A 144,179-nucleotide genomic window follows, 5' to 3' on the forward strand; every position below is an offset into this window, starting at 1 on the left:
TGCCACTCCTAGATGGGCCACGTGTTTGTGCCGCCCACTTGTGTCGCTTAGCTTAGTCATACAGCTACCTCGGTGCAACCTTTTGGCCTAAAAATAATATTGTGAGGTGTTCAGAATAGACTAGAAATTAGTGGAAATGAATGTTATTGAGGTTAATAATAGCGTAGGAGTGAAAAAAATCCAAAAATCTGGATTTTAGCACTTTTTATGCTATATTAAAAAAAAATCAGAACCCAAAATCAGAACCAAAACCTTGAGTGGGGTGTTTTGGCAAAACCCATTCAAACCCAAAACCTCAAGGTAATCAGAACCCAAAACCCAAAACACGAAAAGTGGCCGGTGCACACCCCTAATTACAATCCACTATAAGTTGGTTAGGACTCTATAGTGGAGTTTTCTGGTGTGGCTTTGTATGGTGGTCTTTTATTTGTATTAACAGTTATCTTTTCTCTTATTCTATTATAGACACTTTCAAGGTTTGTGTTTGTAAGATATTTTATGTTCCACAATAATGATGCATCTTGTTTTTCATATGTAATGTGCATTTTAAAGTGTGTGTTTTTATTATAAATTTTAACCCAATCATTTTTTGGGGGGTGGGTTTTGTGAAACCTTTCAATTTAATATCTATTATGATAATTGTTATGTGTTTTGGCACTTACCCATGTTGCATGTTTATCCAACAGATCCCCAGCCCTCCTGAAACTGTGGAGGCAGGACACTTCAGGTTCAACACTGATGTGCAAGGTAAAATCTTTTTCTAATATGGTTTATATCACATTTATTCCAACAGACCATATGACCCAGCTGTCAGCTTGAGCACAAAGGAGATGTTGCAAGGATAATTTCATGGAGGAAGATCAACACATGAAGAAGTTGCCATTTGCAGCATGTAAGTATCTATAGTTAACAATGTTATTCCTTTTAGGTTATTGGGAGATCTGCGTTACAGTTAAGGCAACAAATTGTACATTTTACAGCTTGAAAGTACAGGTGTGTACACACATTCAAGTAATAATTTGTTTCAAAATGGCCTAAGTTAGATCTCTTTTTCTATAATATTTTAAACAGATAATGAAGACAGTCATTATGGGTTCCAGTATGACCTGCCTTGCCACACCTTTAACCAGTGAGATAAAACCAACATGCATGTGTTTGTATATTTTTTTTTTTATTTACAAAGGAGTTTGTATTTACAGTTTGTTTTTGTTTTGATTTTCATTTGATTACTGTAATTGTGTTTATAAATAAATATTAATATTTTATTTTTGCAATACTCATTCTCCTGTAACTCTCTGCTGCTTTGGACACTGTTGAACACCCTCTACTCCTACACATTCTTATCTCCATTATCCATCTAGACACAGTTCTCTCCTGGGTCACTCCCTAACTGCTCCTGTATTGTACCCACCTCTGGCACATTCTCCCTTCCACTCTCTATTGAGGTCTCACAAGGCTCCCTTTTTTTCTAAATGTTGTACTTTAATATTGTACGTCTCTTTTGTACTAATTTGATTATTTGGCCTCCAATGCCACCTCTATGCCGAGGACACCAAAATGTACATTGCTTTCCCTGTTGTAAAGCACTGTCTTTCTGCATTCTCCCATAGATGTCCCAACAATACCTAAAAGTCAACAGGTTTTAAACCAACCTTATTATTGTCCCTCATGCCAGAGTCACCAACTGCCCTCCAATCTCACTCACTGTCAATAACACCACTATACCCTCTGTGTTGCTTAAAATTTAAATCAGTAAGTTTGTGATGAGGATAGCAGTAATCCATTAATAAAGCATAACATAAAAAAATTGAACAGACAAAGATCTCACAGTGGCCTAGTGGTTAGCACATCTGCCTCACAGCACTGGGGTCATGAGTTCGATTCCCGACCATGGCCTTATCTGTGTGGAGTTTGTATGTTCTCCCTGTGTTTGCGTGGGTTTCCTCCGGGTGCTCCGGTTTCCTCCCACACTCCAAAAACATATTCCATGTAAGTAAAAGTTAACTGGACCACTCTAGGTCCCAGGATGGGCAGGTTTAGCCAAAGTAACACTAGTACTACAAGGGCAAGAATAGTCAATGTCTGCATGGCCATGCTGGGACCGAGAGGGCCAGATTCCTGTTAGCAAGTGCCTGTAGTTGCGAATCGTGCTATACACTTCGCATAGCTCTGTCCCGCCCCCGTTGCTAGGACCCGAGGAATGAATGACAAGCTGAGATTTTGCAGACAAGCATGGAAAAGATTTGCGAATGACGTGAGCTAGCCCAAATGTGCTCTGAGAAACAATCATAGAGCAGATAATTGGAAAGTATAGCATTTCCAAAATGAGGCCAGCACCTTTGCAAGGCGTGAGCTGCGGATCCTAGCAGAGGCCATGAACAGTATGTCCACAGACCGTTATATCTCAAACGAGATGAAGCTGCGGGCATACACTAAGGTGCGCCGCGCAGCATTTGTACAGCTTCAGCGGCACTGGATCGACCTGCATCGGCACCAGCCACAGCTTTTGGAAGAGTTAAGGGAGGAGATTTTAAGACATAAGTTCTCTATTAATCGCCTAAAATACTGTAATCCAAATACTTTTTTTGTTTTTTAACAATTACTTTCAAAGATTTTCAAGGACATGCCCAATGTAACAAACCCTCTAATGAACCATGCTTTTGCCCATAAGTTCATTTGTAAATGGCCTTTTTGGGATTCAAACTCATGACCCCAGTGCTCTGAGCCAGAAGTGATAACCACTAAGGCAACATACTGATATTAACTCCCATAAAGATTTTAAGATAATACTGGTATATGGGTAATACTCAAATTAGTGCCAACCTCATTTGTCAATATTACAAGGCCTTACCCAAATACCTCCGTAATATACCTCCCAAATCTGTCAATATTTAGATTAGATAAATTTTGTTCTGGAAAACTACAATATTAATGTTGTACTTATTTTTAGGTACAAAAATGTTCGTTCAACATCGCTATGTCACCTAAGGCAAATCCAAATCCAAGGCCATCTGAAAGTGTTGTGCGTCTCTACATTTAAAATTTGTTATGGAAAGACACTCTAGTATGTGTGTTGCTAAATGCATGCTTTACAATGTCAGCTGAAATGATTATATAGCTACATGTAGGTGACTGTGAAACAGGGAGAACATTTATAAAGAACCTAATGTGTTATACTTATTCCAACAGGCAGTCAGAGGCGTGAATAACATGAGGCCAGGGAGGAGCATGAAGAGGAGGTGGAGGAGGGGGTGCCCAAGGAGGAGCCCTAGGAAGTATAGGAGGCGCCCAGGGAGGAGCCTGAGTTTGTAAACAAACTCTTTGCATCTTCCACATTTGCCATTACGTAATACCATCTTATCTTTAAATAAGAAGCAGATCTTAAGAAGCGGATCTTAAGATGGACTGACTGCTTAAGATCCTTTGCTTCTTATTTTCCATTGCTTGAAAGACTTAAGATGGGTGTGTCTTTGAACTTCGGTTCCTTGTTGAATTGCAAATTTCTTATTTCCCCATTTGTTCTTAATACTCATAGAAACTTATGTACAAGATAAGATCAGTAATGAATCAGTCCCATAGTGATTAGGAAACAAATAGGGACTGTCTCCAGTTGTTGTGTTGCAGATTTCCGTTAAAGCTTCATTATTCATATTTCCAAAGGATACAGCAGTATCTATAAAGAAAGGCATAGGAGTAGATTTACTACAAATTGTGTTTGTGGCAGTTTTAAACCTCTAAACATTGCTGGCGGTTCAGTGCTCCAAACTGCCACATTTACTATAGGGCAGTTTGAGACTTCGATGTAAAATGCCTGGCAATGTGTGGCGAATTGAAGACAGCTAAACCACTGACGGTTTGATAAAAAAAACAATGCCATAAAAACTGCCAGATGAAAGACATTTTTTTCTATACCTGCTTCTGAGTGGCTTAATAGCTTAAACATGCTGTTTGTGCTATCTTGCCATTCAGAACATAAGGTGAGGCACTATTGACATCTAACTTATGAGGACAATCATTATTTTTTTGATTAGGGGGAAACCTTCATTCATAAATTATAGGGATGAGCGCACTCGGATTTATGAAATCCGAGCCCACCCAAACGTTGCGGATCCGAGTCGGATCCGAGACAGATCCGGGTATTGGCGCCAAATTCAAAAGTGAAACTGAGGCTCTGACTCATAATCCCGTTGTCGGATCTCGCGATACTCGGATCCTATAAATTCCCCGCTAGTCGCCGCCATCTTCACTCGGGCATTGATCAGGGTAGAGGGAGGGTGTGTTAGGTGGTCCTCTGTGCTGTTTAGTTCTGTGCTGTTTAGTTCTGTGCTGTTTAGTTCTGTGCTGTTTAGTTCTGTGCTGTTTAGTTCTGTGCTGTTTAGTGCTGTACTGTGCTGTGCTGTGCTGTGCTGTGCTGTGCTGTGTTCTGCAGTATCAGTCCAGTGGTGCTGTGTGCTGTGCTCTGTCCTTCTGAGGTCAGTGGTGCTGCTGGGTCCTGTGCTGTGTCCTGTTCAGTCCAGTGGTGCTGTGTCCTGTGCTCTGTGCTTCTAAGGGCATAGTTATTTCCCCATTATTCCCAAGTTTTTAAAAAATAAAAAAAAAGTAAAAAAAAATAAAAAATTTTTTTAAAAAAAAAATAATAATAATTATAACCAAATTTGCAAAACCAATCCAGCAGTATAAGTCCATTGGTACTGCAATATTACCAAGTTCACACATTCTGCAGTATCAGTCCAGTGGTGCTGTATCCTGTGCTCTGTCCTGCTGAGTTCCGTAGTGCTGCTGGGTCCTGTGCCGTGTCCTGTTCAGTCCAGTGGTGCTGTGTCCTGTGCTCTGTGCTTCTAAGGGCATAGTTTTTTCCCCACTATTCCCAAGTTTTTTAAAAATATAAAAAAAGTAAAAAAAAATAAAAAAAAAATAAAAAAAAAAATATATAATAATTATAACCAAATTTGCAAAACCAATCCAGCAGTATAAGTCCATTGGTACTGCAATATTACCAAGTTCACACATTCTGCAGTATCTTGTGCTACATATAATGGAGACCAAAAATTTGGAGGATAAAGTAGGGAAAGATCAAGACCCACTTCCTCCTAATGCTGAAGCTGCTGCCACTAGTCATGACATAGACGATGAAATGCCATCAACGTCGTCTTCCAAGCCCGATGCCCAATCTCGTAGTACCGGGCATGTAAAATCCAAAAAGCCCAAGTTAAGAAAAAGTAGCAAAAAGAGAAACTTAAAATCATCTGAGGAGAAACGTAAAGTTGCCAATATGCCATTTACGACACGGAGTGGCAAGGAACGGCTTAGGCCCTGGCCCGTGTTCATGACTAGTGGTTCAGCTTCACCCACGGATCTTAGCCCTCCTCCTCCTCCCCCCCCCTACAAAAAATTGAAGAGAGTTATGCTGTCAGCAACAAAACAGCAAACAACTCTGCCTTCTAAAGAGAAATTATCACAAATCCCCAAGGCGAGTCCAAGGGTGTTGGTGGTTGTCAAGCCTGACCTTCCCATCACTGTACGGGAAGAGGTGGCTCGGGAGGAGGCTATTGATGATGTAGCTGGCGCTGTGGAGGAACTTGATGATGAGGATGGTGATGTGGTTATTGTAAATGAGGCACCAGGGGGGGAAACAGCTGATGTCCATGGGATGAAAAAGCCCATCGTCATGCCTGGTCAGAAGACCAAAAAATGCACCTCTTCGGTCTGGAGTTATTTTTATCCAAATCCAGACAACCAATGTATGGCCATATGTAGCTTATGTAAAGCTCAAATAAGCAGGGGTAAGGATCTTGCCCACCTAGGAACATCCTCCCTTATACGTCACCTGAATAACCTTCATAGTTCAGTGGTTAGTTCAGGAACTGGGGCTAGGACCCTCATCGGTACAGGGACACCTAAATCCCGTGGTCCAGTTGGATACACACCAGCAACACCCTCCTCGTCAACTTCCTCCACAATCTCCATCAGATTCAGTCCTGCAGCCCAAGTCAGCAGCCAGACTGAGTCCTCCTCAATACGGGATTCATCCGAGGAATCCTGCAGCGGTACGCCTACTACTGCCACTGCTGCTGTTGCTGCTGTTAGTCGGTCATCTTCCCAGAGGGGAAGTCGTAAGACCGCTAAGTCTTTCACAAAACAATTGACCGTCCAACAGTCGTTTGCCATGACCACAAAATACGATAGTAGTCACCCTATTGCAAAGCGTATAACTGCGGCTGTAACTGCAATGTTGGTGTTAGACGTGCGCCCGGTGTCCGCCATCAGTGGAGTGGGATTTAGAGGGTTGATGGAGGTATTGTGGCCCCGGCACCAAATTTACTACCGGGGCCACTCCACTGTGCAGTCCATATTTAGGTGTATCAGATATTAAACAACGGTGACAGTTGATGCCCAATTTTTTAATTATATTGTGGCCTCGGTACCAAATTGTGTACCGGGGCCACCACACTACGCAGTCCAGATACTTGTTTGGTGGAATTCAGACCAGTTGAGGGTTTTATTATTATATTGTGGGGACCACTCTATCTATACCACACTACAACTCTATACCACTCTATTTCATACTTTAATTCTATTTCATACTTTAATTCTATTTCATACTTTAATTCAATTTCATACTTTAATTCTATTTCATACTTTAATTCTATTACTAATTACCATAAAGAGGAACAAAATAAACCAATTTTACCAAAAGTATAATATGACTTAGACTTACAAACACTACACTTGAAAGATTGTGCCTTTAAATGAAAAAGTCAGTCTTCATTGCACGACTATGTGCAACAGGGACAGTTTTTTGGGTTTACAAAGTCAAACAATAACACTTTGACCCTGTCTGTCTGGGATCTCAACGACGAATTGTCTGTACCATGTTTGGAGGAGGTATTGTGGCCCCGGTATAAAATTGGGTACCGGGGCCACCCCACTATGCAGTCCAGATACTTGTTTGGTGGAATTCTGACACGTGGAGGGTTTTTTAATTATATTGTGGCCTCGGTACCAAATTGTGTACCGGGGCCACCACACTACGCAGTCAAGATAGATAGATGCGTATTGCGTATCATAGATAAAGTACATTCAGTGGTGTGGGGCAAATTGAAAAATATTCAAAATGCACTGACATTATCAAAAACAAGAGGTTGTCACACGCTAAAACTCCAACATGTATATGATGGAGAGGATGGAGGAGCAGCCGTATGTGTAGTGTAATGCAGATCTGTTGAAGGTTTTTTATATATTTTATTGTGGTGCCCAGTGCCCACTCCTCTACGCAGTCCAGGTACATTTATTGGTGCGAATCATAAAAGTTCAGGGTTTTTAATATATATTGTGGTGACCCACTCCTCTACGCAGTCCAGGTACATTTATTGGTGCGAATCATAAAAGTTCAGGGTTTTTAAGATATTGTGGTGACCCACTCCTCTACGCAGTCCAGGTACATTTATTGGTGCGAATCATAAAAGTTCAGGGTTTTTAAGATATTGTGGTGACCCACTCCTCTACGCAGTCCAGAAAGATACCTTGTTGCAACGTTTTGGACTAATAACTATATTGTGAGGTGTTCAGAATACACTGTAAATTAGTGGAAATGCTTGTTATTGAATGTTATTGAGGTTAATAATAGCCTAGGAGTGAAAATAAGCACAAAAACTTGATTTTTAAACTTTTTATGTTTTTTTCAAAAAAAATCCGAATCCAAAACCTTAAATCCGAACCGAGACCTTTCGTCAAGTGTTTTGCGAGACAAATCCGAACCTCAAAAATAACGAAAATCCGGATCCAAAACACAAAACACGAGACCTCAAAAGTCGCCGGTGCACATCCCTAATAAATTACTTATGTGACCAAATTTTATTTTTCATTTTATTAAGGGGACAATATTATTGTATTATGTCATGGGGGCATTATGTATTATGTATTGCCACATCATAAAGAACTATTGCCCCAATTAGCAATCAAATAGTATTGCCCAGTTAATATAATTAAGTCTTCATATTCCCCTCATAATATAATGCAATAAAATTCTCCACTTAATATAATAATAAATAAAATATTCCCCTACAAGTTAATTATAAAATAATTTTGCCCCTTAATCAATGAATATTGATTGTCCCCATATTTTATATGTTAATGGTGCTTCCTCTTATGTACTGAAATGACAGCATCAAGTTAGGGCAAACTCGCCTCTCACAACCACCTCTTTTTCTGGCTGTTTTTCTGGTGTTTTTCTGATTGGCAACATCAGCTTAGTAAATCTGGCTGTTTGTATTTTGGTCATGCTAAAAATGGGGATGGCGATTTGTAAAATGGTGGTTTGTAAAACTGTGGTTTCCAGCCTTTTAACTGGTGGTTTGGCTTTTAGTAAATCCAGTGGTTTTAAAACCTCTGAAAACTACTGGTTTCATCAAACCACCCTTTAGTAAATCTAGCCCACAGTGTGTTTCTAAAGATAATGCGCAAAATCCAACCGAAGCACAGCAAAAAATTCTTTTTGATGGTGCTGTGCATAGGTGCACAGGGCCGGATTAAGGGAATGGAGGCCCCTGGGCTAAGGGGGCCTCCATTCCCCCCGTGAGGGCCCCCCCCGGTGAGCCGAGCCGCCCCGCCCCCACCCCCTAAGGCACTTACCTTCTTCTCCTGGCAATGCAGTCCTTCCCCGGCGCGCTGTACGCTCCTTACTGAGGAGATCTCGTGAGAGTTAGACTCACGAGATCTCCTCATTAAGGAGCGTACAGCGGACTCGGGGAAGGACCGCAGTGAAAGTGCTCAGCAGCATTGATCGCGCCGGGGGCGCCCCCGCCCCCGACCAATCAATACTGCTGTTGAGCACTTAAAAGGGCCCCCTGGATGCCCAAGGCCCCTGGGCTGTAGCCCAGTTAGCCCTATGGTTAATCCGGCCCTGTAGGTGCACCTAGATTTGTGCCCTGTGTTTGCACAATGTACAAAAAAGCTTCAAACACACAACATTGACACCGGCAGTCCCTAATTCTTATGATTAATTTAAGTCAATTTAAGTCATTAATTTAAGTCATAAATAAGACTAAACTAACATCTCCTTAACAGTGTTAGGAGTGGCAGGAGGTTGAATGTGAAGTTTACACACTTGCACCAAGCAGGGTTCTGTATGCCCTAGGCTAATGCCCCGGTAGTTCCTTCCCCCCTCAAATCATTAAAGGAAAATTCAGGAGTTTTCTCCAGCAAACAAATATAAATAGATTCTCTTACCGCTTGCAGCTTTGTTGTCATTTAGCCATCTTCTGGAAAGTTGGGGTTCTGTTTTGAAAATGTGCAAATATTACAAACCCCAAATGGTTAGGCTCTTTAGAAAGCCTCCTCATGAATGCCACACAATACAGAGATCATGCCACCCCAGCAGACATTTTCTCAACCTTCATGACTCCCCTGGCAATTTCATCACCCACTTCCCAAGTTATTTCATCACCTACTGCCCACCCAGACAATTCATCATCCCCCTTAACTCCCCCCACATACCTTCCACTTGCTCTTCCCCCCAGCCATTGGATCACCATACCAATTATCATGCTGCACCCCTCAATACACTGTGCCCTTTATCACACACTGCCCCTCCTTCAGCACACACTGCCCCCCTTCAGCACACACTGCCCCCTTGTTGCACACTGTCCCCTCCCCTCTTCAGCGCACCATGTCCCCCTTTCAGCACACCATGTCCCCCCTTCAGCACACCATGTCCCCCCTTCAGCACACACACTATCTCCCCTGTAGCACACAAAGTCCCCCCTTCAGCACACATTGTCCCACCTACAGCACACACTAACCCCCCTCAACACAAACTAACCCCCCTTCAGCACACACTGCCCCCCAGCACACTCTGTCCCCCCTCCGCACATAACACCCCCCTCAGCACACACTGCCCCCCCTTCAGCACACACTGCCCCCTTTCAGCACACACTGTTCCCCCTCTGCCCACATGTCCCCCTTAAGTTCATACTACCTCCATCAGCACACAATGCCCCCCTTAAGCTCACACTACCCCCCCCCCTCTTCCCACAGAACACAATGTCCCTCTTCGGTTCACAGTACCCCCCCCTCCTCAGCACACATGACCCCCTTTAGCTCACACTAACCCCTCAGCAAACAATGTCCCCCTTCAGCTTACACTACCCCCCCTCCTCAGCACACAATGATCCCCTTCGATTCACAGTACCACCACTTGGCACACAATGTCTCCCTTCTGCTCACACTACCCTCCCTCAGGACACAATGTCCCCCTAAAGCTCACACTACCCCCCCACAGCACACAATGTCCCCCTTCAGCTCACACTACCCCCCTTTCAGAACACAATGTTCCCCTTCAGCTCACATGACTATCCCCCCCCTCCCCTCAACACACAATGTCCCCGTTCCGCACACACTTCTCCTCGCTACACTTTCCCCTACAAAACACTGTGTCCCTGCACATACACAAGCCTTTACCTACTTGGCTTCTTCTCTTCTCTCCTGTCAGCAGTGAGTTCCTCTTACCGCAGCTTCTCACTGACACTGTCGGATGTGATGATGAGGGAGGAGCAGAGTAGAGGGGAAGGGGGAGGGAGCAGCATGGGGAGGAAGCGACAGTGTGGAGGAGGGGTGAGGGGCAGCTCTGGGTGCAAGATCAATAATAAAAAAATGGAAAAAAAAATCTTGAATGCTCTGGCGCTGTGCCCCCCCCCCCAGTTCCCAGCGCTCGAGGCTGCAGCCTGATCAGCCTATTGGTTGATCAGGCCCTGACACCGTGGCTCTTCAAATTTTTCCATCTCTCCCCAAACTCAGACACATGTATAGCTTGCAGAGGCAAATCACTATAGTACAGAATAGGTATGCCATTTGATGTACAATCATGGCCAAAAGTTTTGAGAAAGACACAAATATTATTTTTGCTGCCTCAATTTTTATGATGGCACTTTGCCTATACTACAGAATGTCATGGAGAGTGATCAGATGAATTGCAATTAATTTCAAAGTCACTCTTTGCCATGACAATGAACTTTATTCCAAAAACAACATTTCCACTGCATTTCAGCCCTGCCACAAAAGGACCAGCTGACATCAGGTCAGTGATTCTATCGTTAACACAGGTGAGAGTGTTGACAAGGACTAGGCTGGAGATCACTCTGTCATGCTGATTGAGTTAAAATAACAGACTGGAAGCTTTAAATGGAGGGTGGTGCTTGAAATCATTGTTCTTCCTCTGTTAACCATGATTTTCTGCAAGGAAACACGTGCAGTCATCATTGCTTTGCACAAAAAGGGCTTCACAGGATATTGCTGCTTGTAATATTGCACTTAAATCAACCATTTATCGAATCATCAAGAATGTCAAGGAGAGAGGTTCAATAGTTGTGAAGAAGGCTTCAGGGTGCCCAAGAACAACCAGCAAGCGCCAGGACCATCTCCTAAAATTGATTAGGCTGCGGGATCGGGGCACCACAGTGCAGAGCTTGCTTAGGAATGGCAGGAGGCAGGTGTAAGTGTATCTGCACGCACAGTGAGACGAAGAGTTTTGGAGGATGACCTGGTGTCAAGAAAGCCAGCAAAGAAACCACTTTTCTCTAGGAAAAACTTCAGGGACAGACTAATTTTCTGCAAAAGGTACAGGGATTGGACTGCTGAGGACTGGGGTAAAGTCATTTTCTCTGATGAATCCCCTTTCAGATTGTTTGGGGCATCTGGATAAATGCTTGTCTGGAGAAGGAAAGGTGAGCGCTACCGTTAGTCCCGTTGCTTCTCAGCCAAGGGAGTGGGCTCACTCACAATTTTACCTAAGAACACAGCCATGAATAAATAATGGTACCAAAACATCCTCCAAGAGCAACTTCTCCCAAACATCCAAGAACAGTTTGGTGGCAAAAAATGCCTTTTCCAGCATGATGGAGCACCTTGTCATAAGACAAAAGTGATAACTAAGTGACTCTGGGATCAAAACATCAAAATTTTGGGTGCATGGGCAGGAAAATACCCAGACCTTAATCCCATTGAGAACTTGTGGTCAATCCTCAAGAGGCGGGTGGCAAACAAAAACCCACAAATTCTGACAAACTCCAAGCATTAATTAGGCAAGAAAGGACAGTCATCAGTCAGTATGTTGTCCAGAAGTTGATTGACAGCATGCTAAGCTGAATTGCAGAGATCGTCAAAAAGAAGGTTCAACACGGCATATATTGACTCTTTTCATAAACTTAATGTAATTGTCAATAAAAGCCTTTGACACTTATGAAATGCTTGTAATTTTACTTCAGTATACTATAGCAACATCTGACAAAAAGATTTAAAAACACTGAAGCAGCAAAATTTGTGAAAACTAATACTGTTCTCAAAACGTTTGACCATGACTGTATAGTGGGTGGACTATCTAGATGCAATGATGCATTTTGTTCTGTGCATCCAGTGCAACTTGTAAATGATGTCCAATATATACAGAGGCACTATAAACAGTCATTACATGCTGCATACTATACTAATTTTGGAGCATCAAAGTAAGCGTCACACATCTCTCTGTATCGCGAGCAACAGATCTTTAAAATATACCTTACTGACATTGTAAGAAAAATATACTAGCCTTCTTACTGAAGCAGTATTATGCTCAATTTCAATTTGTACAAAACTCTATAATTAGTGTCTGCCAAAAAAGCAAGCGCAGGAATGTAAGTAAAGGGTTCACAATCTCAAAATTGCTGGTGTATCACATTTGTGAGCTTTGTTGTAGTGTTGTGTGGGACCTATTACATTTACTGACATTTTCTTTTTTCTTAAACAGATAAACATTGGTATTGTATCTAATTTTTGGCAACCATGCTTAGTGCCAACCTTCACATGTGATTGCAGTAACTATGTGCATCATTAAATACCATTCACAGCCTCACCATAACAGATCTCCTAAACGTGGGATTAGATCATAAAAAACAAACCATATTGGAGTGCAAGGAGTGCAAAGGGAAATGTACACAAATACTGGACAACTCTATTTATACACTGGAATTTAAGCTCAGCTAGCATACTAAACTCTAAATGAGGCCCATAGTTTCCTTACACCCACTTACACACAGATTTTGCTATGTAGCGTACAGTACAAACAAACAAACAGCCAGCACCTTTGTCCCAACTGTCAGGAAGTTGGGAGATATGTCCCTGCTCACCATAGGGTGCACACATGCCACTGGTGCGTGCAACAATTCAAAAGTGCTTTCAAAGAAGGGGTGAATGGGTGTTGGTCAAGCACTTCTGAAGAAACAGGCATGCCCCTGGGGGATGTGGCACTCGCCCTCAAGGGTGGCCCCAAATTTGTGGATCGACAAAGTTGGGAGGTATAGTACAAATAGATAATTATACAAGCTCAGATACACATCACAGGTACAATGATACTTATACCAGGATACATGCAGATGAGAGACTTTATTTTAGATGATATATTCTGGAAGCTGCACCTAGCTGATTCATTTGAGCAAAGTTTTATATAGTAGTTATTAGGGGAATGTTTCTCTTTCAGAGCCCCTCTTTCCATGGAGGGAATCACACTTGTTATATATGAAATAGACTATTCACATACGTGTTTGAAATACATCTCAATAGCATTACACTTCAAACAGTATAATATGCATACTTATTAAGTACACTCAAAGGGGCTCATGTTGAGTTGGATGCAAATACATTACAGAAATGGAAGTTGCTCAATCAATTTATATGTTCACAGCAGGTGCTTGAAAGGGTGGGGTTATCCAGAAAGAAGAGAAGTGTGTCCATTAGACTAAACGCAGTTAAAATCATGCGGGTGAGTGACTTGCCAAAGAACCTATTATCTGTGGATTCCTGGAATTTCAGCCAATGGGAGCAGGAAGGGGTTGGGACTTATACACAGTTATAAGTCAGTGCAGACAGGATATAGTTCTTCCTGCTTCCGGATTCGTGATAGTCAGGCTGAGTAGTGATCCCTGCTGCATTTAAGTGCATTTCCTGCTATTGTGTTGTGGTATTTCAGTGCTTTAATTCTCATTTCATTCCCCGTCTTCTGCCCTTATTTGCTTTCTTTTTGCCTTAGCTTCCCTTCTTTCCCTTGTCAGCCTCCCTCAGCGGCGCGGGGCTCCGTGCGCTTCTCTCTTCTCTCCCCCTCCGCATTCCCTCCTGCCCCCCCCTTCATTCGTTTTCTTCCTTCTCTGTTTGTTCCTTCATCAGTCTTTCTGTCCCTCTGTCCTTTTATTGTTTTATTTGTTTTTATCTTGTCTTGGTGCTCACCTTGTGTTCGACATGTCCCGTCCTAGTTGGGTTCGTAGTGCCCCAGCCCATTTCAGAGGCGCAGCGCCGTCAGTACAGTCTCTCCCCCGCTCCTCTTCCACTCTCCCCGAAGCTGCTCCTTCCCCTCACGATAGCGGTGTGCCCGCTAGGGGGACACGCAGCGCGTTGCCATCGGGGTCCCCACGTGGTAGGCATGGCCTTGGCGGGCGGTGAACTCGCAGCGCCGTTGCTACTGCAACGGTTTCTCTCCCAGTGGTGGCTGATATATATTCGGGCACCCTCGGGAAGCGGGCAGGGCTGGTTCCGGGCGGCAGTTAGGAGGTGAGCAGGAGGCCCCTTCTATTCCCCCTCTCTCCCGGGATGTATCTTTGCCCGCGGGGCCCTTAAATTTATTTTGGGGCTGGGAGCCGGCTGGGGAGCCAGTAGAGAGGAGGTCTGTTCCTTCAGGGGGACGCAGGGGAGTGGTTTCCCCGTGTAGAGGACTAGGCCCTGTGATTTGGGATCACATAGCTCCGGTAGCAGGGTGGGATTGGGCCCGTATAGGAGGTTGTTTGTCAAGGGGGGGGATCCCCCTTCTTTTGTCCCTGTTTTTCCCTTCCCCGGGGTCAGTGGTGTCAGTTCGGATAGGGAGCTATCCTATAGGGCAGGTCCTAGTCAGGGGGTCGGTCATGGACGCGTGTCAGCAGGCGAGGTAAGTAAGGACGGGCCGGAGTACTTGGGTCCGTTGGGAGGGGGGTCGGTAGCTAGCTCCCTTGCGCATTTTCAGTCCGGGGGGAATCTTCCTTGGGGACTGGGGGCCGCATTCATAAGTTCGGGGAGTGTAGGTGGTGAGACCGTCCGGCAGCATGTTGGGACCAATAGGCAGGACAGTAGGGGAATTTGGAATTTACCCTATCCCCCGGCGGGGAGGGGTATTATCGCAGGGCGGCGGTTTTGCATCGCCCCCCTATCCCACCCCTTCGGGGTTTTATACCCACACATATCCAGTGCCGCTATTTCCGGGAGGTTTCTCTAGTGGGGGGGGCTCTAGGTTCGCCCCCGGGAAGACCCCCTCCCCCAGGATTCATGGAGGCGGGGCCCGGTCAAACAGGGGTAGGTGCAGGAGGTGCGTGGCTCGCTCCCCGCAGTAGTGATCAGCAAGTTGGCTATGGTGTTAACGTGTCTTTGATTGCAGATACGCAAGTGCCAGTAGAAGTGACAGCGGCGCAACCAGCGCTTCCGGACAGGAGTGGGTCAGAAATCGAAGGACGATCAGAGGTAGCATCGGAGAGTCGAGTCCAGCCTGCATCGGTTCCATCGGGAGGGTTCCGGGACCAGAATCTCGGCAGGCGGCCGTCATGGAGGCTTCATCGGTACCAGGACCATCCGGGACAGCAGGAGCCGGGCAGCAAGTGAAGGCCAGCGCAGGCGGTGAGTTGGCAGAGGTTAATTTGTCACACAAACCCCTCCAATGTCGTCCATTGACGAGGACTCCCCCTCTTCATCGGGGGGGGGGGGGGTCCTCGGAAGTTGATTAAGATTCTTAATACTCACTTTAGTAGATCTAGACCAAAAGGGGATAGACGAGGTTCAGCAGCAAAATTGTCAGCAAACAGAACAACCATGGTTCAATGTGAGAACACCGCCCTTTTAGCGGGCGTACGCCCTTGCATTAGAGACAGGATAAAAAAAGAATTGTTGGTGGACATGTTTGATATCACAAAATTGGGTAAGAAAGAGTTAGAAGCGGCCCGCGCAAAATGGGATATAGGGGAGGATGCCTATAAAACCTTCCCTAACTGGCTGTCGGGTTATTGTTCCTTCGCGGCGTGTTATATTGAGACGAGACCGCAGACCACCGAAGAGGTCTGGAAATATTTACATTTGATAAACAAGATGTTTATTAACGACCGCCGTGGGACTTGGCGCAAATACGACAAATTGTTTCGAGAGAGAGTAGACGGTCGGGTGGACATGCCTTTAGGTGTTAAAGATGTTGAGATCTGGATGCAACTAAACCGCGCTAGTTTAGCCTTTGGTTCATGGGCACAGTGGAATCGGTTTCCGCAAGGGTGGAGACGTGGAGCTCCCCAGTTTGCAAGAAACAGGTGTTTCGCTTTCAACAACGGGGCATGCGGTAGAGGAGAGTCTTGCAGATACAAACACATCTGCTCTTTCTGCTGCGGTGCGCATTCAGCCAGAGAGTGTCCGAGGAGTGCCCCTGGCCTCTCCAGAACCCGCGGTAGCGACGGCAGCGTTCCTTAAAGCCCAGTCCCCCATATGTAACGAGGTCTTATAAAAGTGGCTTAGGCTTTATCCGAATACGGCCCAGGCTTCCTTTCTCTGCGAAGGTTTTCGTCACGGTTTTAGGCTCCCTATTATCACATCTGTTAGCGCCAGGGCCTCTAGGAACTTAAAATCAGCATATGTATTTCCCGATATCCTTGACGAAAAAATCCGCGGTGAAATAAGCTTGGGCCTGCATGATTGGCCCATTTGATTCCCCTCCCCTGGCAGATTTGGTCATATCCCCAGTAGGTGTAGTCCCTAAAAAAGTACCTGGTAAATTTCGGCTAATACAGAACATGTCACATCTCGCTGGCAATTCGGTCAATGATGCCATAGACCAGAGCATAAGTTCTGTCGTATACCAGTCAATCGAGGAGGCTTTAATGCTCGGTCGGAGGTTCGGAACGGGAGCTCTTATGTCTGTGATTTCTAGTAGATGGCCTAATCTTAAATTGTGTTGGTCTTATATTGTCCCTAGACGTCAATGGAGATCTTCTATGTCTACTGTTAACATCGTGATTAATAAATACCGTCATTCATTCCAACTTTAATTTGGTGTCCGTGTCTTTATTTGGTTTGGTAAAAGGTTATGTCACAGTGTGTGTTATTTGGGGAAAACTTGACCGCTATGCATTTTAAAAAATACAGACACAAATCCCCCAGCAACAATGCTGTGAGCCAGTAAAAGAGCTGCCTTTCTACTTGTACTTAAAAGGCAGAATTCTCAGTTACATTTGCAAATTCATGATAAGCCACCCAACACTTTGCAGCGCTTCTGCTAATAGGATGGTCCTAACTCTAAACAATAAGAGCTAACTTACTAAAAAGGTGCCCCAAGAGTACAAGTCCCAAATGCCTTGTAAATTGCTTCTCCTAAAATTTTCTGCATATTAGTTTATCATGTATGAACCACTAGAGGTTATTCAAGAAAAAGATTGCTGACTATCTTTTAACCTCTTGCGACAGCGAGCACAAAAAAGTCTGTGTGAACTGAATGATGGATGCACCTCCCAATATGACTATTCATTAGAGTTATGCATTTATATTGGTGTTAAGTAGGTGAAGGTTATTATCCTTACAAACAATAAAAATGCATGAAATGCATGACCTGTGGTCATGACAGGTTTAAGCCAAGGCCTCAGCAATCTGCCTCCTGGGCTCTAAACCCTTAGAGAACCATGGATACCTAAATTGATTGAACATTAACCATGAAGGGAAAATGCATTGTTCTGTTGTATTATATGGTAGCTACTGTCTGCACTTCCCTAGTATTGATGTGCAGGAAAACTCCAATTGCTGCCTAACATGTGGGATAATTACCTTTTTGTAGGTAAGGTAATAGTTAATAGGTAAGGTAAGGTAATAGTATTCGGTGTAGCAATCTTTTTCAGAAGTTTTTAAAATTCTTTGTAGAGCTTGCAAACATATTTCACAATATTAACCAGATGACTAAGTATAAACACAGCATGATGAATGGGAGAGGCAGTGGCAGAGTCTATTTTGCAATACTCTTTTTTAACTTGAAAAAAAACACATTTCTCTAATGACTAGATATGTTCTGGAACACCATGGGTGTTAATTTGATTGGCTATATATCTTAGGTGCTCATAAATTCTTGATTTCATGTTTCTCATTGTAGGCTACAGGACAATGTAACAAGCAGTTCATCTCTTTTGTTTGACAGGGGATTTTTTTTTAGTTAAATGCTGAATTGATTACTGCTCTGGTGTTGTCGATCTACCTCTTTTTCTTTTTTGGACTTGTAAAACTGCTAGTTTACTCTAGTTTTTAACTGGGGATGTTATCCAGGCACTGTACTGGTTTAACAATTCATATACATTAATTAAACAGATTTAATAATTCCTATACACTAATTTAGCTTGCATATTACCCTAATGAACCTTACCAATATTCCATTTTATTTATAATCGTTAATAACATTTATAGAATAGAGTCATTTCAGCAATATTAAATAATTTATATAGAGAGTAAAATAAATGCCCAATTATGATTATTGTATGACTATCCAATTTAGACACCAAAATAACTTCAGCATAAAAGAAAGTGCATAATCTTTGTCTATATTTTAATACCGGCCAGCCAAATAAAAAATGAATATTCTGTTTATTAAAACATATCAGAAGCTTCAACATAACACATAAAAAAGTAGAAACATAAATAAAAATAAAATATTCAACATTCAAAAATCAATATAAAACATAGTCCACCTTTAAAGTCTATGGGCCTGCCTCATTAAGGAGAGCAAATCATAAAAAGAAGCAATTTAGCACCTGGGCACAACCATGTTGCATTGGAGGGGGAGGTAAATTTCAAATGTGGCGACAGATTAATTGTTGGGATAGGGCAAATTCTAGATCAACTTTAAATTTTAATATTTTAAAAAATAAATAAATAAAATACATTTATTTTAAAAAAATAAAGTTATCAATTATTTGTGTGCTAGATGAAAAAGCAGCAAGTATTTCCTTATGTGCAAAATAATAAACTAATTTACACCTCTTGCATTGTAACATGGTTTGTTCAGGAACAAACTTACTGCTTTTTTTTGCTTTGCTCTTCTTGATGTCTCGGGCCCTATATGAGCATCCAGTCCAATATAACTGACTTACCAATTCTTGTAATTAGAGAAACTAGATGGTGCACACAATGGGATTACTTCCAAGGTGCTACAGAAATGTTAGTAATACCAGTCCATAGATTTCACTGACCAGACTTTGTAACAATTTGTTTCAAACAGACGTATTGGATCCCACACTCTTATAGGTAAATTCGGGACTTTTCATTCATGTCTCTCTATTAATATATTTAATACTGCCATCCAAATAAGTTTATATTTAGTGTTGATTTAAATGTAAGAAGTGATCCACCTGTTTTTAATTGATGAAGGCATTTCATTGGATTAGATGAGTTCTTAAGGAAAAGTTTTCCTGTGTACGTTTTACATCTCTGGATAAACCTCTGATTAATGATTTGGAGAAACGCGTTAGATTAAAGCTACCTACACTGATATCACAGAGACATGTATTCAACTGACTGCTTTATTTACCAGCCTAGCACTTTACAGAGCTAGGCAGCCCTCTGGGGACATGCCCACACCCCCATAGTGATCTGACCACATACCCTGTCCCACTGCTGAGAATTTGCATGTTGGGAGGTATGTAATTATTCCTGGACCTGTAAAACTTAGACATTTATATATTTTTGTGTAAGAGGATCCCAATAGTCTTGTTTATCTAGCCGAACCATTTATTTTCTGTCCCTCTTCCAGGCAGTTAGTATTTGGGCTACATCAACTGTAGCTCTAGAAAATTGATTAGAGAGCAATTGCTGCTGTATAAAGGGATATTGCTAAATCCCCATAAAGAACTATTAGAAAGAGAAACAAGCATACAGCCCTGAGATCTCTATAATTAGAAACACAATTTAAATTGGCAAATAAGTATTAGATTTAACTATGACAGAATGATAACAATAATGCTCATAAGATACCGTTTAGCAAAATAAACACATTCAATTGATACCTCACTCGAACGTTTTTAAAACAAACAAAAGGGGCCAGGTGAGTACTACTCACAATTCTACAAGCTTCAAACGAAGTTGTACACAAAAGTATGATAGAGGCGCTAATTACCACACTGTGGTTACCGTGAAATGGAATTCATTAGACCACTATTTCAGTCTTTCAATATCTGCAGAAATAATATCCTTTTACCTGGAACAAACAGCTACTGATGCACTTTGTCTAATTCAGCTAAATTTTTCAAAGGATTTACTAATGGGCAAACTGCTAGAAAATTTCCTGAAAACCACAGTTTCACATAGTGCCACATTATCAAGTGATGTCCTGATTTTTACATGATAAGAATGCAAATCATCAAACTGATTAAGCTGCAGTTTAGCTGCCTAACGGAAAAAAAGAGGTGGGTATGAGAGCCAAGATTGCTCAATCTGCAGGCTGTTTCAGCTATCTTGCATTTCAGAATCTAACAAGAGACACCATTAACTTGCATTACATGGGGGAAATCATTATTTATTGATTGAGGGGTCAACTTACGATTTTCATTATATTATTATAATTGTGCCCCATAATATAATGAGAAATTAAATTTGTCACAAAAGTTAATTATAAAATAATAAATAATGATTGTCTTCATAATTCATGGTGCCTCCTCTGAATGGTAAGATTGCGCAAACACAATGTAAATTGAGCTATGAAAAAAATGACTGTTTTCCCAGCGGTTTTGACTAAAAAGCTGGTGGTTTAGATGATTTTTGACTATCACACATCTCTGGTGGTTTGACATTTCAGCCTCAAACCACCTTATAGTAAATGCGGCGGTTTGGAGCACAAAAAATACTCTGTATGTCAGTTTAAAACCACCCAAAAGGATTTTTTACTAAATCTAGCCCTTAGTCCTTTATGTAAAGGATCTTTAATAAAACACCCTCAATACAGCATTTACTTGTTAATAAGGAAAAAAAACCTTACAGCAGTAGTAAGACAGAATGCCATGCAACGCCTTTCCCTCTCAACTTACACACAATGAGGCTGATGGTGAGTTGGACGCATATCCTTTAAAAACATAAGCTCTAAAAAACTGCAGTAAAAATAGCGTTTTTATGCCCATATGCTGTATCATGGGTATCCAAGATTCATCCAGTTCTTGTTTATTTCAGGGATACTTACACCCAGATACACTTAAACCTAGTGTCAACTGGAACATAAAGGACCCTCCAGGGGAATGCAATGGTAAGGGCCCATGAAATAGTGTGTGCAGCCATCGGGGGGGGTGTGGTCATCCAAAAGAGGTGACGCAAGGCCACTAGATGGGGCATAGTCACACCACGGAATAAAGTTTCTTGTTTTTGTTTTTGATACTCAATTGTTGTCTTCTTGTGTCTTTAGTGCAGATATGAAACCGTTGCAGGAAAACCAGCCTAAAGTCTGAGTATGGTAGGGGAGAATTGTGGAAGGTGAGATGTAGAAGCAGTGAATGTCTGGTAGATGGGAGGAAAAATGTGATAGCAGGCCAGAAGCAGCATGGGTGACTGGCAGCAGTGCCAATGTGGGGGAAGAGAGTACAGGGTATCTGGAAGCAATGAAGGGGTGTATGGTAGCTGGGGTGTCTAGAAGCATGGAAAGGGAGTGTGGCAGATGGGGTGTCTTAAAGGAGGGAGGGGGAGTGTGTATATATATTGACATGGTTGACAACCATGAAGAGGCCTGGGAGGAAAAAGTGCTGCAGATAAATATATTTATTGATGAATTGTCATAGAAGTAAATTATGTCAATATAGACAGGAAATAGCACAATACATCATCATGTACAAACAACAGACAGGGATGTATTGCAAGCAAGACAAAGCAGATATAATTCTTTTATGCATAATAATTTTCCCAGTACTATTGATCAATATACAATACAGAGAGCATCATACCGCCATACAATGCAGAGAGCATACAATACAGAAAGCATTATATTGACTGCTATATAATGCAAAGAGTTTGCTAGTTACCACCATACAATATAGAGAGCATTTTCGAGACTGAAATAAAATGCAGAGAGCATCTTAGAGACCGTAATACAATGCAAAGAGCATCCAAGACACTGCAATATAATGCAGACACCAGTGCATAATCACACTCGCAGCCTGTACTTTTGCAGTGTGCTTAGGCTGCACTTTACACAGCTTTCCTCCACAAACATTCATCATAGGCAGGACAAACAGAATACATACCTGAGAGTGGTTTACATACTTACACAGATACTCGCCTGCCCAAGGTACCTGAATCCAGTCGCCCTCCCCTTTTTTCCTCCTCATCCTTCTTGCTTTATCCTCTTTCTTAGTTATCTATCCACTTCCCACCTCTATACTTCTTCATCCTGAATTACAGTTGGTGTGGTACATGCACAATATACAACACACTATCAGTCAGTAAACCCCGGCTCTCAGTAACAACGTGTGCTGAGCTATTTAGGGCTCAGCACACACTGCTCAGGGGGTTCAGCAGATGAGGCATGCAAATGAGGGGTTCCTGGGAGTAACAGTCCACCATCCCTAGGGCCCCAATTTGCTCTTTAGAGGCTATGGTGGAATGGCATTGTAGCGTCTTCCACCAAATATTGCTATTTGGCCTGGTGATGCTGTGTTTCAACCCTGCTTGGAACACGAATCTAACCCAACACTTCATACATTCCCTTCAAACTCTTAGCTATTGTCTTCTAATCAGCTAGGACTGTGCAGGCAGCATTTATTCTGTAATAGATTGAGCCTTAAGTCTTTACTCATGTAAATTTCAGTTTTCTGAATGGGGGATGTGTGAAGTATACAGTTTCTCAATTTGATAAATATAGGGGAGGGGTGGCAACTAGCCCAAACTAGAATTATAGGCTGACCGCACACAGATCAAAGTATTCTGTTTCCAGTTTGACCACCCGTGTTTTGTCAAAATGGATAGAACCAGTCATATGACCATTAAAACTGAGAGTCTAAATCACATGGGGTCCTATTAATATAGTCATCAGGAACATGGCTAAATTAATATTATCCAATAGCCACCAACTGAAATACATACTAAGTAATTTTTAGGACATTTAAATATTATTTTATAAGTTTAAATTTCACAGTCACTTAAAACTCACTGGAACACCTAGACAAGTAGAAGTTGTTTTCATATTGTTAACAGATAGAGATGACAGGTAGGTAGCTTCTGTTGAATGTTGGGAATATTATTAGCCTAGTTTTGGAAAGATTGTCAGTTGGATTACAATAATAACTCACCACCTCAAACTCAGAGAAGTGGAGAGGATATGGATCCAGAGAAACAAACACAGAAGGAGCAATTTGAGAAGTACTTTGGTAAGAACTATGGTGTCCTGAAGACCTAAGGAATGTTGCGTTTGTATGAAAAGAGAATGGTCATAAGTGTCACATTCAGTAGAGATGTCCAGGAGAAATAGAAGTAGTGGCAAAGATCAAATAATTGACCACTGTAGTAAGTACAGACTCTGAAGAGAGTACAATAGGTTGTGTGGTGAAAGTTAGCATGTGAGGTGAGTTTAGGCAAGCCTTTCAAGAAGCTTTGAGTGTAATCTGAGAGAGAGTTTGGGCCTGAATTATTTTATTCAGAATATAAGTGACAACCACATGCTTGAATAATAATGGAAAGCTACCAGTGAAGAGAGAGATTACAGATATTAGATATGGCTGGGATGAGCACAGGCGATTTCATACCCCGTCAAACTTTTTCTCTTTCAGTCTCACAATATATAGATGTCCTGTCGGCACAGACCAGGCAGAGGATAATGCCTGACTGCTCTGATTGTGTTTAAAACACAATCAGAGCAGCCGGGCAGTATCTTTCTCTGCCTCTCAGCCGACAGGGACAAGAATATACTGTATAGCAACTGGCAGCCTGCACCTGCTAGGGGGGAAAGGTAGAAAAGTGGGAGGAGAAGACAAGAGTAGATACTTCCTTTCCATTACTGGCATCAAATGAAGAGATGATTCCAGATTATTATTATTATTATTATTATTATTACTATTATCATAGATTTGTAAGGCGCCATAGTGCTCCGCAGCGTCGCACAGTAGGAAAACAATACATACATAAAACCGGAACATACAATGTAGACAAAATAAATTCAGACATGAAAACAAAGGGTATGAAGGACTCTGCTTATTAGAGAGCTTACATTCTAAGTGGAAGAGGGCACGGCTGAAATAAGAGGAATAAATGTGGTTCAGAGTAGAGATTGGGACAGTTGTGCATTAGTGTGAATAATGTTATCGGGGATAAGGTCACCTATAAAATAAAATAAAAAAGAGAGATGGGTTTTCAAAGAGTGTCGTAATATTTGAATGCTGTAGGAAATTCTGATTGAGTGTGGTAGGGAATTCCATAAGTAGGGAGCATCACGCGAGAAGTCCTGTAGACGGGAGTGAGAGGTGGTTACCAGAGATGAGACAAGGCGCAGGTCAGAGGTAGATCTAAGAGGGCAGGAGGGAGAGTATTTTGATATCAGATTTGAGCTGTATGCAAGAGTAGTTTTTTTATTTAACAGCTTTCGTCGGTAAGGGTGAGTAATTTAAATTTGATTCTGGAGGATACAGGGAGCCAGTGTAGGGATTTGCAAATTGGTGCAGCAGATATGGAGCGGTGAGAAAAGAAGATAAGTCATTCAGCAGCATTTAGGATGGATTGAAGTGTGGATATATGGGCATAAGGAGGTTTTAATAGTCAAGATGGCAGACGATGAGAGAATGGATAAGAGTTTTGGTAGAATGTTAAATAAGAAAAGGGCGTATTCTGGCAATATTTTTAAAGTGGAGTTGACAAGACTGGGAGAGAGTCTGTGTCAGGCGCCGTCCTCGCTGATCCTCTGTCAGGCGGGGACGGACACCCGACTTCCGCTGAGGGCTCTGTTGCTTAGCAACAGACCGCTGCGGCTTCCTGTGTGCCTGTCGGGCGCATGCGCCCTGCTCCCGTCCCATTGCTAGGCAACAGGAAGCTACAATACCTCAGCGCACCGCCTCCCTGAGCCTCCAATCATCTGCTGCCCTCCTCTATTTAAACCTGACTCTGGCGCCTTTAGGGTGCCAGAGTAGCAGGTTCATACCTAGTGTTCCTGGCTCCCCTTCTCCAGTCTCCTGAGTGTGCTCCCTTTGTTCCTGCTTCCTCGTTGTGACCCGGCTTGTCGACCTTCCTCCGTTCTGTGTGACCCATTTTGCTCTGCGACCTCGGCTTGTTGACCATTCCTCTGTATTCTCCCTGGTACCTCGCATTCCCGATTTGGCTTGACCCGGACCGTCTGACCCTTCTACACTACACCGGCAACTGGCTAGCAGGACCGCGACCTGCGCACCCTGTGCAGTCCAATCCTCCTTGCGAGGGTCCCTGGCGAATACCAGGGGTACGTTAGACTCCGCACCTGTTAGTTCAGTAGCGCTTATACCAGTTAGTGTCCTGCACTTGTTATCCTCAAGAGGCCTCCGGCCTGACAGTCTGGATGTGAGGAATAAAGCACAGGGCAAAGTCAAGTGTTACACCAAGGCAGCGGACTTGGGGAGGCTGTGGTGTTATTGACAGTGATAGGAGTTTTGAGGACCGGTGATGACTCTGGCAGGTGGGAAGATAAAAAGCTTTTTTCTGGACATGTTGAGCTTTAGGTAGTGTTGGGACATCCATGTGGAGATAGCAGAAAGACAGTTGGTTACACAAGACAGTACAGAAGGAGAGAGGTCAGGTTAATAGATAAATGAGCAAATTAGTGCTCCAAGAGAAGAGGTGTACAATGAAAAAAGTAAAGGGCCAAGAATAGAGCCTTGTGGGACCTCAACAGATAGTGGGAGTGGAAGGGAAGATGTGTCAGAGGTAGAAACACTAAAGGAGCGGTTCAATAGGTTGGAAGTGATCCAGGAAAGAATTGTGTTATGAAGGCCAATGGAATGAAGGATGTGTAGGAGAAGAGGGTGAAGAACAGTGTCAAAACCAGCAGAGAAGTCCAAGAGAATGAGTATGGAGAAATGACCCTAAGACTTTGCAGTAAGTAGATCATAGATCACTTTTGTGAGAGCAGTTTCAGTGGAATGTCGGGGGTGGAAGACTGATTTCAGAGAGCTGAGAATGGAAGAACAAAGTTTGCAGGAACGGAATTAAGCAGCATATAATTTCAGTCGGAAGCAAACTATTGGGCTGTTATGATGATTGTAGGGGCTATGGTGTGAGGATTGAGAAGAGATTATAATGTATTAACTAAAGGGGCATTTGGGGTTAGAAGTAGAGATGCTCACTGACCCCTGTGTTTTGGTTTTGGTTTTGGATCTGGATTACCGTCGTGTTTTGGTTTTGCCAAACCGCCATTGAGTATTTTGGTTTTGTCTTTGTTTCGTTTTGTTTTGCTATTTTGTTTAAAAATCAATGTTTTTGGGCATAAAATAACCAAATTTAGTGCTCTACCTGTTTCTTGGATAAGTAATGTAATTGTAAAGCTAATAAATTATCAAAAAAACAGTTCAATTCGTGGTAGGCTTTCATTAATTCTACACACAAACCAGATTGTCTTCCTCTCCATCTATGCATATTGGCAATGCAGCCATCGTCTTTGGATGTATATTACACCCTACACTTATAGTTAAATATGTAAAGAAATGGACAAAGGCAGTTTGGTTTCTGTCTCTCTAGGCCCCCCTCCACTTGTAGAAAATAGTAAAAAATTCAGCCGTTATAGACTGTACAATATTAATTGAAATGGACAAAGCCAGTTTTGGGTCAGTCTGTGTATGACACCTTACCCTTAATGAGAAATTGCCCAAACAGCAGCCTTTCAAGACAGTACGTGATATAGAAATGTCCCAAGTCCCTTTCCTATTTAGGGTTAGATCGCACCGTACACTTAAATAGAAAGTTTTAAAAAGATGTTATCGTCATCATCTTGAGCTTCATCCTCACCCTCATCAGTGTGTACGTTATCATCACAGACTATCAATTCATCCCTGCTTGAATCCGCCATTAGAGAACAGTCAGTGCTTGGATGTCTTTGATGGTGAAGGCCTTCCTCGTGGAAGATGTAGTTAATTTTTATAAACATCATTTTCTCCACATTTTTGGGAAGTAACCTTCTACGGCGATCACTGACTAAGTTCCCGGCTGTACTGAATACTCGTTCAGAGTACACACTGGAGGGTGGGCAGCTTAGGTATTGCAAAGCAAGTTTGTACATGGGTTTCCAAATGGCCTGCTTTTCTTCCCAGTAAGGAAAGGGAATGTCTGACATTTCAGACAGAAAAATTATTGTTTGACACTGGGGAATATGGGACACCCCAAAGCACTTGTAGTGCAAAATATTGTTTTATATAGATACTGCTGACAAATATGACTTTTTTGACAGCCAGAAATATTACTGTAAAACACTGGGGAATATGAGACACCCCAAAAGCACTTAGAGTGCAAAATATTGTTTTAGATACTGCTGACAAATATGACTTTTGACAGCCAGAAAAATTACTGTAAAACACTGGGGAATATGGGACACCCCAAAAGCACTTGGAGTGCCAAAAATTGAAAAAAAAAGCCTCCTCTATCCTCCTCTCTTACTGCTCTAACAATTGCTAATACAATTGGTATTAATATTAGAATTGTATAGAATAGAATAGAAACAATAATGTTCCAATTATTGCTCTGTCCCTGCACTAATATAGCCTGCTCTCTCCCTCTGTCATATGGCGATGGATTGCTGTGGAGGCTGGTATTTATGCTTTTCAAATCTCGCGAGAACCGAGCTCAGAAATACGAATATGTCACAATGACGTTTTGCCTCGATTTCGATTCTGAATGGGCGGGAGAGTACCGAGCCTCGTCGGCTCGGTACTCGGATAGGCGAAATACGGATGGATTCGGATCTCGGGGAACCGAGCCCGCCCATCTCTAGTTAGAAGCATTAGAGATTAGAACTATGTTTGTTTGGCAGTGTACAGACCATATTCATGAAATGGTAGATCCCAGATGTTACAAATCTGGTTTGGTACAGGCATTCTGTATTCTGAGAAGGCCTATACTCATGTGTGCTGAGTCTTAACAAGGGTATCCAGAAATAATTAGTGATTAGCGGGCTCGGATTTCGCTAATCCGAGCCCACCCGAACAGTGCGGATTCAACGGGATCCGAGCACTGTTCGGGTACTTCCGCCCGGGAAAAAAATCCGAAACGAGGCTATGACATCCAAGTCTCGCGTCGGATCTCGCGAGACTCGGATGTCATAAATTCACCGCTCGCGGCCGCCATCTTCATTCTGGCTGCGAAAACTCATGAGGGAGGTTGTAGTTAGGGAGCTCCTGTCCTGCTTTTGGTTTCAGTGGTTTCTTTCCTTTGTGAGTCCAGTGGTGCTGCCTGTGTCCTGTGCTCTGTTCTGCTAAGGGCATAGTTATTTCCAAATTATTAAAAAGTTATAAAAAAATAAAAAAAAAATATAAAAAACTTATACAAAAATAATTAAAAAAAAATAAAAAATTTTTTTTAAAAACTTATACAAAAATAATAAAAAAAAAATATAAAACAATTATAAAAAAAAGTCTCTAAAAATTTCTACTGCAATATATGAATAGGTTCACTGTTCCTGCAGTCAAGAAATATTAGTACTGCAATATATAAAAATACGTTATATAGTTTATATAAACTATGTTCACTGTTGCTGCTGTACCAAAAAATAGGTACTGCTATTTCAAAGTCAAACTACGTTTATTGTTGCTGCTGTACCAAAAAATAGGTACTGCTATTTCAAAGTCAAACTACGTTCACTGTTGCTGCTGTACCAAAAAATAGGTACTGCTATTTCAAAGTCAAACTACGTTTATTGTTGCTGCTGTACCAAAAAATAGGTACTGCTATTTCAAAGTCAAACTATGTTCACTGTTGCTGCTGTACCAAAAAATAGGTACTGCTGTATAACTCCAGTCCAGTGGTACTCTCCTGTGCCGCAGATAATTTGTAAAGGCTTTGCCGAGTGTGTGTGGTTTAGGGGTACGCTCTCTTGTGCTGCATATAATGGAGTACCAAAATTTGGAGGATAAAGTAGGGAAAGATCAAGAACCACTTCCTCCTAATGCTGAAGCTGCTGCCACTAGTCATGACATAGACGGTGAAATGCCATCAACGTCGTCTGCCAAGGGCGATGCCCAATCTCCTAGTAGAGGGCATGTAAAATCCAAAAAGCCAAAGTTCACTAAAATTAGCAAAAAAAGGAAATTGAAATCATCTGAGGAGAAACGTAAACTTGCCAATATGCCATTTACTACATGGAGTGGCAAGGAATGGCTTGGCCCGTGTTCATGACTAGTGGTTCAGCTTCACCCAAGGATCTAAGCCTCCTCCCCCCCCCCCTAAAAAATTTAAGAGACTTAAGTTGTCATCAACAACACAGCAAACAACTCTGCCTTCTAAAGAGATGGCATCACAAATCCCCAAGGCGAGTCCAAGGGTGTTGCTGGTTGCGAAGCCTGACCTTCCCATCACTGTACGGGAAGAGGTGGCTCCTTCCACCATTTGCAGCATGCCCTCTGCATATGCTGGAAGGATCACCCACAGTCCAGTTACAGATTTGGCTAATGAAGGTGTGAATGTTGTACACCGGGAGGAGGATATTGATGTAGCTGGCGCTGAAGAGGAACTTGACGAGGAGGATGCTGATGGGGTTATCTTAAATGAGGCACCAGGGGGGGAAACAGTTGTTGTCCATGGGATGAAAAAGCCCATCGTCATGCCTGGTCAGAAGACCAAAAAATCCACCTCTTCGTTCTGGAGTTATTTTTATACCAATCCGGACAACAAATGTATGGCCATATGTACCTTATGTAAAGCTCAAATAAGCAGGGGTAAGGATCTTGGCCACCTAGGGACATCCTCCCTTATACGTCAGATGAAGAACCTTCATAATTCAGTGTTTAGTTCAGGACCTGTGGCTAGGACCATCAGCAGTCCAGAGACACCTAAATCCCTTGGTCCTGTTGTATACACACCACCAACACCCTCCTCGTCAATTTCCTCCACGATCTTCATCAGAGATAGTCCTGCAGGCCATGTCACCGGCATGACTGAGTCCTCTTCAATCCGGGATTCTTCCGGAGGATCCTGCTACTGCTGCTGCTGCTGGTAGTCGGTCATCTTCCCAGAGGGGAAGTCGTAAGAAAGCTACGTCTTTCACCAAACAGTTGACCGTCCAACAGTCGTTTGCCATGAGCACAAAGTACGACAGTAGTCATCCTATTGCAAAGCAGATAACTGCGGCTGTAACAGCTATGTTGGTGTTAGACGTCCGGTGTCTGCCATCAGTGGAGTGGGATTTAGACGGTTGATGGAGGTATTGTGTCCCCGGTACCAAATCCCGCCGAGATTTCACTTCACTAGGCAGGTGATACCCGGGATGTACAGAGAAGTACGAAAAAGTGTCCTCAGTGCTCTGAAAAATGCGGTTGTACCCACTGTCCACTTAACCACGGACATGTGGACAAGTGGTTCAGGGCAAACTAAGGACTATATGACTGTGACAGCCCACTGGGTAGATGCATCGCCTTCCGCAGCAACAGCAGCAGCTGCATCAGTAGCAGTATCTCCACAACGGCTGCTCGTTCCAAGGCAGGCAACGTTGTGTATCACCGGTTTTAATAAGAGGCACAACGCTGACAACCTCTTAGAGAAACTGAGGGAAATAATCTCGCAGTGGCTTACCCCACTTAGACTCTCCTGGGGATTTGGGGTGTCAGACAACGCCAGTAACATTGTGCGGGCATTAAATATGGGCAATATCCAGCACGTCCCATGTTTTGCCCACACCATAAATTTGGTGGTGCAGCATTACCTGAAGAGTGACAGGGGTGTGCAGGAGATGCTTGCGGTGGCCCGCAAAATTGCTGGACACTTTCGGCATTCTGCCAGTGCCTACCGCAGACTCGAGTAACATCAAAAAAGGCTGAACCTGCCCTGCCATCACCTCAAACAAGAGGTTGTGACGCGCTGGAACTCCACCCTCTATATGCTGCAGCGGATGGAGGAGCAGCAAAAGGCCATTCAAGCCTACACAGCCACCTACGATGGGCCACGTGTTTGTGCCGCCCACTTGTGTCACTTAGCTTAGACATCCAGCTACCTCGGTGCAACCTTTTGGACTAAAAACAATATTGTGAGGTGTGAGGTGTTCAGAATAGACTGGAAATTAGTGGAAATGAATGTTATTGAGGTTAATAATAGTGTAGGAGTGAAAAAAAAAAAAAAATATGCATTTTAGCACTTTTTATGCTTTTTAAAAAAAAAAATCAGAACCCAAAATCAGACTTAAAACCTTTCGTGGGGTGTTTTGGCAAAACAAATCAGAACCCAAAACCTCAAGCTAATCAGAACCCAAAACCGAAAACCGAAAACACCAAAAGTGGCCGATGCACACCCCCAGAAATAATGAGGTAAGACACAGAGATTGCTTCTTCAATACTTCAATGCTGTTTAAGAAATAAATATAAATATATATATATATATAAAACAGGAATTAAGTATTGTCTGTAAGATGTCTCATACAGATTAAAAAGATAACACTGCTAATACATGGAAGTATTAGTGACATAACATGCATAACAGAATTAGGAGAATGTGTTAGGTTAAACAGGAGCAGCAGCAGTGCTGCCAATCATGAGGAGAACAATAATACATATAGGAATACAAGCATCAAAATACACAGAGATATTAGTACTGAGTCTGAGGCAGAGAGGAGTTCAGAGCGCAACACCCCATACAGCAATGCTGACTGAGCGCAGAGTCCTGCGATAGCTAGAATATAGTATACAGATATTGTAGAATGCCATGATAAGTCACAGTGCAGAGATGGGGAGAAGCTACGACGGAGCATAACGATGACTGTAGCAGCAGTGGATACACAATGCAGGTGTCAATTAGCCAGGACGGAGCGAGGCCATGAAATACACAGAACAGAAGTCTTATTCACAGTATAGATGATATAGCTGTGGGAACGCCCGTCCCCCAGCGCGGGCGCAAGCCAATCACGGCTCCCGGCCGCGATGACATTATAGGGGAGCGACCCGCCTGAGGATATATACAGCGCCCACGTGGGTGCCCGGCAGTTCGGTGGTCGGCAGCGCTGCAGGAAGAAAGACCTGCGGCGGTGAGGATGACTGAAGCCAGCGGTGTATGTCCAGACAGAGAGCCCTTGTCAGGGCTACGAGCTAACCTGTCTGGTGAAGGCAGAGCAGCGCAGAGCACAGCGGAACAGGAGAACAGCGGTGAGTCCGGGCGGCCAGCACTAGAAGGACCGAAGAGGAGCTACGCTAACGTCGCGAGCGGGGGAACTAGACCAGGTAAGACCCCAGTGGTGACCACCTCTCCCGGGCCCACACCCGCATTCTATCACTCTCTCTTCACCCGGGCACAAGGCCTTCTCCCTTCGGGCATTAGGTCCGCCCTCCAGTTAGGTAGCCCTCAGTAGGTGAACATAGCCAAGCCTTGTACCCCCATCCTGGTACCGGGCCCGTAAGTTCACCATCTAGGTAGGAGCTTGGCTCCCCCGCAGGGCACAAGGCTCTAGGTCACCCCAGGCATTAGGCCTTAGAAGGTAGGAGCTGGGCTCCCCCGCAGGGCATAAGGCCCTAGGTTCCCCCAGGCATTAGGCCTTAGAAGGTAGGAGCTTGGCTCCCCCGCAGGGCATTGCATTGGGGATTTTACTGTGGTCTTTGGGGGGGTTTGTGGCAGTTCATTGTGCTCTCTCCGTAGGGGGTTGGAAGGTGGTGTGTCGGGAGAGACCGCTGGGTGGTGCTTGACCCGTTCGCCGGCCATGCGTACGGCCTGGAAGGGGCCATTCGAACGAGCTGCGTACCACCCCATGGAGACGGACTGCATAGGGTCTCCCTATCCGGTAAGTCCTGTCTATCCCCTTTCCCCTCCCCTCCGTGTAGACTCAAGGTGGGTCAGGACCCTTAGGCGGTAGTGTGGCACGACTCCTTTGTGTATTAAGGGAGGCCCAGGTTTCCCTTGGTGCCTTGGGAGTGGTGTAACACAGCCCCTTTGAGCTTCGGGGGCGTTCGGGGCATTCTACGGTTCCACTGGGGTAGTGCAGCCCTGCCCCTGTGAGCGCCGGGGTGTGCCACGGTCCTCCGCGGTTCCATTGGGGTATCTGATCTGGGTTCCGGCAATGTTGCCTGGCGGTCCCAGGGCAGACGGTGTCTTGGGGGTAAGACGAAGTTCGCCTGCGCTCCAGCAGTGTACTGACGGTTCCGGGTGGGGACTATGGTACCCCGCAGCACTCTGCCGGCTGAGTGAGTCTGGTACCTACATTCTGGTGGCACTCCCCAATGATGAGTAGGGAGCTCGGGCGAGAACGTTCTCTACCCCGAGCTCTTGTAGCCCCGTGTGGCTTGGCCAGAATAACACAGGGAGTCGTCGAGTGGAGCTGAGTAACCCTCTGTTCCTAGACGGCACCCCGGACAGCCCCTTCCTCTCCCCCGTGTATACGTGCCTCCGTTCCTCTCGCCCACAGGGGAACCGTGACTGTCCGGAAGTCTCCACCCTTTGACGGATCCGGTCCATAGCAGCCCTCGGGATCAGGTGAGAACCTTCTCTCTCACTTTCAGGGGACCCTCCGAGGCGTTCCTCGGGAGTGCCACCCTCACATAGTCACGATAAACACAGCAATGATGAGAATTGTCAGGACTCTGTATGCCACACAGAAGATAGCAACTAACCAATGTCAGGGCACCACAGGTTCAATAATTAGCAGTGATTGCACTACACATGGATGCGAGGAAAGTCTATACACCACAGGGTATAAGAATAGCAGTGTAAGTGAACAGTCTGTTAGGTACGACAAAGGTTCTTATACAGCGAGATTGAAGGTAATGAGTGTCTGTGTATAACAATGAAGGGTAACGTCACATTTGATAATAGACAGAGTCTTGTCATGATGCACATGAAGATATTGCAACAAGGAAGTCTCAGGAATAGTACTCCAGCACTTGGTTGATGAAATGGAATTCATCCACAAGGAATACACGAGGTCAGGATACACAAGGGTCCATGGAAACAGGCAAACAAGTTGTACTGACAGTGAGCAGGTGTCAGTGCTGAGTTTAAATAGAGCAAGTTTTGAATGACTCACCCTAAGAGCGAGTCAAATGATCCACAGGAGAACAGAGCAGACAGGAAAAGTAGCAAACCTGAGCAGGATTGTTAAACCAGTATATTTGAATAATGAAACTTTCACCAATGTCCTTTGCAAGAGAGATTTTCAATGCAGTTAATTGTTTGTGTGCCAGGACTGAGATCAGCTGGACCCACAACGACTGTTACTTGGGTTTGATAAAAATGTGGCACTGCCAGATCAGGAAAGGAGAATGTATAAAATGGGGAGAGAAATTTTTGGAAAGAGATGAAAAGTTATTAGGAGGCTTGGTAGAGTTACAGTGCAATGAGGTTAAAGTGGTGGAGGAAAGCTTGCAGGTGATAAGCTTGTGATCTAATAGAGGAAATGGAGTGTCAAAGAAACTAGAAACTGATCAAAGTCTGGAGAAAAGAAGATCAAGTCAGTGATCATCATGGTTAGTACAAGAGCTAGACTACTGGCATTGGCCAAGAGACTAGGTTAAAGAGAGTAGGTTTCAGGATTATCATTCATCTTGGAGACACACGTGGGGGCAGATGATCTGAATCACTTTTGGGAATCATCAGTCAAAAACCAAACAATGGGTCAGGAAAATAAGAGACCAACAGGATATCACAAAACAAAACATCTTAGAATAACATACATTCGTGCTTAGGTATTATGTAAAACTCACAGATTCATATTTTGGGCCTTGTATTCTGTGTTGACCTCTAAATTACTTTTGATCATAAAATATCAGCAAATTTAGAATAGGTGTGAAAGAAAAAATTAAATGTGTTTAAGTATGAAATGAAATAGAACAAAATTAATACTAAACCATTATGAAAAAGCTTTATACAGAGCAAGGAACTCATGCTGAGGCACAACGAATGTAGAGAGTAAGGATACACAATACACTAAGACTGGGTAACAGGGTGCATGAAAGGGCACAGGTTAAGGGGAGAGGGTGTTATAAGCAGATAGTCCGGAGACTTGAGAATAGAAAAGTGGCTGAGATGTAAGTGTTAATTCTATGCCCAGGGTGCAAGACTCTAGGAATATACAGATATTCAGGACTTTAACAGTTCTAGGGATATAACTAAACAGGCTAAGTACAGTCATGGCCAAAAGTTTTGAGAATGACACAAATATTATTTTTCACAAAGTCTGCTGCCTCAGTTTTTATGATGGCAATCGGTGATTCTCTCGTTTACACAGGTGAGAGTGTTGACGAGGACAAGGCTGGAGATCACTCTGTCATGCTAATTGAGGTAGAATAACAGACTGGAAGCTTTAAAGGGAGGGTGGTGCTTGAAATCATTGTTCTTCCTCTGTAAACCGTTGTTTTCTGCAAGGAAACACGTGCAGTCATCATTGCTTTGCACAAAAAGGGCTTCACAGGCAAGTAAATTGCTGCTAGTAAGATTGCACCTAAATCAATCATTTATCGGATCATCAAGAACTTCAAGGAGAGAGGTTCAATAGCTGTGAAGAAGGCTGCAGGGCACCCAAAAACATCCAGCAAGCTCCAGGACCTTCTCCTAAAGTTGATTTAGCTGCGGGCTCGGGGCACCACAGTGCAGAGCTTGCTCAGGAATGGCAGCAGGCAGGTGTGAGTGCATCTGCACGCACAGTGAGACAAAGACTTTTGGAGGATGGTCTGGTGTCATGAAGGCAAGCAAAGAAGCCACTTCTCTCCAGGAAAAACCTCAGGGACAGGCTGATTTTCTGCAAAAGGTACAGGGATTGGACTGTTGAGGAATGGGGTAAAGTTATTTCTCTGATGAATCCCCTTTCAGATTGTTTGGGAAAAATGCTTGTCCGGAGAAGGAAAGGTGAGCACTACCATCAGTCCTGTGTCATGCCAACAGTAAAGCATTCTGAGACCATTCATGAGTGGGGTTGCTTCTCAGGCAAGTGAGTGAGCTCACTCACAATTTTGCCAAAGAACACAGCCATGAGTAAAGAATGGTACCAAAAGCAACTTCTCCCAACCATCCAAGAACAGTTTGGTGATGAACAATGCCTTTTCCAGCATGATGGAGCACCTTGCCATAAGGCAAAAGTAATATCTAAGTGACTTGTGGATCAAAACATTGAAATTTTGGGTCCATGGGTAGGAAACTCCCCATACCTTAATCCCATTGAGAACTTGTGGTCAATCGTCAAGAGGCGGGTAAAAAATGAGCTTCCAGGAAGCAAGAAATTGATACACTTGGGACCAGGTGTAAGTAGTTATTAGCTATACACAGTACTGAAATCTGGCCAGACGGTTGAATGCAGTATCTATATCATCATATATCTATATCTATATCTATATCATATATATAAGTACATCATGTATATCTATGTCATAAATATCATATATGGCTATATCATATATTTCTTTATCCCCACAGATATCGATATCAATGCCATTGTTAATGCTCATTAGCCACAAGCTTCTCATTATAGATGTCAACCAGTTAAATAAAAAATAATGTTTATTTCTTAACGTGGTTAATATTACCAATAGTGTTATCCTTTATCTTTCATATATTATTTAATTTGCTTATTTATTTAATTTTGCCTGGGGTCGATGAAGGATCAAGGATTCCATGGAAGGTTTGGATACAAATGAGTTTCTGAATCCCTGATCCATTTCAAAGTGCTGCCACCTAGAGGTAGCAATAAAAACAAAGCATCCTAACATAAACATTGACAAAGTAAATTATGTTGGATGTACATCATATTGCGTCCTGCAGAGGAAAATGTTTGATTACATCTATGTATAGTTTCGGGAGGGAAGAATCCATGCTTCTAAAGTATTAACAAAGAAAAGAAAGAAGAAAAGGATGAATTTTGATGGCAAACTGACACAGCTGTCTCGTGCTATCAATCACTATGCCGCTATATCTTTGTAGGAATGCATGCAAGAAATAAATAGTAGCCCTTAGACATACCTTTTACTTTTGTTCCTTGTTCTGTGACCTCACTCTTGCAGCCTACTGAAAGGATTTATTTCACTCAGCTTGAAAGTGGACTGTTTGCAGGAACCAGTTGAAGCAGAAGGTGACTAACACAACTGGCATACAATTATATTATATCTTTATTTGGCCCTTAGTTTCCCACCAGTGTTCTCAGAAATATTGTGTATCATCTGTTCGGTGGTTACGATAACATTTACAATCTTTTTTTAAAAATTAGCTGTTCTGAAGATCTGCTGTAATACCAGCTACCGAAAACAGGAGGTAGTCTATTGTGAACACTGATGACCTGCAACATGTGAGGCATTAACAGATACAAACAAGAGGTTGCAGTGCACCGTCACACTGGCAACTGCACATTCTTTTCCACTTACTTCAATAAGTTCTCTGCTAAAAGTCAAGTGAATTAGGACTAAGAAACATCACATGTATGCATCCTCACTCCTACAAACCCTTGCATAAGCAAAGTTAACATTTTGTTTCTTTTTATTTCAGCTTCTTCCCTCACAATTCTATGGATAGCAATATTGCTCACCGCCATTTGCTCAGGACAGAGAGCCTGTAAAAAGGCTGGGTTAGATTGCAAAAACGCACTTTTAGCCACATTGTCATCAGAGATATCTATAATTGCAGGAGTTAGAGAAAGAGGGGATAGAGAAAAGATTCTGTGTCAAAGTCATCTACTGGCAGCCCTCTACCCTCCCCCTCAGGGAAAGACTGTGTTAGTATCACCTTCTTCTGACAACCCCCCATCCTCCCCCTCAGTGGTAAATTTTGAGGATCTGGCCTGCACTGCCTTCTGCGGGTAAATGTATCAAGGTGCGATTTTGCAAATTCAACGATTTTCTTGGGATAGTTGAAACTCGCTGATGTTTGAAGCTGAGATTTCATGTATAATCGTCAGAGATGTGTTTCTGTCAAAATCGCTATTTCCAAAATCGATAGAGATCAAAGTCCTGACTGTTTGCCACTCTAGCTATACAAGTCTCAAATGTATGAAGCTGCGATTAAGCAAATTCTCCCGAGTTTGCGTTAAAAATCGCTAGATACAACTGCTAGGATGCAGCGTGTTCAGTAAACACATCACTGTTACACTGCCCTGCCTATAGAGCCGGAGGTCCGGCAGCTGTCAAAAGTTTAAAAATAGATACAATTTATTTAAAAAAAAAACATTTAACCTTAGTGCTGCCAGCTTACCGCTGCTGGTTGTGTGAAAATCGGGGGAAAAATTTGCGTGGGGTTCCCCCGATTTTCACATAACCAGCACTAGGCAAACCAGCTCGGGGTGGCTGACACTATAGCAGGGGGACACGCGGCAGGGGTCCCCCTGCTATATGACAAACCAACCCCAGGCTGTTCAGTGCCGGGCTGGATTCCCTAGGGCACTGTTTCCAACTCCAGTCCTCAGGGACCCCTAACAGTGCAGTTTAAAGGTCACAAGTGAAATAAATAGTACCACCTGTGTATCTTTCAAAATGTGTCAGTGAGCAATGAATACAACTGTGCTCCAGCAAAGAGATATGGAAAACATGCACTGCTAGGGGTCCCTGAGGACTGGAGTTGGGAAACACTGCCCTAGGGAGTGGGGTCTGCAGGAAAAAATGAGTGGGCGCCCACTCTAGGGATACCCAGCCCAGTGCTGAAAGCACTAGGGCTCTTCCTACCCCCGTGTGCTGTGGGTAGTAGGGTAATAATGCAGAAATATAATGCAAAATAACAAATGGACACCATTTTGATTTGTGGAACTACAAGTCCCAGCCAGCCCAAGTGCCCTAAACAGTCAGGGCATGCTGATGCTTGTATAAATACAAGCACCAGCATACCCATGGCAGCCAGGACACGCTGACACTTGAAGAAACACAAGTGCCAATATGCCCTGACACCCATGGCTGGCTGCGACCTGTAGTTCCACAAAAGAAAATGTTAAATAAACCAAAACTCCCTGTTTACGACCACACACTTTTATTAAAAATAATACAAGCTCAATAAAAACAATACACACCCTCATTCATACTACATACATTTATTAAAAATAAGAAAACCCCAAAATACTCACCAATCAGATTTCTTCTTCTTTTGTCAGCAGCCCTTAAAACAGAAATGTTTGACAACCAAGTCCAAATAAATTTGTATCCAAAGTCCCTGTTTGAAAACAAAGTCCAAATATATTTGTATTCCAAAAGATCCTGCTTGAAAAAATCTTCAGTTCTTCTGGCCAGGAGGGCCCCCTTGTTGATTGCAGTCTTCTTATCTTCAGACTACAAGGATTCCCATATTTGCATTCCACTCCAAAACATGCCTGGTCAAAAAAATGGAAAAAGATGAGAGATGTCGCAAAACAGCTTGTACAGTGTACAAGCTCCGATACGCAATGAACTTAGCTCAGCCCGGGGTTGCTGGCTCTTGTAGTTCCACAAAACAAAATGGAGTCTGTTTATTCTTTTACATTAACTGTGACAGGATGAACCACCTATGCCACTCTGTCTGTTGTTGCTGGGAACCGGATGGGCTTACTTTGCAACCGTTCCCTTTCGTTATCCCAAATGCGCCCTCTTGCCGCAGTAGGAGGGGCTTATAATGCTGCCACCACTGAGCTCCTTCTATGGCACTCAGAACCACGTTTCTTCTGGATCACTGACGCTGCTAGAGTACCTCGTTGCTGGTGTACCCGGGTTGGTAACTCCGGACCTCTTACTATGGATCCGGGTTGCTGTGAATGGATCCCCCCTGGCCTATCACACTAACCAGGGCTGCATGGGTAGAAGGCAGAGCGGTGGTACTGGAAATGCTTGGGTCCAAACCTCAGAGACAGCCAGAGAACGGATTAGATTTAGGGTCTAATCTGTAGATCACAGGTATACAGCGATATTGAAGATGTTTCCAAGCAGGTCTTTGAAGCAAGATGGTTTATTTGCTCACACTGGTTTGAGGTACCAGTGATCAAGTCAGATGTTGAAATCAGAGGAGCACTTACATATGCTCACACAGCTCATCTTTTATACAGTTCAGAAATAGTCTATTTTTAGAATCAGGAAGTACCCTGCTTCCCAAAACATAAATTTACATGCATTTCAAGGCTAACAAAATTTACACTTATCAATGAAATTCTAGAAACGCTGTGATGTCCTACACCTGGTTTTCAGATGCAGATAATCCAGGAGCCAGTCTTAATTAAAAGTTCCTGCCTTCAATGTTGGACCTTCACACATCAAAAGATCTAATTAACACGTGGCCTTTCATCAAACCGTTCAGAATACATATTCACACAGAACAACAAAAACCAAAAACAAGCTAGTTTCCCACATCACAATAGAGGCTTGGTAAACACAGGCTCATTGTATCAGATATATACATCAGAAGTAGGCATATCCTATAGCAAGGTTAAACAAGAGACAAATTTCGTCCCTGGTCTCAGAAATAACGATTTCCTATCTCACAATATACACAAAAATAAGTGCACGTGCAATTACATAAAAAAAAAGTGCCCTGCGCTCTCAGCACTGGGCTGGGAGTCCCTAGAGGGGGGGGCCCGCACGTTTCTTTCGGTGGATCTCCCTCCCTAGGGAATCCAGCCCAGCGCTGAACAGCCTGGGGGTGGTTTGTCATTATGTCAGGGGGACCCCTGCCGCTTGCCCCCTGCTATAGTGCCAAACACCCCGGCTGGTTTGCCTAGTGCTGGTTATGTGAAAATGGGGAGGCCCACGCAAATTTTCCTCCAATTTTCACGCAACCAGCAGTAAATTGGCAGCACTAGGTTAATGGGGAATAGAGAGGGGACCACACGCTTTTTTTTTTTTATAAAAATGTTGTTTATTACTGAGGAAGCTTTCTGTGGAGTCCTGCACCTGTTTGTGTTTTTAAAAATGTTTAACAAAAAATGGGTATGTAGCCTAGTCCTTTTAAGGGTCAACATATCCTCATCCAACCCTGTGTACCAATGTTCAGGTTACAGCAGACACACTGAAAGTTCCAACAATTGCAAGGGCAAATGCAGGATTTGTAGAGGGCGGTTTCCACACCGCACCGCCAGTGGGCGTGACCAGCATGCATGGGGGCGTGGCTATAATTTTAGACAGTGCTTGGCTGCTCTCCAACTCTTCCTATCCCCATAATATACATGGGCAATGCTGCGTGCACTACTGTTAGGTGCACGCAGCTCTCCCTTTTTTAAGCAGAGCCGTGTGAAGCAGGAGCAGGGTCCAGCCACCTCAATTATACAGTGCCCCAGGCTTGGAGAGGGTTTCCAGGCACTAGGAAACCCCCTCTCGGTTTGCCTATGCATTGTTTATCCCTATTTTATAGGACCAACAAAACCTTAATATTTTATGGTGCAGGACTATTTGTCGTACTTACACCTGTGTGTGAGCTAATAAAATTATTGTTCAAACGTTTTTATCAATAATTATAAAGTGTACTATGCATTAAACAATTAAAAAAAAATATCACCCAATACTTTTCAGGGTATGATGTGGCAACACTTTACATTATTATTATACTTTGTATTGTGGCCAACTGTCACCTTTTCAGTTCGATTACATACAAACAGCTGCATTTAATATGCAAAATAACGCCAATAATCAGCCATTGATACATACATGTTGGTTATTAGTATAAAAATGGACCAAAATGAACATTGGAGTTGGTTGGTAATTTGCTGTTGGCGGTAGTGGCGAGAAGTGATGAAGTGAATACTGAAGGGAGAGGCATATAGGAACCTCAGCAGCAACAAGCTCCTGGTAGGAGGCACAGGCCACGTGCTTTTCGGGCACGTCTGCATTTGAAGAACAGGAGATCATCCAAATGTTTCGCCTAAACAGAGCGAATATCCTGCAGCTCTATGACCACATAGAAGCAGATTTACAGCCAATAACCGCTCGCACACAGCCTATAACAGCAATGCAGAAACTATTGTGTGCACTATATTTTTTTGCAACAAGATCTTTTCAAGCTGTATGTGCCCAAGTAGTAGGCTTCACCCAAGCCACATTTTCCAGACACTCGACTGTTGTCGTAATGACTCCTTCCCCCACCAGGACTGTAATTGGCATGAGTTGAAGGGAGCTTTCTATAGACTCTCAGTCTTTCCTAATGTCCTTGGAGCTATAGACTGCACACACATTGGGCTGAGACCATCTCGTGCAAGGGCACAAGGCTATACAAACATGCACCATTCCTACTCGATGAATGTGCAGGTGGTCTGTGATGCAGACATGAAAATAATGAGTGTGGTTGCAGGCTTCCCTGGTTCTTGCCATGATGCCTATATCCAGGTTTTGGTTCAGATTTAAGGTTTTGGATTCGGATTTTTTTTGAAAAAAACATATAAAGTGTTAAAAACAAGTTTTTTTGGCTTATTTTCACTCCTACGCTATTATTAACCTCAATAACATTCAATAACAATCATTTTCACTAATTCCCAGTCTATTCTGAACACCTCACACCTCACAATATTGTTTTTAGTCCAAAACGTTTCACTGAGGTAGCTTTCTGGACTGCATAGTGCAGTGGTCCCGGTACACAATTTTGTACCGGGCCACAATACCTCCGCCTTCAAATGGTCTGAATTCCACTGCGCAGCTGCCTGCTCCTACATCCTCTGCAGCATATACAGGGTGTAGTTCGAGCGTGTCAATACCTCTTGTTTTTGACGATGACAGGTCATTTTCATTAATTTATGATTTGGCAGCAACAGTCAACGTTGTTTAATATCTGATACGCCTCTATCTGGACTGCATAGTGGAGTGGCCCCGGTACCCAATTTGGTACCGGGGCCACAATACCTCCTCCAACTTTCAAGTGTAGTGTTTATAATTTATAAAAACTACAGTAGTTATAGCACGTCAATACCTCTTGTAGTATTATTTGTTGACTTTGTTAACCCAAAAATTGTCGCTGTTGCAAATATTCGTGCAATGAAGAGTGACTTTTTCTATTAAAGGCTCTAGCTTTCAAGCGTAGTGTTTCTAACTTATAAACACTACAGTAGTTCAAGCACGTCAATACCTCTTGATTTTGATTATGACAGGGCATTTTACTTTTGGTTTAATTTCTTGAATTTGTTTTAATTTTGTTTTACTTTGTGCTCATGGCAAACGACTGTTGAATGGTCACATAATGGCAATAAAAGAGTTGCAAGATGAAATTGTCCTTGGGCCACCCTTATGTTGTTGAAATAGGACATGCACACTTTAACAAACCAATCATTTCAGCGACAGGGCCTACCAAACTGTGCCTGAAATGATTGGTTTGTTTGGGCCCCCACACCAAAAAAGCTATTCATCTCTCCCTGTACAAAATAAACAGGCTCTACTGAGGCAAGATGTCGTCCTCATCCTCAACCTCTGATTCCTCTCCCCCTACAGTGTGTACTTCCTCCTCCTCACACATTATCAATTCATCCCTGCTGGACTCCACAACCACAGGTCCCTCTGTACTATCTGGAGGGCAGTGCAGTACTTGATTGAGGAATTGATAATTCATTTTTATGAACATCATTTTTTCAACGTTCTGAGGAAGCAACCTCCTTCGCCGCTCACTGACCAGGTTCCCCGCTGCACTCAAAACTCTTTCCGAGTACACACTGGAGAGGGGACAACTCAGGTAAAATAGAGCCAGTTTGTACAGGGGCTTCCAAACTGCCTTTTTTTCCTGCCAGTAACAATATGGACTGTCTGACATGTCTATTTGGATGGTGTCAGCAAAATAATCCTCCACCATTTTTTCTATTGTGACAGCATCCAATGCAGCAACAGTAGACATGTCTGCAATGATTGGCAGGTCCTTCAGTCCAGACCAGATGTTATCAGCATCCCCGCCAGCAGCTCTTTTAGGAAAACTGAGCTTTTTCCTCGCAGCTTTATCCTCCAAATTTTTGTTTTCCATTATATGTAGCACAAGAGAGCGTACCCCTAAGCCACACACACTTGGCAAAGCCCTTAAAAATTATATGCGGCACAGGAGAGTACCACTGGACTTATACTGCAGAATCAGTGAACTTTGTAATATTGCAGTACCACTGGACTTATACTGCAGAATCAGTGAACTTTGTAATATTGCAGTATCAATGGACTTATACTGCAGGATTGTTTTTGTATATTTTTTTTTAATTTCTTTTTTTTATAATTATTTTTTTTTATAACTTTTTTGAATTTTTTTTATAATTTGGGAATAATGGGGAAATAACAATGCCCTTAGAAGGACAGAGCACAGGACACAGCACCACTGGACTGAACAGGACACAGCACAAGACCCAGCAGCACCACTGAACTCAGAAGGACAGAGCACAGGACACAGCACCACTGGACTGAGCACAGCACAGGACAGCACAGAATATAGCAGGGCAGAGGACCACCTAACACAACCTCCCTCTACCCTGATCAATGCCCGAGTGAAGATGGCGGCGGCCAGCGGGGAATTTATAGAATCCGAGTATCGCGAGATCCGACAACGGGATTATGACTCGGAGCCTCGCTTTCAGTTTTGCAATTGGCGGGAATACCCGGATCTGTCTCGGATCCGGCTCGGATCGGCAAGGTTCGGGTGGGCTCGGATTTCAGATATCCGAGCCCGCTCATCCCTATTTATTTGTAATAAAAATTAAACAAAACACATATGGCACAGTCTGTGCCTTGTATGTTTTTCACAACCATACATTTCCTAATTTGAAAAATTTAACACAAATAAAAGAATCATCTAAATTATTTTTGTCTCTACTCGGCAGGTCCTGGAGTCTTTCCTCGACTGCTGGCCGGATGCCTTCCACCCCTGAGGCGCTCACTGGACCGTACAGCATTAGCGGGTAAGGAGGGGCTAGGGGTAGTGTTGAGGCACTACCCGCTGATGTTGTGGGGAGTGGGAGTCGTGTAATTAGTTCTCCCACCACACCTATGAAAATATTAAACATTTCCCGCATTGCACCCGTCTGCTGATTAATAGCAGTGTGTATTTGGACTAAAGAGGTGTCAATGCGGTCCATGGTGTTTCCTAAACGCCTTTGCTCATCACGCATATGCTGTAAGACTCTATAGGTTTTGTTCAGCTGTCTTTGCATCCCACGTAAAGAATCTTGGTGGAATTCCACCAAGTTCTCCTGCACATTACTGAAATGGTGGATTGACTCTGCCAATGTGGGTGCACTTTGAGCCTATGGTTGCCTCTGTGGGGGGATGTGGGGCAGTGGCTGATGGTTGGGAATCAGCCTGCACCTGTACTTCTGGGACATCTCCCACAGTTTCCAACAATATGGAGTCCCAACTGTAGTGTTCAGCATCTGTTTCTTCAATAGTCACACATGGGTCTTCTTCTTGTGATGTTCCTTAAGTGAAATAATAAAAAAAAAACATTACTAAACATTCTGTAGTCACTAGCAGATACAGGTGATTGTCAATACAGGCAAATTGTTTTTTTAATTTTTTTTTATTAACTACAACATAGGTGGATTTACCTGCTACACACTCCTCCTCATCTGGTTCCACTGCTGATGCTGATGCTGGTGGCGCTGCCACAGGTCCTGCTGCCACTGGACATGCCTGCTGTTGTGCGAAGGCTGTGTTGAAATACATGTGAAATGTTACATAAAATTCATTTTTTCTTTCGAATTAACAATCACCCTTGCTAATAAAATTTATAAAAAATTATAAATGTTCACACTTATGTGTTAAATGTATTGTAACAAATTACAAATCAGGCTGCAGGATAACTGTTTACACATACAATGTCCAATGTGACATCATTAGACAATATTCACCAGCCATTGCTTGAGACACAGGTCTATCTGTGTCCCGGACATTTATTCCCTCCAGGACCTCTGGTGGAATTAGTTGCTTGAATTCGTCTTCATAAGACATATAGGAAACCACTACAGGAGGCCCACCACCAGTGGCTATGAAATATAATACATAAAATACCACTTTAAAAAAGGTATACTACAGCATTAAATGTTGAATGTAAACCTGAACTAAAATCATATAACTTTCAAAATACCTTTTTATTGATACCAAATACACATATACTAATAACCACAAAAGGTCTAAACACATTAACCGTTTGACTAGGGAAAAACAAAACAAATTATAAGTTGACTAGATGAATAAATAAGTGGTTACAAGATGTGTAAATTAACACATCCTAAACTACAACATGCTCATGTTATAATATTCCCTGGAAGGTTTTATAAGTTGATGGCTCACATTCTGAAAATGATGGAGCAGTATTAGTGTGAAGTAGTGTGGGGTAATACAGATCCCACTCATCATCACCATTTATTTATATAGCGCCACTAATTCTGCAGCGCTGTACAGAGAACTCACTCACATAAGTCCCTGCCCCATTGGGGCTTACAGTCTAAATTCCCTAACATACACACACACAGGCTAGGGTCAATTTGTTACCAGCCAATTTACCTACCAGTATGTTTTTTTGGAGTGTAGGAGGAAACCGGAGCACCCGGAGGAAACCCACGCAAACTCGGGGAGAGCATACAAACTTCTCACAGATAAGGCCATGGTAGGGAATTGAACTCATAACCCCAGTGCTGTAAGGCAGAATTGCTAACCACTACGCCACCGTGCTGCCAATAATCTGGATATGTACTTTTCAGCCAGGGGTCTAAAATGTTATATGAAGACGTATGATTTGTAGGTCTTTTACAATTTCTGGATCCTTGTATCACCCTGTCTGATATAATAATGTAAATCACATCGCCAGTACATAGAGCAGCTCGACTCTCCTCGGACATCTTCTCCTTTACACGCCATTTGATGTCACTTATTCTTTTTCTGCAGTTTTCCACAGACCAATTGATGTGGCCTACTGAATTAACAGCATCCGTTAAACTTTGCCACATGAGTTTTTTTGCGTAGAAATTGTTTTTTTGCTGCAAGGCTGCCTAAATCTATCATAAATAGGCACTAAAGAGTGTACAAGGGCACAATTTTCAGCAAAACTGAAGCGGACATTTCGCTCTGATTTCGTTTTACCAGCAGAAGGGCCTAGCTGCTCCTCCTGACCTCCTAACTCCCCTCTCTCCTCTGCCACACTCTCCCTATTCTCCCCACCTCTCCTTCCTCTCAACATACTCACACAAGGGGAGGGGTGAAAAAATAAATAGAATTAAAATGGAAAACAGAAGGGAAAGACAACACAACAAAGAAATACACACACTAGGAAAATACAGGCAAAATTGCAAAAACAATGAAAAATTTTAAAAAAACAGGCAAAAAATTAAATTACAGATACAATAAGACAAACACGGGCAGACGATCAACCAAAAGCCCCCAAAAAATTACCAACTTTCTCACACCAACAGAAACACAATCACTATCCCTCCTTAACAAATCTCTCTCTCTATCTCTCTATCTCTGAAACTCTTTAAACTCCTTTCAATTGAAATAAGGAAGTAGCTGGCTTTTTATAATGTTAGTGAGGTCAAAATCCTGCGGTATTACAGCTCAAACTGCCAAACAATGAGAAATGAGTTTTTTGTTTGCAATGTAAATTTTCACCTAAACACAGGAGAGTTGGCTAAACGTCCGTGTTTGATATTGCAGCAAATCGCCAGTGATGACCAGCGATTTTGAAAATCAGGGTAAAATCGCAGCTTATTACATCTGGTGACTTGGTGACTAAAATTGTGGGTTATCACCCGCAATTTGCCGTGATTTTAACTTGCTGAAAAAAATCGGAGCTTCATACATTTACCCCCTGGTGTATGACCAATGACACTGTGGAATAAGGAACATCCCCTACATCCTCAGATATAGACATTGTACACTTTTTAGGTACAATAAAGCATACATTTTTCCTGTCACATCTTAGTTTACACATTTCAGGTACAATTGAACATACATTTTTGCTGTCATATCTTGGTACCTGCGAATAAACATGGCTATTCCCAGCAGTATCAACAACATCCTCAAAAGAGTCATATTGCGATAGCAACCTGCCTAAATAAATCCCAAGTAACACATTTGCAGGAATATTGTCCTGATACCCCTACTTCTCTTAGACCTCTTTCAGTGCCCCAAGCAAGATAAACCTTGACCATAGGTACTGCAAGTTGAATCCCTCCCACACTTTGCACAGAATAAATTTCCTGGAATTATGTCCTCCAACTCCACTACTTCTGAACACACCAGCACAACATCATCACCCGTGTCTCTTAACTCCACAGTTACCTTGTCACCAATAGTGACTGTTTCCAGTTTGTCCTTCTGGCTCCCTTGGGGTCCAGCGACAAACAGGGCTGCTGGAAAGAATTCATGAAAAGTATCCCCCTTGAGGAGGGTGATGTGTTCTTCTTTTCAGGACAGTTGGAGCTGATTTGTCCCACCTACTTGCACCCAAAACACTGGCTTGTGTCTCCCAGAACAGGCTTATCCCTCACCTTCCAAAAAGATGAGGAAGGAACAGCAGGTGAAGGTGCTGAAGGCGACGGTATTGCTCCTCCTGGCCACCCCCTTTTTCAGGCAGACTGCCTTTGCACAAAGGGTCCTCTTATAGCTGCAGTTGCCCAAGTGAAAGTGTACATGTCAGCAAGACTCGCTGCCTCCTCTAATGATGTCGAGTGGGAAACTGCTCCTGCATCATTAACAAAATATATCTTATTCCGGCATTGAAAATGACTGCTCAGACACGGTACCAATGCTGGGGATCTGCCCCCCAAAAATACAAGTAAATATAACAGCCAAGGTGTGCGATGGTATAACCGGGTCTGCCACAAAAACACTTATGCACAAAGTGTACAATTATAAAGGTATTTATTAAAACATCTTAAAAACCACAAAAGGTATATACACATTAATCCCACATGGGTGCCAATATCAGTGCCAAATTTCAACTTGTAGCAAAATAGGTGCACCTACATGCTATACAAATGATATGTATATCAGTCCAGCAACTGTGCAAAACCGCTCTTCTTCTTTGATATAAAAATTAGGGAATAGACCTCTGAATAGTATCGTTCCCTTGTTGTTAAGGGTAGTAGTGTGGAGCTGTGAATGTGGCAGACCCGGTTATACCATCGCACACCTTGGCTGTTAAATTTTCCTGCATCATTAAGTTTATAAGATCATCAAAGGTAGTGATTTTTATTCCCCAATCCACTGTTGCATTAAAGCAAACAGTTAGGCCACAAGTCCTCAATACGAATCTGTCATGAGATTGTTTAGGTTGATGACTACTTGCTGGCACTGACACAGCTAAGCTTGGAGGCCTGAAGTCTAACGTGCCTCTGGCCTTTGCCAGAAACCCCCGCAATGGAGTATGGATTTTGCTGCAAGAGACATACAGGTTGTGGTTCTCTAAGCCAACCACCAACGAAGTAGCGGGTGAAAAAGCGTAGTCATACTGTCCGGAGTCAAGCCATGCAGGATTCGAGGTACAAAGGGTTAAACAAGAAGAGTAGTTAGGAAGCCAAGAGTAAAACCAGTAGAAACAATGCAGCCCAAAGGAGAATCCAAGATCAGGGTAAGGAGAAGCTGAGTCAGAAGCCAGGAGGTCAATCAGGAAGCAGGAACCGAACGTGATGTGCTGGTGCATAAGGGGACTGTCACTCGCCAGGGTATCGGGCAGCCCACCCGACCCCCGGCAAACTTACCTCGCTCCGGCACTCCGCTCCGTCCCGGGCACCGCCATCTTGGATTCGGGTCTGCGCATGCGCAACTTATAAAACCTCTGCCTGAATCCCTATTGGTCAGGCAATCTTGGCGCTAAATACAAAAGGAACTTCCTCCAAACACTCAGTGCCTGTTCCTCAGTTGCCTTTGGGTGCCTAAGACGTGGCTACTGTGTATCCTGTTTACTCGTCTGCGAAGCTGACACTCTACTCAAGTACCTGCTACTCTACTCGTCTGCAAAGCTGACACTCCACTCAGGTATCCACTACTCTACTTTACTCGTCTGCAAAGCTGACACTCTACTCAAGTACCTGCTACTTTACTCGTCTGCAAAGCTGACACTATACTCAAGTACCTACTACTTTACTCGTCTGCAAAGCTGACACTCTACTCAAGTACCTGCTACTTTACTCGTCTGCAAAGCTGACACTCTACTCAAGTACCTACTACTTTACTCATCTGCAAAGCTGACACTCTACTCAAGTACCTGCTATCCTACCTGCTGGTCTCCTGGGCTCACGCTCCAACTAATATCTACTGATCCATGCTCGGCCTACGGAGCTGACATTCCTTCAGCTGTTCCGGTAATCCAACTGTCCCTTTTTCTCCTGACTTCCCAAGAGGGTCTCGCTCAGTACTCTGGCAGGGGCCGCAACCTGTGAGCAGACGCAGCTAAGACCATACTGCTTTGCAGCGGTTCCTGGTGAACACCGTCTGCTCGTTAGACTCCGCGCCCTGTTGGTGTAGCGCTAAACTGTAAAGATCCTAGGATTCGCATCGTAAAGACCTGCTATCGCTTGAGACCGTGACAGGGACCTTGAAGCACTGGTACACTAATGGTGTCAGAGCTTCCTTTTTATAGTGTGAGCAGGAACCTGATTGGCCAGTAACTGACTCGGCAGTCAGAGAGTAGCAGACCGCTGACAGTGAAGCTCAATAGCGTCCCTCTCCTTAGTAACGAGATGCAGCAGTGCTGCGCATGCAACCATAGGATGCCAGGCTGGGAAGAGAGGAAGCATCCCATTGCTAAACAATGAGAAGTGGCTGTACGGAGAGAGAAGGCGGCCATCCCCGACAACTAGCGTAAGTGCGAGGATGGCGCCTGACAGTATCAGAGGCACTGAGCATTAACTCTCTGAACTTTTGTATGCAGGCCTCAATGGTGATGTTAAATACTCCTTTTTTCTGTACATTTCAGGGGGGAGGCCTGCAAAGCCCTCCAAGGATTTAACTCTCAACCAGAAGCTTAGTACTGAGCCAACTGATCTTGGGGCAGTCCATTCTGTTGGCAGGTCCTTTCACATCCTCGCAGAAAAGTGTCCAAATCCCCATTTTTCTCCAAAACGGGGAAATGATCTGGACAGGATCTGCTGATGCCAGACTCTTTGGCTTCTGGCAGGCATTGGAGTTTATCAATCTCCAGCTGGTATCTCTTTTTTGCCTCTCATTCTGCATCTTGTCTTCTGCTTGCTGTCCAGCTTGACATTTTGCTGCTTCCATGGCGGCATGTCTCTCTGCTGCCTCCATGGCAGCTTTACTTTTTGCAGCATGGCACTACTGCTCTGCAACTTCTCTCTCCTGAAATTGTTGTATAAGATGTATTTTGATTGCAATGTCTGCTGGCCCCAAATATTTGATAGCTATTTGCAAATAAATAACCATTGCAGTATCCACAATTAAACTATTAGAGTCATCAGCAAGCAACAGTCCAGTGTTTTGTGCAATATCCACAATCAGCAATCAAGTCATTTTCTGAACCCTGACTGTGCCCACCATGGGACAAATTCCCATCTTGACTCTGATCACTCTGCAAGAGGGCTTCAATTAATTACTTCTTGCTTTTGCCCATGCTGGGAATTCCTTTTTCCTCACATTGAGTATCCTTTGCCATGCGTTTATTTGCAGCAGCCATCTCTCAAGGTATAATGCCAAATAAAAAAGATTTGCAAAAAAAGAAAAGGAAGAGAAAGAAATGATTTGCTATATGTATTATAATGTTTTAAGCATTGAGTTAAGTCTCTGGTGAATTAGACTTTATTTCTTCTTTCAGGACTCAGACAATCCTAATTACATAAAGTTCTTAAAAACATAAAAATATATCTCACCAAATGCTACCAGTATGTCATGATCCAGCATTCACCTGAGCCTGTGTGATATGTGTGTGACACATGGTTAATAAAGAACAACCACCTGGTCTGTTTAGAAGTGATTAAAACTCTCCCTGCCTATACAACATGCTAACATTGCCTTATCAAAGTATGCCCCTACCAGGGTTTTTCTTGAAGAACTGATACTCATTCTCAGGAAGCCTTTGGTTCTCCCTTTAAATTAATCTATCACAATTTACTTTTATCAGAGTTATCATAATCCAAATGATCTCCCCTGACCTAGAGTTATCATAAACCAAATGATCTCCTCTCTTTCAACGAGGTAGCATTCTAAAACCAAGCTAAGTTTGACATGTGAATTCATAAGACCACAGAGATATGAACTTATTAAGGGTAATTTAATATGGGAAAAAAAATCCAGAATGCTTAAGATAAAAAATAATTAACAAAATGACATATGACACAATACAATAGCTTTTGATAAAATAAAAAGGAATAAACAACAGAAATGGTAAACTTACAAATGATAAGTTACTGTCTGGTCGTAGGGAATGAATAACGGGACACTTCTCAATATTAAACTGACTTCCAAAAGCGAACGTATCTAATATATTTACAGGACCTTTAAAACATATGGCAGGTACCCAAAGACCCCCTTCCTGTGATGTCAGACCTAGAAAGTCTGTTTAAATGCAATTAGTTTTTATGATCTCTTTTCAAACACTTTTCTAGTCAGGGTTTATTTACACTGTCCTAACTTCTTATCAAAATGTCCTACAAAGATGATATTACCTCCACACAACAGGTCATAATTTCCCCTTTGTTTGCATACCAAATATCACTCCTTTAAGTTTGATATTTGAGAAAAATTTAATTTTCTGTGTCCATATACCCCTTCATTCAAACTTATTCCAGCTACTCAGTCACCTAATTGAGAAGTCCTGAGATATCACAGACTTACCAAAAACATTAGGGGCTAGATTTACTAAGCTGCGGGTTTGAAAAAGTGGGGATGTTGCCTATAGCAACCAATCAGTTTCTAGCTTTCATTTATTTAGTACATTCTAAAAAATGACAGATAGAATCTGATTGGTTGCTATAGGCAACATCTCCACTTTTTCAAACCCGCAGCTTAGTAAATCTAGCCCTAGGAGTCTGTTAGTTTGATATCACTGATGATATTGATATAGTCTTAAAAAGAGATTTCAAGACCATTATGACCCATGCCATACATTGATATTGGGCACTCATCTGTAACTATGTGCCTAGATCTCTCTATCCATAAAAAAACTCATGGCTAGAGAAGAAGCATTTAGAACAATCAAAGAGATAAATTACTTTAGGGTCATGCACCAGACCTGCAGCCGGGGCTTGGTGTCCTTACCTGCTACCTGCCGTGGTCCTCTGCGGCACTGAGCGCCACGTTTAACTGCTGCCGGCCACGATCTTAGAATCGGGACTGCACATTTTACTTTTCTAAATTTCTCCTCCCATTCATTGGCCTTTCAGTAACATTATTATTACTATTACTATTATTATTGGCCTGCAGTAACATTATGGTGCCTCTTCTTTGTGTCAGCTTTTCAGCTAGTGCTCAGACGTGGTCCCTAGTGTTCTGGTATCTTTGCTGCAGCTATTCATTACTGTTCTACTACTCCGTTGTTACCCGCTCCTCTGTTGCAGTTGTATTCTCAAGTCCGCAGACTATCACTTCGTAGTGTCCAGCTCAATGCTCCGGTGCTATACTCAAGTCCAAAGACTATCACTTCCTAATGTCCAGCTCGCTGTTCCAGTGGTATCCTTAACACCACAAACTATCGTCTCACAGAGTCCTATTCCCAGCAGCATTTTCCTCTGCAGGCTATCGTTCCCGATGTCCTGCTGTCACGGTTGGCTTATGGGAAATTGATCCCTAGGCTCTGCTGAACATGGCTTGGCCCACCCACAGGCACAGAGTCTAACAGGCAGGTGGTTTTCACCAGGAACCCCCACAAGGAGGTATGGTCTTAGCGGCACCAAACCTGCAGGTCTCGGTCCTGTGAGTGGGTGAATAGCAGAACGGTGTGGAGGAGCCAGGTGAAGCGGGTGGAGACTATAGAGCCCACAGGTATATGGTATGGAAACAGGAACAACAATGATAAGACTGATGGGCAGCAACAAATGAGGCACTAGGAGAACATATGTCCTGTGGTAAAACAAGGGGAGAGAAGAAGCTGTCACAATGGTGTATGCAAGAGTGATTAGTAGAGATACTGGAACAGCGGGAGTTCAGCACTAGACTTATGCTGAGCACACGGGAAAGCAGAGGTAACTTGGGACAGCAGCTGATGAGTCATCAAGGCAGTTGCAGCTCTGAGTGGTAGCGGTTAAAAAACTGGAGCTGTTACGATAAAGTACATCGGAGATGGTATAGTGCTACTAGAGCAGCAATAGTTCAATACAGCCAGAGACTTAAAGCAGACTAAGATAGCGGAGGTAACTCATAGTAACAGCTGATGAGTCACAATAGTAGTAGCGGCTCTGAGTGGTAGCGATAAAAGAACTGGAGCTGTCATGGTGAAGTACACTGGAGATGGTTATAGTGGTACTGGAGCAGCGATAGTTCAACACAGCCGGAGACCGAGAGCAGACTGAAGTAGCGGAGGTAACTCGTAGTAACAGCTGATGAGTCACAGGTGTAGTAGCAGCTCTGAGTAGTAGCGACGAGAGAATCAGAGCTGTCACGATGAAGTATACTGGAGATGGTAAGAGTGGTACTGGAGCAGCAATGGTTCAGCACAGACCACGAACTGAGAGCGGGCTGAAAGAGCAGAGGCAACTCGGAATAACAGCTGATGAGTCACAGGTGTAATAGCGGCTCGGAGTGGTAGCGATGAGAGAACGGGAGCTGTCACGATGAAGTACACTAGAGATGGTAAAAAAAGGTACTGGAGCAGCGATGATTCAGCACAGGCCACGAACTGAGAGCAGGCTGGAATAGCAGAGGCAACTCGGAATAACAGCTGATGAGTTACAGGTGTAATAGCGGCTCGGAGTGGTAGCGTGAGAGAACCAGAACGGTCACGATGAAGTACAATGGAGATGGTAAGACAGGTACTGGAGCAGCGATGGTTCAGCACATGTCATGAACTGAGAGCGGGCTGGAATAGCGGAGATCCACAAGGAGAACAGGAACCAGAACCACAGGTTACAGGAAGTGAGCTTGAAAAACAGGCATCAGACAGGTGAACCCAGGAGGTTTAAATAGTGCTCCAGAAATGCTCATCCAATGACAAGAGGGAGGAAGCCCAGAGTGCAATAGACTTGCACCTGCGCAGAACTGAATATAGCTGAATGAATGAATGAAGTTTGTCTGACGCTGAGACATGGCAGTTTCCAGATGAATGAAATGCAGGTAATGAAAAAGGTACTATTTGCGTGACCGAAGCGTTATATCTGCCCTGCTCCCCCATTGTGTTTCTCTAGGGCCGAAGACCCAAACCTTTCCTTTTGTCCTGATTCTCCTTACTGGTTTTGTCTCCTAGAGGACCGTGACCTGTGGGGCAGAGGCGGCAAAGTCCCTACCTCCTTGTGGGTTTCCCTGGTGAAGACCACCTGCCTTGTTAGAGTCTGCACCTCCGGTAAGGGTAGCATCAAACTAGACAGAACCCATGATCCAACAACTCTGTTTTTGTGACATTTAGTCTGTCACTACTTGTTCTTTAATCCATGGCTGGACACAGAGTTCATCTGAACCACAGCAAGCTAATACCATAATTCACAAACACATATTTGCAGTATTATATGATTAGTAATATCTTACACATGACAGCAGGGATTACTTTCGTTCAAGGAAGTAGATTGCTTTGATTAATGTATATTAAGGTGGAAGAATATATTTAACAATGCACTGATTTTAGGTGGATGCTTTACATTGTTGTGGGGTGCGTAGCAGCAATGAGATACTGTGAACTAATGTTAGTGGCATGGCATCACAGACATGGATTGGATGGTGAGAAAGTAATAATGTGTGCTTATGTGTGTGCAGGTAAATGGTGAATTTTAATGTTAAAAGTGGAATTAGTGATCATCGATCTAGGGAATAATGTGCATTTTTGGGAGCATATAGAATTAGTGTGTTTATATAGGAGATGTCCAGTGTACATATTCAATATATGTGTTGATGTGGCAGGGGTAAGCAGGTGCATACTAAACGTTGATGTGTTTAAAAAAAGTCTGGACGTAACTATGACTGTGCCAGAGGGGCAACTGTCCAGTGCGCAAAGCTGAAGGGGAGTGCAGGATTATGAATATTTTATGTCAATTTGGATTCTTTGAGGGCCAGGGGCGGCAGATTTCCTTCCTGCCCCAGGAGCTAACATTTTAAGTTACGGCTCTGGAAATTGTACTTATGTGAAGAAAAGAAAGTAATGTTGTAACTCTTAGGGCTAGATTTACTAAGCTGCGGGTTTGAAAAAGTGGGGATGTTGCCTATAGCAACCAATCAGATTCTAGCTGTCATTTTGTAAAAGGTACTAAATAAATGAAAGCTAGAATCTGATTGGTTGCCATAGGCAACATCCCCACTTTTTCAAACCCGCCGCTTAGTAAATCTAGCCCTTAGAGACATTTCCTAGACTGAGGAGTACTTTTACATTTCAGCTGTGGTAATAAAGTATTTGTAGTGCATGAAAAAGGTCATTTTCTTCAATTGGTTGCACCTCTTAATACAAGTAGGACCTTTTCAGACTATGAATATTATTTTAACGTTGTTTTTTGTTTGTAGCAGTTTCTGGTATGCAATAAAAAAATATATCTATGTACATTTGGTTTATTCTTAGTAAACCTCATGCTATAATTTCTCAAAGGTCATAAAATGTGTGAAAGAATGTTTCGAAATTGTGTAGCCATGGTAACTTTAAAGAACATGGCAAGTGTAAAAGAAAATATATTATTTTACTCTTCACATCAAAAAAGAAGAGTGGGAAAAGCCACATTATGGGCCAGATTCATTAAGGAACACAATTCAATGGTACTTTTTTAAACACGTGTAAATTGTGCATATGCACATCCGTATTCAAAGATAAGCGTCACTCACATGACGTAAATTCGCATGTGTCATTGCGTGTTCATTTGCTCCTCTAATTGATTTACAAGCAAATGCACCTTTTTGCACTACATGCTTCTATGCTCCTGATTCACAGAGGAATGCACATGCGTGCAATATCATCATCATCATCACCATTTATTTATATAGCGCCACTGATTCCGCAGCGCTGTACAGAGAACTCATTCACATCAGGCCCTGCCCCATTGGAGCTTACATTTTAAATTCCCTTACATACACACACACAGACAGAGAGTGACTAGGGTCAATTTTGCAGCACCCGGAGAAAACCCACGCAAACACGGGGAGAACATAGAAACTCCACACAGATAAGTCAGGATTTGAACCCATGACCCCAGCGCTGTGAGGCAGAAGTGCTAACCACTTAGCCACCGTGCTGCCCAATGCAATACCTGCATTAACCTCATTCACCTTACTACTTCTAAATGCTCATGTCTCTTGACAATTACTGCATATTGACCCTTTATATCACATCAACCTGCACTTATTCCATATAAAAAAAAACCTTTAGAACATACTTTAATCACATTAGTACACATTTGTTTAGAAAACACATACAAAGGTTTCTTTTTTAAAAAAATAACTTTGTAGACATTGAACTAAATTATGAAAAAAAATTGTCATGTAATCTTTTCAAGCAATTCTAAATATTTTGTTATTTTGTTTTGCTAAGAGGACGTGTGTATTTCTTCTGCACCTGAAAATAAAAATAAAGAATTCAGAGGTGCTACATTAAAATGAACTGTCTGAAAAGGTGGCGCATTCATGATCATGTTGTGTCATTTTTATTATTATTTTTATCTTACATTATGTGCTCGCATTATTGTCTTATGGCCAATACTACCTTACCTGATGGGTTTCGTATACTGTTTATTGCCTGTATACTATTACAAAAATCAGCATGAGTGTCATATTATCATTGCAATTATGAAGTTATACTGCTAAAGCAAAGCACAGAGCGATGTCCTTCACGTATGTGTATAATAGGCCTGAGTTTTCGGGGCAGTTAGAGTATTCCCCACTTACTTGGTTTTCGATTTTTGTTTTAATTGGTCCAGGCTACTTGATGTTAGTATATTTTCTTATTATTATATAACATGTATGGGCCAGGTCCATGATGTTTCCTCCTTATTGAGCGATGGCTTACAAAATTATTTTTTTTCTTGATACTGGAGGCACCCTGATGATGTTCCATGATGTGCCTCAGTCCTCTCCCAGAAGAAAGATTTTTTAGATTTTTTTAGATGGTTTTTGCTGAAGAATCATGTCTTTCAATTTGGCTATTAGAGAGTTGTGTGCCCCAAGGTCCCGATATTTGGTGCAGACCTGGGATATATTGTTCATGCTCACCCACACTTTCAATATGAATAGGGTCAGGGTCTTTCGCTGGCCACTGTATGCTATTTTTAAGCTAGGGCAGAGAACAGAGAACTTAATTGCCTTTGATGGCAATAGATTTTGTACCGAAATGAGACCATCACAGTTGCACTGCCAACTGAAAAGATCTATGGCTGAAGGTTTTAGTTTACTTAGTAAAACCAGAATCTTAATGCAAAAATGTTCCCTGTCCCTTCTTCATCCAGAGACCATCTAGATAAGATAATACCATATTGTAACTTGTAATGCTTTATTTACTTTCAAATATCATACTCAAAGATTCATCATCATCAACATTTATTTATATAGCGCCAGCAAATTCCGTAGCGCTTTACAATTGGGAACAAACATTGATAAAACAATACTGGGTAATACATACAGAGAGGTAAGAGAACCCTGCTCGCAAGCTTACAATCTATAGGACAATGGGAGTTAGAAACACAAGGGCATGTGCTACATCATATTGCACAATGGACCAGCTAGAACATAAAGGTAAAAGTATTGAGTGGGCTGTGTGTGTTGTAATGTTGGTCAGAGGGTTGTTGTCTTGCGTTAGCTGTGTAGAGGATGGTAATAGGGTAATCTAGGGAAATTAAGATGGTGGTTGAGGAATATCATAACCTTGTCTGAAGAGGTAGGTTTTCAGTGAACACTTGAAGGTTTGAAGACTAGAGGAAAGTCTTATTGTGCGTGGGAGGGAATTCCACAAAGTGGGTGCAGCCCGGAAAAAATCCTGTAACCGAGAATGGGAGGATGTGATGAGAGTGGAGGAGAGACGTAGATCTTGTGCAGAACGGAGGTGTCGAGTGGGGAGATATTTCGAGACCAGTGAGGAAATGTATGTCGGTGCAATTTTGTTGATGGCCTTGTATGTTAGTAGAAGAATTTTATATTGGATTCGTTGAAATACAGGCAACCAATGTAGAGACTGACAGAGTGGCTCAGCAGAGGAAAAACGGTTAGTAAGGAAAATCAATCTAGCCGCTGCATGCAAAATAGATTGTAGGGGTTCAAGTCTGACTTTGGGAAGACCAGTAAGGAGGGAATTGCAATAGTGGATGCGGGAGATGATGAGTGCATGAATTAATGTTTTTGCGGTGTCTTGTGTCAGATATGTGTGTATTCTGGAAATGTTCTTTAGGTGTATGTAACATGATTTAGATATAGAGTTGATGTGGGGAATAAATGACAGTTGTGAATCAAGGATTACACCTAGGCAACGAGCTTGCGGGGTGGGATTTATGGTCATGTTATCAACAGAAATTGAAATGTCAGGCAGGAAGCTACTGTTTTTGGGTGGGAATATTATTAATTCAGTTTTTGAAAGATTGAGTTTAAGTTGGCGAGTAGACATCCAAGATAAAATGGCAGAAAGACAGTCAGTAACGCGAGACAACACAGATAGTGAAAGATCAGAAGAGGATAGATAAATTTGTGTATCATCCACATAGAGATGATACTGAAATCCAAAGGAGCTTATTAGTTTTCCAAGAGAAGTGGTGTAGATAGAGAATAGCAGAGGACCTAGGACTGAGCCTTGTGGTACTCCAACTGATAAAGGAAGCGGAGCAGAGGTGGATCCAGAGATTGTGCTTTAAAACCTTAGCTATTAGCATAGAAATCTTGGAATTTACCATTTCAGTGGGTTCAACAGCTTGGAGTAGAGATGAGCGACAGTTCAAAACTGTGCTGCTGAAAGTTCACCTCTTTCTACATTTGGGAGTGGAATTCAACAAATCCCTCTGGTGTAGAATGGCCTTAAGTGTTCTATGCAAACACTCCCCCCCACCCCCCCCCGCCATGCCATCATATTTGTTCTGCCCAGATATGAGTCCACACCACAACAGATTGGATTGAGAACATTGTAGGCCAAGCAGTATTCATAATCTATAGTTTTCACAAAATGTAGAATGATCAATTACAAAACTGTACAGAATGACAGAGGAAAAGCAGAATTCAAAGACTGTATTTCTGGAAATTTGTACCTCTGAGTGAGAAATTTCAAAGTATCTGAATTCATCTCTAGCTTCAGCCTCGATATCACAACAACTATCTCTCTTTCTGCTTCCTTATGTTTTACCATTATTTGTGCACTTATGGCCATTGTAAGGTATCATGGGCTAGGCTAAAACCCAAAACACAGCCAAGAAATAAGTAGGAGACAAAGAGGCAAAGTAGGAGACAAGTAGGCACATCAATTAAACACAATCAATTAAACAATCTTTTGCACTAGGTGCTGCTCACCTAGCACAATATGTAAAATGGCATCATCCCCCTGTAGGTGGCAGAGTTTGGGTAGACATTGAATATGCAACTTTAGGTATGACTCCTATTAGCACTCTTTTATGACTTCCCCTGGAGGTTCAGACCACCTTAGTCCAATCCCATAATTTTATTTGGTTAATCCTAACCACCTGGTCTAACTGTTGTAAGAGATATGATTTACCCCCTCCTTTTTTCAAGTTTTCCGTGGGCCAGTTCACCAGATGGCTTTGATGTAGGCAAAAACAGGTATGTTTTTTAAGGGACACTATTAGTTCTGTGACTTTCCATTGTTCTCTGCTTTTCAGGACTCACTTAGTTTCGTTATGGGGATTACATATTTTTATACCACAGTCCATCTCACCTGCAAACATCTGGCTTCTGTTGAAATTTTTGCCTGCACAGTTACTTCTCTGGGACCTATATCAATTCTTTATAATTCCCACCTGATCAGATTGAGAATAAGGAAGCACACAAAACCAGATGAGAATTACACTTTGGAGAGACATTAGATCTAGATGATTGGCCAGATATTTGGGAGGTGGTCTCGAAGTCCTCCATTAATGTTCGCATTAAAGAGAATGCTTAACAACTACTATTTAGGTGATATCTTGTCCCAACAAGGTTCCATATTTCTCCAGCACTTCTGATCTGTGTTGGAGGAACCCTGGTCAGAGAGGTTCTTTTCTGCATGTCTGGTGCTGCTTAATCAAACTTCAATCCCAGTGGATAGAGGTCAGGAGCTTTAACTCCTCTTTCAATTGTATTAATGTCCCACCTTACCCCAAATATATATTGTTGCCTCTTCAGCTTCTGGACATCCATAAACATCCACATTGGGGATGTTTATTAAGGGCACATTACCATTGCCCTTAATAAACTGTTATTAAAAAAAAGTGTCACAGAACTCACAAAAGAAAGAAAGAAATATATAGTTACTGAACATGTGTCAGATGACGACCACGTTAAGCAACAGGTTATAAAAAGCACCTCCAAACCAATGTATAGACTACCTAGAGCAACCTCTTTTTCTAGCCATACAAGCATTAATGGATTTTTTGAATACAGCGTGTTTTCTTCACAGATGACAAGCTCTCTTCTGACAGGGAAACAGTGTGCAATGTGACATTAAATAAGTTTCAGAATGTTGCATCTGAGATCGGGTGTTCCAATTTAAGACTTGATTGTCTATTACTGACACCGACTCTGATATACTGACTCTATTACTGACATATATATATGTTTTTGACCGGATTAAGGGTTCCTATGTTTTTTTTTAAAATTAGACTTACGAGGAGCCTATAATCTTATTCGAATTAAAGAGAACGAATGGAAAACTGCCTTCAACACTCGAGATGGGCATTTTGACTATCTGGTCATGCCCTTTGGGTTATGTAAAGCCTCAGCTGTTTTCCAGAGTTTCGTGAACAAGATATTCTGGGATCTCCTGTACCGCTTTGTAGTGGTTTACCTACATGATATTCTCATCTTTTCACAAGATCTCCGGAGACATGTAATTGAGGTCTTTACCCGCCCCAGGACTACTCATCTGTTTTGTAAACTTGAGAAATGTCTGTTTGAGCCGGCTCAATTACCCTTCCCAGGTTATATTGTCTCTGGCACTGGCCTACGGATGGACCCTGCTAAACTCAAGGCTATTATCGATTAGCCACAACCTCTTGGTTTGAAAGCCACACAGTGTCTCCAGGGATTTGCTAATTATTATCGCCAGTTTATCAAGGGATATTCTTCTTTGGTTTCTCCTATTACCTCTCTTACCAGGAAAGAATTGAACTCCTGAATATATACAAGCATTTAAGCTTCTTTTTCCTCAGCACCCATCCTGTAGCAACCTGATTGCCAACGCCCTTCTTTTTAGAAGTTGATGCCTTTTCCTACGAGGTAGGTGCAGTTCTCTCCCAACGAGACTCTTTAGGGAAGCCTCACCCGTCCGGCTTCTTTTCTTGCAAACTTCTACCTGCGGAAAGAAACTATGGCATAGATGATAAGGAGCTCTTGGGAATCAAATTGGCCTTTACGAATGGAGACATCTGTGACAGTTTACACAGACCATAAAAACCTGTAATACTTACAGACGACTCAGTGTTTAAACCCCAGTCAACCTAGATGGTCACAATTTTTCTCTCGTTTGGACATCCTCCTTATTTATCGTCCAGGGTCCAAAAATAAAGAAGGCGGATGCGCTCTCCTGATCCTTCGATCCTACGAATATAGAATTTCCTGAAGAGACTAGATTAATCTAGGATCCCAAATGCATAGTAGCCACCACTCCACCTATAATTATCAATTGTCCACACAACAACATTTTTCTTCCCAAATTATCAAACTTTTATGTTCGGCCCACACCTCTTGGCTCTCCAGTCATGCCAGCATTAAGAAAACTTGGGAAGTACTTTCTCGAAACTACTGGTGGCCTTCTCTACATGATGATGTTAAGAAATTTGGATCCGCATGCTCTACCTGTGCTCAACATAAAGTGACTCGACAAAACCTTATGGTGCTCTTGTACCTCTGCCCACTCTGGATCGCCCATAGTCTCATCCTTCGATAGATTTTATTACTGATATACCTCCCTAGAGGGGCTGTACAGTTATTTGGGCTGTTGTTGTTGACCGTTTTCTCGTACAGCTCTGTCATGGAATTGCAGGGATGGCCGCTAAGCGGTATTGGCGCAACTGAACAGGGAGGCACGGAGTCTAACGTACACCCAGTATTCACCAGGAACCCCCGCAAGGAAGTTTGAGCTTAGATGCAGAGGATACGCAGGTCGTGGTTCTCCAGGACAGTCACCGGTGTAGCGACAGTAGTAAACAGGCTTTGTGAGGCAATCCAGGTCAGAGCCAACCGAGCAATGCAGTACACAGGGAGGATCCAGAGAGAAGTCAGGTCAAGCCAAATAGTCAAACCAGCTGGACAGCAAGGTACTAAAATGAAACACAGGAGAAAAGTCACAGGAAGCCGAGTCAGAACCGAAGAACACTGGATCAGAAGTTCAGGAAATGCTGGAGCAGGAGTTAACCAATACTCTGGCACTAAACATGTGTCAGAGGCTGCTTTATATACCATAAGGTGCATCCTGATTGGGTTAGGGAGATTTTGGCGGTCAGACATGCTGACTGCCGACAGGTGAGCGGAGATAGCATCCCACTGCTAGGTAACAGGACGCAGCTGCTGAGAAGGTGCAGGCGTGTCTCCTGCACCAAGTGTCAGTGCGGAGATGGCGCCTGACAAAGCTCATTTCATCCCACTGAAAGGTCATCCCTCAGCTCTTACTTTAGCCAAACATTTTATTCATGAGATTTTCCACCTACATGGATGTCCTCAAGAGATTGTGTCGGACCGAGGTTCTCAATTTATATCTAAAGTCTGGAGATCTTTTTGTAGGATCATTGGTAATCAATTAAATTTTTTATCCGCCTATCATCCTCAATCCAATGGGTTGACAGAGAGGACTAATCAGGAACTTGAGAAATTTCTTTGTATGTATGTATCTGCTAACCAAAACAATTTGGTTGAATTTCTCCCCTGGGCGAAGTTCACCACAATAAACTCTTTCACAAAGCCATTTCCAAATCCCCTTTCTTTGTTCTTTATGGATGCCATCCTGGACTTCCTACTTTACCGCAGTTACCTATCTCCAAATTACCGGCTGTGAATTCCCTCCTCAGGAACTTCTCCTCAATTTGGGCTCAGGTAAGGGAGGACCTCAACAAAACATCTGACCGCTATAAGAAATTCTCAGATAAGAAAAGACGTTCTACTCCCAAATGGAAGCCTGGAGATCAAGTCTGGTTATCAACCCTATGAAAGTCAAATAATTGGATGAAGTAAACCAAATTATTAATATTGTTTTACCGTGTGATTGCGATTATTACACCACGTGTTATGATGCAATCGCATGTGTCAATAACACACATTTACATTCGCACTTACACTTGTAAATATTATGCATTTATTAAGGTTCCAATCCACGTTTATTTATTAGTAAAATATATTAGATTGTTTATACATAAATGATAATATATTAAAGGTATCTAAGGCTCAGGATATAGGAAATAATGTTTAGTGTCATTTTGATCTGCACATTACCATCAGACATCTGCTACAATCGGCTAAGCGATCGCACCTTGCGTATGCAAGTTATAGATGATAGCGGAATAATGGTCAAAATGACACTGTGTGGAAACTGGTTTAGAACACTTTCCATAAGCACCTCATGTGTTCAGCAGTTGGGGATAAGGAATCCTTTGAATTAACTTATGACCAGCAGGCAACTGGAACATCATTAAACCCTGACCAAGGAAGACCCTACACGTGATGCTTGTATACATAGTGACATCATCAGTAGTTTTTTCTATACAGAAATTGGATATAATCAAGCTTCTTCCCCCAGCTAGGTCTCTTAGCCTGACTACACAGCAGACATGACTATCTCATCCTGGGCCCGGATGAAGCGCTAGCAAAAATGTAATGTATTCAGTGTTTTTATCCTGCTTTATTGTAATATCTTTTGTGCGTTATAATAGCTTGTTGTAAACCCTGCTATATTTTGCAATTAAATATCTTTGTGCTTTGGAACCACAATAATCTCAGTGGACAATGTTTATTGGTAAGCGATAAAATGAACTTAACAACCTGTAACTTTTGATTACGAGTACCCAGCATGAAATTGGCACCTCGGTTTATTGGTCCCTACAAGATTACTGAGATCATTAATTCGTTGGCTGTCATATTACAATTACCATCATCTTTACGAATACCAAATGTTTTTCATGCTTCTCTCTTAAAACCAGTAATTACTAATCAGTTCACCACTACAGATAAACCGCCATCTCCAGTATGGGTTCAGGACCAGCAGGAGTACGAGGTGAGCCAAATTTTGAATTCTCCCATTTCCAGAGGTTCCCTACATTTTTAGTAGACTGGAAGGGCTACTGTTCTGAGGAACTCATGGATCAAAGCCACAGATGTTCATGCTCCTGTCTGTGTCTTGTTTACTGATCTCCTGGTTAACCATTATCTTATCTCACTGATATCTGAAGGGACTTGATAAAGGAGTGGTAAATTACCCTAACATTACGTGGAGGCTTGAATACTAGGGATCTCGGACAACCTTTACAGATGACAAGCAACGCGTGGTGCATCAGCTAGAATCACGGACAGCTCAAATCTGTACGGTGAGTAAATTCAGCTGTGATTTTTCCACTGATTTACTCTCTGTCCAGTATTCTTGTTGTGTGTCTAAAAGCTGTTCATCTGTATATGGTAAGAGAGATTACCTGAACCCAGATATCTCTTTGATAGCAAAAAAAGCGCTACCTATATGGTTGAATCTAATACATGTCAAAAGTACTCACGATTGCATTTTAATAATTCATTTGGTTATTGCTCAGACTGTTCATGTGCTGTTATACTTAGAAAACATTCTGGTGATACTGTTCCTACACTGGAAGCTGTAATTGATAGAACTGTTTTTTGGATGTGTTGTGGATGCAAAGCAATATTATTGTATGGTAAATGTGCATTTAAATAAGGATATATTGCAGCAAAATATAGGGTATTTTTGGTCTCAAGTGTTACTATATTGGCTAGTTAATCTATCTGTCTGTACAGTATAAAGAAATTACCACCTGGTTTACGTAATGAAATTGTAAAAGGACATCCTGCTGATTATGTCATAAGAAAGCAAAAATGCTTGCAGCTGCAACAGAGATTTGTATGATTGTTCTGGTTGCCTGTTTTCTGGTTATATTTCTTTGTATAGTGTGCAAATATTTTTCAGCCGGAATAGAAGGAATTAAGAGGTTTTTGAACGGTGGCATTGAAGTATAATTCTCTGTAAAATACAGATAACTGCTATAAGAGTGTATGCGGTAAAGCAACCCAACAGTACAGTATATTCAGAGATTGATCCACTTTGAATAAATGGGTGCACAAGCTAGCAAGGTTGTTGGGTCTATAAAACCCACAGAAGTAGTAGAATACAGAAAAGGGTAGAAGTCCCTAAAAGGTATAAAACAAATATTTGACAGAACAGGTTTCCCACTAGAGGGCACACTAGATTCAGAAAAGTGGAAACGGTTTTAAAACACCAATAAAGCATGGATAAGCAGAAAAGGACATACAGATGTGGTTAACATGTGTTATACAGTATCATTTGAGGTAGAAGATGAGAAAAGGAAAAGAAGAGAGGATGCCACGTAGGTACAGGTCGATTAGACATGTCACTACCTTACAGCTCCACCGCAGCGACCAGACAATAGACCAGATGCACCGCCAGTACCTCAACAGGCAGGTCACATAGTACAGTTAGCAGCACAAGAGGGGCATCCACAATTAGGAACTGATTCAGTGACCCCAGTGGATACAGGTAACACTCCACTGATCAGGCAACAAACTCCGAGTCAAATCCACCCTCAGTCTGTTATTGCTGAAGGAGATTATTACCCTGATAGACAGTGTTTGCAATGTGGAGGATGTGTTCCAGGAGACTATGGGGAATGTCCATTTTGTGATAATCGGGTAGAATCTAATGCGCCTTCTTATACAGATAATTCTTGCAGGAAGAAGGAAAATGTTTCTAAAGCACCAAGGATGCTAAGCCGATTGGAAGACCATAATACCAGTCCACCCAGAAAAATGGTAGAGTCTGGGGTGAGAAGGAGAAAATCACCGGAAAAGCAGGTATTGCATGCTCACACTAATATGTATCCAGTCAGAATACAAAGGGTGCCAAACCCGAATTTTAATGCTGATAATGCCGTAGGTGCTAATAATAGGAGACACTTACCTACCCCACAAGAGACCTATTCACCCTGGTATAAGTATGCTATGCATACAATTATACAGGAAGCACCAGACCCTAGGAAAAGTCTGGTGGCATTTTATGACCATTTAACCAGAATACAGACAGTGTGGAATCCCTGTTGGATAGACCTGCAGAAAGTATGCACACCGTTATTTGGGGTAGGAGTAATGACTCAAATAATGGGGTTAACAGCAAAAGCACCAGAAGGTGACAGGGGGGGGGGGCTATTACTCATCCTGCACCCCCTGTAGAAGAAAAAAATACATATAACAGTGGTCTTGAATTTCTAGCCAGAGTACAATGGTGGTGTCATGAACAAAAGTTAAAAGCACCAGCAGCACCAAACATAACACAGAGAAATGATTCAGTAAGGATGTATGAGGTAAGAAGCCGAATCTCTTTTCAGTCAGACCTGAAGGCATTGTCTATGAAAATGTCATCTTTGCTACAGGTACTTAAAGGACTGGAGGACCAGGAAGCAGAAAAAAGGGAAAAGAAGGCCAAAAAGACTCCTCAGGTAACTGTACACCTGGTACAGAGAAAAGGAACATGGCAAGTACGGCAGCAGCCCGAAGGAACAAAAACAGTAAGTGCAAGACAAAGGAATCAAAGTGAGGATATAACTGGCAGATGTTTTTGGTGTAAATTACAAGGTCACATGAAGAAGGACTGCAGGAAATACAAGAAATGGCAGAAGCAGCAAAGAGAAACCAGCGGTCCCCAGGGCACCATAAGCAGTAATCAATGAAGATATGGCTCCCCGTTGTCAACACCTTGTTCAGTTCTTGTAAACACCTCTAAAGAAGGTTAGCTGCCTGGAACTACTGTGCAAATTACACTGCCCACTGGTCAACAATTGGACTGCCTAATTGACACGGGGGCAAGCCGAATGGTATTGAGACAAGATCAAGTACCACAAGAATTAGTGACCTCAGATTATGTATAAGCATCAGGGTTGACAGGACAGCCTATACACATTAGGAAAAGTAAAAAAGTGAAGATACAAGTAAACAAAGACTGTACTCCTGTCCCTATAGAGTTTCTCGCTCCAAACACTTGTCCTGTAAATCTACTGGGTGCAGACATATTACAGTTAATGAGAGCATGCATTAAATACACCCCAGAAGGGATGGAATACACCAGTCAACTTCCAGACAACATATCTATTCAGATAGAAGCTGCAGTACAGGTGTTTTTGACACAACCAAGTGAAAACACATCTCAAGATTAGGCACCACTACCATAGTGGCTGAAGGATGTACCTGGGAAAATATGGTCAAAGGGAAAAACTAAAGTGGAACTGTTAAAAGTTGTCCCGGCACAACTTATACTAAAACCTAACACACTACCAATATGTGTTAAACAATATCCTTTGACTTTGTTACAGAATAAAGCAATCACAAAACAATTACAAGAATACCAAGGCAAAGGTATAGTAAAAAAATGTCTATCAGCTTATAACACACCTTTATTCCTAGTCAAGAAAAGAGAACAGGAAGAGGGAAGAGCTCCCGAATTCAGGTTAATTCACGATCTCAGAGAAATAAATAAATGACTGGTTGTGAACACACCCATTGTCCCAAACATACCTTGCTAAATCAAATTTCTGTTACATCTATGTGGGTTTACAGTTATAGATCTAGCAAATGCTTTCTTTTCTGTACCAATAACTAACGATTCACAGAAAATGCTGGCTTTTACGCATGAAGGAACACAATACTGCTGACCAGATTGCCACAGGAGGACCACCAGCCCTTCAGAATTCTCTGAAGCAATGTCAACTGTCTTACAAGGTTGGTTACCGCAATATCCTGAAACTACCCGACTATTGCAATATGTTGATGACTTATTAATAGCTGCTGATAGTGAACATCAGTGTAAAGAAGAAACTGTTTCTCTACTAACCTTTTTGGCCCAGCAGTACTGCAGAGTGTCCAAATCCAAGCTTCAAGCAGCACAGAAGAAGGTAATTTTATTAGGACACTGCATTTCACAAGGCACTAAACATTTGACGCCACAAAGAGTACAAGTGATACAACAGGTAAAAACACCTCAAACTGTAAAACAAACAAGGGCCTTCTTGGGCCTAATTGGCTACTGTAAAGACTGGATTACAATATCTTAAGCAGGCCATCATGAATTCTCCAGCCCTGGGACTGCCAAACTATGACAAATCATTTAATCTTTTTTGTCATGAACATCTGGGACATGCAGCAGGGGTCCTTACACAAGAACATGGACACAAGCAAAGGCCTCTGGCATATTATTCAGCAAATTTAGATCCTATAAATAAAGGCGCACCAACATGCATAAGGGCAGTAGCAGCTGCTGCAATCCTCAAAGACATAATCACAGATATTGTCCTTGATCACTCATTAACAATACAAGTCCCACATGCTGTGGTAGAAATATTACAACAAGCAAAAACAAAACACCTCTCAGCAGCCAGAATTACTAAGTACTGTGGCAAGAGCCCGCTACTGGTGAAGCACACGCGAACAACTTCTTCCTTTTTATGGTTCTTTATTGTCAGGATGGTAATAATATTTTGATACCGTATACTTGCACAGCAATTATGGAGACCCTATACGCTTACTATACATAGTCCAGCTCTCTGTCCAGATCAGCCAGCTAGTCAAGCGTTGATCTCCCTGAACAATGAAACAAGCAGGGTTTTATACCTGACACTCCTCCCACAGGCCTAGCTTGATGGGCAGGTGACACACCCACCTTCCCTTTAAAAGGAAACGCCCATTCCTGGCTCTGTTTAAAACACACCCTGTCTGTTTGCTGAGAGGAAGCAGCTTTTAAATCATGTAAGTTAACACACTCCAAACTACACATATGTTTTAACCTGGTTTAATCTTCACCTAGGTGCATAACTGTGCCAATGTTTTATTCTGTTTGTATATTTTATCTGCCTCTTGTCAGAAAAATGCCTCCCTTTGTTACATATCCCTCCCCCTAGCATCTCCAAGTAGGGGGACGCGGACTTCGCGAGGAGCGCATATTTTCGTGACAATGCATCTGCATTCTTGTGCAGAAACCCAGGTCTATGTTTTACTGAGAACTTAAAAGGTTGCAGTGCCAAGAACCAGCGGGTTACCTTGGCATTTACCTCCCGGTTGCTCTGCATCCATCTCAATGGTGCATGGTCTGTTATTAAGGTGAACTCTCTGCCTAAAAGATAATAGCGCAGAGCTTCTGTAGCCCATTTTATCGCAAAACATTCTTTCTACACAGTGGCATATTTTTGTTTTCTTGGCAGCAACTTACGACTTAGGTACAGGACAGGATTTTCTACTCTATTCTTCTCCTGTGACAAGACTGCACCTAAGCCAACACCAGAAGCATCAGTTTGGAGGAAGAACCTCCGGGTAAAATCCGGTGCTTGTAGAACTGGAGAGGAACAAAGAGCTAACCGAAGATCAGACCAGGCGGTTTCTGCAGAATCAGACCAAGTTAATCTATCTGGACAACTTTTTTTTAACATGTCCGTAAGTGGAGCAGTTCTAGTGGCGAAGTGGCTTACAAACTGCCTGTAGTAACCTACTAAGCCTAAAGAGGTTCTTAACTGCGACTTTTTTTCTGGTCTTGGCAAACTTTTGACTGCCTCCACTTTGTCTAGCTGGGGTTTTACATGCCCTCGACCAACAATGTACCCCAAATATTTGGCTTCTCTCATGGCTATGGCACATTTCTCTGGGTTAGCTGTTAACCCTGCTGACCTTAATGAAGCTAATACCGCCTCAACTTTGGCTAAATGTGATCCCCAGTCTGAGGTATAAATCACTATATCGTCCAAGTAAGCAGCTGCATAAGCTGTGTGAGGTCGTAGCAATTTATTCATAGCCCTTTGGAAGGTGACAGGTGCCCCATGCAACCCAAAGGGTAGGACTTTATATTGATAGAGACCATCAGGGGTGGAAAATGCAGTCTTTGGCTTGGCCGTGGAAGTCAGGGGAACTTGTCAATAACCCTTTGTTAGATCAAGGGTTGTTAAATAATTGCTACCAGCAAGATTTTCCACTAGTTCATCCACACGTGGCATCGGATAGGCATCAAACTGCGACATACTGTTTAGGCGCCTAAAGTCATTGCAGAACCTAATTGTCCCATTGGGTTTTGGGACAAGCACAATGGGACTATTCCATTCACTAGTGGACTCTTCAATTACATCTAACTGGAGCATCTTCTCGACCTCCTTTCTCACGTCCACCCGTCTGGCTTCTGGAATACGATACGGCTTCTGCTTTACAATGACTCTTGGCGCAGTGACAATGTCGTGTTCGATTAAGGTAGTGCGCCCAGGAATGGAAGAGAAGACATCTCTGTTTTTCCGGCAAATCATTTCTTCAGTCTGTTGTCTCTGCTGAATGGACAAGGCTGGCTCTATGGGCACTTCAGACTTTTCAATGGCAGTACTCACTACCTGAGGAGAGGTTTCCTCATCATGCCAGGGTTTAAGGAGGTTCACATGATATATTTGCTCCTCCCTTCTCCTACCTAACTGGCGGACTCTGTAATTGACAGGACCGACAGCCTCTAGAACTTCATATGGACTCTGCCAATGGGCAAAAAGTTTGCTTTCCTGGGTAGGAACCAGGACTAGGACCTTGTCCCCAGGCTTGAAAGATCGAACAACAGCAACTTTGTCAAAACTTTTCTTCTGTCGTTCCTGAGCCTCTTTTACATGTTGCTGCAAAATGGGCCCTATCTTACCTAGCCTCTCATACATTTGGGACACAAATTGGACGAGATTTGGCTCCCTGGGACCTTGCTGCTCCCAGCCTTCTTTTAACATATCTAAGATATCCCTGGGCTGTCTCCAAAACAATAACTCAAAGGGACTAAACCCTGTTGAAGCTTGAGGTACCTCACGGATGGCAAACATCAAATAGGGAATAAGAGTGTCCCAATCTTTTTCCTATTGAGCCACTGCTTTCCTGAGCATGTGCTTTAATGTGCGGTTAAAGCGTTCCACCAAGCCATCTGTTTGTGGATGGTATACAGAGGTGTGAAGTGCCGTAACCCCTAGCAACTGGCAAATGTCCTTCATCAGTTTAGATATGAATGGAGTACCCTGGTCTGTGAGAATTTCTTTGGGTATTCCCAAGCGTGTAAACATCAATACAACTTCTTTAGCTATGGTGCTGGGTTTCATAGGGGAATTGCCTCTGGATACCTGGTTGCATAGTCAAGCACCACTAGTATATATTGGTGCCCACGTGCTGATTTTTCCAGCGGCCCCACAAGGTCCATAGCTATCCGTTCAAAGGGAACTTGTACTATTGGTATTGGAATGAGAGGTGCCCTGTACATGGGTTTGGGACAGGTTCTCTGAAAAATGGGGCAGGACCGGCAATACTTTTTCAATGCCATGTGTACACCAGGCCAGTAAAACCTAAGCAGAACTCGTTCCCGTGTTTTATCCTCCCCTAGGTGTCCCCCACAGACATGTGTATGTGCTGCTTTTAACACTAGGGGTACATGAACCTGAGGAACCATTAATTGTTCTACTTTTCCCCCCTGTACAGTAGCAACTCTATACAAGAAATTATTTTTAACAATAAAATATGGTATACCTTCTACAGGCTGGGCGGCTTTCGCTACCCCATTTACCTCAGTCACACTTTTAAAGGCATGTTCCAAAGTGGCATCATTAAGTTGGTCTCGAGCAAAGTCCTGCAGAGGAAACAAAATTGCTATTGCGGACCAGTCCGTATCCTCACTGACAGGCGGGGTGGGCTCATCTGCGACATCACCGACCAATGCTAGTTTGGACTGTCCATGTTTCCCCACAGGTGGATGCTTTTGTGGAACTCCTGCTGTGACTCCCAGGATGGCATTCCGGTTTGGCGGTTCCCAAAGACCGATGTCCAGATGTTGTGGATTCTTAGGCGGTTCCTTTAAGACCGGGCTTCCGACCGTTGCATCAGTTGCCGGCATGTCCGGCCGGATCCGCTCACCAAGGACATCATTAAACAGTGGGAAGTCTCGCCCCAAAATGAGTGGATATGGGAGTTTAGGTGCTATGGCAGCTACCACCATAACAGTTTTGTCTTTGATTGTGACTGGTAGTATTGTACTTTCCTACTCCTCTGTCGTGCCATGTACGCAAAGAACCTTCACCTTGGGCAACCGAGAAGTTATGGTTTCGGGTAAGGCAGAGCTGGAAACCAATGAGAGTTCACTCCCCGAGTCAACCAAGGCCAGAACAAGGTTTTGGTTGATTAGCACAGTCACCCAGAACAAACAAGGAATTCCTGATGTGGGACTCATGGTAAAACAGCTTGGAAATGCAGGCCCAATATGTGCCACGGTACAGTCCATGGGTTCCGGTAGTTCAGGACACTCTGCCTTAAAGTGGCCTGGCTCACCACATTCAGATTAGACAGCTTTGCAACTGGCCCTTTGTCCATAGCAGTTTTGCCATTGGGCCCTGTAGCAAGGATTGTCAAACCTGGCTTTTGGCGCGGCAGCGGCTTTGGCACAAATGCAGGTTCTTTAGTCATTTGCTGTAGCGCACAAAACCTTTCTACCACGGTGGCAAGCTCTTCGTAAGTTTGTGGGTCTGATTGCAGCACCCACCTTTGCAAATCGCGGTTCAGCCCCCGGATGCAGTGATCTATCGCCAGAACTTCAATAATCCGAGAAGGCGAATTCTCCTCAGGCTGCAGCCATTTCTTTAAAATTTTAGAAAGCTCAGCGACTTGTGCTCTGACCGTTTTTTCTTTATCATAGCGCCATTGGTGATAGCGCTGGGCTCGGCCTGGCCCGGAAACTCCAATGCGAGCCAATATCTCAGACTTAAAGCACGAATAATCAGAGGCCCGTTCCTCATCTAGATCCATATAAGCTTGCTGAGCTTCACCAGGCAGGTATGGTGCCGGTCTCTCAGCCCAATCTTTAGGAGGCCATTTTGCCCTTTTTGCAAGTCTCTCAAAGACACCAGATACGCTTCTATGTCATCACCTGGTGACATTTTCAGGAGTACAGGACCAGGTGGTTCATTTCTATCATGCCTCACCTGGCTTAACTCTTCTCTTAAGAGCCTTGTGTTTTCCACCTGTGCCTCAGCGACTTGTAGCATCTGAGTTTGCTGCTGTTGCTGCGCAGCGGGCACATTCACAAGGGTTCTCAGTACTTCCTCCATGTTAACGTCTGCGCGAGTTGGGAAGCGGAAACTTGCTTCCCGGAGTATCCCACTCCTGACACCACTTCTGGCAAGAGCCCGCTACTGGTGAAGCACACGTGAACAACTTCTTTCTTTTTATGGTTCTTTATTGTCAGGATGGTAATAATATTTTGATACCGTATACTTGCACAGCAATTATGGAGACCCTATATGCTTACTATACATAGTCCAGCTCTCTGTCCAGATCAGCCAGCTAGTCCAGCGTTGATCTCCCTGAACAATGAAACAAGCAGGGTTTTATACCTGACACTCCTCCCACAGGCCTAGCTTGATGGGCAGGTGACACACCCACCTTCCCTTTAAAAGGAAACGCCCATCCCTGGCTCTGTTTAGACTAAAACACACCCTGTCTGTTTGCTGAGAGGAAGCAGCTTTTAAATCATGTAAGTTAACACACTCCAAACTACACATATGTTTTTACCTGGTTTAATCTCCACCTAGGTGCATAACTGTGCCAATGTTTTATTCTGTTTGTATACTTTATCTGCCTCTTGTCAGAAAAATGCCTCCCTTTGTTACAGTACGAAGTAGCATTATTAAGTGCTTCACATGTCACAATCAAAAGGTGCACAGAATTAAATCCAGCTACATTGTTACCCCTAATGTATGAATCTCAAGATTCAAAAGGAGAGAATAGAGAATAATAGTAAAGAACAAGAGCCGTCAGAAGAAAGACATTGTGAAGTCAATGACAGTGAACTGTGTGAAAATATTAATCATGATTTTTCTTTTTCACATGATTGTCTCGCTCTTATTGATATGGAAGCACAGACTCTTCCAAAAGTTACTGCCTCTCCCTTGTCTAATGCTGTGTATGAACTTTTTGTAGATGGTTCCAGGTATTATAATAACGGATCACCATTTACAGGATATGCGGTGACTACAGAAAATTAAGTAGTTGACTCAGGACCACTATCATCGATACTGTCAGCACAAGGTGCTGAACTGATAGCACTCACCAAGGCATTGGAATATGCAGAGGGAAGCACTGCCAATATCTACATGGATTCCAGGTATGCTTAGGGAGTGAACCAGGACTTTGGTCCAATATGGAAGAGCAGAGATTTCAAGACCTCTAGTGGTAAGGACATACAGCATGTCAGTCTAATAAGAAATTTGTTTAGAGCATTGCAATTGCCACACAAGGTTGCTGTAATTAAAATACAAGCACATACAAGGAATAAAACTTATGAAACAAAAGGAAACATGTTTGCAGATGCAGAAGCAAAAAAGGCGGCTAAGAGAAAGTCTGAAAGAGAAGTATACACAGTAAAGAAAGAAATGTCTGACTACACTGATCTAAAATAGTTTCAACAGCAAGCAGGACCATTGGAGAAAGAAAGATGGAAACGATTAGGAGCACAAGAAGATCGCACTGGTATGTGGAAACTGAATGATAAACTTTGTCTTCCATAGGTTTTGTCCCCTCCCATGTTACAGATAGCTCATGGACAGCCGCACCTGGGGAAGGAACAGATGACTAGCGTGGTCAATCAGCATTGGATAGCTCCAGGATTCAATAAAGCTGCCACAGACTATGTTCAGGCCTGCTGGATTTGTGCAACTTCAAATCCAGGAAAAAGGGTAAAAACGACACAAGGTACAACTCCGAAAGCCTTTTATCCTTTTCAAAGACTACAGATAGACTATATACAGCTGCCTAAATCTTGAATATATGAATATGTTTTAGTCTGTACAAATCTTTTCAGTAAATGGCCGCAGGCTTGGCCAGTAGCCAAGGCAACAGCAAAAGCAACTGCGAAAAAACTGATTGGTGAGATTGTGTGCAGGTATGGTGTCCCTGAGGTAATTGAATCAGATAGAAGTACACACTTCACAGGGGAAATAATGCAACACATAATGACAGATCTAGGCATTCAGCAAGCTTTTCATGTGCCATACAGACCACAGGCTAGCGGGTGAGTATAAAGGTTAAATGGGATATTGAAACTAAATATTCAGAAAATCATGGCTGAAATAAAAAAAAAACATGGCCAGAATACCTGTGCCAAATAGGAATAGCAAGCTGTCCCCTTATGAAATACTTTTTGGAACACTACCAAAGTCAGGGTGTTATTATCCACAGCAACATAAATATGGAGATTTGACTAGCTATATGAGAAGTCTAACTGACCATTTGAACTATTTGTATGTTCTAGCATTATCTTCACTTCCAGAGCCTGATTCAGAACCACAGCCGCATAAGCTGAAACCTGGCGATTGGGTGTAAGGAACACGTGAGAAGAACTTTTGAGCCAAGATTCGAGGGTCCGTATCAGGTCTTGTTCACCAGGCCCACATCAGTGAACCTCCAGAACTGAGACTCCTGGGTGCATGCATCACATTGCAAGAAGACGCTGGGCACACTGGACACAGCATCATGACCAGATACATCTTTTACCTGTTTGCCCACAACAAACTAACAAACTGCAGTATTTGAACCATGCTTGTTGCAGCATAACACTAGCGTTTGTGTAAGGGCATTACACCCAGAAGAATATGAGACACTAATAGAGGTAGCCGCTCAAATGGTCTGCATAATCACATATGATGAAAAAATAATACTAACCTAACATATCTATTGAATCTGCCATCACAACCTTCCCTGGCAATAAATTCCATATCTTTACTGCCCTTACTGTAAAGAACCCCTTCCTTTGCTGGTTGTGAAATTTCCTCTCCTCTAACCTTAGGGGGTGACCACGTGTCCTGTGTATAGTCCTTGTGGTAAAAAGTTCCCATGAAAGTTCTCTGTATTGACCCCTAATGTATTTGTACATAGTAATCATATCTCCCCTTAGACGCCTCTTTTCTAAAGTAAACATGCCTAAACTGGCTAACCTTTCCTCATAACTTAATGACTCCATACCCTTTATCAATTTTGTCGCCCTTCTCTGAACCCTTTCTAGTTCCAAATTATCTTTTTTATAGAGTGGTGCCCAGAACTGTACTTCATATTCAACATGAGGTCTTACCAACGATTTATACAGTGGCAAAATTACACTGTCTTCCCTTGCATCTATGCCCCTTTTTATGCATGCCAATACTTTGTTTGCCCTTGCAGCTGCTGCTTGACATTGAACACTATTGCTAAGTCTACTGTCTACGAGCACTCCCAAATATTTTTCTATTATAGATTCTCCTAAATTAATTCCATTTAATTTATAGATTGCGTTCTTGTTTTTGATCCCTGAATGCATAACCTTACATTTATCTGTGTCAATTCTCATATTCCATTTGGCCGCCCAATCCTCCAGTTTATTTAAGTCCCTCTGTAGAGAAGCTACATCTTGCTCTGATTTTATTACCTTACAGAGTTTAGTGTCATCTGCAAAAATAGAAACTTTACTGTCTAAACCATCACCATGGTCATTAATGAATATATTTAAAAGGAGTGGCCCCAGCACGGAACCTTGAGGTACTCCACTTAAGACTTTTGACCAATTAGAAAATGTTCCATTTATCACAACTCTCTGTTCCCTATACTCTAACCAGTTTTCGATCCAAGTACAAATGTTGATTCCTAGACCCAGTTCCCTAATTTTGTAAACCAACCTCTTGTGTGGCACTGTATCAAAGGCCTTTGCAAAATCTAAGTAGGCCACATCTACTGTACTGCCCTGGTCTAAGTTTCCATTAACTTCCTCGTAGAAACTAATTAGATTAGTTTGACATGAACTATCCCTCACAAATCCATGTTGATTCCCACTAATAATTTTATGGCGTACCAAGTAATCCTGAATACTATCCCTTAAAATACCTTCCAGTAGTTTCCCCACTATTGATGTCATATATATGCTTATATATATATATATATATATACATATATATATATATATATATATAATTATTCTTTTATATATATTGTGGCAATTGGCACACACGCGCACACACACACATACACACACACACACACAGACACGGAGACCAGGTGGGGAGCACCTGGTCTAATCAATTAAGAGTCAGCCAAAGCAAGGCCTGACAGAGAGCTTAAAAAGCTGGGTTTGATTTGTGTGTGAGAGACTGGTGCAAAAAAGTGGCCAGTGACTAGTTAGGGACTTAATTGTGATAACCAGTGTTTAGGGTTATTGGATTATGTTTATTGTTGTGAATGCTTCATTTGTTTGCTGAAGACACTGCCAATACTGTTTATCGATCCTGACAAGTGAATAAACGTTAAGTGGTTCAGCTGAAACCTGTGTGAGGAGCCATCTGTTTGCACGCTTTTCACAAGTGGTGTCATCGTGGGATGTGCAAAAGACAGCTAGATCATTGCTGTCCCCCAAGACAGGTGTGTCTGTCTTGCAGAAAATGGTCACCTTACATGATGGGGAGACATATCTCTTAGGGCTAGATTTACTAAGCTGCGGATTTGAAAAAGTGGGGATGTTGCCTATAGCAACCAATCAGATTCTAGCTGTCATTTTGTAAAAAGCACTAAATAAATGAAAGCTAGAATCTGATTGGTTGCTATAGGCAACATCCCCACTTATTCAAACACGCAGCTTAGTAAATTTAGCCCTTAGTCTTTGAGAAAGTCGCCACAAGACTAAAATGGCCGCCAGGGACCTGGGCAAAGAAGCTGGTGCCATATTTCAGTGGTGAAGCTCAGCATGCTCATGTTGATTTCTCTGATGAGCAGGCTGCTGTATATCACGAAGTAAAGGCTGAAATCTTGGCCCGGATAGGTGTGACTGGAGCAGGGAGAGCTCAGCGCTACCATGACTAGTGTCATCTCCCAGGAAAATCGGTTTGCTCACAGATGGCTTGTCATGAGTCACAGGGACTGAAGGCCACTTTGATGATATTTGCGCTGCTAAGCTATGAGGCGCAGAGTCTAAACACGCGCCCAGTCTTCGCCAGGGACCCCCGCAAGGAAGTTTGGAGTTTGCTGCGTGGGACGTGCAGATCGCGGCCCTCCAAGTTAGCTATCAGCGAAGTGGATAGTGAACAGACGTTGTCGTGCAGGCAGAGGTCAAACCATACTGGCAAACGTGGTATCAAGAAGTAATGCAATTCGGAGTCAGCAAACCAAAAGTCAGATATAGCGGGAGGAATTAGGCCGTAGGGAGATTCAGAAGCAGAACCAGGGATAGCCGAGTCGGTACACAGGAGATCAGTCAGAGAGCAGGGAGACAGACTGGAATGCTGGAGCATAAGAAGACATAGATACTCTGGAGTCTACCTAGTGTCAGAGGCAGGTTTAAATAGAAGACCCTATCCCTGATTGGTGGCAGTGGAGAAGGCAGTCCGAATAGCTGACTGCCTGTCACGGGCACTAGGAGTCTTTACCCAGGGATCACCAGGTGATAGGCTTACCAGAGCAGTATAGATGGTAATATGCTACTCTGGTAGCAGGGTGATCACGGAACAGGAAATAGCAGATGATGGAGATGCTCAGGAAAGTCTATGACTAGCAGCACTGGTAATATGGATGTAGAAATACACGAGGAACTGTATGGACAAAGAACACGTGAGGGTAGTCAGTGGTCTGCGGTAGCAAGTTGTACCACTGCTATAGTGAGGAGGAATGTCCAACAGAACCGAGGAGGTGATGAGAGTCAGCGGTCTGCGGATAGCAAGTTGTACCGCTGTCTGAGTGAAGTAATGGAATCCAAGTGGAGGTATCCGGGGAGTCAGTGGTCTGCGTTAGCAAGTTGTACCACTGCTATGTGAGAGGATACTGGAACAGGTGACACAGGAAACAGGGATCAGTGGTCTGCCTCTAGCAAGTTGTACCACTGAATATATATGTGAGGAGGAGCACGGGGAGAGACTGCAATACAGGGGATACACGGGCACCTTAAACTTGATCCACAATAACATGCACAATATATTAATGACTGAACAGCACTGCAATAATAGAAAGTCACTTGAGGTAATCCGGCACAAGATAACACAGTCAATGATGGCAATAGTCTCAGCGGATAGTAAACTCCAGAGGAGAACAAACTCAGTCCAGCAAGATATGCAATACACCAGCACAGTCAATGAGAAGTATGCATACCGTGGTTCAGAAGCAGGCTGTCAGACAGGAGTGCAGAGATACCTGAACGGCTGGAGGCCGGCAGGATGCGAAGTCCCTGGAGGGGTGAAGCGGTAATCAAGTAGGTGCAGTGCACAGGTAGGTAGACCAGCAGGGGAACAAATACTCAGGAAGCAGTAGTATGTAGAACTGGACTCCTGGAGGACCCTGAAGAGTAGCGATGATCTAGATGAGATGAAAACAGTGAGGCGCAGATCCGATGCAGACTGGCGAGTAGAGACCAGCGGGAACACGGAGAAGCATGGAGAGCGGGTCAGCTGTTGTAGGACGAGTAGAACTGAGAAGTAGCAGCAGCAGGACTCTGCAGATACACGGAGGTAGCGGATAGCAACCAGCAGGTGCAGCAACGATGAAACACGGGAGAGCAGAGCTGAGCTGGAACTGTTGAGCACGGAGAGTAGCGGATAGGAATCAGTTGTAGCAGTCTCGAGGAAACACGGGAGAGATGAGATGAGCTGAAGACTGAAGCGCACGGAGGTAGCGGATAGGAATCAGCCAAACAGTCACGATGAAACACAGGCGAGTTGAAGTGGATTGAAGACTGTAGTGCACGGAGGCAGCGGATAGGAATCAGCTAACAGTCATGATGGCACACAGGTGAGTAGAAGTAGATTGAAGACTGTAGTGCACGGAGACAGCGGATAGGAATCAGCTAACAGTCATGATGATACATAGCAGAGTTAAAGTGGCTTGAAGACTGTAGTGCACGGAGGCAGCGGATAGGAATCAGCTAACAGTCACGATGATACACAGGAGGGTTGAAGTGGTTAGGAAACCACAGGAGTAGAAGTGGTCTGGAAACCACAGGGGTAGAAGTGGTTTGGAAACCACAGGAATCAGCAGCGCTGAATACACGAGGAAACACAGGAACACCTTCAGAGGCTCATGGGGAATGAGACTCCAAGATCAGGCAACGTGGTATTGACCACAGGTGCTTAATATAGGGAGTGTTGCCTGATCTGCCAATTAAGTTAAAGGGACAGGTACTGAAGGGTTTGAAAGGGCTGCGCATGCGCAGACCCTCAGGATGGAGGACGACCACGGTTCCTAAATGTACGGGAAGAAGCACTCACAGTCCGGTGAGTGACACTGCCGACCGGAAGTAGAGAGAAGAGTCCCGTTGCTAGGAAACGGGGACTCGAGACAGACACGCATACGAATGGCAATCCTGAGAAGAGAGGCCGGCGTCCAGCTGCCTAGCAACGGACCCTGCTGCCGACAGAGTAAGGTGTCCGTTCCTGGCAATGATGGTGAGTGCGTGGACGGCGCCTGACATAGCTGATCTCTCTAAAGTGATAAAGAGTTGGTTGCAGCCAAATACACCTGGAGATACTGGCAATTGACCATTGTGTCCGTGGGCTGGAAAGGAGCTTACAGAGATGGGTGCTACAAGCGGATCCAGTCTTATGAGGAACTTGCTACGGTGATAAACCATTACTCAGCACTGTACCGCATGTCTAAGGCTCCAGAGGAGAAGCCAAAGCTTTTGCTCAAGCCAAAGTGGACACCACGACTGGCAGAGCAAGTAAGAAAAGTTTCTCCACCTGTTTGTTTTGAATGTAATGAACCTGGGCACTTCTGTGCTGAATGTCCAAAGCAACAGGAACCAATGGACTGTACTATGGCACGGCAGAGGTGAGCCTTTCCTAGTTGCTGTGCTATGTCTTCCTTCATGGGGAGTCCTTCATCATTCCGAGTGCCTGTCCTGGTGAATAGGTGTGCTGTTTTGGCCCTAGTGGATTCAGGAAGCGGGTTGACATTAGTCACCAGTTCTTTGGTTCCAAAATGGGTGTCTGCAAGGTTTCCTAAAGTGAAGGTGATGTGCATTCATTGACCTACTGCGGAGTACAAGCAGACTCTACTACCAGTTACCCTCAAAGGCCAAACGGTTGAGGTAGTGGCTACTATAGCCCCAAAACTACCTTACCCCCTTATCCTGGGGCGAGACTTTCCCATGTTCCAGCAGGTTTTTAGTGATCAGATCCGGCTGGACATATCTGCAACTGACACACTGGCCGAAAGTCCAATCTTAAAGGAACCTGTCCAAGTCTCACTGGGTGTTACGATCTTGATGCCTTAGTCAGTATTAGCACAGGCTTACCTAGGGCGCGGAGTCTAACGGCCTTCCGGTCTTCACCAAGAACCACCGCAAGGTAGTGTGGGCTTAGCTGCCGAAGAACCGCAGGTCGCGGCCCCCAGATTAGCCTACTGACGTAAGGGAGAAAGTTCTAAATGATGGCAGGCAGACAAGAAAATAGACAATGCGGTGCAAGTACAGGCACTAACCGTGAATTCCAGGCGTAGTAGGTCTGGAACAGTAACCGGTAGATGCACGGAGGCAATGGGTGCGTGGCAGGATCCAGAGAATAGTCGGTAACACAGCCGGGTCGGTACACAGAAGGTATCAGGTATACGGTGCCAGAGGGAGATCCAGAGAATAGTCGGTAACACAGCCGGGTCGGTACACAGAAGGTATCAGGTATACGGTGCCAGAGGGAGATCCAGAGAATAGTCGATAACACAGCCGGGTCGGTACACAGAAGGTATCAGGTATACGTGCCAGAGGGAGATCCAGAGAATAGTCGGTCACAGCCAGGTAGGTACACAGGAGTAGGAGGAATAGAGGGGTAAACAGGGAGCAGGATCACAGGAGTCAGGACACAGGAACTGTAGCCAGGAACAGGAAACACATTGCTCTGACACAGGCAGCGTGTCAGAGCAGGGAAGATATAGGAGTTTGAATTCCCCGCCCAGGAGTCACATGATCAGCAGCAGAGAGAAGCAGGAAGTGCGGCAGCGCTAACAGAAGCAGCGCTGAAGATATGGACACCGCTGTCAGCTCCCGCTGACAGCGCAGCGGAACGGGGACAAGGTAAGTTCCTAACAGTAGGAAGGTTGTCCGGAGGCCACCCTTCAGGGGTGGCCTCCGGACAACCTATAAGGCTTTAGAGGGAACTTGGTATGGAATTTCTTCAACAAACTCGGAGCATGAAGGTCTCGTGCAGGAATCCAAGAACGCTCTTCAGGACCGTAACCTTTCCAGTCAACCAGGAACTGCAAGGAACCTCTGGAAATCCGAGAATCTAGAATCTCCTTCACCTCAAATTCCTGATCTGGTGCAGAAATAGCAGCAGGAGGTCTTCTTGAAGAGAAGAATTTGTTAACAACAAGTGGTTTGAGAAGGGAAATGTGGAAGACATTGGGAATCCTCAAGGTAGGGGGTAATTTTAATCTAAAGGCCACCGGATTAATGACCTCAATGATCTTGAAGGGACCGATAAATCGGGGAGCGAATTTCCTAGAAGGAACCAACAGGCGAAGATTCTTTGTAGACAACCACACTTTGTCACCAGGAGTGAGTAGTGGAGACGGTCTTCTTCTTTTGTCAAATGCTTTTTTACTGATGGCAGAGGTGTGAAGTAATTTGCGTTTGATAAGATCCCACCTAGACGAGAAGTCCGATAGAAGGGAATCCACTGCAGGAACCCCAGAAGCGGTTAACTCTTTGAAGGGTGGAACTTTAGGATGAAATCCCTGAAGAGCAAAAAAGGGAGAAATGGAGGTAGAGTCGTGTGAATTATTATTGTGGGCGAATTCTGCCCAAGGTAATAAATCAACCCAATCATCATGTTTAGCTGAAATGAAACATCTGAGGAATTTCTCCAATTCTTGATTCGTCCTTTCCGTGAGACCATTACTTTGCGGATGATATGCAGAAGAGAAATTTAACTTAATTCCACAAAGACGAGAAAAGGCCCTCCAAAATCTTGCCACAAACTGAGTTCCTCGATCAGAAACGATAATATCTGGACAGCCGTGTAGGCGGAAAATTTCTTTAATGAAGAGTTGAGCCAGAACAGGAGCAGAAGGGAGACCTTTTAATGCCACAAAATGAGCGGCTCGGGAAAGGCGATCGGTGACCACCCACACTACTGAGAACCCTCTGGAGGAGGGTAAATCTGTGATAAAATCCATGGAGAGATGACTCCAAGGTCGATCCGGAATTGGCAGAGGCTGCAGCAGACCGTATGGAGCTTGACGAGGAACTTTATTCTGAGCGCAAGTGGAACACGCCGTCACAAACTGTCGAACGTCCGAACGGATAGCCGGCCACCAATAACTACGGGAGATAAATTCCAAGGTCTTCTTTATACCGGCATGACCAGAAAAACGGGAGGCATGAGCCCATTTAAGGAGTTTAGTTTGGAGATGTGGAGGAACCAAAGTCTTCCCGTGAGGAATGATCACCCGAGTAGGAGTAGTAGCCAAAATACATTCTGGATCTAGAATAGACCTAACACTCTCTTCTTCGGTATCCATAGAATCAAAGGAACGAGAGAGGGCATCAGCCTTCTTGTTCTTGGACCCTGGTCTGAAGGTAATGATCATATTGAATCGTGAAAAAAATAACGACCATCTGGCCTGACGGGGATTGAGGCAGGATGCAGTTTGTAGATAAAGCAGGTTCTTGTGATCCGTAAAAATAGTAACAGGAAATCTGGCTCCCTCCAAATGATGTCTCCAGGCCTCCAAGGCCAATTTGATAGCAAGTAGTTCTCTGTCTCCAATGCCGTAGTTTTTTTCGGTGGATGAGAATTTACGAGAAAAGAAGCCACAGGGAGAAAACTTTCCAGTAGAATTCTTCTGAGACAAAATAGCTCCTACTCCAGTGGAGGATGCGTCAACTTCGAGAAAAAAGGGGAAGGAAGAATCTGGCTGTTGAAGAATAGGTGCCGATATGAAGGCTTCTTTAAGATACTTGAAGGCCTCTACCGCCTCTGGTGGCCAGGTCTTAGCGTTGGCAGATTTCTTGGTCAGGGAAGTGATGGGTGCAATAACAGACGAAAACCCTTTGATAAAGTGGCGGTAATAATTAGAGAACCCAATAAAACGCTGGATGGCCTTAAGTCCAACCGGTTGGGGCCAATCAGAAATCGCTTTTAATTTCTCAGGGTCCATACGTAATCCGGAGCCAGAAACCACGTGACCAAGAAAAGGAAGATGCGTTTTTTCAAAGACACACTTGTCCACATTACAGTACAGATGATGCGACCGAAGGCGTTGAAGAATCAAGGAGACATGATGGCGATGAGTAATAATATCAGGTGAAAAAATAAGAATATCGTCAAGGTAGATGACAACAAATTGATACAGGAAATCCTGAAAGACTTCGTTAATAAAATTTTGAAAAACCGCAGGAGCGTTACAAAGTCCAAATGGCATGACAAGATACTCAAAATGCCCATCGTGCGTATTGAACGCCGTCTTCCATTCATCCCCTTGTTTAATACGGATAAGGTTGTAGGCCCCTTTCAAATCCAGTTTAGAAAAAATTGAAGCTCCCTTGATCCTATCAAAGAGTTCAGAGATTAATGGTAAGGGGTACCTATTCTTTTTTCGTTATGGCGTTGAGGCCACGGTAGTCTATGCAAGGACGCAATCCGCCGTCCTTCTTTTTTACGAAAAAGAAACCTGCTCCTGCTGGTGACGAGGATTTCCGGATAAAACCCCTGTTTAAATTCTCCTTAATATATAGGGACATGGCCTCTGATTCGGGTAGAGATAATGGAAATACCCGTCCTCTAGGTGGTATCTTATCCGGCAACAATTCAATGGAGCAATCCCAAGGTCTATGAGGGGGTAACTTGGAAGCCTCCTTTTCACAAAAGACATCAGAAAACGAATGATATTGAGGAGGAATACCGGAGGGTGTTGGGAGACAGCCCATAGCGGGTCTATGAATCCTGGGAAGACATCGGGAATGACACTCTGAACCCCATGCAAGAACTTCCGGTTTCTGCCAATCTAAAGTGGGGGAGTGAAGTCTGAGCCAAGGTAGGCCTAAGATCAACGGGTTGATAGCCTTTGGAATGACTAAGAAGGAGATTTCCTCAGTGTGCAAGGCTCCAATGCGTAGAGACATGTTAACAGTTCTGTTCTTAATGGATCCTCCAATGATACGACTGCCATCTATAGCTGTAATGGCAATAGGTGGATCTAAGGGTTGCCTAGGCAATGATAACCGCTCTACAATGTCAGCTCGTAAAAAGTTCCCTGCTGCACCGGAGTCAATAAGCGCTGGAAGAGACAATTGTTTATCAGTATATTGCAGAATAACTTGGATAGAAAAACTAGAATCCATAGGAGAGAGAATGTTCATACCTAACTTAGTCTCTCCGTCATCAGTTAGGTCCGATCGTTTCCCGGGCGCTTCCCACATTGACTCAGGACATGACCGGGTTCCCCGCAATAAAGGCATAAACGATTCTTGAACCGCCTCTCTCTTTCCTCCTGGGATAAACGTGCTCTTCCCAACTGCATAGGCTCTTCCTCCGGTGTAATAGGACTTTGGAAGCGAGGAGCCAAACGGAAAGTAGATCGACGGGAACTCTCTCTCTCCTGAGTGCGTTCACGGAAACGTATATCAATCTGGTTACAGAGAGAGATCAAAGCATCCAGGGTAGTGGGTAACTCTCGGGCTGCTAGCTCGTCCTTAATACGATCGGACAAGCCTTGCCAAAATGTGGCCACTAAAGCTTCATTGTTCCAACGAAGTTCGGCCGCCATAGTGCGAAATTGAAGGGCATACTGGCCCAGAGTAAGGGTACCCTGGCACAGACGGAGGAGTCCAGAAGCTGCACTGGAGACTCGTCCGGGTTCATCAAAGATGCTTCTGAAGTTTTCCAAGAAAGTGGCACAATTATGGAGAATGGGGTCATCATGTTCCCAGAGAGGAGAAGCCCAGGCAAGCGCTTGACCAGACAATAAGGAAATAATATAGGCGACTTTAGTTTTCTGTGTGGGAAAGTTCCCGGGCAAAAGTTCGAATTGAATAGCACACTGGTTCAAGAAGCCTCGGCATTCCTTAGGATCCCCATTGAACTTGGGTGGGTTAGGTATGCGGAGTTGAGAGGTGGTGGGAGCAGATACAGCTGAACCGCTTGGAGCGGGGGCAGGCTGTGGGGCCGGAGCAGGTGGAGGATTATGAGCTGCCACCTGAGCTGCTTGGAGCGTATCCAACCTGTTAGACAGAGTCTGCAGAATCTGTAATAACTGTTCTTGATTTTTCCCCTGTTCCTCAACCTGAGCCGCTAAGTTATCCAGTAGTACTCTCGCAGTGGGATTCCCTGTCGCTTCCATCAGTTAGATAAGGGTCAGAGCAAACTGTTACGATCTTGATGCCATAGTCAGTATTAGCACAGGCTTACCTAGGGCGCGGAGTCTAACGGCCTTCCGGTCTTCACCAAGAACCACCGCAAGGTAGTGTGGGCTTAGCTGCCGAAGAACCGCAGGTCGCGGCCCCCAGATTAGCCTACTGACGTAAGGGAGAAAGTTCTAAGTGATGGCAGGCAGACAAGAAAATAGACAATGCGGTGCAAGTACAGGCACTAACCGTGAATTCCAGGCGTAGTAGGTCTGGAACAGTAACCGGTAGATGCACGGAGGCAATGGGTGCGTGGCAGGATCCAGAGAATAGTCGGTAACACAGCCGGGTCGGTACACAGAAGGTATCAGGTATACGGTGCCAGAGGGAGATCCAGAGAATAGTCGGTAACACAGCCGGGTCGGTACACAGAAGGTATCAGGTATACGGTGCCAGAGGGAGATCCAGAGAATAGTCGATAACACAGCCGGGTCGGTACACAGAAGGTATCAGGTATACGGTGCCAGAGGGAGATCCAGAGAATAGTCGGTCACAGCCAGGTAGGTACACAGGAGTAGGAGGAATAGAGGGGTAAACAGGGAGCAGGATCACAGGAGTCAGGACACAGGAACTGTAGCCAGGAACAGGAAACACATTGCTCTGACACAGGCAGCGTGTCAGAGCAGGGAAGATATAGGAGTTTGAATTCCCCGCCCAGGAGTCACATGATCAGCAGCAGAGAGAAGCAGGAAGTGCGGCAGCGCTAACAGAAGCAGCGCTGAAGATATGGACACCGCTGTCAGCTCCCGCTGACAGCGCAGCGGAACGTGGACAAGGTAAGTTCCTAACACTGGGCCCGGGAAAAGAGACAACAGAACTGTCACCTATGGATACTGAATACAGGTCCACAACCACTACTCGTCCCAAGTCTCACCCAAGGAAACAAAAGAGGAACTTAAGCCAATCATTTACCAGTGACACTGTCATGGAGACTTTGGGGTCAGCAGAGGAGGCTGACAACTGGTTCCCAGTTCCAAGACTCATTTCATTTCAGGACTTTGCTAGGGATCAACATAATGATGCTAACATGGAAACTGCATTTAGATCTGTGGTAAAAATTATTGATATGGTGAAAGCTGCCAGGCTGGCAGAATGTGTACAGTATTTCTTTATTAAAGGAGATTTGTTGTATAGGGTGGGGGTTGTTCAGGGAAAGAAAATTGAACAGCTGTTAATACCGCAGGTACACGTGCCTTTAATATTAGAAACAACACACACAAATCTTTGTGGGAGTCATTTAGGAGAGGATAAGACTCGGGAAAGAGTTTTACTACGCTGTTACTGGCCAGGAATACATAGGGCTGTAAAAAGCTATTGCTTGTCCTGCCCAAACTGTAAAAATACTTCTTCAAAACCTGACTGCAGGGCCCCATTCTTGTATAAGAAGAAGAGAGATAAAGTCTGCCAGTTGAATAAAAGTCAAGAACAAGAAGTTAAACATGTCGCTATTCTAAAAACCTGGCATGAGGAGACCCCACTGAGAGGGCATAGACTAGGACCTAAATTTAAAACTGCAGATGCCCACTTCCATAAAAATGCACCTCCCACAGTATCCGCTTCACTGGGGTTGATGAAGCCAAAGGGACGGGTGTATGACAGAGAGGGCAGTTTTGCGCTCCCTGCGGAGTCTGCTTCGTGTAGCTGGACAAAGCTAAGGGGAGGGGTATGTGACAATTGGGACACTTTGCCACCATCTAATAGAGGAGAGATTGCTGGTTTCCCTGGAAAATCACAGCCTAAAGGTACTGTTATTTGCGTTTTGTTGCTATCCAATAACTATTGTCGAATCTCGATTTGTGTTTCCAATGCACAAAGATTTATTCTCAAAAAGTAGCAGAATATATTCAAGCGAAATAATAATAAGTACAGCCATTACTTATCGCAGGCGCTCTGGATCCAGTGAACAGTCATTCAGTCCTGAAGTCTGTGGTCAAGGTGACTGAACACTACATGAGAGCTACTGCTTATATGCAAACAGAGATACAGTGAAACAATGCAGATGGTATAGCTTGCTTCTATTGGTCCAGGCATCAGGAGGGTCCAGGGGGTTACACATCATAGGCTGATTCAATCTAAGGAATCCAAAGTAGGGGGTCTCTCCAGGGGATGAGCTCTGTTCTTCCCACCAAACTGCTCTGTTCTTCCCGCCACACTCCAATTACAGTCAGTCCATTAGCATTTGACAGTTAATATAATATTAAAGGTTTATTCCCTAACATCAATAACTAGAGTATGCAATGTGCGATCTCTTCGCCGAATGCACCGAACAGCTGCTGATGTAAAGGGGATTAATATGATATTAGACATGACACATTTCTTTTAACCTGAATCATATGTATCACTAATATGCATATAACTTATATTATTACACATAAACACTACTATATTTCGACATAAATAACTATGTGTTGCAACTACAATTAATGTGTACTATTTTACAAATGTGCGTGTTTGTGCGAATGTATGTAAAAGCGTAAATGCTGTTGTTGCCATGTGTTGCGGCTGGGCACGCCCTTCCACGCCATAGCGTGCTCTACGCATCTTTTCAGACAAAGACAACCAAGTTTGCTCGATTGTAATTGAAATGACTTTATCCAATTTGCTGACTTCGACAGCTCAGAGAGAGTTAAATCTGCACACACACACACACACACACACAAACACACAGCAGGAGACCAGGTGGAGCACTTGGTCTAATCAATTAAGGAGTCAGTTAGAGCAAGGTCTGACAGGTCCAAAAGGTGAAATCCGAATACGAGCCAGGTTCAGTATACAGATATGATGGCCGATAGCACAAAGGGTTAAGCAAAGGAGGAGTCAGGTCACAAGCTGGGTCTGGTACACAGGTCTGATTGTTGACAGTACACAGGGAAGAGCAAAGGATTAATCGGGTCACAAGCCGGGTCTGGTACACAGGAAACAATAAGCGAGCAGGAGGTACACGGAACAGAGAAACCCACGCTGTAGTCAGGAGGAAGTTAACCTGTCGATCTAACACAGGTAAAACGTCAGAACCTCCTTTTATTCAAACTCCCAGCCGAAGAATCATGTGATGATCCCTGACGAGGAGTCACGTGACACTTCCCACCGCGAATTCGGAAATGAGCGGCTGACGAAGCATGAGTGCGAAGAGGTAAGAATCCTCACAAAGATACGTGTATGTATATATATATTGTAACAAAGGGAGGCATTTTTCTGACAAGAGGCAGATAAAGTATACAAACAGAATAAAACATTGGCACAGTTATGCACCTAATTGGAGATTAAACCAGGTAAAAACATATGTGTAGTTTGGAGTGTGTTAACTTACATGATTTAAAAGCTGCTTCCTCTCAGCAAACAGACAGGGTGTGTCTTAGTCTAAACAGAGCCAGGGATGGGCGTTTCCTTTTAAAGGGAAGGTGGGTGTGTCACCTGCCCATCAAGCTAGGCCTGTGGGAGGAGTGTCAGGTATAAAACCCTGCTTGTTTCATTGTTCAGGGAGATCAACACTGGGCTAGCTGGCTGATCTGGACAGAGAGCTGGACTATGTATAGTAAGCGTATAGGGTCTCCATAATTGCTGTGCAAGTATACGGTATCAAAATATTATTACCATCCTGACAATAAAGAACCATAAAAAGGAAGAAGTTGTTCGCGTGTGCTTCACCAGTAGCGGGCTCTTGCCACAAGTGGTGTCAGGAGTGGGATGCTCCGGGAAGCAAGTTTCCGCTACCCAACCCGCGCAGATGTCAACATGGAGGAAGTACTGAGAACCCTCGTGAATGTGGCCGCTGCGCAGCAACAGCAGCAAGCTGAGATGCTACAAGTCGTCGAGGCACAGGTGGAAAACACAAGGCTCTTAAGAGAAGAGTTAAGCCAGGTGAGGCATGACAGAAATGAACCACCTGGTCCTGTACTCCTGAACATGTCACCAGGTGATGACATAGAAGCGTATCTGGTGTCCTTTGAGAGACTTGCAAAAAGGGCAAAATGGCCTCCTAAAGATTGGGCTGAGAGACTGGCGCCATACCTGCCTGGTGAAGCTCAGCGAGCTTATATGGATCTAGATGAGGAACGGGCCTCTGATTATTCGTGTCTAAAGAGATATTGGCTCGCATTGGAGTTTCCGGGCCAGGCCGAGCCCAGCGATATCACCAATGGCGCTATGATAAAGAAAAAACGGTCAGAGTGCAAGTCGCTGAGCTTTCTAAAATTTTAAAGAAATGGCTGCAGCCTGAGGAGTATTCGCCTTCTCGGATTATTGAAGTTCTGGCGATAGATCACTGCATCCGGGGGCTGAACCGCGATTTGCAAAGGTGGGTGCTGCAATCAGACCCACAAACTTACGAAGAGCTGGACACCGTGGTAGAAAGGTTTTGTGCACTACAGCAAATGACTAAAAAACCTGCATTTGTGCCAAAGCCGCTGCCGCGCCAAAAGCCAGGTTTGACAATCCTTGCTACAGGGCCCAATGGCAAAACTGCTACGGACAGAGGGCCAGGTGCAAAGTTGTCTAATCTGAAGTGTTTTGAATGTGGTGAGCCAGGCCACTTTAAGGCAGAGTGTCCTAAACTACCGGAACCCATGGACTGTTCCATGGCACATATTGGGCCTGCATTTCCAAGCTGTTTTACTATGAGTCCCACATCAGGAAGTCCTTGTTTGTTCTGGGTGACTGTGCTAATCAACCAAAACCTTGTTCTGGCCTTGGTTGACTCGGGGAGTGAACTCTCATTGGTTTCCAGCTCTGCCTTACCCGAAACCATAACTTCTCGGTTGCCCAAGGTGAAGATTCTTTGCGTACATGGCACGACAGAGGAGTATGAAAGAACAATACTACCAGTCACAATCAAAGACAAAACTTTTATGGTGGTAGCTGCCATAGCACCTAAACTCCCATATCCATTCAATTTGGGGCGAGACTTCCCACTGTTTAATGATGTCCTTGGTGAGCGGATCCGGCCGGACATGCCGGCAACTGATGCAACGGTCAGAAGCCCGGTCTTAAAGGAACCGCCTAAGAATCCACAACATCTAGACATCGATCTTTGGGAACCGCCAAACCGTAATGCCATCCTGGGAGTCACAGCAGGAGTTCCACAAATGCATCCACCGGTGGGGAAACATGGACAGTCCAAACTAGCATTGGTCGGTGATGTCGCAGATGAGCCCACCCCGCCTGTCAGTGAGGATACGGACTGGTCCGCAATACCAATTTTGTTTCCTCTGCAGGACTTTGCTTGAGACCAACTTAATGATGCCACTTTGGAACATTCCTTTAAAAGTGTGACTGAGGTAAATGGGGTAGCGAAAGCCGCCCAGCCTGCAGAAGGTATACCATATTTTATTGTTAAAAATAATTTCTTGTATAGAGTTGCTACTGTACAGGGGGAAAAAGTAGAACAATTAATGGTTCTTTAGGTCCATGTACCCCTAGTGTTAAAAGCAGCACATAAACATGTCTGTGGGGGACACCTAGGGGAGGATAAAACACGGGAACGAGTTCTGCTTAGGTTTTACTGGCCCGGTGTACACATGGCAGTGAAAAAGTATTGCTGGTCCTGTCCCATTTGTCAGAGAAACTGTCCCAAACCCATGTACAGGGCACCTCTCATTCCAATACCAATAGTACAAGTTCCCTTTGAACGGATAGCTATGGACCTTGTAGGGCCACTGGAAAAATCAGCACGTGGGCACCAATATATACTAGTGGTGCTTGACTGTGCAACCAGGTATCCAGAGGCAATTCTCCTACGAAACATAAAGTCCAGCACCATAGCTAAAGAACTTGTATTGATGTTTACACGCTTGAGAATATCCAAAGAAATTCTCACAGACCAGGGTACTCCATTCATGTCTAAACTGATGAAGGACATGTGCCAGTTGCTAGGAGTTACGGCGCTTCACACCTCTGTATACCATCCACAAACAGATGGCTTAGTGAAACGCTTTAACCGCACATTAAAGCACATGCTCAGGAAAGCAGTGGCTCAAGAGAAAAAAGATTGGGACACTCTTATTCCCTATTTGATGTTTGCCATCCGTGAGGTACCTCAAGCTTCAACAGGGTTTAGTCCCTTTGAGTTATTGTTTGGGAGACAGCCCAGGGGTATCTTAGATATGTTAAAAGAAGGCTGGGAGCAGCAAGGTCCCAGGGAGCCAAATCTGGTACAATTTATGTCCCAAATGTATGAGATGCTAGGAAAGATAGGGCCCATTGTGCAGCAACATGTAAAAGAGGCTCAGGAACGACAGAAGAAAAGTTATGACAAAAGTGCTGTTGTTCGATCTTTCAAGCCTGGGGACAAGGTCCTAGTCCTGGTTCCTACCCAGGAAAGCAAACTTTTCGCCCATTGGCAGGGTCCATATGAAGTTCTAGAGGCTGTCGGTCCTGTCAATTACAGAGTCTGCCAGTTAGGTAGGAGAAGGGAGGAGCAAATATATCATGTCAACCTCCTTAAACCCTGGCATGATGAGGAAACCTCTCCTCAGGTAGTGAGTACTGCCATTGAAAAGTCTGAAGTGCCCATAGAGCCAGCCTTGTCCATTCAGCAGAGACAACAGACTGAAGAAATGATTTGCCGGAACAGGGATGTCTTCTCTTCCATTCCTGGGCGCACTACCTTAATCGAACACGACATTGTCACTGCGCCAGAAGTCATTGTAAAGCAGAAGCCGTATCGTATTCCAGAAGCCAGACGGGTGGACGTGAGAAAGTAGGTCAAGAAGATGCTCCAGTTAGATGTAATTGAAGAGTCCACTAGTGAATGGAATAGTCCCATTGTGCTTGTCCCGAAACCCAATGGGACAATTAGGTTCTGCAATGACTTTAAGCGCCTAAACAGTATGTCGCAGTTTGATGCCTATCCGATGCCACGTGTGGATGAACTAGTGGAAAATCTTGCTGGTAGCAATTATTTAACAACCCTTGATCTAACAAAGGGTTATTGGCATGTTCCCCTGACTTCCACGGCCAAGCCAAAGACTGCATTTTCCACCCCTGATGGTCTCTATCAATATAAAGTCCTACCCTTTGGGTTGCATGGGGCACCTGCCACCTTCCAAAGGGCTATGAATAAATTGCTACGACCTCACACAGCTTATGCAGCTGCTTACTTGGACGATATAGTGATTTATACCTCAGACTGGGGATCACATTTAGCCAAAACTGAGGCGGTATTAGCTTCATTAAGGTCAGCAGGGTTAACAGCTAACCCAGAGAAATGTGCCATAGCCATGACAGAAGCCAAATATTTGGGGTACATTGTTGGTCGAGGGCATGTAAAACCCCAGCTGGACAAAGTGGAGGCAGTCAAAAGTTGGGCAAGACCAGAAAAAAAGTCGCAGTTAAGAACCTTTTTAGGCTTAGTAGGTTACTACAGGCGGTTTGTAAGCCACTTCGCCACTAGAGCTGCTCCACTTACGGAGAAAAAAATGGTTGCCCAGTTAGATTAACTTGGTCTGATTCTGCAGAATCCGCCTGGTCTGATCTTCGGTTAGCTCTTTGTTTCTCTCCAGTTCTACAAGCACCGGATTTTACCCGGAGGTTCTTCCTCCAAACTGATGCTTCTGGTGTTGGCTTAGGTGCAGTCTTGTCACAGGAGAAGAATGGAGTAGAAAATCCTGTCCTGTACCTAAGTCGTAAGTTGCTGCCAAAGGGAACAAAAATATGCCACTGTGGAGAAAGAATGTCTCGCCATAAAATGCGCTACAGAAGCTCTGCGCTATTATCTTTTAGGCAGAGAGTTCACCTTAATAACAGACCATGCACCATTGAGATGAATGCAGAGCAACCGGGAGGTAAATGCCAAGGTAACCCGCTGGTTCTTGGCACTGCAACCCTTTTACGTTCTCAGTAGAACATAGACCTGGGATTGTGCACAAGAATACAGATGCATTGTCACGAAAATATGCGCTCCTCGCGAAGTCCGCGTCCCCCTACTTGGAGACGCTAGGGGGAGGGATATGTAACAAAGGGAGGCATTTTTCTGACAAGAGGCAGATAAAGTATACAAACAGAATAAAACATTGGCACAGTTATGAGATTAAACCAGGTAAAAACATATGTGTAGTTTGGAGTGTGTTAACTTACATGATTTAAAAGCTGCTTCCTCTCAGCAAACAGACAGGATGTGTCTTAGTCTAAACAGAGCCAGGGATGGGCGTTTCCTTTTAAAGGGAAGGTGGGTGTGTCACCTGCCCATCAAGCTAGGCCTGTGGGAGGAGTGTCAGGTATAAAACCCTGCTTGTTTCATTGTTCAGGGAGATCAACGCTGGGTTAGCTGGCTGATCTGGACAGAGAGCTGGACTATGTATAGTAAGCGTATAGGGTCTCCATATTTGCTGTGAAAGTATACAGTATCAAAATATTATTACCATCCTGACAATAAAGAACCATAAAAAGGAAGAAGTTGTTCGTGTGTGCTTCACCAGTAGCGGGCTCTTGCCACAATATATATATATATATATGTCTCTATATATATATATATATATATATATATATATATATACAAGTTAACCCGTGCATGATACTCATGCATTCTAGTCAAATCAAGATACTTAAGGTCTTAAAAAGGTTCTTGTCATGCATTTGGGCCTAGCCCAGGCCTCCTCAGGGGAAGATCATTACTTCCCGACGCAAGCGCCCTTTTTAATGTGTGTTCATGAGGTAAAATTACCTCATGAAAATGAGTTTGACCCCTCAACTCGTAAATTTAGCCTTTACTACCCCTCCCACGGGGGGAAGGGGGGATGATGGAAGTTAACTGACTTGACTATTCTAATTTTTTTGTCAAATAATGTCAGTATACCAAATTTCAGGTCAATTGGATGAGCCCTTTCTGAGAAAATAGTTTTTTACACACACACACACACACACACACACACTAACGCACGCCTCTACACATGTGTGTTCATGAGGTAAAATTACCTCACGAAAATGAGTTTGAGCCCTACCAAATTTTAGCCCTTTTTGAATTTTTTTTCACACACACACTAAGAATTTAGTAGGTCAGTGTATAACTCTGCCCAGCAGGTGGCGCTGCAACTTGGTTTTTTTTTCCACACACACACAAACGCCACTAAGCATTTATATATTAGATAACACTGTTTAAATTGCTAGTGATGAACTGGGAATCATTCACTAATGCTTCTGGATTTTACAATAGTGACAAGATATTAGTGACAACCCTGTACCTAGCCAGCCCCTATTATTAGAGCACAAGTTAACATGCTTTAACATTAGCTTAGATGTCACTAACATCTTAGTTAATGTTTTTGCATTTTAATATATGTGATTCTATTAATTGGTGGTGGGGATTTAAAAAGATATTGACACCAATATGTTACCCATAGAAAATACAAATTATCCTGAAAAAAAGTTATTCACTATGAAAATTACTTATAGAGAAAGGCGAGAATTGTTCTGGTCATATCAGCTGAAACACATGTGGTCCTAAAGGAGTTAATAGAAACTCAATATCAAAATCAGGTAAGGTAGGTTATGTACACAGAAACACTAGTTTTGTAAATATTAGCTGCAAAGCAAACATAGTGTAATATGACACATTATGTTCCCAAGTACAGAAGATTCTAAATGAACATGGATAAGCTCATGCACTTTTAGTTACATATTGAACCATAAGCATATTTACTCAGCAGAGATAGGTAATGAATGCTGAGGCCACTAACAAGTGTCCAATGGAATATAAATCAGTGTAATGTTCTTGCTTCATACAGATGATTCCCCCAAATATGCAATATTTACCTATAAAGTATTTTCATATTTCCAAATGTAAATTCTAACAGTTCTTTTTGTTTCAATTTTTTCCTGCATCACTATCCATTTTGTATATACCTCATTGGAGAGTGAAACCCATGATTTGGTTAACTAATGCGCATGGTAAACAAATCAGAATTTGTGTTTATTGTCAAAAATGTTTTTCCTCTATAGAATGTTGTTGGTTGTAAAAGTTTGAAGCAAAAACAAGGTCTTTGAACCAACAAGATTCTAAAGAGCCATGTGTATCTCACACGATAGGAAGCTCACATTTGTCTCCATCATTTTCAGCATTTGGTTGTGAGTATTTTCAAATAAATCGTCTGAATTGCACAAGAAGCTCAACAGCTTTCCATTGCCTTTGCTATTTTTACATTTTCGGGACCACATTTCAACTCGAGGATGGAACACCTTATTCTCTGCTTGGTGTGGTAGGTTGGTGACTGCCACATATAAAGAAGGGGTTAACTTCTCCAGAAGAAAAAAATAGCTCTGCCCTTTAATCACACTGGGTGGAATTCTGTGCTTTATAAGGTCTAAAAGGCCCAGAATTAAAAATGCTAAAATGAAGGAGTCTAGCATTTTGGCTCAGTCTGTCATATCCTCTGCCAATGTAGATACTGTTTTTATATTATATAAACCGTTTGCTTCCATCCTTCACCCTCCTCAATCCTGTTCCCATGTTACTGTGGTGTTCCTACACTGGGGCCTAATAAAGTCAGAGTCAGGACTCAATCCCTGAGATCTACAAGTTGATATTAGAAGTGGGACTTTAGTCACGTACTGGTGGTAGATTTACTAAAGTTTCTAAAAAGGAAAAGTAGTTGCCTAGCCCATAGCAGCCAATCAGATTAGAGTGTACAAGATAAATGATAGCTAAAATCTGATTGCTTACTATTGGCAACACCTCCTTTTCTATGTTAGATGCTTTAACAAATCTACTCCCTGACATTTAGGGCTCAATAATACCATTATGGAGGACCTTGTTGAAGACTTAATTTCACTCCAGAAAGGGTTAAAAAACCATAGCATGTGATAACAGCAATATGACCAGACAGACTGGACACCTCTTCATGTTGTTATAGGAAAAGGCTGCTCATCAAGCTCAGGTGTATATTAGAGCTAAGGCAATGCTGTGTTCCTATGCAACTGGTGTATTAAAAGGTTTTTTATTTTAATTTATTTTTTCTAAAACTTTGTGTAATACCCCCTTCCCTAGTGGAGAGTGGGTGTTTTTAAATGAAATGTGCCTTGATCTGTGGTATTCCCTCTACCTTCAATCTTCAATAGCGCAGTGCCTTCACCTTGGTCTGAGTGTAGCAGGCTCTTCTTTGGGCAGTGTTCTGTATAAGCAACACCAGAGGGAGACCAAGGAAACCTCTGCCCCTACTAATAAAACCACAGGCACACACAAACAATAACAGTACACGAATTGCTCTTTGAAAACCATGCTGATCTGTTTATTAATCCAGCTCCCAATGACATTTTTACTTTTACTTAACTTTCTTATTATTTCTTAATTAAAATGTAAGTTTTAAATATAGCTTAAGTTAACACATTTACAATACTATAGAACTACAATCGAATACATATATAAAACATTTCAGTAAATAAATATACATTTATACATTTATTATGAATGATAGGCCCTTATATAAATGTCATCATCCAACTAGTCCCTTCCAATCATTTAATGCCAGTCCAATATAGAAGTGGCAACTGTCCCAAGGTATTATCACAGTTGTCGGTAAACCGAGGTATTGAAGCGATTTCTATCCCTATAACTGTTACTCTCCAAGTGGTCCTTCACTATACAATAGAAAGTATAATTTGCCCTCTAACAGCCCCAGCTTTAATGTCCACATAAGGCATAGGTGGAACACAATGGTGTTATATATTTCTCATAGTTATACATGTACAGTTCTTAAGTAATAAATCGATTTATAGGGTTTTCAGTAGTAATTTGTCTCTTATCTGAGGTGACAATCTGGATTATTGAATACAAATTGTACAGCTTCTGCTCTCTTATTGCCTCTCACAATTCACAGACCTTGTTTTTAAGCACAGTTCCGCAAGAGGGCTTATAGTTAGTTCTCAGGTCTCTCCCCACCTATTATCTATCTAACACCCAGCTAACTAATACAATATAAAATTCACCAAAGCAATAAATGAATGATGGTTATTTATAATTTATTTGGAGAACTCCTTTCGTCACGAGATCTCAGGATCTTTCCCTTCTCCTCATGCAGCTTTTTCTGAACTGTCTAACTTATCTCACTTCCAAGCCAGCTGACAGGATTTAGCTAAATATCCTTTTGATCACAGCCACGACCCTGTGATAAAATCTTCATTTAATTTTATCCTCAGTGCCCCTTTTTTTTCTCAGTGCTGCTTTCTGTTCCCCTCCTCCATTACTGCTATTTCAGTTCCTGCTCTCCTTGTCTGTGGTATTTACCGTTAGTTCTAGTTTCCCGTTGGTACCCTTCCTTCATTAGCAACTCCTCCTTTCGCAAGCTCTTCCTTCCATCCTCCGGCAGCAGCTCAGTGCATGCTGGGAATTGTAGCTCCCTACTGCGCCTGTGTAGACGTCCACATCCACCAGCTCTACATTTGCTGTTTTTGTTTTACTTGAATGATGTTGGTTGCAAGGTCACATTAAAGGTGGAAAAAGGTCTGACTTGATTTATCTTGATTTCAGTCTTAAAATCACAAACACTTTTTTTTGTTTTTTTTATTGAGGTAGAAAACACAATATAAAACAACAAACATAATAGAAAACAACAATACATAGATCACAAGTGCATTACAATCTGGTGATTGATTGGTATCACATGTCTAGTGCAGCCAGCTGTCATTTTCAGATGGATTTGTTACAAATACAAAAGCATAGCATAATTGAGGAGAAGAAAAAGGAAAAAAATAGAAATACTATTTGCATATCCACAAGTCCTTGCCTAACTAAGAGGTAAATGGTGTATCAGGAGGGGAAGTCAGATTAATTGGGGGGTCTGCGATAACCATCCTCCTCTCAAACCACACTGTGTTATGGAAATTGTTCCAAAGCTGTGTCCTTATGGTGCAAGGCAAAAGATATGTGAATCTCTCCCACGTTTCAAAGAATTGTTTTACTCTAGAGGTTTTCTGCAAGGACGTTTCAATCTGATCCATACAAAATATATGGTAGAGTAGAGTATATGGTATAGTTTTTCCCTAAAGAGGGAAAACTTGGGAGGGGAGTTCTGGGCCCAGACCTTTTCCTGGCCGCAGCTGATATTGCTAGCAATAATTTTCTGTATCCCTTACCAATTTTGCAACTAGTTGGAAGTATTTCGAAGATCGCCCATTCCGGGGAAAAAGGTGTATAATTCACCAATTGCGTTATCGAGAATCTCCAGATCTGGGTAAAGAAATGTTTAATTGGAGGATATTCCCAAAAGCCGTGTGTCAGGTCCGCTCGGGGAGATCCACACTTTGAACAGTGATGAGGGTCCGATAGCCCTATCTGAAAGCGACAGGATGGGGATAGATATGCCATATGATAAATATTGAGGAATATTTCTGTGCAGGTCATGGCAGGTAGTATTTTTGTGGAGTTGGTTAAAGCCTTTAATAGTACCTCAGGTGTTAAGTGAGAGAATCGATCTTGCCACTGGGAAAAAACAGTTTTAGAGTGACTGTAGTCAAATTGAGTACGTAATAGGGATGGGTGTGGTAGGGTTTTTTGGCCCAGACAAACCCGACACAGTAGAGAGTGACGAAAAGAGAACGATGACAAGACCGGTCATGTAGCAATTGCGACTTACGAAGTTAATGACAAGTGGTGTTTGCGGCAGCTTTAATTTCCTGACACTGATAAAACCGACTTTGCAAAAGCTGGGCGCTACGAAGTCATGTCATTTGTAATGGTCCGAATGCAAGATGTGGTTTTAAAGCGGCAATGGCTGGAACCACAGCCTGGATTACATTTTACATGCTATAGAAATATTAAGATCATATAGAAAGTGAATGCCCTTCGGGAGCTGGATGCCCAGGTATGGCATGGCCGATCTTGCCCATTTTATAGGAATGTCCCATGCCCAAGATGGAGTCATAAACACTTTCAATTAAATAAGGATATGTAGACTTTTCATATTCACTGTATCATTCAATGCCTATAACATATGTAGCACTCCCTTTCCCGCAGATCAGCTGGGTGTCTATGTAAAGTATATTGTGATCTGTGGTGTTTCCTTTACCTTTATTCTTAGCGCAGTGCCTCCATCTTGGTCTGAGTGCAGTAGGCCCTTTGTTGGGTAGTGTTCTTGACAAACAACACCATCCTCTGCCCCCTACTAACAAAACCACATGTACACTCAGGAAAAAGACAGCAATAGGAAAATTGGTCTTTGAAAGCCACGCCAACACTTTTATTGATTAGGCATGTGCTCTTAAAGGGTTTTCATGTCTGATTAGACTTTTTTATATATATATAAAAAAATAGAATATCTCTTATATATACCATATTTTAAAAATTGTATTTCCTATTTTATTTTCTGAAACTTGTTTGTGCAAATATATTGTATGTATCGTTGTTAATTTTTGTAACTAAGACTTAAATAAACTTAATCTAGTGTGTTCTGCGTGATTCTTTGTGAATTTACGAAGCCCAGGGAGGCTCATGCTACATGTGTATGTGATTTAAGTGTGAAACATTAATAAGTGGTTCTAGTAAACATAAGAACACCATAATAAATCCTTTGTGGTGGCAGAAAAGGTGTATTCATGGCTAAGTGACTAAGGTGATGCCAGTCATGGGCAGCTGTTCACATTGCTGTATCTGGGACAGGCTGGGCGTTCGTGACAGGCGTGTACACTCTTTCCTCCTTGTCTCGGCCTATTACACAGGCCCAGTTTTGCAGTGAGCTATCTCTCTCCTGTACTTCACAGCAACGAATGTCACTTGTCTGAGGTAAATTTTGTTGTTTAGTGCAGATGTTCACAATATATCTTAGTCTCTGATCCCTGTCTTTCCCTATCACTACCCCTGATAGTTTATTACAGTTCTGCAAAGGGGTGTACAAATTATCTTCGGGCTCTCTCCACCAATTCCCTATCTACCTAATAACAAGGTTCACAATACACAGTTCCATCAAATTATAAGTAAACAGGAGTTACTTATCCATTTAGATACCGTTTTCTCCTCAGACGTTTCACTGGAAATTTCAGCTGTTTCTCTCACAGGACAGGGTTGTCAAGTTTGACAGGGCTCTCCCTCCTATCAGAGTTGATACTTCTCTGTCCATCCCGGCTGTTTCCACCTGGGCTGATTTTCTTCAGAGACTCACAGGGCTTTTCTGCTAACAAGATGACATTCGTTCTATGCTGACATGCTGTCAGGTTTCTCTGCTAACCAGGATCCACTCCCACTCTTCAACTTCCAGGTTTTTTTTATTCCTTCTTCTCACCCCTAACTGTCCTCTTCTTCCTGAGGTAATTTCTCTTCCTTCCAATTGTCACTCTCTCCTTGGCATGCTGTGAAATGTTATTTTTTTATCAATCTCTGTCAGTAGTGCACGTATGTAGTCCATCATGTCCACTGGCACTACACACATAAGCTAAATATCATCTCTATAAATGCAAGAGGCTTAAATATATACCATCAGGCACAAAACATGTCTCCTAGTTAAGCTCAAGATATTAGGTCAAATGTTCTCATTTTTGAATCTTTACTTCACAATCCAGTTTCAACTGTCTTTCATCAACAATATGCTTGAACAGGTCAAATCACAATTGTAGGAGGCAATCTGAACTAAGTCTTGAACATGCTGATAGACTCTCCTAGTGGAAAAAAAAAGTCCTGCACTTCTAACCTCCCTGTACAATATAGTTCTGATTAACACAGAGATTTCTAGCGCTAGTTTGACCAAGTTAGGTGATCTCTGTTAAGGGAAGACCTAACACTGACCTGTATTCCAAGTCTGTGCAATAAGAGGTATTTTTAAACTCCATAATGGGTTAAGCAGCAAACCTTTAGGGAGGGGCTAGAGGTACACTAAATATTCCCAGACACTGTTGTTAGGAAAACATACTTTTCCTGACAATTAGTTGGCTGATTATTGGTATCAACACTTAGGGGTAAATGTATCAAGCTGAGAGTATTCTGGCAGGTTTGAAAAACCAATCATATTCTAGCTATCATTTATTTAGTACATTCTACAGAATGATAGCTAGAATCTGATTGGTTGCTATAGGCAACATCTCCACTTTTCAAACCCGCCGTAAAATTCTCAGCTTGATGCATTTACCCCTTAGTCTACTCTCAATTTGATTTTTTTGTTTTGAGCCACATACATCTTCATCTAATTACAGAGGCTACTATAGGTCAAACCACATGGTCAGACTTTGCTTGTGTGATACCCCACTCAGGACTAGTGACTCCCTACAAAAGAATTATATATATCAGAAATGGAGGTATCACTTAAGTAAGATGAGGAACTCTACGCAACCTGAGAGTACATGAACGACAGTGTTTGTTGGATGTAATCATGTGACCTGCTGAGAGAGAAGGAGAGTACTGTGTGAGCCACATGAGTGAAAATAAGTCTGCTGATTGCCAGAGAGAATGAGAAGGAGCCGCAAGCAACAGTTAACTGAGCTGGTATGCTGAGACGACACCAAAGGAGCCAGATATAGTACTGGACTGAATGTACAGCCTGAAGCAGTCAGACAGGAGTGAACAGCGTCGGACTGGCCCACAGGACTACCGGTAAAATTATAGGTAGGCCCGGCTACCTTACGGCCACACCCCCTTTTAGATGTGGGCGGAGCTTACCTGGAGGCCCGTTGTTCACACCAGGGTGCTCGCATTCCTCTCCAGCGTCCCCGCTGCTGCGGATGACTGGCTGTCACTGACAGCCAGTCATCTTTCACCTTTCACATGCGATCGCAGCTGCGATCATGTGACTCGCCCACTCACCCTGTCAGCTGATGTTCCCGCGCCGCTGAAGGGAGAAGATCAGAGAGGCTGCATCAATCAACTTTTGGGTAAGTATACTTTAACCAGTTGTTTATATTGTTTGTGCTAAAAAATCATTTATGTATTACAGTTTTTTATCTTGATAACACTGGATTACAATGTTATTAGTATTGGTTTTGATATTAATTTAGCTTTGTTGATCATTACACACACCCAGTATTAGATACACATTACAGTCCAAATAGGTGCGTATGTTTGTATCCTTGTGTGTCCCACTTCCCCCCTGATTTGTGCCCATCCCATAAAACCCTGTAAATTTTAATTTTTTTGAGTACTGTCAGGATAATCTACCCCCTGGGAATAGTGGCAGCATCACCCTCTTCACCTTCTTTTTATTTTTACCAGAAAGTACTAAGGTAGCGCTCATCGTAAAAAGTATATGGGGTCTCCCATTACATCTGTTCTCAATATATTTATATATATATATATATATATATATATATATATATATATATATATATATATATATAATGTGTGTGAATTGAGAGGACTATTGCAGGCATAATATGAATCGGGGACACTTGCGTGGCGTAACATTGTGGGCACTACCGTGTGGCATAGCATTGTTTTGGGGGCTCTACTATGTGGCATAGGGGGGGCTGCCTATCTATACTAAACTATAGGGGGGCTGACTATACTAAACTCTAGTGAGGGGGGGCTGCACAGAGAACACTATAGGGAGGGGGTGATGGGACCTTTAATGCTGAGGTGGTTTGGGTCTATAATTGAATGTGGGTGCTGTTGATTTAATGGCAGGGATGGTTGGCATTTCTAAATGTACCCATTATTTTTTCCAAATGGGGCCCTCAACATTCCTGGATCCAGACAAGCCGCAACTAAAGAAACCAGCAGCCACAGGTGGTAAAAGTGACAACAACAGGTAGGACAGTCTGTCAAATGTTCTGAGTCTAGTGCAGGCTTGGCTAACTTGTGGTACTCCAGGTGTTGTGAAACTACAAGTCCCAGCATATCCTTACACCAATAAGCTGCTATATATTGGCAAAGCATGCTGGGGCTTGTAGTTTTACTACACTAAGGTGCTAGCTGTCTTTCGTGGACTGACCACTCCCCCTCTAGTGTCTGGTTCCGCCTCTATGATGGCTGACCACACCCCCTTTGGTGGGCCCCTAGTGTTGCATTCCCCGGTGGGCCCTTCATGCCCCAGTCCGACAATGGGAGTGAATATGTACCCAGGAGTCATAAGGATACAGTAAGAGAAGGCAATTAGTTTGTCTGCACTTGTGAGGCAATTCCTGCTGCACAGTGACAAGGTAGTTACTCTCTCAAACACATCTTTTACACAATTAGGGCCTGAGGCATTAAGGAGAGTAAGACAAAAAATGAGTAAGTTTGATCCTGGACAAACCATGTTACAATACAAAGTGTGGAAAATAAATTATTATTTTGCATGCAAGGAAAATACTGGCTGCTTTTCCATATATCAAACAAATACTTAATAGCTTTATTTTTACACTGAAATTTAAAGTTGATCTAGGACATGCCCTACCCCAACAATAAATCTGTCCCCACACTTTAAATTTACCCCCCATCCCAATGCAACATGACTTTGCCAAGGTGCAAAGTTACACCTTTTATTTGCTTTGCTCTCCTTAATGACTCAAGTAAAGTTTGGCAGAGTTAAATTTATTTAATTATCCTACTCAGAAAGAAGTTTGTCAGATAACAGTGACAGCTTTCTACACTAGAAAAACAACAGAAAATTGACAAAAGAGAATAAGAGCTGTAAGGCAGATAACTTAGAGACAGTCCAGCATTAGTGACCCACAGTGTCAGCCATTTTGTTCTGTCATCCAGCGAAATACTTTAAGATAAATACAACTACACGAAAGTCAGTCAGTTGTGTATTCCCAAGTCCAGCTAAAAATCAGCAGGTACACCTAATGGGAATGCCCACTTTAGCTGCCCCTGCAACGCATCAGTAAAACTGTGTCCCATCATATTGAACAGCGTATTAATTGTGTCAAGTGGAAGTAGTGCTCAGGACTGGCAGCTTATACAGTGTTTCCAGCTCAGGATTTAAAAAGCTTGCAAGCAGTTTTAATCTATATTTATGTGCACCATAAAAGTCTGGCCAGGAAGAAACAACTATAATACATGTAATATATTTGAGAAGTAATAATAGTTTGGATTGCCTCTTAAAGTTAAAGTTACCTCCAGTAGATGCTGACAGCGCCGTGCAGAGTAATCTAGGCTTAATCGATACATAATTGGAGGGGTCTTTATTTATGGCAATTGTCACAATGGAGATAACTTCTGTTAAATTGGAAACTAAATATTGCATATTTGCATTTTTCTATTTAATGTGACACGGTGTCCACCATAATTATCTTACTAGTTGTGCAGCGTGACATTAACCTTTCACGCAAAGGAAGCTAGACTGCATGGAAGGTTTCCTGTAAAATAAATAAACTGTTATTTAATTTTATTTGTGTCATCATTGTGTATTGGGGGTTTGGGACCACCTGTCACTGCTGTGTTGTGGGAAAAGAAATAGCTGCTGGAAACGTCTATCAAGGAGAAGAAAACACACGCAAGGTAGATTCGTACAAACAACACACAAACATTTATATACTACTTAAAGTGTGTGTTACACTTCTATCCTCTTAACCCTATCTCTGGACTGCTTGCCCCTAGGCAATGTCTCTGAAGATTGAACAAGTTGTTAGTGCAGTGTACATATTGGAAAAAACAACTTTATATGGTTATAGACAGTGGTCAAAATGGGATATTAGAAGTGCTTGTATGGAAAATTTAGGGTTCTAGTATGAAATTAATTTTAGATGCTTTTTAACACTCCTGTCACCAGCTGAGACAAACTCACATCATGTACACGAGAGAGAATAGTGTGTGTACTAACACCCTTATAACTACTAGGTTGTTAAGTACAATAAATATTTCAGGTATAATGAGAGCTAGGTACTCTTCCCCTTGTAAAAATCAGCCAGGCAAAATGACAGGTAAGAGCTTTCCATTTATTCATATGATACAGGTATACTGACAGGTAGGTATTTTTCATCTACATCTGGTATAGTAGCTATCTCTGGTATGATGACAGGTAGGTACTAACCCATTATCAGCCAGAAAGGTACTTCAGCTATAATGCAGGTAGGTACTTTCCCTCTATGTCTCTGGCATAAGGACTAACCCCCTTTATTAACATTTGCCAGGTCAGTACTTAGTAGAGATGGTCACTGACCCCCGTGTTTTGGATTCTGTTTGGGATCTGGATTACCGTCATGTTTTGGTTTTGCAAAACCGCCCTTGCGTGTTTTGGTTTTGGTTTTGTTTGGTTTGGTTTTGCAATTTGTTAAAAAAAAATTACATTTATTGGTGCTAAATTAACATAATTTAGGTATTATTTTGTAGCTACATTATTATTAACCTCAGTAACCCTAATTTCCAGTCATTTTTTATTCAATTTTGAACACCTTCTATGTCACAATATGATTTTCATACACTTGAAAAGAAAAATTGCTGCAGTTCTTGCCAGTGATAACAAAAAGGTCATTGTCATGCCTGGGCATAACACCAAAAATCCACCTCTTAAGTGTGGAATTATTTTTACACAAATCCTGGCAAGAGTTGTCTAACCATTTGTATAGTTTTTAAAGCCACACTCAGTAGAGGTAGGGACCTTAACCATCTGGGATCCTTATCCATGTTTCGTCATTTTTCAGCGAGTTCTTGGAAAACTGTTGGGAAAATCAGAAACTTCGGTTAAAAAAAAACCCAACAAGCATTCCAGCATAATCTACCTCCCTTCTCTCATCTACATCCCAGCACCTGCAATCTTCCCCCCCAACACCTTCATAATCAATATCCCCTGAACCAACAATTGGCAGTTAAACAATCCTCTGCAAGAGGAAGCAAGAATGAAACCTGTCACCCAGTCGCAAAGCGGATCACAGACGCCCTGGGTACTATGCTACTGTTAGATCTGCGTCCAATGTCCACTATTAATACAGTTGGTTTAAGACATTTAATTGAAGTGTTGTGTCCCTTGTCAAAGTCGTATAATTGGATGAACGAAAGTATATTGGTTTAATATTGTTTTGCCGTGCGATCCGTACGCCACGTAACACGTGGCATGGTGCGATCGCACGGTAAAATATGCACGCACACACTCGCATTGCAACATTTAGTTATTTATATAATTCATATTCATATTGGTTCCGTTACACTGTAATTTATGAGCAGATAGTATTTGGTCTATTAGTAGTATATATATATATATATATATATATATATATACATATATATATATATATATATATATATATAATGATTATACGTACCCTTCAGTGATATTCAAGGTTCAGGTTATAGGAAAGGTATCATGCCTATTGTCATATTAAAGCCCTATTCATCAGCAGCTGTCAGGTGCAGTCGGCGAAGAGATTGCACATTGCATACTTTAGTTATTGATATTAGGGAATAAACCTTTGTATGATGTTGGCTATGAAATGCTAATTGACTTAGTTGTAACTGGAGCATTGGCGGGAAGAAAGGAGCAGATCCCCTGGAGAGATTACCCCCCACCTTTGGATTCCTTAGATTGAATCAGCCTATGACCTGTTTACCCTGGACCCACCCAACGTCTGGACCTATAGAAACAATCTACATCATCTCTATTGTTCTCTGTAACACTGAGTGTGTATATATGATCATAGCTGTGCACTCAGCTCGCAGACTTCACTGATCACAGTATTCTAAGGTGATTCACTGTCCAGGGGTGCCCGTGATTAGCGCAGCGCAGCGTAGCGCAAGCGGTATGTATTTATCTTTTGGTATTGGCTGTACTGTACTGTATCATAATATAATAATGTATTGAATTGTTGACTATTTACATCTGCTAAAATAAATTACTTTGCGCGTTAGAAAAACAATACAATCACCTATGCAATGCTTATTTGAAAACGATAGAATTACTTTAATAATTTGTGGGCTCAAAGGTGAGTTACGTTATCGGCAGGTATGCAACGCTTACGGTATTCGGTTCCTCAACAAAGGGTGGATTGACGGACGCGTCGCATACAGGAAAAAACGCAATGTGTTTAAGACCTGTGGTTCACTTTGTGTTGCGAAACCGAATGTCCGTTGTTGCATAGACTGAAGGAACGCTAATTTGAATCTAGGGACAAGAAAGAAAAATGTTTCTTTTTATTGTCGTTTTGCGTTTTAAAAAAGGTATTGCATTGCATAGAGTATGTATACTTCCGGTATTGTTGCCACGTATGTAAACAGTCATGATCATAGTCTGTTATATATACATAGTGTAATCACTTTATTTAAATCTCTGAAAAGATAGTGCCATTGTTTGGGAAATGTATTTTCTGTACAGAAAACAAAGGTTATATGTGTGTATGTGAATGTTATTTATACATAAAGGAAAAAAAGTATACTGGTAACAGAATATAAGTTTCTGTTCGCGCGCTCAATACTAATCTCGACGCTTACTGATAAATAATAGGTCTGCATCCTGTCCCCACAACAGCAGTTCTCAATGGGAAGGCGGACAGAGATAGTATAAATTCTCTTTGAGCGGTACGATTTGACCGCATAGTAAGACCGTGATTGAGTATTGAGAGAGCAGCGGGGAATTGTTGAAAATTGATAGCGCTTAAGTTCAGGTGTGTCTGACGGGGCATGGTAAAAAAGGTGACCTGACAACAAAGGTTCTGTTCTAGGGCTGAGCAGGATATAAAGAAACCTTTGTGTGAGTGGTGTTCTGTTCTAAGAAAGAGCAGGTGATAAAGAGACACCAGAGAGTATGCGTGGCATACTCAACGCAAAAATAACAGGTTTTCGCGGCATTCCCAAATATCAATCGCAAAGCTTACTGATAGTATCCGTAAGCGTTGCGATCGGACCGCATGGTTGATTAGTGCAGCCGTGATTGCGACTTGGGAGATGAGGGAGGAAATACGCTGCAACCACTGATATTCTTGATTGATATCGGTTGCTAACAGTGGTAAAGTACTCAAACTAAGAAAGACATTGATATTTCTAAGGGGACGTACCTGTTGAAACCGTCCACGGATAAAAATCTCTAGTAGGTTCTGTTTAAAAGGAGAACAGGTAAAAAGTCTTTTTGTGTAGCGTTGAGAAATAGGTTGTTTTTACAATGGATACGAAGCAAACGCTAGAGATAGTTCATGTTGTGCTGCCTAATGAATGGCCGGTTGGTTCGGCGAAGTATGTTATGTATAATAAATACGGTGCGTATGCAACGGCATACTGCGACAAATGGGTCAAGATGACCCGGGAGTGTGTGAAACCTTTCACAAACATAGGTAGTCTTGACTCAGAGGTGTTAAATAATGTTAGAGATAAAGTGCGGTTGATTAAATCAACAAAAATGAGAATTGAACATGATGACTGTTTAAAATTGTGGCAACAAGAAGTGTACACGTGACAAGGAAGCGCGTGCTCAGCGGAAGTGGGCGTGGCGCCAATCACGCGCACAACGGAAACGTGCGTTGCAAAGCGTGGAGAACTTGGCGCTAGCGCGCCCCTGACAGATGTGGTTGGGGCAGAAAGTACAGCCAATACCAAAAATTTGAAAATTTTAACTAGTAAGTTGTATGATGTCTTAAGTAATGTTTTAGAGGAAGAAGATGTGCCCACAGTCATTTCAGCCATTACCCATGCCAGTGACATACACGGACAAGGAAAGGGAATGGTTCCACCAGCAGGGGCAGCGGCTGAAATTGGTGAGAATAATTTAAAGGTTATCAAAGAGGACATTCATTGTACTGCAACAGCGATTCCAGCAACTAGTTCAGAACATAGTGATTTGGTAGGCTTATATCCTGTCCGCACAACAGCAGTTCCCAATGGGAAAGCGGACAGAGATGGTGTAGTTCCCATGAAACAGGTAGCAATGTATTTTCCATGGACTAAGACGGAACTATTTACAATTATGTCTGATTTCCCTGATCCTAGAAAAGATTTGGCCAAGTGTCAGAAATTTATTAGACATTTAGGTAATGCACATGAGCCTACTAATAAAGATTGGCGAGTGTTGTTTAAAGCTTGTCTTCCTCTCGATACTGATATACAAAAGTTCATTAAGGATTGTAGGTTGGAGAAGGATAAACCCTTAACTGAGGATGACAATCAGGATAATATTGGACATATAATCACAAAGTTGGCCATATATTTTCCAGTGACAATAGAATGGGACAAAATATTAACCATTAAACAAAAAGGTAATGAGATTACAACTGATTATTTTTCTAGGGCTCTAGCGACCATGACTAAGTACACAGGGATATCAGATATAAGGGTAGATCTACATCATAGGGAGGTAACTGTTGCAGTACTAATGGGCGGCCTCCGGGAGGATCTAAGGACCTGGATACAAACCTCTTTTCCTAATTGGAGAGGTCTCACGGTAGATGATATTAGAGAGCATGCTGTAGAACGTGATAAAAATATATGTAAGAAGGAAAAAGCACAGTGATAGGTTAATGATGTTGGGTATCAAGGCGTTAGAAAAATTACATTCACAACCTCAGAATTATAAAAACCACTATAAGGGACGAAAGAAACAGAAATCTTTAAAGTGCTTTAACTGTCTTAAGAAGGGACATTTGAGGAAAGATTGCAAAGAAAATATTAGAGCCAAAGCTAGGAAATTAAGACCAGACAAGGCAAATACTACTCGGTGGTAAGTATTAATGTGCAAAGTTTAGAAAAAAACTGATTTAAAAGGTAATCTTTGTTGCTGTTGCTTGGTTGTTTTATGTTGTCACATGTTTGCTTTCCTAAATTGCTGGCCAATGGTAAAGAATGGAAATGTTTGTTTTGTTTGCTGTTTTGAGATAACTATCTTGTTTCCCTCTTACAGATAAAGGGTACATGAAAGAAATATAGACTTAGTGTTTAAAGGGTTGAGGAAGAAAATTGAAAAATTACTCTTGAAAGACTAATTAACAATAGACAATTGGAACACTCTTTGTTTTAAGCTGCAGTGTCTCATGATAATTTGTTTGGCTGAGAATCATTATCCAACAATGAAGTATGTACACACTTTGCTCCAAAATATCGTTTTATGTATCTCAGATGAGTCATCAACAGTTAATTTTTACATTTCTCTATCATAAGTTAGGAAAGTCCGTTGAAAAGGTATGTAGTCAATGTGATACCGAGTTCTTAATGAACAAATGATGGACGACACTGGATTGCACGGTTAAGACCCCCTAGTCAAGTATGGGGAGGGGTCATAGTTAGCAAATAGCTAAGGGGAGCAGTGGAATGAATTCAGCCATTTCCCCATAGAGTCCAATCCAGCTGTGATTTTTGCTGTAAAATCTCCCTTTCTACATGTATGTTTGTATTCAAATCTTTGTATTCCAATTATTCATTGCTTTCTTATTTCTCATTCTTTACACAAATGCTAGTACCCCTCTATCTTTCTTTTTCTCTCTCTCTCTCTCTTTCTCTCTCTCTGCTCTGGTAGAGATAAAATCAGACACAGTCTCAACAATGGGGCTAAGACATATTTTTTATTTTTTTTACATAAGACAAATTCAGAGATACACACACTAGATTGACATGAGTCCCAGAAACAGTCAGGGGTTTTGTTTTCATGTGTATAGAAACTGCTGATTTTAAGCAGAAAGGTTCTGTTGTGGAAATACAATTCATGTTTTATAGATTGCATATCTGTTTTGTTTTTTTTGTTTTATGATTTTGCCACCTGTACAAAAATGTGCCTTTATATGGATGCACAAAGGGTGGATAGGAGATTGCTGGAGGTTAGGCATACATATATGCATCTCTGTATAGAACATTGGAGTAGTATTTTTACCACAAGATACAACATAATGTGAAACCCTAGAACAGGGGTCGGCAACCCCCGGCACGCGTGCCAGACGTGGCACGCTGACCACTTTTGTCTGGCATGCCGACGCTTAAGCTGCTTCAATAAAACAGCCGGTGATGGCTAAAGCGGAGCTTCTGCGCATGCGCAGAAGCTCCGTTTCAGCCATCACCGGCTGTTTTATTGAAGCAGCTCCCAGGTTTCTGAGTCTACAAAGGTAAGTAAGGGCAGCAAATTGAGGGGCACATATACTTGGCATACTTTTTATTTGTGGGGGCAACTGTGGCATACTATGTATTTGTGGGGGCAACTGTGGCATACTATGTATTTATGGGGGCAACTCTGGCATACTATATATATCTGGGGGCAACTGTGGCATACTATATATTTCTGGGGGCAACTGTGGCATACTATGTATTTCTGGGGGCAACTGTGGCATGCTATCTATTTCTGGGGGCAACTGTGGCATGCTATCTATTTCTGGGGGCAACTGTGGCATACTATATATTTCTGGGGCAACTGTGGCATACTATATATTTCTGGGGCAACTGTGGCATGCTATGTATTTCTGGGGGCAACTGTGGCATGCTATTTATTTCTGGGGGCAACTGTGGCATGCTATCTATTTCTGGGGGCAACTGTGGCTTACTATATATTTCTGGGGCAACTGTGGCATGCTATGTATTTCTGGGGGCAACTGTGGCATACTATATATTTCTGGGGGCAACTGTGGCATACTATGTGTTTCTGGGGGCAACTGTGGCATACTATATATTTCTGGGGCAACTGTGGCAAAGTATGAATTGTGGGCACAACTATGAGGCATAAGATGAATTGGGGACACAATTATGAGGTATGATGTGAACTGGGGCACTACTGTGTGGCATAACGTTTTTTTGCTGAGAGGGGAGGGGGCGGCTACAAATTGGCCGGGCCTGCTTGGTGGCCCGAGTCCTCACTGGAGACCTATCTTTGAAAATATTTATTTTATTTTAAAAGTACTTTTTTTAAAAAAAAATTATTGAGTGCAGGGGGGATCGGTGGTGGCTAAATCCCCTTCAGCTCAGGTATCTTCAGACGCCAGGTCATGTGACTGCAGTGGTCACATGGTACTTGGTGGGCTGCTGGATATCTTCCCATGCTGTGCAGTGGAGAATAAGGTAAGAAGAAGGTGTGCTGGAGAGGGGGCATGTGTGACTAAAGGTGCTGGGCAGAGGGGGGCGAGTGTGATTAAAGCATGTGGGCAGAGGGAGACACGTGTGATTAAAGCATGTGGGCAGAAGCTGCTGAGCAAGGGGGCATGTGTGAGTAATGCATTTTTCTGTAAGAGGGTGGCCTGGTGCTTTTCACCTGCTAGACATGCCCCCAATGATGTACTGCCACACCCCCAATTGTATGACCACTTGCATGGTAAAAAAATGTTGTGGAGCGGCGGCACAACATTTTTTTTTACCATGCTTGACTATAAAGAGGGACACATGAAGTTGCTGTACTGGGGCCATGAATTTCTCTAGGCAGCCGTGTATGTATGTATGTATGTGTATATATATATATATATATATATATATATATATATATATATATATATATAAAATCACACCCAACTGGCACACCTGGGCTTCACTAGATTTTAGCCGGCACTCTGATAGAAAAAGGTTGCCAACCCCTGCCCTAGAAAATGTAGAATTTTCCTGTTTTATATTTTTTCACTGTTAGACAGACATGTACTGGATACTGTTATATTTGAAGAAAGTGTTATAGAAATAGACCCCTTTGCCTTTCCCACTTAGTCAAGTAGCTGAATGTGAGGTACTGAGAATGACATGTGAGTTGGCAGAGGGAAAATCGATTGATATACATTGGTCTTCAGCATTTTTCTAGTATATGGGGCGATGTTGAGGTGACTGAGAAATCGTTTTCTAACAATACCAGCACATGAGTAGGACACTACATAGAGGACTTTATACAGTGACACAGTTACCAACTGAAGTAGCTGCTAGTAAAGTCCAGACTTACACACACGACCATACATGGCTGTCACACCAGGGCGAACATAGCTGTCAAATAGACAGCAGGGTTTTATGTGACAGCTAACAAATCTATGTTTTGTTTTGTTTTTCGTTGTATTGTTTTAGTTTTAAAATGCGAACACACACACACACAAACATGCACACATACACATATTGGTTAATATATGAAGATTTGTGTTACCTGAGGAATAAACTGTCTGGAAGGTGAAGAGATGTGGTGAGGAGTCTGGTGGACTCTGGAAAGATGGACAAGGTAGACCAGAAGCTCCCAGAGTGTATCTCCCAGTCCCAGAGGAGGCAGCAAATGGTCTGGCTCAGCTGGGTACAGAAGGTATGTGCAAGCTGGTAAGAGTATATTGGGGTGCACCAGATATTTCGTCTCAAGCTAGAAGGACGGCAACTTCCTATCTTGATTAAGAGAATGTCAGGAAAATGATACCAATAGAGCCATCCCATATACCTCCTGCTGATGGGTTTTCCTCTAAGTAAAACAAATACACGTCATCCAATTACCACCATGCAGGATCCTCAAGTATACACTGGTGTACCAATGAAATATGTCTGGGTAAAGGTGTATTGAAATGTGTCTAATGTATTACTGTGTCATACTCAAAGCTTTTGTTATTCAATGTGATAGTCCTAGAGTTATAATAGATGATAGGGGTATTCATGTTATTAATAACAGATGTATAATGTATGAGTAGTGGTAACAAATCAGATACCGTATTTTTCGCTCCATAAGACGCACTTTTTCCCCCCAAAAAAGTGGGGAAAAAAGTGTGTGCGTCTTATGGAGCAAATACTACAAGCCAAAAAGTCAGAAACAAGAAAACTTACTGCAGTCCCGGCCAGGCTGCAGATCCTCCTGATCGTCCGTCCCCCTGCCTATCTGTGAGGACCTAGCTATCACATGGGACGTACACCACATGACAGGTGCACATCCCATGGGGGACGGACGATCAGGAGGATCTGCAGCCTGGCAGGGACTGCAGTAAGTTTTCTTGTTTCTGACTTTCTGGCTTGGAGGCTGCACAACTTCATTCTCACCCCTGTCTGGAGTCTGCTTCAAGCGTGAGAGTTGGGTGGAGACTGCAAGACTCGGTAGGCAATGTTTTTAAATGATTAGACTATACACAGTGGTGACTGCAAGTTGAATTAAACAGCTGTACTGGAGTGATCAATAGCAGCCTTCCTTCTCCTCCTTAGCTAAAAGCTAAAGAGACTAGTTGATGCATAGATGATCACTGTAATTTAGTTATACATCAGATTGATTTTTAAATTGCTTTACAATTATTTTTAAATGTTATGGCCAATTTAGGAACATTTTTCTGTGTCCATACAAAGATGTCTCTCAATCAGAGTAGGTCTTAATGACTCTTAGAAAAGTTCTGTTTTGACAAATATAATTCCTGATAGTGAGAAAAACAATCAAAAACAGCAAAAATGTTATGCTATAGTGTGTGTGTGTGTGTGTGTGCTGGAGGCTATAGTGTGTGTGTGTGTTGGTGAGTGAGAGTGGGGGTCAGTGTATTTTGTGTCAGTGAAGGGGCCAGTGTATTTTGTGTGAGTGAAGGGACCAGTGTATGTTTTCCTCCTCTAAAAACTAGGTGCGTCTTATAGTCAGGTGCGTCTTATGGAGCGAAAAATACGGTACTTTCAATTAGCCATAAACCAGTTAGCCATGAATTAGCCATGAACATAAAGTAACGGTACTCGGTAGAACGAATTGAATAGAATAAGAGTTGGAACTTGATTGAAGTGACTGATAGCTTCGGCCACTAGTCCTTTCCCGCTACCAAAAGATCACTTCTGGGCAGACTCTTAACCTGTCAGTTTTTGAAATGTTCTTGACCCCTCGTGAGATGAGATTGTAACTGGGAGGCTAGGTTAGACCTTGAGAGAAGGTAAACAGTGAGACAGCAACCAAGAACGTCCAAAACACTGTTTCCTGAAAGGTCACACTAACTGTCAGGATGTTAGATCGGGAGAGTAAGTTGTGGAACAGAAATTTCTTAGGCTCAGGTTATTTGACAGACAGGTACCAGGTGTAGGCTCCAGCATCACGGCTTCAAGGGTAGCAGAGACACACTGGTGCCCATTCCACCCACTGCAGAGGGGCCAACACTCAGAGAAAGGTCCATAGGCACTCATGAGTCTGTTCTGGAAGGCCTCGAATGCAGTTAGCAACACCTGAGCCAAAGGCTAAGACAGTTGTCCAGCATGAAGTTGTAGTTTTTCCTGTTTTGTGTTCTCTCATTTCATTCTCTTCTCAGGACGGTTAATTCTTTTGATTATTAGCAGGTGACAGAGGCTGGTTCAGGTAATGATAAGGAGGTATTGAAGATGAAGGAGAAGTTAGTAGCATAATCTGTCCAGCCAATTACTCTATTCAATTCAGGGGTAAAGGAAAATTTGGAAACCTTGGAGCCTTGCATATTGGTGCCAGAACCTCATGTGCCAGAACTGCTCCCACTGGTGCCACACTGCTGCAGGACTTACACAATCAACCGCATCCTCATCGTCGGATACCCAAATCCCCCCCACATCCTCTTCTAAAGACAAAGTGTCATCCTCACTTGGTGTATCACCGGCTACACTCGGGCTGTTCAGGCACACATCAGCAGAACTGCTGAAAGGGCCCTTCTTTATGGTACTAACAGAATGCTCATGATTAGACATCCCACTGTTCGATGGACTCTCCAAAGGCATTGGTGTCATTTCTGATTCAGAGCAAACATTATCCTCTAATGCCTTACTGTTATCTTGCAGCTCGGCTTTGACATGTAACAGTAGTTGTGCACCACTTGTAGGCTCGGTAACATTTTTGGATCTGCCACTAATAGCCAAAGGTGAAGGCCTCATTCTCTCTTTGCCACTGCGTGTGTAGAATGGCATGTTGGCAATTTTTTTTTTATCGGCACTTAACTTTTGCTCAGTAACACTTCTTTTTCGCTGCAACACAGTAAAAAATTTTTGGGTTTTGGTATTTTGGACTGATTTCGAAACACTGTGTAGTTTGACATCGCCATGCCCAGATGACGTACTGGGAACACTAACATCAGTACTGGTGACAGAACCTGGTTGCTCATTCTGATCATATGTGGACTGCTTTGAATCCATTCTTAGCGCAAAGCACTTGTAGTGGTAAAAATTATTTGGTAGATACTGCTGACAGATATCACTTTTGACAGCCAGAAATATTTATGCACAATTATGGGGGACACCCCAAAAGCACTGAGGAGTGCTAAAAATTAGTTGGTAGATACTGCTGACAGATATGACTTTTGACAGCCAGAAATATTTATGCACAATTATGGGGGACACCCCAAAAGCACTGGGGAGTGTCAAATATTTTTAAAAAATAATAAACCTCTATCCTCCTCTCTTCTCTAGCGATTGTTGTTAGAGCAATTGCAAGAAGAATATTGTATTCTCTGTCCCTGCTCTAATCAACCTGTGACTACACCCTGCTCTCTCTCCCTCTGTCAAATGGCGATGGATCGCTGTGTAGGCGTGTATTTATAATGTTGAAGTATCGCGAGAACCAAGCCCCGAGATCCGACGTCGTCACGATGACGTTCGGCCTCGATTTGGATTCGGAGCGGGCGGGAGAGTACCGAGCTACTCAGCTCGGTACTCGGATAGGCAAAGTTCGGGTGGGTTCAGTTTTTGGGGAACCGGACCCTAGTACTAAGGAGCATTGCTTCTGCTCCAGAGACAGGGCACCTCAAGCTAAATTGAATCTGCCCCTAAGAATCTTGTTTGCTGTGAAATTTTCCTAGGGGACTTTTAAATTGCATCCAATGCTGTACTTTGTTGATACATCACAGTTCTTTAAGTTAAGACTTGAAAAATCTGCTGAATGTGGAATCATTATCACATTTTTTATCAGAAGGTAAAAAAAACCAGAATGTCATTTAAAGCAAATGAAAGCCAACCAGTGGTAAAATTTAATTAAGCAATCTATGCCTGAAGTCAGAATTTAATGCATACAAAAGACTGCGATAGTTATACTTAAAAGTCAAAATAGAAACACTGATCAATTATTAACTCCTTTGAATTAATTTATCTCATACCTACCAACTTTCTTCAGCTCTCTTCCGGGAGCCTGCCAGTGGAGGTGGGCGTGAGGGGGGCGGGGCGGCCAAAATTGCGTCATTTTGGGCCCCGCCCCTGTGACGGCATGACTGAAATGCCTAACGCAGCGATTATTCGGGACTCTCAGCGTTTGGGACCTAATTCTGCCCACCTAACGATCATGCAGTGTGTATGCACTCATGCTGACGATCTCCATAGAGTTTACAGAGTCGGGCTCTTTTCAGCCGATGTTAGCACTGAATGTCAGAGTGAATAAATGTAGAGAGTGCTGTAGAAGGAATATTTCATTTGTTTGTTCAGAGACAGAATATTTCGTTTCAGAGTCACAGAAGCTAACGAAATTCGTTAGGACATGTGCATAGCTATAACAAGGCGGTTTTAATCAGTGTGACAATGGGACATTAGTAAATGAATGAATATTGTGCTGTCATTCTCTGGACTAGAGGACCAGAAAAAAGACCAGATGAAGAGCACAGATCTGAAGGTAAATCGTGTCAGTGTGTATGCATAAATCGTCAGACTGATCGGACCTTCGGTCGTAGGTACAATCGTTTGAGATAGCACGTCGGTCTGAACAATTCTTCAGTGTGTACCCAGTTTAAGCCAGACACCAACGTTTTTTGTTGTTTTTTTTTTTTTTAAAAAAAAAAAAGACTGACTTATCTTTGGAGCAGCCCCTAGTGAATAATTCCCCTCATTTCTGACCAAGAAGTTCAGTAAAGTGGAAAAGGCTGTTTCAGTGCTGGTAACACAATTATCTTCTAACAACTTATGTTTCAGTCAAAAACGAATGTTTAAATACTATCCAATATACAGCAACATGAAATAGAACGTAATAACACCTTAAACAGCTTTTTAACTTTAATATGATAATTATGCATATTTATTTTTATTTACATTCTGCTTACAGTTATAGGTAAAAAACGATCTAATGATAAAATGGGAATTCAATATAAATAAACAAGTATAAAAATAAATAGGTGTATAGCTGGACAGGGGGACCCCCACCAACCATGGAGGGGAAGGCAGTTCTATATCACAGAATGAGAAAGCTATGCAGACGAAGCAGCGCTGCACTCTATGACTAATTAAAGTGGTGAAGCAGCCATTAACTTGCAGCCCCCCGTTGGCTCTGGCCACGGATCAGAGTACTTCCTTCACTTTCTTTTTCCCCATTACTCCCACATGCGATGTGCATAGTACATTAGGCACTCAGAACAAAATTACAGTGAAACACGAAATTACATTTTTGTTACAATAAAGGTTACCCCTGGTTTCCTACAGTGAATGTGTGCTCCTGTAGTCCTCACTGCATGCTTCCGTGGCTCACTCTAGCTAGTTTATTGCATTGCCAACTAGCGCTACCAAACTAAAGCCCTGGCTTGTAGGCTCAGTGGAATTAGGGCCCCACTTCGAGAACTGGTTATAGAAGAATATTTAAACTACAACAACATCTAGGAGATGTCAAGGGTCACACTATGGGAAGCCCATAAAAATGTGATAAGGGGGAAAAGCCATCAGTTGGCCTCATTTATAAAACAAATACAGAGATAGAAGTTGTTAATCAAAATAAAAGAACTTGAATCAAATCAGAAATTATTCCTCTTTAAAGAGATCCTTGAGGAGCTTACACAAACTAGATTTGCACTTAACAAACTGCTTAATCATTACATCAAATTAGCATTCCATAAGTCTCATAACAAATATTACCAATGGGGTAACAAGCCTGGGCATCTTTTGGGGAACCCTCATCCACTTAGAGTTTTAAACTAAGCTTTATAATATCTTCCTAAAGGTCTGAGACTGAGATGCTTTCTAGGCAACAACAGAGTGTTTCTTATTTAAATGTGATTAGTTTTCCCAACATTACAACAGAAATGTGTGAATTTTTGGAAACACCATTTTTCTTGGGTGAGCTGAACGATGCAGTGGTTTCTTATTCAGCCTGTAAGAGTTCAGGTCGTGATGGGTTCGCCATCTCCTATTTCAAACAATTTGAGGAAAGGTTAAACCCTGTCCTTCTATAAGCACTTAATGTGAAATCTCTGAATCAACTCCTTTTTTTGCACAGTCAGTGCATCAGTAGAAGCCCATATAATGGTGCTTCCCAAAGAATACAAGAATCCTATACAATGCTCAAGTTACAGGCTGAAATGATCGCCAATTGTCTTAAGCTTCTCTTGCCAGGGCTGGCACAACAACCAATTTGGATTTGTCATATGGACGGAGGCACAAGATAATATTGCCAAACTAATTGATCTGATTTATCTAATTGCTAGGAAGGAGAAACTGGCATTGCTCCTTTCAACAGATGCTGAAAATTGAACAAAACAGGGCTCTCTCCTATCTGCTATTATTTTCATATTATGTATGTGTCACGGGCACTAGGAGTCTTTGCCCAGGATATCACCAGATGATGGACTTACCAGAGAAATAGAGATGGTACTATGGTTCTCTGGTAGCAGGGTGACAACGAAACAGGAGAAACAGCAGATGGTGAGAGAATGCTCGAGGAAAGTCTATGACTAGCAGCAACTGGTAATGAGTACATGAATGTACACGAGGAACCAGATGGACAAGGAAACGTGAGGAAAGTCAGTGGTCTGCGTATAGCAAGTTGTACCACTGCTATAGTGAGGAGGAATGTCCAGGAGTAGCGAGGAGGTAGTGAGAGTCAGCGGTCTGCGTATAGCAAGTTGTACCGCTGCCTATAGTGAAGGAATGGAATCCAGGTGAAGGTAGGTAACGGGGAAGTCAGTGGTCTGCGTATAGCAAGTTGTACCACTGCTTATGTGAGAGGATACTTGAAACTGGTGTCACAGGGAACAGGAGTCAGTGGTCTGCGTCAGCAAGTTGTACCACTGCTATATATATGTGAGGAGGGGCACGAGGAGATGAATGTAAAGCAGAGTATACACGGGGCACACAGAACTTGATCCCACGATGATATCCACAATACAACGATAACTGATAAGCACTGTTTGAAATATACAAAGTCACAATAACAGTCCAGGCAATAAGAGACAAAGTCAATAGTAACAATAGCTACAGTGGATAGGAGGCTCCGGAGGAGAACACAACTCAGTCCAGATGGATATGCAATACACAAGCAAAGTCAATGGAAAGTATGCATACCGCGGTTCAGGAGAGCAGGCTGTCAGAGAGACGTGCAGGGATACCTGAACGGCTTGAAGGCCGGCAGGAGGAGAGACCACTGGAGGGTGGAAGCGGTAATCAGGTTGGTGCAGCGCACGGCAGGTAATCCAGAATCCACGAAGCAATACTCAGGAAGCAGTAGTAAGTGGAACTGGAAACATGAAGAACACGGGAGAGTTGAGGCTGTCTGGTATCCAGTAGTAGAGGTGGAGGCAGCGGAGCGCTGACACGATAAACCCAGGAGAGTTGAGACGATCAGGAACTCTGTAGAAGTAACGGAGGCAGCGGATAGGAATCAGCTGAGTGCAGGCACGATGAACACAGGAGAATTGAAGTGAGCAGGAACTCTGTAGAAGTAACGGAGGCAGCGGATAGGAATCAGCTGAGTGCAGGCACGATGAACACAGGAGAGTTGAAGTGAGCAGGAACTCTGTAGAAGTAACGGAGGCAGCGGATAGGAATCAGCTGCGTGCAGACACGATGAACACAGGAGAGTTGAAGTGGTCTGGAAACCACAATAGCAGTAACAGGAATCAGCAGGAGCTGAATACACGAGGAACACAGGAACACCGTCAGAGGCTCATGGGGAATGAGACTCCAAGATCAGGCAACCAGGTAATGATCACAGGTGGTTTAAATAGGGAGGGTTGCCTGATCATCCAATCAATTAAAAGCAACAGGTACTGAAGGTTTGAAAGGGCTGCACATGCGCAGACCCTCAGGATGGCGGACGGCCACGGTTCCTGGATACACGGGAAATGGCACTCACAGTCCGGTGAGTGACAGTACCCCCCTTTTAAAGGTGGGCACAGAACACCTGGAACCGGGTTTGTCCGGAAACTTGGAATAAAACTTCTTAAGAAGAGCTGGAGCATTAAGATCTTCTGCTTTGATCCATGACCGCTCTTCAGGACCAAAGCCCTTCCAATGAACGAGGAAACGAAGAACTCCTCACAAAATTTTTGCATCCAATATGTGAGTAATCTCTAAGTCCTCCTCTTGATGAATTTGAACTGGCCGCGGTGCTGAAGAAGGGACCGAGAAATGGTTAATGATAAGAGGTTTGAGCAAAGACACATGGAAGGCATTGGAAATACGAAGGTTCTTAGGTTGTAGAAGTTTGAAACAAACTGGATTTATCACTTGAATGATCCTATACGGACCAATAAAACGAGGAGCGAACTTCATAGATGGGACCTTCAAACGAATATTTTTGGTTGATAACCAAACACGATCTCCGATTTTCAGTGGTGGAATAGCCCGTCTCTTTTTGTCTGGAAAAGACTTATATCTGGCAGATGTCTTCTTTAAACAGGTTTTGACCTGAGACCAAATATTTTTGAAGGTCTGACAAACAGTCTCTACAGCAGGAACTTGGGTGGGAGGGAGGGCAGGAAATTCCGGAAAAGACATGTGGTGACCGTAAACCACAAAGAATGGAGTTTTAGAAGATGACTCATGATACATGTTGTTATGAGCGAATTCAGCCCATGGAAGCAAATCTACCCAGTTGTCTTGGTTGGCTGAAGAGAACATCCTAATAAAAGTCTCAAGATCTTGATTGACTCTTTCGGTTTGTCCGTTTGATTGAGGATGGTAGGAGGATGAGAGTGATAATCGGATACCCAAGGTCTTACAGAGGGCCCGCCAGAATCTGGAAACAAATTGTACTCCTCTATCTGAAACAATCTCGGAAGGACATCCATGAATACGGAAGATTTCTTTGATGAAATAATCAGCCAGAGTAGATGAAGAAGGTAAACCGGTCAAAGGAACGAAATGTGCCATCTTCGAAAATCTGTCCACCACTACCCAAATAGTATTGCAGTTTTTACTAGGAGGAAGATCAGTAACAAAGTCCATACTAATATGGGTCCACGGCTTGGAAGGAATGGGTAGTGGTTGAAGCAAACCCGCTGGAGTTCTGCGGGGAGTCTTGAACTGGGAACACAATTCACACGCAGCCACAAAATCTTTGACATCTTTCCTCATAGAAGGCCACCAGTAACTTCGAGAAAGAATTTCAAAGGTCTTGCGTTCACCAGAGTGTCCAGAAAAACGAGAAGAGTGAAACCACGAAAGGATTTTCTTCCTAAGAGCAGGAGGCACGATGGTTCTCCCAAATGGTAGCACCTTAGTGGAAGAAGCAGCCAGAGAAACACATTTGGGGTCTAATATAGTGGTTGGGACCATCTTCAACGTCTGAGGACGTCACAAAAGCTCGAGATAGAGCGTCTGCTTTTTTATTTTTTGCAGCTGGTTTGAAGGTTATGATTAGTTCAAAACGAGAAAAGAAAACAGACCATCTTGCTTGACGAGGATTCAAACATTGAGCAGACTGTAAATATGACAAATTTTTATGATCAGTAAAAATTGTCACAGGATGACGAGCTCCCTCCAACAAATATCTCCATTCCTCTAATGCTACTTTTATAGCCAGCAACTCCTTGTCCCCGATGGTATAATTCTTCTCCGCAGGCAGAAGACCCCGAGAGTAAAAGGCACAAGGATGGAATTTTTGTTGCTCCGATCTTTGGGAGAGAATGGCTCCTAAACCAACATTAGAGGCATCTACCTCTAGGAAGAAGGGAAGCGTCACATCAGGCTGTCGAAGAACAGGAGCAGAGGAGAAGGACTCTTTGAGAAACTGGAAGGCTTGAAGAGCCTCAGAGGACCATTGTTTAGTATTGGCCCCTTTACGAGTTAGGGCCACAAAAGGTGATGCAATCGAGGAAAAATCTTGAATGAAGCGTCTATAGTAATTGGCAAAACCTAAAAAACGCTGAATTGCACGAAGAGTAGTTGGCTGAGGCCAATGTAACACAGCATTCACCTTTTCTGGATCCATCTGAAGACCAACTCCGGAGACAATATATCCCAGAAATGGAATCTGGGGCAACTCGAATGAACATTTTTCTAACTTGCAGAATAATGAATTTTTCCGGAGTCTGGAAAGGACCTCTGCCACATGTTGATGATGAGAAGGCAGGTCCTGCAAAAAGATCAATATGTCGTCCAGATAGACGACGACACAAACATATAACAAGTCCCGGAAGATCTCATTAATGAAGCCCTGGAAAACAGCGGGGGCATTACATAACCCGAAGGGCATTACTAAATATTCATAATGCCCGTCTCTGGTGTTGAAAGCTGTCTTCCATTCGTCACCGGACCTGATTCGAATTAAATTGTAGGCACCACGAAGATCCAACTTGGTAAAGATCCGGGCTCCCTTGATGCGATCAAATAACTCAGTAATTAGTGGAATGGGGTACCGATTTTTGATAGTTATGGCGTTAAGTCCACGGAAATCTATGCAGGGGCGTAATGATCCATCCTTCTTTTTTACGAAGAAAAACCCTGCTCCAGCGGGAGAGGTAGAAGGTCGAATAAATCCTCGCTGGAGATTCTCTTGGATGTATTCAGATGTAGCTTGAGTTTCAGGTAACGAAAGTGGATACACACGTCCCCTGGGAGGAGTCTTGCCAGGTTGAAGATCAATCGGACAGTCCCACGAACGATGAGGAGGAAGACGTTCAGACTGAGTTTTATCAAATACATCGGCAAATGAAGCATACTGAGGAGGAAGTCCCGGTGAACAAGGTGAAATGGAGGATTGCTGTATTTTGAGAGGAACGACTTGAGAGAGGCAACGATGATGACATTCAGACCCCCAAGACGTAACTTAAGGAGTGTGCCAGTCAATCTGAGGAGAGTGACGTTGAAGCCATGGAAGGCCTAATACAATCGGACTGGTAGTAACAGGGAGAATTAAAAATGAAATTTCTTCCTGGTGTAATACACCAATTTGAAGGGTTACTGGAGACGTACTCTGGGTGATGAGACCATTAATAATGCGTGATCCATCGATAGCAGTCACAGTAATGGGTGTCTTCAAAGTAATCACTGGTAGGGACCATTGATTCATGAGGGATTTACAAATAAAATTTCCTGCAGCTCCAGAGTCAATAAGTGCTTAGGACTTAAAGGATTTGGTAGCAAAGGAAACTATAACATCAAAAGCACAAACTTTTAATTTCGTAGAACATGGATAGGACTCCAGGGACCCTAACTTCACCTCTCCAGAACTGGTTAGGGCCTGGCATTTCCCGATTTTTTAGGGCATGAATTGAGCATATGAGTGGAATCAGCACAATAGATACAAAGTCTATTTTTTACTCTTCGGTCCCTCTCCTCTGAAGTTAATTTGGGGCGACCTATCTCCATGGGTATCACCGGAGATGAAGCTGGGCGAACTTGAGGACTTGAGCGAAGAGGTGCTTTATATGAAGTTGTTTTGTCAGACTTTCTTTCACGAAATCTCATGTCTACACGGTGGCAAAGAGAAATCAAATCTTCTAGAGAAGTAGGTAATTCTTGAGTAGTCAGTGCATCTTTAATTTTATCAGAAAGCACCTGCCAGAAGGCGGCAATTAACGCTTCAGTGTTCCACTGAAGCTCAGAGGCTAAGATCCTAAATTGAATGACGTACTGTCCTACTGTACGAGAACCCTGTCGTAAACGAAGAATGCTGGAGGCAGCGGAAATAACACGACCTGGTTCATCGAATACATTACGAAACATGGAAATAAATTTGGCACTATCCTGTAACAACGGATCATTTCTTTCCCACAGAGGGGAAGCCCATGCGAGAGCTTGTCCGGAGAATAATGAGATGAGATAGGCCACTCTGGAACGATGAGTAGAAAAGTTTTGAGGTTGGAGCTCAAAATGTACTGAGCATTGGTTGAGGAAACCTCTACATGTTTTGGGATCTCCATCATACTTTGACGGAGTTGGCAGGTGAAGCGTGGAAGCCGTAGACACCTGGGATGGCACTGGGGAAACGGAGGAAAGCACAGGAGCATCAACAGAAGCTGTAATATTCTGCCCAGACGTTCTTTGGGAGACTAACGTCTGGTAACATTGTAGTAATAGTTGTTGACGAACATCCTGTTGTTCCACACGGGTGACCAGATGCTGCAGCATCTCTTTAGCTGTGGGTTCCGAATCTGGGTCTGTCATGGCCTGATCTTACTGTCACGGGCACTAGGAGTCTTTACCCAGTATCACCCGCTGATGGTCTTATCAGAGCAGTAGAGTTGGTATATGATACTCTGGTGGCAGGGTGATAATGGAACTGGAAACAGCAGATGGTTAGAGAATGCTCAGAAAGTCTATGACTAGCAGCACTGGTAAACAATAGGAAACTGAACACGAGGGTCTGGATGGACAAGGACACGTGAGGGTAGTCAGTGGTCTGCGCACGGCAAGTTGTACCATTGCTATAGTGAGAAGAATGTCCAGGAGTAATAAGGAGGTGGAAGTCAGCGGTCTGCGTATAGCAAGTTGTACCGCTGTCTGTAGTGAAGGAATGGAATCCAGGTGAAGGTAACGGGGAAGTCAGTGGTCTGCGTGTAGCAAGTTGTACCACTGCTTATGTGAGAGGATATATGCAATTGGTGACACAGGGAAACAGGAATCAGTGGTCTGCCTCTAGCAAGTTGTACCACTGAATATATATGTGAGGAAGGACACGAGGAGATAAATGCTATGCAGAGTCTACACGGGTACACTGAACTTGATCCCACGTTGAACTGCACACAATAATAATAATGAATAAACAGCACTGCACAGATAAACAAAGTCACTAGAATAGTCCAGCAAAAGGAAACATAGTCAATAATAGCAATAGTCTCAGAGGATGGAAACTCCGGAGGAGAACAACTCAGTCCAGATGGATATGCAATACACCAGCACAGTCAATGAGAAGTATGCATACCGTGGTTCAGATGAGCAGGCTGTTAGAGATAGCTGCAGGGATACCTGAGCGGCAGGGAACTGACGAGATGAGAAGTCCTTGCAGAATGGAAGCGGCAGGTAGGTGCAGCGCACTGTAGGTAGGCCAGCAAGGACGACAAAATACTCAGGAAGCAGTAGTATATCGAATTGAACAGCAGGAGATCACGGGAGAGCTGAAGCGATGTAGCAGAGCTGGAAGCCAAGGAGCGTAGACTCGATGCTTAACAGGCAAGTTGACACGAATGGACACACTGTAGAAGCAGTAGGCAGCGGGTCAGCTGACGGCAGGTAGAATGCAGACTGGAGCGCTGAGACGAGCAGGACTCTGTAGACACGCTGAAGTAGCTAACAGGAATCAGCTGGAACAGTAGCGATGTAACACAGGAGAGTTGGAGAAATCTGTAACTTGATAGACACACGGAGGCAGCGGGTAGCAATCAGCTGCTGGAGTCACGATGAAACACAGGAGAGTTTGAAGTAATCTGTAACTGTAGATATACGGAGGCAGCGGATAGGAATCAGCTGCTGGAGTCACGATGAAACACACGAGAGTTTGCAGTAATCTGTAACTGTAGATATACGGAGGCAGCGGATAGGAATCAGCTGCTGAAGTCACTAGGAACACGAGGACTAGAAGTGGTCTGGAAACCACAAACGGCAAACAGGAATCAGCATAAGCTGAACACACGAGGAGGCACTGGAACACCTTCAGAGACTCATGAGGAATGAGACTCCAAGATCAGGCAACGTGGTATTGACCACAGGTGCTTAATATAGGGAGTGTTGCCTGATCTGCCAATTAAGTTAAAGGAACAGAACTGAAGGTTAAAAGGGACTGCACATGCGCAGTACCTCATAATAATGGACGGACACGGTTCCTAGCTACCTTAGAAGTAGCACTCACAGTCCGGTGAGTGACAGTACCCCCCCTTTTAAAGGTGGGCACAGAACACCTGGAACCGGGTTTGTCCGGAAATTTGGTATAGAACTTTTTCAAGAGGGCTGGAGCGTTGAGATCTTCAGCTTTGATCCATGAACGCTCCTCAGGACCAAAGCCTTTCCAATGCACGAGGAAACGAAGAACTCCTCGCGAAATTTTAGCATCCAAAACCTGAGTAATCTCAAAGTCTTCCTCCTGATGAACTTGAAGTGGCCGGGGTGCTGAAGGAGGGACCGAGAAACGGTTGATGATGAGAGGTTTGAGCAAGGAAACATGGAAGGCGTTGGAAATACGAAGACTCTTGGGAACTGGATTTATAACTTGAATGATCCTATATGGACCAATAAAACGGGGAGCAAATTTCATGGATGGAACCTTCAAACGAATATTCTTAGTAGATAGCCACACCCGGTCTCTGACTTTTAATGGTGGAATAACCCGTCTCTTTTTGTCCGCAAAAGACTTATATCTGGCAGATGTCTTCTTTAAACAGGTTTTTACCTAAGCCCAAATATTTTTGAAGGTTTGACACAAAGTCTTAACAGCAGGAACTTGGGTGGGCGGGAGGGCAGGAAATTCCGGGAAAGACGGATGGTGACCGTAAACCACAAAGAATGGAGTTTTAGATGATGACTCATGGTACATGTTGTTATGAGCGAATTCAGCCCAAGGAAGTAATTCTACCCAGTTGTCTTGATTGGCTGACGAGAACATCCTTAAGAAAGTCTCAAGATCTTGGTTGACTCTTTCAGTTTGTCCGTTCGATTGAGGATGGTAGGAAGATGAGAGTGCTAATCGTATGCCCAAGATCTTGCAAAGGGCCCGCCAGAATCTGGAAACGAATTGTACTCCTCTATCTGACACGATCTCGGACGGACATCCATGGATACGGAAAATTTCTCTAATGAAATGTTCAGCCAGGGTAGAAGAAGAAGGTAAACCAGACAAGGGAACGAAATGCGCCATCTTCGAAAATCTATCCACCACTACCCAAATGGTGTTGCAATTCTTACTAGGAGGAAGCTCAGTAACAAAGTCCATACTAATATGGGTCCAAGGCTTAGATGGAATGGGTAGTGGCTGAAGCAACCCCGATGGAGTTCTGCAGGGGGTCTTGAACTGGGAGCATAAATCGCATGCCGCGATAAACTCTTTGACATCTCTCCTCATAGAAGGCCACCAATAACTTCGAGAGAGGATTTCAAAGGTCTTGCGTTCACCAGCGTGTCCAGAGAAACGAGAAGAGTGAAACCATGAAAGGATTTTTTTCCTAAGAGCAGGAGGCACGAGGGTCTTCCCAAATGGTAGCACTTTAGTGGACGAAGCAGCCAGAGAAACACATTTGGGGTCTAATATAAAGTGGTTAGGACTCTCTTTAACGTCTGAGGACGCCACAAAGGCTCGAGATAGAGCGTCTGCTTTTTTATTCTTTGCAGCTGGTTTGAAGGTTATGATTAGATCAAAACGGGAAAAGAAAAGAGACCATCTTGCCTGACGAGGATTTAAACATTGAGCAGACTGTAGGTATGACAAATTTTTATGATCCGTAAAAATTGTCACCGGATGACGAGCTCCCTCTAACAAATATCTCCACTCCTCCAATGCTACTTTAATAGCCAGCAACTCCTTGTCCCCGATGGTGTAATTCTTCTCCGCAGGCAGAAGACCCCGAGAGTAAAAGGCACAAGGATGGAATTTTTGTTGCTCCGATTTCTGGGAGAGAATGGCTCCTAAACCAACATTAGAGGCGTCTACTTCTAGGAAGAAGGGAAGCGTCACATCAGGCTGTCGAAGGATGGGAGCAGAGGAGAAGGACTCTTTAAGAAATTGAAAGGCTTGGAGAGCCTCAGATGACCATTGCTTAGCATTGGCCCCTTTGCGAGTTAGAGCCACAATGGGAGATGCAATTGAAGAGAAGTCTTGAATGAAGCGTCTATATTAGTTGGCAAAGCCTAAAAAACGCTGAATGGCACGAAGAGTAGTTGGCTGAGGCCAAAGTAACACAGCATTCACCTTTTCTGGATCCATTTGTAGACCAACTCCGGAAACAATATAACCCAAAAATGGAATCTGGGGCAACTCAAATGAACATTTTTCTAATTTACAGAATAATAAATTTTTCCAGAGTCTGGAAAGAACTTCGGCCACTTGTTGGTGATGTGAAGGCAGGTCTTGGGAAAAGATGAGTATGTCGTCCAGATATACTACGACACATACATATAACAAGTCCCGAAAGATCTCGTTAATGAAGCCCTGGAAAACAGCAGGGGCATTACATAACCCGAAGGGCATTACTAAGTTTTCATAATGCCCATCTCTGGTGTTAAAAGCTGTTTTCCATTCGTCACCGGACCTGATTCTAATCAAGTTGTAGGCACCACGAAGATCCAACTTAGTAAAAATCCGGGCTCCCTTGATCCGATCAAACAACTCAGTAATCAGAGGAATGGGATACCGATTTTTGATAGTGATAGCATTAAGTCCACGAAAATCTATGCAGGGGCGTAATGATCCATCTTTCTTCTTCACGAAGAAGAACCCAGCTCCAGCGGGAGAAGTAGAAGGTCGAATAAATCCTCGCTGGAAATTCTCTTGGATGTATTCAGCAGTAGCCTGAGTCTCAGGTAATGAAAGTGGATACACACGACCCCTAGGTGGAGTCTTGCCAGGTAACAGGTCAATCGGACAATCCCATGAACGATAAGGGGGAAGACGTTCAGACTGAGCTTTATCAAAGACGTCGGCAAATGAAGCATACTGAGGAGGAAGTCCCGGTGAGGAAGGTGAAATGGAGGTTTGCTGTATTTTACGAGGAACAACACGAGAAAGACAATGTTGGTGACATTCAGGTCCCCAAGACGTAACTTGAGGAGTGCGCCAGTCAATCTGGGGAGAATGACATTGAAGCCATGGAAGGCCTAAAACAATCGGACTTGTAGTAACAGGAAGGATTAAAAACGAAATTTCTTCTCGGTGTAGAACACCAATCTGAAGGGTCACTGAAGACGTACTTTGGGTGGTGAGACCGTTGATAATACGTGATCCATCGATAGCAGTCACCGTAACAGGAGTCTTCAGGGTAATCACTGGTAGGGACCATTGATTTACAAGGGATTCAGAAATGAAATTTCCCGCAGCTCCTGAATCAATCAGAGCTTGGGACTCAAAAGACTTAGTAGCAAATGAAATGGTAACGTCAAATGCACAGATTTTTGATTTCGTAGAAGATAGAGAGGACTCCAGGGACCCTAACGTCACCTCTCCAGAACTAGTTAGGGCCTGGCATTTCCCGATTTTTTTGGGGCATGACTGGAGCATATGTGTGGCATCAGCACAATAGGTACAAAGTCTATTCTTAATTCTTCGATTCCTCTCTGCAGAGGTTAGTTTGGAACGTCCAATCTCCATCGGTATTACCGGAGGTGAAGCAGGACGAATTTGAGAAGTGGAACGAAGAGATGTTTTAGCTGAAGTAGTTCTCTCAGAGTCCCTCTCACGAAATCTGAGATCCACACGATGACAAAGAGAAATCAAATCTTCTAAAGACGTAGGGAGTTCTTGAGTAGTCAGTGCATCTTTAATTTTATCCAAGAGCCCCTGCCAGAAGGCGGCAATTAACGCTTCAGTGTTCCACTGAAGCTCAGAGGCTAAGATCCTAAATTGAATGACGTACTGTCCTACTGTACGAGAACCCTGTCGTAAACAAAGAATGCTGGAGGCAGCGGAAATAACACGACCTGGTTCATCGAATACATTACGAAACATGGAAATAAATTTGGCACTATCCTGTAACAATGGATCATTTCTTTCCCACAGAGGGGAAGCCCATGCGAGAGCTTGTCCGGAGAATAATGAGATGAGATAGGCCACTCTGGAACGATGAGTAGAAACGTTTTGAGGTTGGAGCTCAAAATGTACTGAGCACTGGTTGAGGAAACCTCTACATGTTTTGGGATCTCCATCATACTTTGACGGAGTTGGCAGGTGAAGCGTGGAAGCCGTAGACACCTGGGATGGCACTGGGGAAATGGAGGAAAGCACAGGAGCATCAACAGAAGCTGTAATATTCTGCCCAGACGTTCTTTGGGAGACTAACGTCTGGTAACATTGTAGTAATAGTTGTTGACGAACATCCTGTTGTTCCACACGGGTGACCAGATGCTGCAGCATCTCTTTAGCTGTGGGTTCCGAATCTGGGTCTGTCATGGCCTGATCTTACTGTCACGGGCACTAGGAGTCTTTACCCAGTATCACCCGCTGATGGTCTTATCAGAACAGTAGAGTTGGTAGCAGGGTGATAATGGAACTGGAAACAGCAGATGGTTAGAGAATGCTCAGAAAGTCTATGACTAGCAGCACTGGTAAACAATAGGTAACTGAACACGAGGGTCTGGATGGACAAGGACACGTGAGGGTAGTCAGTGGTCTGCGCACGGCAAGTTGTACCACTGCTATAGTGAGAAGAATGTCCAGGAGTAATAAGGAGGTGGAAGTCAGCGGTCTGCGTATAGCAAGTTGTACCGCTGTCTGTAGTGAAGGAATGGAATCCAGGTGAAGGTAACGGGGAAGTCAGTGGTCTGCGTGTAGCAAGTTGTACCACTGCTTATGTGAGAGGATATATGCAAATGGTGACACAGGGAAACAGGAATCAGTGGTCTGCCTCTAGCAAGTTGTACCACTGAATATATATGTGAGGAAGGACACGAGGAGATAAATGCTATGCAGAGTCTACACGGGTACACTGAACTTGATCCCACGTTGAACTGCACACAATAATAATAATGAATGAACAGCACTGCACAGATAAACAAAGTCACTAGAATAGTCCAGCAAAAGGAAACATAGTCAATAATAGCAATAGTCTCAGAGGATAGAAACTCCGGAGGAGAACAACTCAGTCCAGATGGATATGCAATACACCAGCACAGTCAATGAGAAGTATGCATACCGTGGTTCAGATGAGCAGGCTGTTAGAGATAGCTGCAGGGATACCTGAGCGGCAGGAAACTGACGAGATGAGAAGTCCTTGCAGAATGGAAGCGGCTGGTAGGTGCAGCGCACTGTAGGTAGGCCAGCAAGGACGACAAAATACTCAGAAAGCAGTAGTATATCGAATTGAACAGCAGGAGACCACGGGAGAGCTGAAGCGATGTAGCAGAGCTGGAAGCCGAGGAGCGTAGACTCAATGCTTAACAGGCAAGTTGACACGAATGGACACACTGTAGAAGCAGTAGGCAGCGGGTCAGCTGACGGCAGGTAGAATGCAGACTGGAGCGCTGAGACGAGCAGGACTCTGTAGACACGCTGAAGTAGCTAACAGGAATCAGCTGGAACAGTAGCGATGTAACACAGGAGAGTTGGAGAGATCTGTAACTTGATAGACACACGGAGGCAGCGGGTAGGAATCAGCTGCTGGAGTCACGATGAAACACAGGAGAGTTTGAAGTAATCTGTAACTGTAGATATACGGAGGCAGCGGATAGGAATCAGCTGCTGGAGTCACGATGAAACACACGAGAGTTTGCAGTAATCTGTAACTGTAGATATACGGAGGCAGCGGATAGGAATCAGCTGCTGGAGTCACGATGAAACACAGGAGAGTTTGCAGTAATCTGTAACTGTAGATATACGGAGGCAGCGGATAGGAATCAGCTGCTGGAGTCACGATGAAACACACGAGAGTTTGCAGTAATCTGTAACTGTAGATATACGGAGGCAGCGGATAGGAATCAGCTGCTGGAGTCACGATGAAACACAGGAGAGTTTGCAGTAATCTGTAACTGTAGATACACGGAGGCAGCGGATAGGAATCAGCTGCTGGAGTCACGATGAAACAGGAGAGTTTGCAGTAATCTGTAACTGTAGATATACGGAGGCAGCGGATAGGAATCAGCTGCTGAAGTCACTAGGAACACGAGGAGTAGAAGTGGTCTGGAAACCACAAACGGCAAACCGGAATCAGCATAAGCTGAACACACGAGGAGGCACTGGAACACCTTCAGAGACTCATGAGGAATGAGACTCCAAGATCAGGCAACGTGGTATTGACCACAGGTGCTTAATATAGGGAGTGTTGCCTGATCTGCCAATTAAGTTAAAGGAACAGAACTGAAGGTTAAAAGGGACTGCACATGCGCAGTACCTCATAATAATGGACGGACACGGTTCCTAGCTACCTTAGAAGTAGCACTCACAGTCCGGTGACTGACACACTGCTTATGTAAGAGGATACTTGAAACTGGTGTCACAGGGAACAGGAGTCAGTGGTCTGCGTCAGCAAGTTGTACCACTGCTATATATATGTGAGGAGGGGCACGAGGAGATGAATGTAAAGCAGAGTATACACGGGGCACACAGAACTTGATCCCACGATGATATCCACAATGCAACGATAACTGATAAGCACTGTTTAAAGTATACAAAGTCACAATAACAGTCCAGGCAATAGGTGACAAAGTCAATAGTAACAATAGCTACAGTGGATAGGAGGCTCCGGAGGAGAACACAACTCAGTCCAGATGGATATGCAATACACAAGCAAAGTCAATGGAAAGTATGCATACCGCGGTTCAGGAGAGCAGGCTGTCAGAGAGACGTGCAGGGATACCTGAACGGCTTGAAGGCCGGCAGGAGGAGAGACCACTGGAGGGTGGAAGCGGTAATCAGGTTGGTGCAGCGCACGGCAGGTAATCCAGAATCCACGAAGCAATACTCAGGAAGCAGTAGTAAGTGGAACTGGAAACATGAAGAACACGGGAGAGTTGAGGCTGTCTGGTATCCAGTAGTAGAGGTGGAGGCAGCGGAGCGCTGACACGATAAACCCAGGAGAGTTGAGACGATCAGGAACTCTGTAGAAGTAACGGAGGCAGCGGATAGGAATCAGCTGAGTGCAGGCACGATGAACACAGGAGAGTTGAAGTGAGCAGGAACTCTGTAGAAGTAACGGAGGCAGCGGATAGGAATCAGCTGAGTGCAGGCACGATGAACACAGGAGAGTTGAAGTGAGCAGGAACTCTGTAGAAGTAACGGAGGCAGCGGATAGGAATCAGCTGCGTGCAGACACGATGAACACAGGAGAGTTGAAGTGGTCTAGAAACCACAATAGCAGTAACAGGAATCAGCAGGAGCTGAATACACGAGGAACACAGGAACACCTTCAGAGGCTCATGGGGAATGAAACTCCAAGATCAGGCAACCAGGTAATGATCACAGGTGGTTTAAATAGGGAGGGTTGCCTGATCATCCAATCAATTAAAAGCAACAGGTACTGAAGGTTTGAAAGGGCTGCACATGCGCAGACCCTCAGGATGGCGGACGGCCACGGTTCCTGGATACACGGGAAATGGCACTCACAGTCCGGTGAGTGACAGTATGGAGGTCATAGCAAGAATAATTAGGGCAAAGCCAGGTATTTTGGGCATCTGAGTTTGGCAAATGTTCCAACTTTAAAATGAACTACTCTAACTTAGTGTGCAATCAACATCAATATACCATCTGCTTTGATAGACAGTTTACAACTTTCATTCACCTTTGTATGGCACCCAACTCATATTTAATATTTAGGAATTATATCGCTCCAATTTTATTACCTTGTTGACTAAGATCCACTCTGACCTGAAATCCTGAAAATATCATGCTTTTTTTCATGGTGGACAGGAGAGCACTTAGGAGGGGTTTCCAATTGCCCAAAATTCCCCCTTTCCCCCGTGTTCCTATCACCATCTCCAGTAATCTGAGCTTTTTTTTCCATCTTCCCTATGGTACACATACAAGAGAATAAATGGGAGAATTATCTTAACATAAGGATACACTGTCAAGAGAAGGAGATTTATTAAAACATGATTGATGCATGAGAATCAATTAATTTAATGTGCAAATCCCATCTAGGGGAGGGTGTTCGCTGTTTGAAAGTAATATATTAGATTGTTTTTTACATTTTTTTAAGATGTTCTCGTGCATAGTACATAGATATATGTGAAAATCTAAGATTTAAAGACAATCTCAGAACAGCCGTATAACAAATTATATTGGTCTAATCTATAGGCCACAGGAATTGCCACAGGTAAGTAGGTGTCAAAGCAGGATCTTGAAGCGAAGTGAAGTGATGTTTTATTAGCTCAAGTAGTCCTATAAGAACATTTACGCCAGTTAATGGTACTAGCGATCTTTCCAGGAGTGTAAAGATGGAATAATGATACAAAACATGGTCAAACAATGCTCTTTTTATACACTTTGTAACACACATGTTAGCAAGGGGTAACACCGCCCCCTGATCTTAGATGGCTCTGAAACATCTGAGATATTACGTCAGATGTGATATTTCTCTAGACTTGGAGTTAACGCCATTTTAAACTTTAACAAAATTTGCACCAATCTGTCATTTCCTAAAACTTGCTGGTTCCATTATTCAGACAGGTTCTAAGATACAGGATGAAACTTCATAAAGGAAAGTAACGACCTCCTGCAGTGCATTTACAATCATGGCCAAAAGTTTTGAGAATGACACATGTATTGTTGTCACAAAGTTGGCTGCTTCAGTGTTTTCAGACCTTTTTGTCAGATAATGCTATGGTATACTGAAGTAAAATTACAAGCATTTTATAAGTGTAAAAGGCTTTTACTGACAATTACATTAAGTTTATGCAAAGATCTCTACAATTTGCCAACTTCTGGGCTACATACTGCCTGATGGCCGCCCATTCTTGCCTAATTAATGCTTGGAATTTGTCAGAATTAGTGGATTTTGGTTTGTCTACCCGCAACTTGAGGATTGACCACAAGTTTTCAATGGGATTAAGGTCTGGGCAGTTTCCTGGCCATGGACCCAAAATTTCAATGTTTTGATCACCGAACCACTTAGTTATCACCTTTGCCTTATGGCAAGTTGCTCCATCAGGCTGGAAAAGGCATTGTATATCACCAAACTGTTCTTGAATGGTTGGGAGAAGTTATTCTTGGAGGATGTTTTGGTACCATTCTTTATTCATGGCTGTGTTCTTAGGCAAAATTGTGAGTAAGCCCACTCCCTTGGCAGAGAAACAACCTCACACATGAATGGTCTCAGAATGCTTTACTGTTGGCATGACACAGGACAAGCATTTTTCCAGATGCCCCAAACAATCTGAACCCTGTACCTTTTGCAGAATATCAGTCTGTCCCTGATGTTTTTTCTGAAAAGAAGTGGCTTCTTTGCTGTCCTTCTTGACACCAGGCCATCCTCCAAAAGTATTTTTCTCACTGTGCGAGCAGATGCACTCACACCTGCCTGCTGCCATTCCTGAGGAAGCTCTGCAATGGTGGTGCCCCGATACTGCAGATGCAGAATTGCAATTCATCTGATCACTCTTCATGACATTCTGGAGTATATGCAAACTGTCATCATAAAAACTGAGGCAGCAGACTTTGTGAAAAATAATATTTGTGTCATTCTCAAAATTTTTGGCCATGACTGTACATGAACATCAGCCTCCTATATCATCAGACTTCTCCACATACTATCAAATCTATCTACATGCCCATAAGAAATCTCCACATACCCATCAGAGCTCACATAATGCCTATCAGATGTCCCCACATGCCATAAAACCTAACCAAATGCCCCTTGCATGCCCATCAGACCTTGCCACATGTTTCTTACATGCCAATTAGACCTCCCTACATGTCCCTAATGTGCCAATTAGACCTCCCAACATACCACTTACATGCCCATCTGCATCCCCACACCCCACCAGATCTCATAACATCCCTCTTAAATTATATCAGACCTCCCCACATGTCTATTAGCCTCCTGACATGCCCTCAACTCTACCCACATGCCGCACACATGGCCTCAAATTTCCATACAAGCCTTTTACATGCCATTAGACCTCCCCAAATATCACTCACCTCTAGTGAGCACTCATGGATTGTTTTCCTGTTTTCTTATGTTATAACAGCCTCACCCTGTCACCATAAACTAAAAGGACACACATCTTACAATCAACTTTCCTATATTTCTTCCTCCCTGCTTCTATTAGCTGGTCATGCTTCAAAACTGCTCTCTCTAACCTCACTTGACCTCTCCCAGTGGATTGAATCCGCTACTCATCAGGATGGTCACTGTCTTGATCTTGTTTTCTCTCAGCTATGCTCAGTTTCTAATTTCCTTAACACTCTTTTCCCCCTCTTGTATCATCACCTTATTAGCTGCTTGCTCACTCCCAGTTCTTTAACCTCCCTGCTGTCAAACTCATACCTGCAGGAATATTAACGCTATTGATTTTCAACAGTTTTCCACCTCTCTCCAACACCTTCTCTCCCCAATTTCTACATTCTCCTCCCCTGATATGGCAGTTACTCATTTTCACCATACCCTAGCAACTGCCCTAGATTAAGTGGCTCCAGCTAATCTTCATACTCGTCGTAGACTTCGTTGTCAAACGTGGCACACTAAAGTAACACGAAATATACGGAAACTTTCTCGTAAAGCTGAACGTCACTGTCGCAAATCTTGTACCTCTAATGTTTTTAGCGCATATACTGCTACTTACCACTTCTATCGAAATGCTATGGACACTGCTAAACAAGCATACTTCCAATCTCTCATCTATGCTCAGGCTTCTAACCCTAAACGCATTTTTAACATATTTAAATCTCTTCTCAATCCTCCCACCCCAAACCGACTCATCAGTGCCCAGGATCTTGCTTCCTATTTCAAGGACAAGATTGATAAGGTCAGACTTGAAATGGTATTATCTCCCTCGATTAGCAATCAGATCAATTCCTTCCCAGCATCCTCTGACACCCTCTCTTCATTTGATCCCATAAATGAAAAGGAAGTCTCTACTCTCTTCTTATCTTCTTACACTATCTCCTCTCCTCTTAATCCCATATTCTCACAAATTGGTAGGTCCTTGTCTCATGTGCTCATTCCACCTCTAACTAAAATCTGTAATCTATCTCTCTCTACTGGTATCTTTCTATCAATATTCAAGCACGCAGTGATTACTCCTATTCTAAAAAAAAACAAACTTCTGACCAGAACACTCTCTCAAAATTACTGAACCATCTCTCAGCTCCCATGCCCCTCCAAACTTCTCAAGAAAATTGCCTACACTTGACTCACATGTTTCCTTTCGACAAACGACCTATTGGAACCACTTCAGTCAGGATTTCGCTCTCAACACTCCACAGAGACTGCGCTGACCAAGGTTGTCAATGATCTGATAACAGCTAAAACTAAAGGTGATTATCCTCTTCTAATGCTCCTGGATCTCTGCTGCATTTGACACTGTTGACCACTCTCTCTTCATACAGACGCTACAATCCCTAGGTCTTCAAGACACTGTCCTATCCTGGTTCTCATCCTACCTATCTAATTGCTGTTTCAGTGTTAATTTCTCACGAACAACCACCACTCCTCTTCCTTTATTAGTTGGAATACAACAAGGCTTAGTCCTAGGTTCTCTGCTATTCTCTATCTACACCACTTCTCTAGGAAAACTAATAAGCTCCTTTGGATTTCAGTATCATCTCTATGTGGATGATACACAAATGTATCTATCCACTCCTGATCTCTCACCATCTGTGTTGTCTTATGTTACTGACTGTCTTTCTGCCATTTCATCTTGGATGTCCTCTCAACTCAAACTTTCACAAACAGAATTAATAATATTCCCACCCAACAATAGAAGCTTACTGCCTGACATTTCTATTACTGTTAGGAACATGACCATAAATTTCATCTCGCAAGCTCGCTGCTAGGTGTAATCCTGGACTCGCAGCTATCCTTTGTTCCCTACATCAATTCTATATTTACATCATGCTGCATACATCTAACAAAACATTTCCAGAATAAGTACATATCTCACACAAGACACTGCAAAAACTTTAATTCATGCACTCATCACCTCTCGCATCGACTATTGTAATTCCCTCCTTACTGGTCTTCCCAAAATCAGACTCGAGCCCCTACAATCTATTTTGCACGCAGCGGCTAGATTGATTTTCCTTGCAATCGTTTTATGTCTGCTGAGTCACTCTGTCAGAAATTGGTTGCCTGTTTTTCAACTAATCCAATATAAAAATTTTCTAACATACAAGGCAATCAACAAAATTGCATCAACATACATCTCCTCACTTGTCTCAAAATATCTCCAAACTCAACATCTCTATTCTACACAAGATCTGCGTCTTTCTTCCACTCTTATTATTTCCTCCCATTCTCGGTTACAGGACTTTTTTTCGGGCTGCACGCACTTTTTGGAATTCTCCCACTCGCACCACAAGACTTCCCTCTAGTCTTCAAACCTTCAAGCATTCTCTGAAAATCCACCTCTTCAGACAAGCTTATAATATTCCTCTACCACCCTCTTCATCTCCCTAGGTTACCCTATAACCACCCTCTACACAGCTAACACAAGACAACAACCCTCTGACCAACATAGTTGTGTGACTGAGCATGCAGCACACTACTTTGTAACCTTTGCATTCTAATTGAACAAATATTCAATACACAGTGGCTAAGTGGTTAGCACTTCGGCCTTACAGCACTGGGGTCATAAGTTTAATTCCCAACCATGGCCTTATCTGTGAGGAGTTTGTATGTTCTCCCTGTGTTTGCGTGGGTTTCCTCTGGGTGCGCCGGTTTCCTCCCACACTCCAAAAACATACTGGTAGGTTAATTGGCTGCTAACAAATCGACCCTAGTCTGTGTGTGTGTCTGTCTGTGTGTGTGTTAGGGAATTTAGACTGTATGCCCCAATGGGGCAGGGACTGAAGTGAGTTCTCTGTACAACGCTGCGGAATTAGTGGCGCTATATAAATAAATGGTGATGATATGATGTAGCACTTACCCTTGTGTATCAAACCATTGTCCCATAGACCATGTTACAATGCAAGGGGTGCAAATTAGTATTCTGTTTTGCACATGTTAAATACTGACTGTTTTTCATGTAGCACACAAATACTTGATAGTTTATTTGTACACTGAAATTTAAAGTTGATATTTGTGTGCTACATGAAAAAACAGTCAGTATTTAACTTATGTGCAAAACAGAATACTAATTTGCACCCCTTGCATTGTAACATGTTTTTGTCCAGGAGACTGAAATAAGAAGTTTCTTAAGTTAAGATCCTTAATGAATCAGGCCCATATTCTTCATTCAGCCTGTTTTTGATCATATGCTTTCTACTACAGTGTTTCTGATTCCTTATGACTGCTTTGTGTACATCTGAGCCAGTCGAGTGATCTATCATCATTGGAGGCATGTCCTCTCCATAACCTGATTGGGGATTTCTCAGATAAAGGTCCCGACCTCTCCAGGCATCAATGGCTGATAATAGCATTTCCTCTGTTAGCTTCTCAGTTCTTGTGTATGAACTACTCATTCTCTGCAGCACTATACTGTGTGCTTACTAGCGGTGCCTGGAATCAACTACTTCCCACTAAGTGGCTTCAGGCTTGAGGTCCGTCAAGAGTGACTGCTACCTCATATAGTACTGTGCATTCTGAACCCTGTTGGTTGGGCTCTGCCCTTGAACAAAAGACTGTATTATCACTGACTCACATGTACACCAGCTTATTGTTCATCATCTGTGCCAAGTATTTCCTGCCACACTGTACCATTCACCATCTGTGTTACTGGCTTAATCTATACGTTTAATTTATTATTTGTGCCACTGACTTTTCGTGGCTTACTATCCTGTCAGTGACCTACAGCATTGTTATCAAATCACTTTGCCTGTTTTCAGACCTGCTAAGTTACTTTCCTGATTTCAAGATATCTGCATTGATTGTGTGTCTAACAAACTACTTCATTAAATTTACTGTTTAGTTCACCACTGCCTCACATCTCCTGTCTACAATATCGTAACATTCCCAGGTGGAATATTCTGTGAGTGTACTGTTTTTATTCCTGTTTTATCTTACATATGTATTCCTGTATGCCAATTTGTTAAACTTTTTGTTCAATAAGCAATGTGACTTTTTCATTATATTGAACTTCATTTAATAACTTTCTGTCTTTGTATTCTTAAACAATTCATATGTTAGAAAGGCTTGATTTTTATAAATGCTAAATAAATGCAGGGTTTATTTAGTTTATGGCATCCCTGATTAATTTAAGTTGTGATTTTATTTTCAGATAGGTTTCTGAGTAACTGAAGATTTCCTAGAGCGACAGCTGTTGAACCAAATCTTAGTGGTGGTGGAACTGGGTAGTTACTAGAGATGGGCGGGCTCGGTTTCTTGAAAACCGAACCCACCAGAACTTCGGGGATGCGAGTACCGAAAATGAGGCAAAACGTCATTGTGACGTCGTCGGATCTCGGATCTCTCAATTTTTGGAATCTATAAATACCGCCCTCCACGGTGATGTAGCGACATTTGAGAGAGGGATACAGAAGCGGTAGGACAGAGTGGCAAAGAGAAGAGCTCCATTGCTGAAATACTAATCTACAAGTGCTTGCAGGCTTTTTCTGAATTTGCACTAATAAGTGTAGGGTCTAATATACACCCAAAGTGAAGAGCTGTGTTGGTAATTTTGTCATTGCTGAAATACTAATATACAAGTCCTTGCAGGCTTTTTTTCTGAATTTGAAAGTGTAGGGTGTTATCCAAATGGATTCACAGCAGTACACATAAGAGAAAGAGCAGCAAGCAGCTGCTGC

This window comes from Mixophyes fleayi, chromosome 4 (assembly GCF_038048845.1).
Source record: "Mixophyes fleayi isolate aMixFle1 chromosome 4, aMixFle1.hap1, whole genome shotgun sequence".
Taxonomy (NCBI): domain Eukaryota; kingdom Metazoa; phylum Chordata; class Amphibia; order Anura; family Limnodynastidae; genus Mixophyes; species Mixophyes fleayi.